The following is a 144,179-nucleotide window of genomic DNA, read 5'->3' as shown; positions in this document are numbered from 1 at the left end:
TCATAATTCACAATGCGAATAAGTAAATCGCAATGCAAATTTGGAAAATCGCAATGCGATACTGACTATCGCAACGAGATAATACAAAATCGCAACGAGATTCTGACTTTCACAACGAGATTCTGAAAATCGCAATCATCTTCAAAATCCCAATCACAACCGGCTTCACCTTTTGGGACTGTTAACTTAGGTGATTTTAAATGCAAACGTTGTATTATGTGTATTTTATGTGTGCACTTTAACATTTTCAGTTAGGCATGTATTAGTAACTTGAGTTTGAACATTGCTATGATCTGTTCAGTTGTTATCACTTATTAGACATTCATTTAACTATCGCAACGGGGAAATCGCAACGCGGAAATGGCTATCGCAACGCGAAAATTGCTATCGCAATGCGAAATGAAAAATCGCAACGTGAAAATGGCTATCGCAACTAGAAAATCGCAATGCGAAATGAAAATCGCATTGCGATTTTCTCGTTGCGATTTTCATTTCGCATTGCGATTTTCTCGTTGCGATAGTCAGTTTCGTGTTGCGATAGTCTGTTTTGCCTTCAACATAATGCAGATTGAAAATCAACAAATCAACTATTACATTTCAATCAATTAAACAAGCACAAATAAGAATTATGTACACACCAATTAAACAAATCAACATTTACAAATCATTTTTTACAAATCAATTAAACAATCAAAAAATAATAATAATTCTTATTTCCTCATCAATTATTGAATCAATGAATCAACTTTTGCACCCGTACATCCATTTCACGCATCTCACTTAGGATTAACCTGCAAAAACCAAACATTTGCTCAAACAAGACTTCCTACACATCTAAAACCTACAAACAGCAAATTATTGAATTCTAGGTACTTAACCAAACATTTTCAAACCAAAAGGAGTATATATGTTAACAAAACTTGCATTTGACTTACCAATTAACAATGGATACTTTCATAACGCGGATGCAAGTAGGCAGCGTCTAGAATATATCACTCTAGCCATATAATACCGAAACCACAAGCCTACTGCAGCTCTATCTCTATCGGTGGGAGGTAGAAACTCTGTGCTTCCCGTCGTCAAACGCGCCAAGCATATGCATACGAGAGGACCACAATCCCCTCTGGCTCCCGGCGATTGTTGTGGCACGGTCTCGTCTCTGACAACTGTGACATTGAACTTCTTTGGCTTCTTGTGTCCAGAATGAGTCCAATAATTAATCCCATCCAAGAATTTAGCCAAATGAGAGCTCCATCCCTTGATAATATCTCTCAAATCAGACAGTGATATGTAATTTATCATGCTGTCATATACTATTATCTTCAGGGATGGGAGCTGAAGTTGGAAAAGAAGCCAATGACGACGTTCCAAAATAGGGATAAACACCTGCAATCATAAGTAATAATTTATTTATTTGCGCACTTATTTATGAACACCTTTAAAAAATTTAAAAAATAAACACTAACCTTATCGACCTCCCACCATGCAGGATAAAGTTTAGCTTTTTCATTGCCCAACGAAAATGATTCATCTCGTTGATTCTTCAAGTGAACTGCGTGAAAAGCTGCCGGCATTATTGTATATCGCGAATTTTTTTTATTTTTCCTAAGCTTCCTTATTATTAGAAGACGTGACACCCACGCATCGATATGCTGTTTTACAAAAAAAAAGACATATATTAGTGAATTACATCAATTTTAAAAAAAATTAATCAAAATCATATATAAGACAATATAAGACTTACCTCCCCATCGAAATAGCCACTGTCTTCAACCCCTAATAAACACCCACCAAGACCGATTAAGCAACAAATACATCTCATCGTTGAGTTTGCTTATGTCAGTGTAACACCCTTGGCTCCGCTCATGTAGATAAAAATCAACTGCGGTCTTAGCCCAAAGGGTATTATCCAGAATTGTTTCCGGTAGTTGTCTCCTCTCCACTTCAGATACCGGAAGGGTACTAGCCGGTAACTTATACGAGAGCCAACTCTCATCCATCATGTCCGGCAACGGTGGGGGTTTCTCAATAATTCGATATATTACCCCATGTGAATCAGGCTCTGGAATGGTGGGAGGGACCTCTTCAACGATTGGAGGGGACTCTTGAGGGATGACAGGTGAGTCGGGCTTCTTCTTGCGGAGTCTTCACACCATTGGGGTGAATGGAGACGTAATAGCACGTGCACGCCGTCTGATGCGTGAACTCCGTCGTGCAAGGAAAACCCGACGTAAAGCATCCACCTTATCGGGCCGCAAAAAAAAATTAATACATAAATCAGTAAATAAACAGACATGATATTAAACAAAGACAAATATGTTTCAAACTTGCATTGTATTCACCCAAGTCATTATTCTATCATAGTTCACAAAATGCATCAGATAACATTCCAGAAGTAAGCACTTATATAAACATTTAAAAGGACAACATATATAAACATTCAAGAAGAAGAATAGTTTACTTTCGCAACACGAAACTTACTTTCGCAACGCGAAAATGACTATCGCAACGCGGAAATGACTATCGCAACGCGAAAATGGCTATCGCAATGCGAAATGAAAATCGCAACGACAAAATCGCAATGCGAAATGAAAATCGCAACGACAAAATCGCAATGCGAAATGAAAATCGCAACGACAAAATCGCAACGCGAAACACAAATCGCATTGTGATTTTCATTTCGCGTTGCGATTTTCATTTCGCATTGCGATTTTGTCGTTGCGATTTTCATTTCGCATTGCGATAGCCATTTCCGCGTTACAATAGTCATTTTCGTGTTGCGAAAGTAAACTATTTTTCTTCTGCAAATTGAAACTTGAATGGATTGCATTACTTCAACCAAAAGACAAAAACAAAACCAAAAACAAATACTAACAAAAACAGTTTAGCAGTATTGGCAGCAACCGAATGAATTTATTAAGTAATCAAAGAGAAATGGTTATTCTAAGTGAAATTACGAGTAAATTTATCATCAAGTTAAATATGAAAAATCTTAAACTTACCTCGTTGCGTAGAGTATGAACCTCATTCTGCAACGATGCTACCATCTCACGTAGAGCAGCTACCTCACCGTGTAAAGTAGACACCTCAACATGCCATGCACCATCGTCTTTGCGTAAAGTACCGACCTCCTCACGCAAGGCATTGACCTCATCACGTAACTCTCCTAACTCATCCCGTGGAGGTGGAGAACAGGGAGATAAACGTCGTGGCATCTTTGCCGGTCGCCTATATTGCGGTGATGGTGGAGAAGAGACTCGATGATGTGATAGAATAGGTGATGGCTGTCGTTGTGGAGGTGTATAGTCGGGTTGATCAGGTGATGGCTCTGGGTGAGGTGATAGCTCTGGGTGAGGTGATGGCTCCCGAAGTGGAGGCTGCTCATCATCCGTGCCATCAAAAAAACGCTTACTAGCTTGCCACCAATCAGTGGCAAGCTCAGCTTCCGTGGGTGTCAGCCTCTGTAATGGAGTGTTGGCCTCCTAACAATATAAAAGCTCAAACAAAGTTAAACGTGTACTAGTAATAACTTGTTTATAAACATATGGTAGTATTTATGTTAACTTACATTATTTATTGTTGTATACCGTAGTAAATCTTCCCATTGCAAGGTTCGTTTCCTCTTCCAGGAAATAGCCCTGGGAATATCATTTGAAGTTTTTATTGCATATGTCTTCATGGCGGGAAAGGCCTCAAATATCCAAATCTACAAACAATATAATAACAAACATTAGTAATTGTTAAATAATTACTTATAATTTTGGAAACATTATATAAAAATTCTTACCTTAAAGGCCCAAATAAAGCCTGTCAAAGTGTATTTGGAACCATCGCCATGCAAACTTTTTCGATCATCCAAGGCAGACAATAACTTATTCCATGTAGCTTTCCATAAATACGAGCCCCACGGAAACAGGTTCCACGCATTTAGATCTTCTACCAATTTGATTAGATCATTCGGAATAGGTTGTCTGGCCTCTCTGCCTAAAAAGCCGGCATGCAAAAGTATTAGAAGGCATACTCGGACAACATCGACGTCATCTATCCGAGTAAAACCATCTTTCTTATTCAATAATATCGTCAGGTCTTCCACGTGTAGATTCGGTCTCTCCAGCTCAGGAAAAACCCGGGATAACCATGATGGGCGGGTAATGTGTCTAGTGTACCGACCTACATCATCGTGTCCGAAGCGTAGACCGCTGATTAAGCAAAACTCCTCCCGCCCAAAACACGTATATGCCGGTGGAAAATCAAACCATATCCCTTCATCACGACGTTGTATAGTATCTGGTAGATCCCTAGTCATGGTTTGAAGAAATAGTGTGTCAACATCGCATCTCCACCGGGATGTTGTACTTTCAGCCATGGCCCGAAGCAAGTATCCTCAAACATTTTTCTTTGTGCAGGTGAAAGCTTCGACACAATTATTTTGGCCAGGCTGACTTTATTTCTTAAGGTCAATTGAGCCGAATAAAAGTTCTAAAAAAACAATAAACATACTAAGTTAGATATACCAAAAACTACACTGTGAAGATATACCAAAAACAATAATAAACATAAAGAGTAGTAGTTTATTCTTCAAACTTAAATTTGCAACACTGTGAATTTCTTATTTGTCTTTGTTTTTTGGTTGAAGTAATGCAATTCATTCAAGTTTCAATTTGCAGAAGAAGAATAGTTTCTGAAAATGAAAATCGCAACACGAAAATGACAATCGCAACGCGAATTTGACTATCGCAACGAGAGAATAAAATCGCGTTGCGATTTTCATTTCGCGTTACGATTCTCGGTTGATTTAATAAGCAATCTAAGTGAAATGGTTAATCTATTATTGAAATTACCAGTAAACTTATCATCAATATCAATATGAAAAACCTAATAATAATGCAAAAATTTCAAAAGGAAAATAATTAAAAAAACTAACCCTCGGTGGTTGATTTGGTTGATTTTCCATTTCTGATTGTGAGGGTGGCTCTGAGAGATGGAGATAGACGGATTTCGCCGGAGATGGGGACGGATTTCGTCGGAGATGGGTGAGAGAGTGAGAGATGGAGATGGGACTGAGTTGTGATTTTAGGTTTTAGGTTATGAGTTGCGATTACGGGATATACTGTGGACGGTTCAGTGTTCCAATATATTAATATTCGTGTTTGGAATTTGAAAATAAAATACGCTTTGCTATACTAATGGCGCTTTGAAAATCGCATTGCGATTATGTATTATCTCATTGCGAAAGTCAGTATTGAGTTGCGAAATTAAGTATCGAGTTGCGAAAGTCAGTATCGCGTTGAGACTTTGTATTATCGCATTGTGATAGTCAGTATCGCGTTGCGATTTTCCAAATTCGCATTGCGATTTACTTATTCGCATTGCAATTTACTTATTCGCATTGCGAATTGGGAAAATCGCAACGCGAAATTGGAAAATCGCATTGCGATAGTCATAATCGCGTTGCGAATCTGGAAACTGATTTGCGATAATGGAGATCGCGTTGCGAATTAGCGATCGCATTGCGATTTTGTTGGTCATTTTGGCAAATCTGGAAAAAGTTGGTTAAAATCGTATATTATATGGGATTTTTTGTCACTGAGGTTATTTTCTCTTGCATAAACACGTTTAAAACATTACAAAACTCAATCATATGATTTTACAAAATCGATTAGAATATATGTCGGATTCAAATCTTTATTTACATAACTCTTATCAATCTTCCTTTTCTCGAAACCTACGTGTGAAACAATCACATGCTAAGTCGTTGACTTAGTGAGACATATAAAACATATAATAAAATCATAGAACATTTCATATATAACAGAATGCATACATGTACATATACCATAATTATCAACATCATTATCATTAACCCATTTATCATATGATCTTATACTTATCATTTCTGTGTATCATATAACATATATATAATTTCACAAAGAAACACATATAACATCATATAATTCCTGTGAAACATTTCATATCACCAAAAGCATATACATAACATATATTGTATTTGTTATTATCTCTTTATTGGCCCATGGTACACTTGTGAGAATTAAAGATATATGAGTGCATTGAGGTTGTGCACTTATGCTGTCACCACAGCTCGTATAGGGTCCCATTAGGGGTATATGAAATTTTTCCCGAAGGACCTATGTATTTGTCCCGAAGGATCGGGTAGAACCCTCGACTCTTGGCATGCCAACTATACCTATATCTCTCGTATCATATAACATGGGCATTTTTTTTCTTATGCTTCATATATTCATGTACTCATATCATTTCTTCTATCACATATCACATGTGCATATGATCATCCATTTCATATCATATAACATATGTCCTTTGAATACATTCCCATATCATTTATTGTATAGCTTATATCATTTCTCATGTGTTCATGTAAACACGTATGTCATATCTTATTCACATATGTTCGTATACTCATATAGCACATTGAATAACATATAAACTTATACATGTATTCATGTACATACTTTCATATATTCAGTAATTCAGAATCACATATAATAACATATGACACATATAACCCATTTTCATGTAATCATGCACACATAAAATCACAAATCAAATAACATTCGAAGAGTCACTTCTTACCATAGTAACTTCGTCATTAGCTCATCGCAAGCCAATGTTTGTTCGATAACATAAGTATAAATTAAATTGCACTCACCTTGACACTTTATATATCCAAATCCACTTCTATGATTTATCCCTTTGGATTGATCCTAACTTTGCAGTCGTTTCAGAACTTCCTTGTGCTCGATATCTACACAATCATACATTTTCCGAGACAAATATCAGAAACCTAAACCTTATAACTTGGTATTAATAACTTAGGCTAATTAATAAACCAAACTTCAACTTTACTTTAGGAGTGTACCGATGCACTATGGGTGCATCGGTACCCAAAATAGCTTCAAATTCCCATGCATCGATGCATGCCGTGTGTATCGATGTATCTTAAAAATTGGTCTTAGTGCATCAGTACCCATTCATAATATATAGATGCACCTGCCCAGAATAGGTTATTTCATCTGAAAATCATCAACACTTCACCCAAATTTTCATGTATAAAATCCTTATTATGCTACTAAACTCATCTATAACAACTTTAACAATTCCCATCATTCCAAACACTTTATAATACTCCATATTTCATCCAAATTCTTAAAGTTATTAATCATACCCAATTTTCCATGTTATCCAAACTTTGATTTAACACTTATAACTTCTTATTCACACCTATCACAAGTCAAATTTAGTTTCAAATTCAACTTATCAACTCTTTTCTAGAATTCACTTGAAAACCCATTTTCTTTAATCTTTCATAACTCTTCATCTTTGGATTTTAAGATAACTTAAGCTTTCCTTATGTTATGTTATCACCTAATGATCAAAACCCAACTTTAAATCAATAATAATCAACTAATTAGAAAACTTACCTTTGCAAGCTTGGCTCCCTTTCTCTCGTATGAAGAAGAATGTTGAGTTAATCGATTGATGGAAATGGCCAAGAGGGGGTGAATTGGCAATTAAAATTTTGGTGGAAGCTTTTGCAGAAAATTGAAAATATTTGCACATCGATTTGGAGTGGTTTGACTTTCTCAACCAAAGTCTACGTCCACTACCTTAGCTATCCACACTAAGGATTTCCAACAAATTCACTAATTTGTTCTTCCTTTTGAGGACAAAGAGTAACCTTACAATTCCCTCAAGAATTATACCCCAAATTCTTGAGCACACTCTTTTTCAAAGAGAAATACACAAATTTGTAAACTTACAAGGAAAACCTCACAAGGTAAGATGTTTGCACAATTCTAGAACAAGAAAAGAACACTCAAAAATAATTACAAATGAGCACAAATGGTGTTCTTGAAAGCAAAATGAATATTGAAAGGAAAATTGGCTTGATTTGCACAAACTTGGTGTTTGATGCTCTCTCTCTTGTTTCTCTATTATTTCTTATTAATCAAAGGCTTCAGAACTTGTTTAAATACTCCCTCAATTGATTCTGAACTTTGGGGATGATTAGTGGATTCAATGGAGCCGTTTAAGTGTGAAAACCATTAATAAAACAGCTTGGAGCGTGGGGGGAATCGGTACCCCTCCTGGGGAATCGGTTTCCTAAGTGTAAAATTCAAATATTCGATCGTTGAACAGTGGGGGAAATCGATACCCCCTGGGGGGAATCGGTTCCCTCCGATCATACTAGAATTTCTCGGAGCCAAACCATTCAGGGGGAATCGGTTCCCTCTAGACAATCTGGAATTTTTAGCTTTGAAATGGTTCGAAATATTTTGTAAAATCGTTTTGAAATTATTTTAAGTTTAAAACTTTATTTTACACTTGAGTAAGGATTAAAAATGACATTTGAAAGATTTGGAGTATTTTGATATTCGAATAATTATATCGAATATACTTAGAAATCTTTTTGGAAAATCTTAAAATTCATTTATCTTAATTTGTTATATCGAAATATCAAAATGTTTTCAACAATCTACCCCTTTTTGATATAACAAAACATTTTAGTAATTTTAATATTTTGAAATCAAGTTTTGAAATTACTCCCCCTTACTCTAACACTTCTCCCCTTTAAAAACACTTTAATATTTCTCTCCCTTTTTGTTAAATCAAAAATACCTTTAAAGATTTTAAACAAGTTTTTGAAAAAAAATTAGCCAATTGATAACTAAATATAGCGTAAGCTGCTAAGATCATAATCAAGAGAAAGATTAGCCATTAGTTCCATAATTCAATATTCATAATAATGTGAAATGGAAAAAAATTGGTCATAATGCAACTAATATGTAAATGATGCAAAAATAAACATTAAGCTCAAAATGAAAGTGAAAATCAAACCAAATATATAAGCATGTAAGTTCAAATATCCAATTATCCAACAAATTCAAACACCCAAATTAAAACAATCCATGAACATCAAAATGTTTCACAATTAAAAGTTCTGAGTTCGGGACGATAAACCCATTGACCCAAAGACTGAGTTTGATAAACAAATTACTAAAGAGACAACCATAAACCAAGCTTTCTATATTCTTGGAAGGAACAATGTTTATGGAAACTCACTAAAGATGATTTGTGGCAGATTAATCTTCTTTTTATGTTGGATACAATATATCCACCATATATATATGTTCCTAAGGGAGGAGTACCTACCTCCAGTTGGTCTAAACCACCAAGAGATCAAATAATGAAGGAATCTATCACGATGAGTTCTTAGGGTACTCTCACTAACCTTAGACTTATAGGGTGAATCCACAGTCTCTTTTTCATTAAACCTGAGTTATCTACTCCAAAATGGGTAGTGATTGTGCCAGAGTCAATAAAAATGAATTGTCCTAAAAGATAGCGCTCGTTTTGGACACATGCCACATTGGAATAGAAAAATACAGACTAATTGATGATAAACCAAAGGTTTGAGTTTAAAGAGTTTATCAAACTTCTAGGATTTAAGAGTAGGAGGATATTGGAAGTCCATATCTTCTATAGCTTGAATCGAAGGGATATGTTCTTCCCGGATTTTGTATGAATCAAAACAAGTATGGTACCTATGATATAGATCTCGTCCACAACCAGGTACGTTGAAACAAGAGTTCATAATGGTCATATTTGGGTTATTTGGATTGGGTGGGGATAAGAGTTGATTTTGACTTGAGCTACTAGACAATGTCCTAGGTCGTTTAGGATTTGACATGGTTTAAGAATCAGAATAGAATATGTAACCTGCAAATTTAAACACATGTATGCAATATAATCAAACCTAAAACTCAAATGAGTCCACAATATTTCAAGGTTCTCTAAACCAATCCTAAAGGGCAATGTTTTGAAAAACTATTTGGAAAATAATGTTTGAAAATCATAATACGTATAGTTTTATGAAAACATAATTGAATCAAAAACATCAATTAAAACAACAAGTTTCTATTTTTTTTTCAAAATTTAAAGATAGTTTTGAAAAATTGAGTGTTTTTTATGAAATTGGTTGTAAAATCATCATATAACCAATGCCCGATGTAATATTCATCTTAGAATTAATCAAAACTAGTCTTAAGTTCAAAAATCAATGAAATATAGGATTTTGAAATATTACCTTTAAAATTTGGATTTTATGAGAATGTGATGTTGTTTACAAGGATTAGAAGTTGAAGAACGATCTAATTTCGACTTGCATTTGATGATTTTGGCAAAAATGGAGATTTAGAGAGAAAGAGAGAGTGAATGACGTTTAAGAAAGAAGAGAAGGTTTGAGCAACTATTGGGTTCTGCCCGTGTTAAAACCAGAACCCCATGGGGGTATCGATTCCCCTACAGGGTGTTGAGTTAATCGATTCTGAATCGGCCAAGAGGGGGTGAATTGGCAATAAAAATTTTTGTGGAAGCTTTTGCAGAAAATTGAAAGAAATTGCACAGCGATTTAGAGTGGTTCGACTTTATCAACCAAAGTCTACGTCCACTACCTTAGCTATCCACACTAAGGATTTTCCAACAAATTCACTAATTTGTTCTTTCTTTTTGAGGCCAAAGAGATAACCTTACAACTCCCTCAAGAATATACCCCAATTCTTGAGAACACTCTTTTCTCAAAGAGAAATACAAATTTGCAAACTTACAAGAAAAACCTCACAAGGCAAATATGTTTGCACAATTCTAGAACAAAGAAAGAACACTCAAGAATAAATACAATTGAGCACAATAAGTGTTCTTGAAAGCAAAATGAATATTGAATGAAAACTAGGCTTGAAATGCTCAAACTTGAGGTTTGATGCTTTCTCTTTGATTCTCTCTTGATTCTAATTGCTTGATGTTTCTTGTTATTGATCAATGGCTTCTAAGCTTGCTTAAATACACCTTGAATCACTTCTGAACGTTGGGGATGATTAGAGAAAATAATATAGCCGTTTTAGTGTGAAAACAATTAATAAAACAGTTTGGAGCATGGGGGGAATTGGTACCCCCTATGGGGAATCAGTTCCCCCTATGGGGAATCAGTTCCCTAAGTGTAAAATTCAAATATTTCGACCGTTATACAATGGGAGAATCGGTACCCCCTGGGGGGGAATCGGTTCCCTCCGAGCATATTGGAATTCTCGGAGCCAAACCATTCAGGGGGAATCGGTACCCCCTTGGGGGAGGAATCGGTTCCCTCTGAGCAATCTGGAATTTTTGGCTTTGAAATGGTTCGAAATACTTTGTAAAATTATTTTGAAATTGTTTTAAGATTAAAACTTAATTTTACACTTTGAGTAAGGATTAAAAATGATCTTTGAAAGATTTGGAGTAATGTTTTGATATTCAAATAATTCTATCAAAATATACATAGAAAATCATTTGGAAAATCTTAAAATTCATTTAACTTAATTTGTTATATCGAAATATCAAAATGTTTTCAACAATCTCCCCCTTTTTGATATAACAAAAATTTTAGTAATTTTAAGATTTTGAAATAAAGTTTTGAAATTACTCCCCCTTACTTAACACTAACACTTCTCCCATTTATCATTTTTTAACTTCTCCCCCTTTTTGTTAAATCAAAAAGACATTTTAAAGAATTTAAACAAGGTTTTGAAATCATTTAGCCAATTGATTATATATAATATAAGCTGCTAAGATCACAAGCAAGAGAAACGTTAGCCATTAGTTTCATAATCAATATTCATAATTATGTGAAATGGAAAATTGGTCATATATCTAATCATGAAGTAAATGATGTAATAATGAATAAATTTAATCACACCAAATAGTAATTTCTAACCATTCATAAATCCAAACAATTCAAAGTCAATCAATCCACAAATTCAAACTTCCAAATATTCAAAATGTTTAAACAATAAGTTGGAGTTCAAAGCAAACATAGAATCACATATCAGGATCAGGAGGAGGAAAACGAGCTCGCATAGCGCCATTTCGTGAGTGAGTCATTAATCGCGCATTGGTTGCTCTTCATTGTTTGCACGCATCTCCCAAAGAATTTCTAATTGTTGAGCTCCCATTGTGGATAAGTTGGACTCTATAGAAGAAAAGCATGAATCCATGGTAGCGTATCGGAAATCGAATGTCTCCATAAAGGATTGGAAGTATGGAGGCATTTGATGCGTTTGTTGTGCTTGCTCTTCGGGCTGCTCCTCGGGCTGCTCAAGCTCATCTTCGACTTCATCGATGTCTCGCATTAATTGCTCAAGATCGATATCTTCGTCAGCTTCGAGTGGAGCTTGTGAAGAACTAGCTCCCGGAGTATTTGCAGAAGATCGAACCCATTCACCGATTTTCTTATCCTTAATCCATCCCGCTCTCGTTAAGGAAAGAAAGTTAATTTGTTTCTTAAGGGGAAAAACGACATCTAGACCGACTCTAAGCCCAGCTTTGGAAAACATATTACTCAAAATGCAACCGTAAACAAGAGATGAACAGAGTTTCTTGTTAGGAACAAGATTTACTGTTTCAATAATTTCAGCAAAAATAATCTGAGGTAAGTTAATTTTAATATTGTTTTTGAAACAATGTAACCACCAAAGATCTAAGGCTCTAAGAGTAGAATAACGACCTCCGGATGGTCGAAACCACCAAGAAATCATTAGATGAAGAAAAAATTCATGAAGGTCTAAGACACTTGCACTATCCCTTCTTTTATAACGAGATCCTAAAACCTGTTTTTCATTTGAAATACCATCATTATCTAGTCTGAATGTATTGGCTATGTAAGCCGAGTTAATATATAAGAATTGTCCTAGGAGGTAGGAACGAATTCCTATGGTTTCAGTTTTAGTTTGGTTTTTAACACAAACGGCATTAGAATAGAAAATACAAACAAGTTGATGGTAAACGATGGGTTCAAGGTCAAATAGTTTATCAAATTTCCACTCTTGTAAAAGAGGAAGATATTTAAAATTGATAGCTAACATACCTTGACGAGAAGGAATACGTTCTTCCCGGATTTTGTAAGAGTCGAAATAATGATAATACCAAAAACGATGATTTCTAGGACCAGGATGATTGAAACACGAATTTTGGATAGTCAAGTTAGATCATGGGATTAGATTAGAAATTGGGAATAGGAGGATTTGGAGGTGGATTTGGTTGACGGTGTGAGCGACTAGATGATGACCTAGCACGTTTAGGATTTGACATTGTTTAGGAAATCAGAATAGAATTGATAACCTGTAATTTAGAAAACACATGTATGCAATTTAATCAATCCCAAAACTCAATTGAGTCATCAATATTTCAAGGTTCTCTAAATCAATCCTAATGGGTAAAGTTTTTTGAAAAACTTTTGAAAAATATGGTTTTGAGAAACAATATATGTATAGTTTTCATAACAACAACATAATTTAATCAAAACACGATAATTTGAAAATTAACATTTTTTTAATTTCGAAAATTTAAAAAAAATTTGGAAAATTCTTGTGTTTTTGATGAAATTGGTTGTAATATCTAGTTTATAATCACTAAACAATCAATGCCCGATCTAAAGTTCATCCTAGAACTAATTAAACAGTCTTATGGTCCAAAATCAATAAATAGGAGTTTAGAAATTTTACCTTGAAGGATGAGATTGAGTGGATTTTGATGTTGTATGCACGATTTTAATGATGATTGAAAGTTTAGGAGATGATATTTGAAGTGAATTCCGATTAAAATCGATGATTTGAGGTAAGAATGGAGATAGGGAGAGAGTTGAGGGAAGAAACGGCGTGAAGAGAAGGAGGGTTTTGAGTAAAAATAGGGTTCTGCCCATGTATACCAGAACCCCAGGGGGGTATCGATTCCCCTGTGGGGGGAATCGTTCCCCTTCAAAGGGGGAATCGGTTCCCTCAAGGGGGGATCGATTCCCTCTGCACCAAAATGCTAAAATCCAATTTAAACACCCAAAATGCTAAATTAATTTCCTCTAGCGGTATTGGCAACTCATATATGAAAATTAATCATGTTCAAACAATTCAATTAATCTTTAACGATATTTGAACATAAAATTAATTTTTAATCAAGAATCATAAACCCCCTAACTAATAGCAATGAATGCAATCAAAAATTACTATTATAACATTTTTTATTTATTATTAAAAGTGCTAAAATTATTTTAAACACTCAGTGAAGATAGGTGGTCAAACCTAATCTCTCTAAGTGTCCAAAATCGTTCCTTGTCTAAAGGTTTTGTAAAGATATCCGCTAATTGTGCAAGTATCAACAAATTCTAGAACTACATCTTCCTTAGTGACATGGTCTCTAATGAAGTGATGTCTTATTTCAATGTGCTTAGTTCTAGAGTGTTGGATGGATTTTTAGTGAGACAAATAGCACTATATTGTCACACTTGATAGGAATGGTACCTACTTCAATTCCATAATCAAAAAAATTGTTGTTTCATCATAAAACTTGTGCACAGCAACTACCAGCTAAAATGTATTCGGCTTCAGTGGTAGATAATGTAACACAATTTTGTTTCTTTGAAAACCAAGAAATTAGCATATTATTGGCAAGTACCAGAGGTGCTTTTCCTATCTAATTTGCATCCTCCATAATCCGCATCAGAAAAAGCATGCAAGCTAAAGCTAGAGTCTCTAGGATACCAAAGTCCTAAACTAGGAGTGTCCTTAAGGTATCTAAAGATTCTCTTAACAGCTAGAAAATGTGATTCCTTAGGACATGATTAAAATCTAGCACATAAGCAAACACTAAACATAATGTCCGGTCTACTTACAGTTATAAAGTAGAGATCCAATCATTGACCTATATAATTTAACATCTACACATTTACCTCCTTCATCTAAGTTAAGCTTTGTAGAAGAGCTCATTGGAGTGTCATGAGGTTTCCCAATTTCCAGTCCAAACTTCTTGATCATATCTTTGACGTACTTAGCTTGATTGATGAAGATGCCATCTTTTCTTTGTTTGATTTGGAGTCCCAAGTAAAATGAGAGCTCCCCCATCATGCTCTTCTCAAACTCACTTTGCATTAGCTTAGAAAATTATTGGCAAAGAACATCATTAGTAGAACCAAATATTATATCATCAACATAAATTTGAACTACTAATAAATCTTTACCTTTATGCTTCAAAAACAATGTAGTGTCAACCTTCCCTTTTGAAAAACCTTTTTCAATTAAAAAAATTGACAATCTTTCATACCAAGCTCTAGGAGCTTGCTTTAAACCATAAAGAGTTTTTGTCAATTTTAAAACATGATTCGGAAAATTTGAATCTTCAAAACCTGGAGGTTGTTCCACATACACTTCTTCTTTTATAAAACCATTTAAAATGCACTTTTAACATCCATTTGATATAATTTAAATTCATTGAAACATGCAAATGCTAATAACATTCTAATTGCTTGCATCCTAGCTACGGGAGCGTATGTTTCATCATAGTCTATGCCCTCTTCTTGAGTATACCCTTGAGCAACAAGTCTAGCCTTGTTTCTCACTATATTACCACTCTCATCAAGCTTATTCCTAAATACCCATCTAGTACCTACAGTAGATTTATTACTAGGCCTTTCAACTAATGTCCATACTTTACTTCTCTCAAATTGATTTAACTCTTCTTGCATAGCCATAATCCAATGTTCATCATTTAATGCTTCTTTAATATTCTTAGGCTCTATGCATGAGATAAATGCAACATAATTACAAATATTTCTAAGAGAAGATCGAGTTGTTACCCCTTTGGATGGATCACCTATAATTTCATCCTCCTTGACATAGTTGTACTCTCTTGGATAAGATACTTCCCTTTCTTCAATGGTTGGATTCTTAAGAGGATCATGAGTTTCCTCATTTTTCGTTTCTTCCTTTGATGATGGTTCTCCAATGTCATGTATAACGTTATTTGTATTTATAACACCTACATCATCATTCACACAAGAATCCTTCATCGGAAGGGGATTATCATCGAAAACAACATGTATAGACTCTTCTACAACTAAAGTTCTTTTTATTAAATACACGATAGGCTTTAAAATTTAAGGAATAACCCAGAAAAATTCCTTCATCACTTTTAGCATCAAATTTACCAAGGTTTTCTTTACTGTTGTTTAAAACAAAACATTTACATCCAAAAGGATGAAAATAACTAATGTTAGGCTTTTTATTTTTGAAAATTTCATATGGAGTTTTCTTTAAATTTGGCCTAATCATTACTCGATTTACAACATAACAAGTGGTATTTGTGGCTTCCGCCCAAAAATATTTTGGCAAATTATTTTCACAAAGCATGGTTCTAGCCATTTCTTCTAAAGTTCAATTTTTCCTCTCAACAACTCCATTTTGTTGAGGGGTTCTAGGTGCTGAAAAATTATGGCTAATATCGTTAGAGTTACAAAATTCAGTAAATCCAAGATTTTCAAATTCAGTTTCATGATCACTTCTAACACTAGTTATATAGTAACCTTTTTCATTTTGGATTACTTTTGAAAAAGTGATGAATTGTTCTAATGCTTCATCTTTAGTACTTAAAAATAGAACCCCAATTATATCTAGAATAGTCATCTACCAAGACAAATGCATATTGTTTTCCACCCAAGCTAGTAGTTCTAGTTGGCCCAAAAAGATCTAAATGGATCAATTGTAAAACTCTACTAGTTGATACATCATTAATGGATTTAAAAGAAACTCGCTTTTGTTTTCCTTTAGCACAAGCATCACAGATTTTATCATTATCAAATTTAAGCTTAGGCAACCCTTTTACTAGGTCTCCTTGAATTAACCGCTGCAAAACACTCACACTAGCATGTCCTAGTCTCCTATGCCATAACCAACTATCATGTTCATCTTTAGCAACTAGGCATAAATTAGTCATATCAAAAGAATCTAAATGCACCATGTATATGTTTCCTATTCTATGACCAACAAGCATAATCCGATTAGATGCAATGTCAATGACTTTACAACCATTAATTTCAAATAAGACATTGAATCCTTTATCGCATAATTGACTAATACTCAATAGATTATGCTTTAATCCATTCACATATAAAACATTTTTAATTTGTATGGAAGAGGTATTACCTATTGTACCAATACCTTCAATGTGACCTTTTGAATTGTCTCCAAAAGTCACTTCTCCTCCATTTTTGGTGTTAAGCTTAATGAACCGGCTTTTGTCTCCGGTCATGTGTCTTGAGCATCCACTATCAAGGTACCATGAATTTGAATTTGTTTCCCGTGCCTTGTAGCAATGCTCTTTTCCCTACAAACATAGATTAATTTTTGATTTTTGGTACCCAAATTCTTTTGGGTCCATATTCATTAGTTTCCAAAATCCTAGTCCCCTTAGGTATCCATTTGTGTAGGATATTTTTATCTTTAGTAATAATGAGTTCTTTAGGAACCCACATACTTCTAACAATTTTTCCATTAGAGGTTCTTTGAGGACCTCTATGATTGTAGTTTCTAAAACTTTTTCTAGCAAAGTTGGATTTTGAATTTCCACATTTTTCAAAATGTTTTGTTCCAACTTTATCAAAAGAAGTTTTAAGATCGTCAATTTTCTTTTGATGATCATCATTGATCTTTGAAAGTAAATTTTGCAAATCTAAATTTTTCTTTTCAAATTCTTCTAGTTTGATTTGCAAATCTTTGATTTTACTTTCAAGATCGTTGTTGGTTTTGGATATGAGTTTGTTTTCATTTTTCAATTTTGAAACATCATTTTTATATTTTAAAAATAATCTCATAATCCGAAGCCAACCCATTATATTCCTCTAATAACTCATCATAGGATAAATCATCAAAATCGGATGAGTTAGAGGTTACCTTAGAATCTTCCCCAAATGCCATCAAGCACAAGTTAGCTACTTCTTGTTCCTCTTCATCGAAACTTTCTTCATCGCTCCATGTAGCCACATGAGCCCTGTGCTTATTCTTTGATTGACTCTTTTTCTTCAATTGTGGGCAATTATATTTGACATGCCCTGGCTTTTTTCATTCGTAGCAAATGGTTGGGTCCTTCTCTTTCGGTTCATTTTTGAGGCCTTCATTTCGTTTGAATTTTCTTCCTCGATAATGTCTCATCATTTTTCTGAACCGTTTGGCAAACAATGCCATTTCCTCATCATCGTCATTCGAATCACTCTAATCTTTTGTAGATTTGAGAGCAACTCCAATGTTTTTCTTCTTTCCTTATCCTTTGGTGTCTCGTCAATCTTGTTGAGGTCCACCTCATTTTTGAGCATCATTTCATGAATGAGGAGTGACCCAATTAGCTCTTCAAGAGTTAAGGACATTAAGTCCTTAGACTCGATGATTGACGTCTTCTTTGATTGCCACGATTTTGGGAGGGAGTAGACTAACTTCCTCACAAGCTTTTCATTTGAAATGATCTCTCCATATGATTTGAGACCATTGACAATCGTTGAAAATCTATCCGTCATAGCTTTGATATCTTCATTTGGTTTCATCCTGAAATTTTCATAGCTATGCGTTAGAATACTAATTTTATATTTCTTTACCTCATCGGTACCTTCATGAGTGACTTGAAGTTTGTCCCATATTTCTTTGGCGGTTGTACACGATGAAACTCTTCCGTATTCATCTGGTCCAAGAGCACAAAAAATGATATGGATGGCTTTGGAGTTGAGCTGGAACATTCTTGTCTCTCCTTCACTCCACAACCTTGATGAGTGAGAGATTTGATGTATCCTTCTTTTACAGCATTCCATGCTCCCATGTCACTGGCTTGAATGAAGTACATCATTCTATTCTTCCAATAGGCATAGTTAGCTCCATTGAAGAAAAGAGGCTTGTTAACGGGCATCGAATCGAGACCGGAGTCGAAGTTTGAAGCGGAGGCCATTGATGACTTTGATTATCGATATAACTCTTCCCGAATTGACTCAAGAGGCGATTAAACCTTCAAATGGGTTAGGCTCTAATGCCAATTGTTGAGTTAACCGATTGACTGAATCGGCCAAGAGGGGGATGAATTGGCAATAAAAATTTTTGTGGAAGCTTTTGCAGAAAATTGAAAGAAATTGCACAGCGATTTAGAGTGGTTCGACTTTATCAACCAAAGTCTACGTCCACTACCTTAGCTATCCACACTAAGGATTTTCCAACAAATTCACTAATTTGTTCTTTCTTTTGAGGCCAAAGAGATAACCTTACAACTCCCTCAAGAATATACCCCAATTCTTGAGAACACTCTTTTCTCAAAGAGAAATACAAATTTGCAAACTTACAAGAAAATCCTCACAAGGCAAATAAGTTTGCACAATTATAGAACAAAGAAAGAACACTCAATAATAAATACAATTGAGCACAATAAGTGTTCTTGAAAGCAAAATGAATATTGAATGAAAAATAGGCTTGAAATGCTCAAACTTGAGGTTTGATGCTTTCTCTTTGATTCTCTCTTGATTCTAATTGCTTGATGTTTCTTGTTATTGATCAATGGCTTATAAGCTTGCTTAAATACACCTTGAATCACTTCTGAACGTTGGGGATGATTAGAGAAAATAATATAGTCGTTTTAGTGTGAAAACAATTAATAAAACAGTTTGGAGCGTGGGGGAATCGGTACCCCCTATGGGGAATCGGTTCCCTAACTGTAAAATTCAAATATTTCGACCGTTATACAAGGGGGGAATCGGTACCCCCTTGGGGGGGAATCGGTTCTCTCTAAGCAATCTGGAATTTTTGGCTTTGAAATGGTTCGAAATAATTTGTAAAATTATTTTGAAATTGTTTTAAGATTAAAACTTAATTTTACACTTTGAGTAAGGATTAAAAATGATCTTTGAAAGATTTGGAGTAATGTTTTGATATTCGAATAATTCTATCGAATATACTTAGAAAATCATTTGGAAAATCTTAAAATTCATTTAACTTAATTTGTTATATCGAAATATCAAAATGTTTTCAACACAGGGGAAATCGGTTCCCATTCAAAGGGGGAATCGGTTCTCTTATGGGGGTATCGATTCCCTCTGCCAAATATATAAAAAATCTGTATTTTAAACATCCAATAGTGTTAAAATAATTACTCCTAGGGGTATTGGTAACTCATATTTCGAAAATTAACTATGTTCAAACAATCAAATTTGTCATTAAACATCATTTGAACAAACAATTAATTTTCACTAATAATCATAAACTCCCCCTAACTAATAACAAGAATGCAATCAAAAATATTATTTTAAGCATTTTTAATTTATTCTTAAAAGTGCTAAAAATTATTTTTAAACACTAAGTGAAGATAGGTCAGTTAAACCTAATTCTCTCCTAAGTGTCCAAAATATTTCCTTATCTAAGGGTTTTGTAAAAATATATGCTAATTGGTGCAAAGTATCAACAAATTCTAGAACTACATCTTCCTTAGCGATATGGTCTCTAATAAAGTGTTGTCTAATTTCAATGTGCTTAGTTCTAGAGTGTTGGATGGGATTTTTAGTGAGACAAATAGCACTAGTATTGTCACACTTAATAGGAATAGCTCCTACTTCAATTTCATAATCAAAACGTTGTTGTTTCATCATAAAACTTGTGCACAACAACTACCGGCTGAAATGTATTCCGCTTTAGTGGTAGATAATGCAACACAATTTTGTTTCTTTGAAAACCAAGAAATCAGCATATTTCCGAGGAATTGGCAAGTACCAGAGGTGTTTTTCCTATCTAATTTGCATCCTTCATAATCCTAATCAGAAAAAGCATGCAAGCTAAAGCTAGAGTCTCTAGGATACCAAAGTCCTAAACTAAGAGTGTCCTTCTAAAGATTCTCTTAACAGCTAGTAAATGTGATTCCTTAGGGCATGATTGAAAATCTAGCACATAAGCAGACACTAAACATAATGTTCGGTCTACTTGCAGTTAGATAAAGTAAAGATCCAATCATTGACCTATATAATTTAACATCTACACATTTACCTCCTTCATCTAAGTCAAGCTTTATTGAAGAGCTCATTGGAGTGTCATGAGGTTTGCCATTTTCCAGTCCAAACTTCTTGAGCATATCTTTGACGTACTTAGCTTGATTGATGAAGATTCCATCTTGTCTTTGCTTGATTTGGAGTCCCAAGAAAAATGAGAGCTCACCCATCATGCTCATCTTGAATTCACTTTGCATTAGCTTAGAAAATTCTTGGCAAAGAACATCATTAGTAGAACCAAATATTATATCATCAACATAAATTTGAACTACTAATAAATCTTTACCTTTATGCTTTAAAAACAATGTAGTGTCAACCTTCCCTTTTGAAAAACCTTTTTCAATTAAAAAGTTTGACAATCTTTCATACCAAGCTCTTGGAGCTTGTTTTAAACCATAAAGTTCTTTTGTCAATTTAAGAATATGATTTAGAAATTTTGACTCTTCAAAACCTGGAGGTTGTTCCATATACATTTCTTCTTTTATAAAACCATTTAAAAATGCACTTTTAACATCCATTTGATATAATTTAAATTCTTGAAAACATGCAAACGCTAATAACATTCTAATTGCTTCTATCCTAGCTACGGGAGCGTATTTTCATCATAGTCTATGCCCTCTTCTTGAGTATACCCTTGAGCAACAAGTCTAGCCTTGTTTCTCACTATATTACCACTCTCATCAAGCTTATTCCTAAATACCCATCTAGTACCTACAGTAGATTTATTACTAGGCCTTTCAACTAATGTCCATACTTTACTTCTCTCAAATTGATTTAACTCTTCTTGCATAGCCATAATCCAATGTTCATCATTTAATGCTTCTTTAATATTCTTAGGCTCTATGCATGAGATAAATGCAATATAATTACAAATATTTCTAAGAGAAGATCGAGTTGTTACCCCTTTGGATGGATCACCTATAATCTCACCATCCTTGACATAGTTGTACTCTATTGGATAAGATACTTCCCATTCTTCAATGGTTGGATTCTCGAGAGGATCATGAGTTCCTCATCTTTCGTTTCTTCCTTTGATGATGATTCTCCAACGTCATGTCTAACGTCATTTGTATTTATAATACCTACATCATCATTAACACAAGAATCCTTCCTCGAAAGGAGATTATCATCGAAAAACATGTATAGACTCTTCTACAACTAAAGTTCTTTTATTAAATACTCGATAAGCTTTATAATTTAAGGAATAACCCATAAAAATTCCTTCATCACTTTTAGCATCAAATTTGCCAAGGTTTTCTTTACCGTTGTTTAAAACAAAACATTTACATCCAAAAGGATGAAAATAGCCAATGTTAGGCTTTTTATTTTTGAAATTTTCATATGGAGTTTTCTTTAAAATTGACCTAATCATTACTCGATTTACAACATAACAAGCGGTATCTGTGGCTTCCGCCCAAAAATATTTTGGCAAATTATTTTCACAAAGCATGGTTATAGCCATTTATTCTAAAGTTCAATTTTTCCTATCAACAACTCCATTTTGTTGAGGGGTTCTAGGTGTTAAAAAAGTATGGCTAATACCATTAGAATTACAAAACTCATTAAATCAAAATTTTCAAATTCAGTGCCATGATCACTTCTAACACTAGTGATAGAGTAACCTTTTTCGTTTTAGATTACTTTTGAAAATGTGATGAAATTTTCTAATGCTTCATCTTTAGTACTTAAGAATAGAACCCAAGTATATCTAGAATAGTCATCTACCAAGACAAATGCATATTGTTTTCCACCCAAGCTAGTAGTCCTAGTTGGCCCAAAAAGATCTATATGGATCAATTGTAATACTCTACTAGTTGACACATCATTAATGGATTTAAAAGAAACTCGCTTTTGTTTTCCTTTAGCACAAGCATCACATATTTTATCATTATCAAATTTTAGTTTAGGCAGCCCTCGAACCAAATCTCCTTGAATTAACCGTTGCAAGACACTCATACTAGCATGTCCTAGTCTCCTATGCCATAACCAACTATCATGCTCATCCTTAGCAACTAAGAATAAATTAATCATATCTATAGAGTCTAAATGCACCATGTAAATGTTTCCTATTCTATGACCAACAAGCATAATAAAAATAGATGCAATGTTAATCAATTTTGCAAACACTTAATTTAAGAATAAGACATTGTATCTTTTGTCAAATTTATCTAATCGGATTATGCTTTAATCCATTCACATACAAAACATTATGCAATGTTGATTATAGAGATTAAAAGCACATGCATAAAGTTTTTGAAAATGTTATGCATTAGAAAAAATCTATGCATAAACATTAAGAAAAATTTAAGGTCAAAATTTTGTAAAACCAAAGTTCTTGAAAAATCGACATCAATTGTTAAAGAGATTTCAATTACATTTTAAAAACCAATTTTGACCCAAAAAAAATTAATATGATGAACTAGAGTTTATAAAACATTAGCAAAAATTAATATGTTCATCATGCAATATTTTTCAACATACATGAGATAAAACATAATCATTTAGAATTATTCAACATTTAAAACCTCATGCATGCATAAACTAAATGAGCAACCAAATAAAATAAAAACATTAAGTTTAGAGGTTACCCATTCATTTTTCATGTGTGGCTAGAGCATCTTGAATATCATCATCTTCATCACCATTGCTCCCACAGACCTACAAGAGACATTTAAGTAGATTTTGGTATCCAAATTGCTTTGGATCCTTTAACATTAGTTTCAATACCTCTTGTTCCTTTTGGAACCCATACTTGTCTAATTTTAAATCGTTTTACTTTCTTTAAAGGACAAGTATGTTCCTTATGACCATGATAATGACAATGTGAACATATTGTCATTATTGAACTAGATGAATTATTTAAAATGATCTCTTTTTCTTTTGTTAAGCATTCAAGCTTAACTTTCAAATCTAAGTTTTCATTTTTGAAAGCTCTAAATCCTTCTTCAAGATTTCATTTTGATTTTCAAAACCATTTTTGTTTCTAGAAGAAGTTTGTTTAATTTGAAAATTTCTTTCTCAAAGTTTTCAGATTTTATTTTTGAAAGATCTAACTCCTTTCTCAACATTTCATTTTGATTTTCCAAGTCTGTTTTAGCTTTCAAAAGAATATCATTTTTACCAATAAATTTAGAAATCAGATTTTTATATTTGGAGTTCATGGTCTCAAACTCCGAAAATAATTCATCATAAGCATCTTGTAACTCATTAAAAGATTTTGAATTTAATCTATTTGAGTTAGAAGATACCTTTGGCTCTGTGAGAGCTAATAGAGACATCATCTTTATTGGTTCTTATTCTTCCTTGTCTCTATATATCTCCTCAAGCTTATCCCACATCTCCTTGGCATTTGAACAAGAAGAAACTCCTTTATATACATTCGGATCAATTGCACAACACAACATGTGCACAACCTTTGTGTTTTGTTGAGCTTTCTTCCGTTCTTGATCACTCCACTTCTTTGCCTTCTTTGTAGGAGAAGATATCCTTTCTCGATAATCATCCAAGCTTCCATATCAAATGCTTGGATAAATATCATCATAAGCATCTTCCAATGACGATAATTTGTTCCATTAAAGTGTAGAGGCACGTCAATTGGTCTGGATTCTTCCATGGAGAATGAACCGGAAGTGGACGCCATCTTTATCGATTTAACTCCTCCCGGATCTACTCAAGAGGCGGTTAAACCTTCAAATGAGTCAATCTCTGATACCAATTGTTGAGTTAATCGATTGATGGAAATGGCTAAGAGGGGGTGAATTGGCAATTAAAATTTTGGTGGAAGCTTTTGCAGAAAATTGAAAATATTTGTACAACGATTTAGAGTGGTTCGACTTTCTCAACCAAAGTCTACGTCCACTACCTTAGCTATACACACTAAGGATTTTCCAACAAATTCACTAATTTGTTCTTTCTTTTGAGGACAAAGAGTAACCTTACAACTCCCTCAAGAATTATACCCCAAATTATTGAGCACACTCTTTTTCAAAGAGAAATACACAAATTTGCAAACTTACAAGGAAAACCTCACAAGGTAAGATGTTTTCACAATTCTAGAACAAGAAAAGAACACTCAAAAAATAATTACAAATGACCACAAATGGTGTTCTTGAAAGCAAAATGAATATTGAAAGGAAAATTGGCTTGATTTGCACAAACTTGGTGTTTGATGCTTTCTCTCTTGTTTCTCTATTATTTCTTATTAATCAAAGGCTTCAGAACTTGTTTAAATACTCCCTCAATTGATTCTGAACGTTGGGGATGATTAGTGGAGTCAATGGAGCCGTTTAAGTGTGAAAACCATTAATAAAACAGCTTGGAGCGTGGGGGGAATCGGTACCCCTCCTGGGGAATCGGTTCCCTAAGTGTAAAATTCAAATATTCGGCCGTTGAACAGTGGGGGGAATCGACACCCCCTGGGGGGGAATCGGTTCCCTCCGAGCATACTGGAATTTCTCGGAGCCAAACCATTCAGGGGGAATCGGTTCCCTCTGGACAATCTGGAATTTTTAGCTTTGAAATAGTTCGAAATATTTTGTAAAATCGTTTTGAAATTATTTTAAGTTTAAAACTTAATTTTACACTTGAGTAAGGATTAAAAATGACATTTGAAAGATTTGGAGTAATATTTTGATATTCGAATAATTATATCGAATATACTTAGAAAATCTTTTTGGAAAATCTTAAAATTCATTTAACTTAATTTGTTATATGGAAATATCAAAATGTTTTCAACAAAGAAGAAGAAGAAAAAGAATTATGTGGAATCAAAATGGATTCCACGTGTTTCCCTTATCTTATAAGGGAAATAAAAATCTTTCATGTCAAATGGCCATTTTGCCCTTTAATTCCTTTAATAATTTCTAACAACTTTCAAGAAATATTTCCAAATAAATCATTGAACTATTCAACTATTCTACTTTAATCACTATATTCTGAAATTTTACAATTTAGTCACTAACATGTAGTTTGGGATGTTATATATTAGCTCTACCATTGCTTTATGCTAAGACAAAACTTAGATTAGAACTCAGTTAATATTGTGTAGTGCTCTAATATTTTTAGTACTTATAAGTACAATTAATACCTTAGAGATATTGATCCTAGATTTTATTTTTTATATAAATTTAAATTTTGACCTAGATTTTTAGGCATTACAAAAATGTTTGGGAGTTGATTTTTATCTTTATAAAAAAATTTACATTAAGAAATATACAAGATTTATGATTCAGCTTATGTGTAATTTGTTATTATCTGTGTCATATTTTAAAAAAATTATACTTTAATTTTAGTTTTGATCATAGATTTTATTTTTATATAAATTTTATCTTTTACATACTTTTAATTTTGTAATTATAATATTTTAATGGATTTTGAATTATATAATTCATCTCTTTCAAATTGAACTAGGAGTTAAATCAAGATTTTTATTTGCCTAAAACAATTTAAAATGATTATTTGAATTCTAGTTGAGACTCAGGATTTTGGTTCTTATGTAGAGTGTTCTTATATATATATATATATATATATATATGTCCAACACACCTTTTCGTATGGGTACAACACTCTCAACAACCCTGATTTAGTGGTATTTAGAAAACAAACATAGCGTTAGAGTTTTACTAGGATTCAAACTCCTAAAAATATGATAGAGTTTTACTAGGATTCAAACTCCTAAAAATATGATAGAGTTCTACTATGATTCAAACTCCTAAAAATATGATACAGAAGTATTATAAATAGCCATTGTAACTCACTATTGTAACAGGGATTTACATATAAAATACAGAGGAAAGCACGGAAAATACAAAGGCAAAGCTATTGTAAACGATTCAAAAGGAAATAAAAGGTAGAATTTTTTTACTTTTGATTCGGTCTCTTACATTTACGTTTTAATTATTATTATTTTTATTTAACTTTATTTATACGCACATTTCCCTTATTACTCATTTTATTTAATTGTTTTGTTATTTTTCTTTTCTTTTTTTATGTAATATTTTTTTTACATTTTATGTATTTTCTTTTTTACTTTAGTATATATATATTTTTTAGATTACATACATATATATATGTTAATTTTCATTATTTGTTTATTAATTTATATATATATTTACTATTTTTTATGTTTTTATTTATTTTATATATATACATATTATCATTTCGTTTATCTTATATCTATTTTATTTATTTAATTTTATTTTATATTTTTCCCTCTTGCATTTATTTATTTATTTACTATGTATATATTATTTTTACCATTATTTTCTAGTATTTTATTTATTTCATTTGTTTTTATGGACTTCATTTTTTTATGTCTTTTATTTTATTTTATTTATTTATTTTTCTTTTCTTTTCGTTTCTTTATTTTTATTTAATTTACTTGTTATCGTTAATTTATTATTATTCTTTTCTTTGTCTTTCTTTTATTCGTTTTATTTTATCTTCTCCATTTCATCAATTTTCTATTTTGTTAGTTTTTATTACCTTTTTTCTAACACGTTTGTTGACTTTTCTAAGAGTATGTTTTCAAATCAATCAATTGTAAGTAATTTGAACCAGATCTGTTAAATTTTAATTTAAATTTCGAATTTTCGCAACTAAGACAACATGCAAATTAATTGGTACCGAAAGGGAGGTTCAAGGGTGCTAATCCTTCCTTGACCGTAACCGACTCCAGAACCCGATACATTTCTAGTAAAAACGCAGATAAGGTAAGATGATGTCCGACCCATCTAAATTCATTTTAAAGTGGTCGGTGGTGACTCCCAACCCAATTATTTCAAGTCGAAGCCCAATTCCAGGGCCCAACCGAAAGACGGTTACGACAGCTTGGCGACTCCGCTTGGGATAGGTAAGTGAGTCAGGCCGAAATTAATTTTCGGTTGTCTTTTTGAGCGAAAATTATAAGTTTAATTTTAATTTATTTATTCAATTCTTATTATTTATCTTTGATTATTTTTCAAATAAATAGTTGTACTGACATTTTTTTCAATGATTTCAGATCTTTAACTTTTTCCATCTAAGGCTCTATACCCAAGCTCCGAACCCGTTCTAAGTGGGGGTGAAAGTGACACATTAGTGTGAATTTATTCACCGCATATGCCTAGCAAGTAGCCTTCAGGATTCATATACCTTATGTCTTCGTGTGAATTTATTCTCTGCATAGACATAAGGGAATGTGTCCTCTCGAGTTTAACTTAGTCCATACAAGCATGTGATGGGTTTAGGACTAAGGGTCTGGTAAGCCCAAGGGGGCACCGACAAGGATAACTCGGGTACCGTTTTTTTAGAATCTAACCCGGAGACTATGGAGAAATAGAGCCTACCCCGAAACCCCATTTCAAACCCTAGGACTTTTTCCATCCTAACCATGTTATTTATTTGTCTTTCTACTTTTCTTTCTTTATTTCATTATTTATATTTTTATTTTACTAACTTTTTGCCTTTGTGTTTGTTTTTTAGCACTTGCATCATAAATGAGGCCATTGATCCACTAAAACGTGTTTGTTAAAACTTAAATAATCTGCATTAATGGACAAAGGGGTTGTAATACAAGAGATAAAAATACAGAGGATAGTCTGCAGGACGACTATGTGTTGTATTCAATCCAGAAGACGTGGTACCCACAATTGAAGAGTATATTACTCTGCTGCATTATAAAGGACTCAGAATGAACCGGTCAACATCAAGCACAATGAAAGTCTATCTTGGAAGAACTGACTGGAAGAGGTTACAGGGGCAAGATGAAGGTTACTGATCTTGGGGGTCCCTTCAAATACAACAATGGCAAAACGATAGCTGAAATTGGAGACCATTGATGACAAATTCAAGAAACAGACAAATGAATTTCACATAGTTCTTATCAATTGAGGGCTCCAATGACGTATTCGTTGAGAACATGTTCAACAGAAGATAAATGCCAGAGATGCAGTCATTCAAGACTTCTTGGACTAATACAAAAAGCAACTCAATATTTGCACGGTTCATCAAGAGAAGCCGGAGCAGTTCGACAGGTTATTCAACCGGTGACAGACGAAGGCAGAAGACTAGTCAACATGTCAGAAGCTGTCAGGATATTTTTCTCTTAAAAGAGGAAACATTTTTGTCCCCAATAAGGATTATTTATAATAACATACATGTTTTCGGATCAATGCCTCGAGCATTTCATGCATTTTTGCATCTACATTTCATTTTTAAGCATTTTCATAAACATGAAATTTCTTCATGGAGGATTCGATGAAGTGGTCCTAATCATGTGACCCCACATAGAAGCGAGATTTTAACAATTAAAAAAATTAAAATCAATACAGTTGGAGCCTGATCAGCTGATTTTAGGAAAAAGCCTGCCAGGATTATCTGAGAACAGAATCCCCATATCCTAAGGGCTACGATGTTAAAGTTGTGTGCAGTTACCACATAGGAAGCTTCAAATACTCCTCAAAGAACTATAAGGCACCGAAGCGCAAGATCCAAAACCTAATGGATTCATGGGCATGGACAGTCGAAGAATGGGGCATGACATTTACCATTTGCATTGAGAGCATTGTTTTGTTTGAACACACTTTTGATCTTTCATGTTTGTTTAATCTTTTAAACGATTGAATTTATGCTGCCTTCTAAGGTGGAATAATTGAACAAATTTTAATCTTTAGTTCTTCGAATATTAAATGAATTAAGGATTCTTTTAATTCTTCAAGAATTATAGATTTTTTACATATGGAAAGATTAGACCTTTCTTATCCTATCTCAAACCCCAAAATAAAATACCTTGATTCTTTACCCAAAATAATTCATGGTCATTACCAAAAGTCTAGATTTTGACATTACCGCCCTTTGAAACTTTTGAACATTTCTTTGAGTCAATAAAGTCACACCACTGTCTTTTTAGACTCAAAATTGACTTTTTTATACCACTATGACCTAAGGCATTGAGTTTTTCATTTGAACATGAGCATTCTTCTAAAGACACAACTTGGGGCATCTCGTAGGGAGCCTGAACAATGAGACATGTTGGGACCAAAAAAGCTTAAAGAATAATTAATTCGAAATAATTCTATCATGCATTAATTACATTGTTTCCATGTGAATAAAATTAATCTTGAAAATATATCCCCTGAGGATACCTCTTCTGTGAAGGCTTTCATGTATGAAATGATGAACAACTTTCTTTCTTTATCCCTTTACAACAGGAGAAAAAATATATCTCTTGTGTCCCCTTTTCAGCCTATATTATTTTTCTTCTGATTCAACCCTAACCAAGGATCACCCTCCACACTGGAGGGTAAGGTGGAAAAATATGCTCACATGAGTGAATGCATCAATCCAAAAGAGATACCAAAAGGTGAACCAAATGCCAAGTGCAAAGATCCAATTAAGAACAAAAAAAAGAAAAAAAACAAAGAAAAGAGAAAATAAAAAAGAAACAAAAACAAAGGAAAAAGTGAAGAAAAAAGAAGACAAGATGCATATGCAAAGATTCACTCGATTCAAATGACGCGTCGAGATTCAAATTATGAGATTGATCAAGCACAATCATTCCAGAATCACTTCACTCGAAAATCATGGAGCATCTAGAGAAAATCAAGAGAAACACATACGAGCAGATTCAAATTGAGCAAGATATGATTGAAGACATCAGAATGAATTGATCATTGGTTCAATCACCCTTAAACACTTGTTTGAGCATTTTATCCCTTTCTTTCATAACCGTGAACCATGACCTACGTTACGTGCCTTAAAAGTCCCTTCTAATCATACATGGATTTCTAAACAGAAAAGACTATCTTTATATTCACCCCGCCCATTAGGATTAATCTTTATTTGCAAAAAATAGTGTAATTAATGTATGATAGAGAAAAATAACAAAGGGGGTTCAAGACGTAAATTACGAATGACGTCTTGAAACCAAAGGAGGATTCGAGTTGAAAACCTGAAAAGGCAGCTCGAATACAAAAATTGGACAGTTGAGGCGATCGTACAAATTCCTTGATAAGGCATCGCACAATCCGAGTATGACCATGAAAGTTGGGAATAGGAGAACACTTCCAATAGAGGAGCATACAAGCTACCCCATCAATCCTTTGAGCATCAAATAAACAAAAATGCCAAACCTTTGACCAAACACAATAACCTGAGACTTTTTTATCATTTCCTTACTTAACCATTTCCCAAAAATAGATTTGATCTTGGCACGTGTCAAATAACTATAATTTATTGAAGGATTAACAATGTAATTAATTCTTTGATATCCAATGAACCCTAGTTTTATGATTTGTCTCAATTGTAAAACCGTGAAAGGGGCAATATTTTCAAAACTTTTAATTAAACAATTTTCGAAACTCTTTTTTGATATTTTCAGAACTTTGAAAATAAAAGAGAAAGAAAAACATTTTTTTTCAAAACAAGACAATCTCTCTAGAGTGGATCTTGGTAAATGACATGTGGCTCTCAAACACAAAGCTCATGCTTAGAATCAATGCTGAAGTAAGAAATGAGGAACAATGAGGGCATCTTTGAAGATTCAACATCAAATACTGGGGAATTTTTTGAGATTTAACATCAAATATTGGGGCATTTTTTGAGATTCAGCATCGAATATTGGGGCATCGTTGGGAATTCAATATCCTGATGTGAATTATCAGATCTTCCGAAGGTCTTTCCTCCACGTGCAGGAACCAGCAGACAAAAAATGAGATTCTGTCCGATGAATAAAACAAGAACGAATTCATTATGCATGCATTTTAGAGCATCATTTTTTTCACATACATAATATTTGCAGCTTTAGAGTCAAGGTTCAACTTCAAGACGAAAGATACTCGATTCAAAGCACATTCAGAAATTGATGGTGGTTGCTCAAATTCACAGCGAAGGGGCAACTGTCTGTCGAAAAATAACTTTTTAATTTTATTCAGAGTCAATTTTAACTTCACATCAAAGGATATTGGACTCAAAGCGACAAACTTTTCTTGAGAGTAGATTTCAACTTCACGACGAAGGATATCTAGCTCGAAGTCAAACTTCACAATAAAGGGGTCATCCACAGTTTCTACTTCATGGAGAAGGGAATCGTGTCCACCCGTAACATACAATACTTGGATTTCAACTTCACGACGAAGGATATCCAAGTCAAGGCTAAACTTCACGAAGAAGGAAATCGTACACACAAGCAACATCCATCTCCAGATTGGATTTCAACTTCACGACGGAGGATATCCAACTCAGAGAAGGAGTGTATGTCAACAAACTTTCCAGTTTCGAAGTCAATTTCAGCTTCACATCGAAGGATATTGGCCTCGAAACAACATATTGGATTTCAACTTCACGATGAAGGGTATCCAATTCCAAGGCTCAACTTCACAACGAAGTGGCCATCCACGGTTTCAACTTCACGACAAAGGGAATCGTGCTCACCATTGTCTCTCTTGAGACAGTTTCCAATTTTTGTCTCTCTTGAGACAGTTTCCCTTGAAACAAAATCTTGTCTCTCTTGAGACAGTTTCCCTTGAAACAAATTTTGTCTCTCTTGGGATAGTTTCCCTTGAAACAAAATCTTTGAATATCTTTTCCTTGAAACAAATTTCGTCTCCCTTGAGACATTTTCTTTTAGAACTAAGTTTTGTCTCTCTTGAGACAGTTTCTTTTGAAACAAATTTTATCCCTCTTGAGACAGTTTCTCTTGAAACACAAAAAAAACCTTGAAATTGTTTCTCTTGAAAAAAAACTTTGAAAATGTTTCTTGAAACACAAAGCCTTAGAGTTTGATTACACTCAGTTTCGAGGGCACATCATTTGCAGCATAACTCAAGGCTATAAGGGTTATCTGTCAACAAAGACCTTCGAGTTTGACTACGCTCAGCTCCAAGGCACATCATTTGCAGCATAACTCGAGACAAGAAGGGTTATCAGTCATCAAAGACCTTCGAGTTCAATTACATTCAACTCAGAGGAAAATCAAATTTACAACATAGATCCAGGCAAGAAGGACTATCTGCCAACAAAATTTTCGAGTTCGATTCCATTCAGCTCTATGACAAATCAATCACACTACTTTCCGGTTGCAGTCGAAGTTTTCAAGTCGAGAAGAAGTCCTGGGTTAGCCGTGCCTTAGTGACAAGAAACCATTTTAAAACAACATAGCTTAAGTCAATAAAAGCTATCTGTCAATGAAGATTTCTGAGTTCGATTCTGATCCAAGAATAAGACCGAAGGGTAACGAGAAGCCACGTGCCGATTCAAATTCTGAACTACGACTTCAATTCCATATCATGAACTTGACTTTATGACGGAGGAGTCATCTGCAACTCAATTCGACAGGGAGTTATTGAAACATCAGAGTCAATTTTCAACTCCACCGAACGAAAAGTGTGTCTTTTAATATTTGCCATATCCCCGTTACACGACTATGGGCAAAGAGGGGTAGCTGTCAACACACCTTTTCGTCTGGGTACAACACTCTTAATAACCCTGATTTAGTGAGATTCAAAAAACAAACATAGCGTTAGAGTTTTACTAGGATTCAAACTCCTAAAAATAGGATAGAGTTTTACTAGGATTCAAATTCCTAAAAATAGGATAGATTTCTACTATGATTCAAACTCCTAAAATAAGATCCAGAAGCATTATAAATAGCCATTGTAACTCACTATTGTAACAGAGATTTACATACAAAATACAGAGGAAAGCACGAAAAATACAAAGGCAAAGCTATTGTAAACGATTCGAAAAGGAAATAAAAGGTAGCATTTTTTTACTTTTGATTCGGTCCCTTACATTTACGTTTTAATTATTATTATTTTTATTTAACTTTATTTATACGCACATTTCCCTTGTTACTCATTTTATTTAATTGTTTGTTATTTTTTACATGTAATATTTGTTTTTACATTTTATGCATTTTCTTTTTTACTTTAGTATATATATTTTTTTAGATTACATATATATATATATATATATGTTAATTTTCATTATCTGTTTTATTAATTTATATATATATATATATTTACTATTTTCTATGTTTTTATTTATTTTATATATATACATATTATCATTTCGCTTATCTTATATCTATTTTATTTATTTACTTTTATTTTATATTTTTCCACTCTTGCATTTATTTATTTATTTACTATGTATATATTATTTTCACCATTATTTTCTAGTATTTTATTTATTTCATTTGCTTTTATGAACTTTATTTATTTTTTATGTATTTTATTTTATTTATTTATTTTTCTTTTCTTTTCTTTTCGTTTCTTTATTTTTATTTAATTTATTTGTTATCGTTAATTTATTATTATTCTTTTCTTTGTCTTTCTTTTATTCGTTTTATTTTATCTTCTCCATTTCATCAATTTTCTATTTTGTTAGTTGTTTTTACCTTTTTTCTAACACGTTTGTTGACTTTTCTAAGAGTACGTTTTTAAATCAATCAATTGTAAGTAATTTGAATCGGGTCTGTTAAATTTTAATTTAAATTTTGAATTTTCGCAACTAAGATAACCGAAAAATTAATTGGTACCGAAAGGGCGGTTCGAGGGTGCTAATAATTCCTTAACCATAACCGATTCTCGAACCCGACACATTTCTAGTAAAAACGCAGATCATGTAAGATGGTGTCCGACCCACCTAAATTTGTTTTAAAGTGGTCGGTGGAGACTCCCAACCTAATTATTTCAAGTCAAAGCCCAATTTCGGGCCCAATCGAAAGACGGTTAAGACAATATATAAATTCTCATTTTTTAGTACTAGTCTCGGCCTTTGATTTCCTATCATCTAACAATCTTAAAAAGATGTAAATATTTTTAGTTTTACATAATATAAACGAATCTTGCCCCTATATATATATATATAATAGGTCCAAAATATATATGGATTATAATCCACTTATGTACATAGTAAAAATTTAATATTTGTATATTTTTAGATCGTTAGATAAGTAAAACTAGATCGTTTATATTAATTTTTTTTTCGTAAAAATCTCTTCATTTTATATTATTAATTTCAATCATCTTTTTCATTCACCAACAATTCTAATAAAAGATAAAAATAATAATAATAAGATTTTACATTATGAAGACATATTCTACTTTTTTTTATCTCTATATATTCATATAGTGTGAAATTTTTAAATTTTATATGTTTTTAAATAATTGAATTAACTGAATTTAACAATCTCTTTATATTTATTTGAAAATTTGACTTTCCAGATTTTATTTTTTCACAAAAGTTAATTTCGTTTTGGCTGTGTTTAAGTGGGTAATGTAGGCCCCCTTCAGTTCATTTAAACTTGGCATAACATCGGTGTTTTTCTCGAAAAATTACGGTGATCGGTATATTTATCGATCTAACACCGGTCAGATTATATTTCTCGATCTACCATTTGTAGCAGTAAAGCGCGCCCCCTGTCCCGCGTTATATGCTGATTTGGCACCACGTGGGGTATAATGCGCCCCCTGTACCGCGCTATACGCTGACAGGGGTTACACGTGTGTATAGCGCCCCCCTGATCCGCGCTATATGCTACGTAGGGGTATAGCGTGGATTAGGGGCACGCTATACGCCACGTACCGAAATTATATTTAACGCAGTCCCTGGTCTGCGCTATATCTTTTATGAATAATTACATATAGCGCGGTGCAGGTACCGCGCCTTATATGGTTATAAATACCCTCCTCCGCCGGTTAAGTTTCTCACATCTCCTGGCATCTCTCCTCTCAACTTATAAATTAATACAATAATTCCGTCAACGCGTAATAATTCAGGCAACTTCTCATATTTGATTTAGAAGTTCGTGTGATTTTTCGTTATAAGGTAATTTTGTTATAATTTTTTAATTATACTTATTGTTTATTATCATTATTTGAAAAAATATTATACTAATTATTTTCAATTAATTTTTATGTTTGTAAAATTGAAAAGCGGGAGATACGTCGAAATAGTTTTGCGGTGCAGGTAATAATATTATATTATATTATTTAAATTATTTACATTGATGTGTAAAAAATTTATTGTGTTATATTTTCGTTCATATATAATTTATTTAATCAAGTTTGTTTCAGTTATTTTTTTTTTGCAGATATAATATTGCCTTACTTTTAAACTCAAAGAATGGCGCGACTTTCAGCTATTGTTTATTATGATGGTGAAATTCGAGAAGATGAAACCGGCGTTGTTTTCGTATCAAATGAGGGTGTTAAAATATCATTCAAGAGAAACATAACTCTTGAGGAGCTGATAACGAAGATTTCGAGGAAGATTCATGTAGGAAGTAGTAGAAGAATGTCGTCGTTGAAGTACAGATTTCCAACATCATTGTTGCGATTAACTTATACAGCGTTCGAACTTCCGAACAATGATGATGTTCAAAATGATGGTTGAAGCTCAAAGTAATTATTCAGACGCCGCTATTGAGATGTATGCATATTTTGTTCAAGTGCGTGCTATTCGGGGTCAATCATTAAGCTCCCACTATGGGCTGGCTGAACAAGTTGATCAAGTTGACAGCCTGACTACAGTAATGTGTAATGATTTTAATGCCATAATGGGGAGACATTCATCAGTAACTCCTTACGATATGTACCGAGGTGGGTCCATGAATAATCCGTATGGCAACATCGCGTCCAGTTCAAGGGGAAGACATTCATTTGCAAATTTCTTTGACCTTAATATGGAGATGTCATCGACGCAATAATCTGTGCAGTTTCCATTTGACACGATGGCTTCAAGCTCCAGGGGGAGGCATTAGACTGCGAGCTTTTTCGATCTCAATGTCGATATGCCTTCTAGTTCAAGGGGAAGACATGCAAGTAGTAGGTTCTTCGACCTAAATGTGGAGCGCATGGAGGAACCATCATCTCCACCAGAAGGACCACTTCGTGAGACTGGTACGGATGGTGCTGAGACTGGACTATTCATTCACCCAGAATCACCGTAATTCAACTCGATGATGATTATGTAGATGAAGTTCCAGGAAATGTGACACAAACTGACCCTCCTGTACACATGTATGAAGCTGATTATGGTGCAATGTACGGGCCAGAATTTGCGGATATGCCTCTCTCGGTGACTATGGATATTACTCATCAATAAATAATGGTGAGTTATCTTTAGGCATGGAGTTTTCAAGCAAAGAAGAAGCGATGATGGCTATAAAAAAAATTACAATATCTGTAATTATGTTCAGTCTAGAGTCAACCGATCGACGACTGAAAAATATGTATGCTATTGTGCCTGACGCGAAAATGGATGCAATTGGATGGTTCGCGTATCAAAAATGAAGAGAAAAAATAACATATGAGAACTAACAGTATACAACGGTCCTCACACATGTTGTGCTAGAGGGGTCAACCAAGATCATCCCAACTTGGACTCTGAAATGATATGCCAAGCCATCATGCCCATGGTAAAAGCAAGCTCTCATATAGCTGTTGCATTGTTGATTTCAGCTATACAATCGCAATATGGGTACACTGTCTCCTATAAAAAAGCTTGGTTAGCAAAACAAAATGCCATTGTCAAACTTCATGGCGAATGGGATGCATCTTACAACGAACTTCCAGGTTGGTTTATGCTGGTGCGAACGTTGAATCCTGGGACAATTCTGGACTTCGAAACCTCCTATGCATACCATAATGATCGAGTTCTTCACGATCGAAGCTAATTCTACCGGGTTTTTTGGAGTTACCCACAGTGCGTTAATGCTGCCAAATACTGCAAGCCTGTGGTCCAGATCGACTTGACTTTCTTGTATAGAAAATACAAGCAAGTTTTATTATTGGCAGTTGTCCAAGATGGAAATTGCAACATTCTTCCAGTTGCTTTTGCTCTTGTCGAAGGAGAAGATATAGATTCTTGGGCTTTTTTCCTCCGAAATTTACGTGCACATATTATCACGAGGGAAAACATCTGTGTCATTTCAGATCGCGGAGCTGGGATCAAAGCAACAATGGAGTCTTTGGGTCCAATGTGGCAACCACCCTTTGTCCAACATAGGTATTGTCTCCGACACATTGTTGCGAACTATCATGGAAGGTACAAGAAGAATGATGAGCGTCAATTAATTGTGCGTATGGGTAAGTGAAAGCAAGTTAGTAAGTTATACATTTTTTTTATCATTTTAATTTTGCAAAAAAAACAAGTTAGTAAGTTATACATTTTTTGATCAGGTTACGAACTACTTCCTCGAACGTTTGAATCAATGCTTCAAGATTTGCGGGCGAAGAATGAGGAAGGATACGATTACATCAGCCTCATCGATAAAGAAATGTGGACGAACGCATATGATGGTGGATATCGATATGGACATATGACTACCAACTTGGCTGAGGCAATCAAATGGAATGTCTGTAACAAGCTTCTCTAGAAGGCATGAAATGTTTCGTGTCACAGAGTTGTCGCGACCTCTTCAAGGGATTGAAGCTGTGTCGTTAAGAGTAAATTTAAGGGACATAACGTGCGACTGCGGGTTTTTTCAAGCTCTGAAATATCCATGCTCTCATGTGATAGCAGCTTGCTCGCACACACGTCAATACTATAACCATTTTGTGGATCTCGTATACCTACTATCTGAAGTTTTTAAGGTATATGAATTTGAGTTTCCCCCCATAGGTAATGACAAAGACCCTGATGAGGTTCAAGATTGGCTTCCGATTATACCAAATCTGAGTTTATTGAGGGAGCGTGGTCGTCCAAAATCCAATCGAATTCATTGTGATATGGATATTCGAGAAAGATCTAGACAAGAAAGAAGATGTGGGCAATGTAGAAACCCATGACACACGAGAAAAACATGTCCACTTCTGTTGTCATCAAGTAACAATTGATGAGGAAATGATGTATTTGTTTATCAAATAATAATTCTTGTACTTTAATTTTCATTTACTTCAAGTTAATGATAACCAAATTGGTATTTAAATATAATTTTAAATACAACAAACTTACAATAAGTATTAAATGATAACCAAATTACAATGATATTAAATGGTAATAAACAAAATTAACTGAAATACATTAAAAAAAGTCCAACAAATTTAACAAAATAAAGTAAGTATTAAATGAGAAATAATAAAAAATTATAATTTAACAAAATAAAGTAAATAAAAATATATAAAAAAAATCTATCGATGCCTACGACACGAATGTGTTCCACAGGGCGGTGGTTGTCGGTCTCGAGGAGGATTTCTTCGTATCACTGGTTCTGACTCCTTGCTATTATCATCATCACCATCGTCGTAATCGTCGTCGTCCTGAGCAGAAACATTAGGTTGATGAGGAGCTGATGACGATGAAGCACCTCTATAGAATAAGGACCCTGGAGGTGTATGACTGACTATCCCACCGGCCTGCGAAAACTGGGAAAACCCAGACATCGTTGAGTGTGAAAACTGTACAGGAGGTGTCTGTGCTGCGGCCATGGGTGATGAGGCTGAAAATGCCAAATATCTAGCATGTGAACCCCAAGTCGGATCTACAAACATAGACCCATAATAGCCTCCAGGAGGGGTCATCTGTGACGGTGGCGGCGGCGGGGTCATAAAACCAGGTGAAGGCGGCCGCGACGGTATCTGGTAATAGAAAGGCGATGACGACATCATATATGGATGCGGCATCATAAATGGTTGCGGTGGCGTCTGTGAAGGTCCTGCTGGTGCAACTGAGGATGAACCAAAAGCACCTGCTCTCCTTCCACGAGTCAGGGGATGATGGTACTGTGTCGGATCACGTCTCTGTCGACGTCGCGAAAAGGTCTGCCCTCGTGCATCCTCGGGAAGCAGGAACAGTTTCCCGTTACTGTTGAACCATTCATAATAACTGTCAGCATACATCAAGAAGTTAGTAAAAATGGGCTCTCTACGGGGAAGGCGCCGATGTCGATCCTCCCACAATACGACCCACTCATGATACCTCACCAGCCAATCTGTATCTGTCTTGCCGCGTCTATCTAAGCTATGCAACTCATCCATATTGCGAGGTGCTTCCGAAATTGGTTGAAAACAACCAAACTGTCGGAGCACGCGATCAGTGGAGTGTCACTTGACGGTCGCATAACAGATCAGAGAGACCATCGCTATCCAAACATCTGATGGACCCCTCAACTCAGGTGGGATCACCGCCCTCACATCATCAGTAGAATATGGCACCCATTCAAACTAAAACAAATAATATATAATTTTTATCAAAATAATAATCTAATTATATAACTATAATCTAAAATCGATTTCTAAACATTAAAATTCATACCTTTGTGCCAGCCTTCTGATCGATTAGCACCCTAATTTTTTCTAAATCATCAGGTAGCTCCTGATGATTTTTCCTATCAGTAGACCACCTATTCAAGGAAAAAATTTTATTATACGTTGTATAAAATTATTAATATACAAAATCAGTTTTATAATTACCTCAGAAGTAGTGAAAATACGAATGGGTTCTTCACAACGGGACATAAAAAGGGCAATCGATACCATGCCCAAGACTGCAGCAGTAGGAGACATCCGCCGATAGCATTACGCCTATAGTCAGTGGCTCCACACATCTCCCTGTACAGCAAAGCCAAAATTGTCGAGCCCCAACTGAATGATCCGGCGAGACGAAAGTCGCTAAGATGTCGCAACACATGCAGTGAACTAGGTTGCGCGATTTTTCCGGCATCAGCAACCCTCGTATCAACTGCAATATGCATGTCCGTGCATTCATCTTAACCTCATCCTCAGAGGCATCTGCGCTCAACTCCCGAAAATTGGCATCTAACCAATTTAACGGTATCCTACCTCCGATAAAACTTTCCGGGACACGTCCTAGATTTTCCCGGCACAAAGTAGTCTAAGAATCGGAAGCTATCCCTGATATCATATCTCCATCCACCGGAAGCCCCAGGTGCATAGAAACATCCTCAAGCGTGATCGTGCACTCTCCGCACGGAAGATGGAATGTGTGGGTATCCGGCCTCCACTGCTCTACTAAGGCAGAAATAAGATCTGGTTCTATCTTACAGTGAACTTGATATCTACCTATGTAACCAAATCCAGCCTCTACTAAATACGGCAAGACACAGCTAGGTATCACTAACTTAAGATTCCTAATAAAAGGATCTAATACACGACCCTTCTCCTAAAAATAAATAATTAAAAAATTAATTCTTAATCTAATAATCATGCATTAAATAAATCAACTAATTATTACTAATAATTTAAATTAAATTAAAACGTTAAAATGTTACTGTATCAGCAAAGTGTCGAGATATATGATTTCCATCCAAGCGAAGTAGATTGTCTTCTATTATATATTTGCAAAAAAATTATATTAGTAAAATATTAAATAAAGTAAAATACTTAAATAAATTAAATACATAATATTAAAAATATTATAACATATACCTTAAACAGAGAGAGTATTTGAGAGAAATTGAGAAAATTTGAGAGAATTTGGTGTGATGAAAGTGATTGAGGATGGGGTATTTATAGGGAGGATTGGGGTGTGAACATGTGGGTAATTAAAGGAATAGCGCACCCCCTGTACAACGCTATACCCCACGTGTCAGATAACCATGTATAGCACGGCCCCTGATCCGCGCTATACCCCTACGTGGCGTATAGCGCGGATCAGGGGGCGCGCTATACACACGTGTAACCCATGCCAGCGTATAGCGCGGTACAGGGAGCACGTTATACCCCACATGGCGCCAAATCAACATATAGCGCAGGGCAGGGGGCGCGCTTTACTGTTACAGGTGTTAGATCGGGAAATATAATCTGACTGATGTTAGATCGGTAAATATACCGATCACCGGTGATTTTCAGGAAAAACGCCCATAACATCATTGTTGAACCCCTGAAACAAAAGGACTATATAATACTAAAAGTAATAAAAGTACTATTTTACTTAGTTAAATTATCCTTATCGAAAAGGGTAAACCACACTTTTATTATCTCAGCCATCATTTTTATTCCGTTTCAGTCACCTGCTTAATATTATGTTTTGATATCATTTTGGTCCCTACTAGTAAAGTAAAAGATTATAAAATTGTTGATGTGATTTTTTTATTTTTTAATGATGATGTGATATTATATTATGGTGATACATTAATATCACTGTTAATTTTTAACGACGGGTGTCCAAAATAAAACTAAAACTAAACGTTATATATGATTAAAAATAATAATAATCGGGTGATCAAAACAAAATGAAAGTAATAGTTAAAGTACTAAATATAAAATTTAACCTAAATAATTGATATTCAGGATACATGGTTAGAATGTCCATGATGATGGTAGGGAATAGTCGTGACAAGCCAATAATAATCATCATCAATATATAAAGGAACGCAAATGCAGGCATCATATCATCATCATCTGAAAGAGAAAGATAAAAGAAAGGGGAAAAAGGCAGAAGAATGAAATCCTCCCTTGTCTGCCTTTTCCTCCTCACGATTGTATGTTCAGCCTGGGCGGATGGTGAAGATGATTCTTTTCCAACTTTTACCACATTGCCAGTACCAGAGACTCGGCCTTTTGATGATTTCTTATCCTTTGATTACTAACACCAGAGATGCCAACAGCTCGAACAAATCATCAACGCGACGCTCTAATCTTGGATCGCAAAGGATCACACTCTTGCCGCCAGTCTCCTCAGGCTGCATTTTCAAGACTGCTTCGTCACGGTAATCGATTTTATGTGACTAATATACACCTGTCCTCCCTTCAAAATATTTCTGGATCCGTGTTACATTAACGCGCTTAATTGGTCAGGGATGCGACGCTTCCATTCTGTTGAACCACGAGGGGAGCGAGAGGAGAGCCGGGACGAGCAAAACCTTGAGAGGATTCGAAGTGATCGACGATATCAAGGCGGAGGTGGAGAAATCCTGCACTGCAACAGTTTCTTGCACCGACATTCTAACGGCGGCCACTCGGGACGCCACTGTTTTACTCGGCGGTTCTTATTGGAGGGTTCCCTACGCCAGGAAAGATTCAACAACTTCGAATGAAAAAGACGCGGATACGGTACCGATCGGTCGCGAGAGTGTTATCGATCTGCTGGAGTTGTTCCAATCCAAGGGTCTTAATTTAGTATACCTGGTGGTTCTCTCGGGAGCGCACACCATTGGAAGGACATCATGCGGTGCAATCCAGCACCGGGTATACCGGGGTTCGATCGGAACATCGGACATGTAGAATCCACTGATCGACGATCGATACTTGGATTACTTGCAGAGGAAATGCAGCTGTGGAGGGGATGAGTATGTTGATCTTGATGCTACGACACCAACCACCTTCGACTCCCACTTTTACGCCAATCTGGAGAGGAAGATGGGACTTCTATCAACTGATCAAAGGCTTTATTCTGAATCGAGAACTTTACCTGTGGTTAATGCTTTGATCCAAACCCCTTCCCTTTTCAGGCACCAATTTGCAGTCTCCATGGTAAGGCTGGCTAACATTCAAGTCCTCACCGGTCCACATGAAGATGGCCAAATTCGAACCAACTGCAGTTTTGTCAACTCTTATTAATGATTGGTTTTTCTTCCATATTTTTTATTTGTTTCTTCTGCCATGCTTTGCTACTAAAACAATTATCGTTGCTCTTTCTTTTGTTTCTTCATGATCATGTTTTGACCGAATAATTAATACCGCTTGTAAGCTCAAATTAAGTTATGATTCACTTTGGCTATCTATTTCCGTTGTTTTCACAATTATTTTATTATATCAACCATTTACAATTTTATTGATGTGGATATTTTTAAATTGGTTAAGATTACTGATAACACCGTAAATAAATTCATAAAATAAGCATGAATCAACTTCTTTCACCGGTTAAAGGAATCGTTATTGTTTTTAGAGATTATGGGTTTGAGCACTAGGGGCTGCAGCACGATGATTTAGTGTTCATTGTCAAATAGTTGAGAGTATTTAGAACATATACTACTTTATAATCACCTTAGCTTAATAAAAAAATTCATAAAATAATTTCTTAGCATTCAAGGTTAGTAGGTTTATTGTTTCCTTGATTAGTAAAATTATTGGTTTGAACATTAATTTTTTTTAAAAAAATATTATTATAATAAAATTATTATCTTGATTATTAAGATTATAAAAAATTTAGTCCTCTTCTAACTCTAAAATATTTAGGTTTAATGAGAAAATTTAGTAGGGCTTTAAGTTTTTTCCGTTTGGGTTTAACATTTTCAACGTTATTATTTTAAGTGTATAGTTTGTCATGACCTTTAGAAAAATTGTTATCTGACATATATTGTGTTTATAGTTTTTGAAATATTTATTAAAATAAAAATTTAATATATATATATATATATATATAATTTCTCTAAAATTACAAAAAAAAAACTCTGAATCCCTTAAAATTCTTCATAAAATCCCTATTCCTAATTCCATTTGTGACACCCTGGATTTTTCTCCAAATTAAAAACCCTATAATTTAGGAATTTTCATTTGAATCCCTAAATCAAACTTCGTGACCGAATTGTAAAGAAGAGGAAAATCTGGTGGCTATTTCGTAATAAAAACTAAGTTTGGAGCCTATTTCAAAACCCTAGGAAAAGTAAAGACTTAGGATGCGATTTACCTAATTTAATTTAAATCACAAAATTTGGTTTTAAAACCCAAGAGAAACAAAGAAAATGCTATATTTGCTTTTCTTTGTTTCTCTCTCCCACTGCCGCTTATATCTCAACGTAGCCGATTCAACGCCTCGCTTCGTACTCTTTTACCCTCGAACATTCCCTTTGTCATCGTTTATTTTTCTAGGTAAGGAGACCGTGAATTAAGGTTCCCACCGTTGCCGCTCGGGGCTTTCCACGGTGGTTGTGGTCCTCGGTTTCATCGGGGATCAGTTGTGGAGGCCGAATCAGTAGGATTTCGTCCATGAACGGCTGTGAAACTCACTGCCGCCATTTTTCTGGCCGTTTCAAGTCACGGCTTAGAGTAGTTGACGCCGCGGTCCCTCCTGCCGTTGTTGCCGCGTCACCGACAGCCCCTTTGTTCGATCCAGCAGACTTGAATCGAGTCAAAATTTTGCTGTATGGTTCTCGATTCGAACCGGAAATTATTTTTAATTGACGTTCAGTTGTTACATTGAATAGAAAAATCGTTAAATTGGATATTAAATCGGACATCCTAATTTTGTAGGAGGAATCGAACTGGGTATTGTTACCTGCTAATTTTGAACCGACCCATATTACTAGAATTGACATGAGTGCTAGTTGATAAATTTTGTTATGTTTAGTGCCATCGTTATTTTAGAATATTAATTTAATTATTATGTATGAATTGATTCGGATCGACCCACTGCTTGAGTTGATAATGGTAGAAAATATGATCGTCGTTAGTTATTTTGTCGAGATATTTTATTTGTGAATTATTTGATTGATTGTCATTTTTCTGTTGATTGTGAACATAATTTTGATATGACATTTGTTAACAAGCATATGATTCGGATAATATTTTTGTGATGTTTGTTATTATGTCAAATTTTAGAAAATTTTATACGATACATGTTGATTTATCGGATTCATAATTTATTTTATGCATTCGGACTTTAAAATTTAGTAAATATTTATACATTCGGATCGAATCGAAATTAAGATATATATATCATGAACCTATGTCACATTAGGTTGGAATTGACTGAAGAAGTTTAGTTCATTCACTCGACGAGATAAATGTCATTTCGGGTTCAATGGCTCTTACTTTTGTGGCAGACCCTACTTCGGATAATATGTTGTAGTTAGTGTGATTCGAAGAATCTATTCTTCGAATGATGTGTAAGAAGTATGGGTGAATTTACATATACATTTCATTCATACTATGAATATTATAGACGGTGAATATGTTTATGTTTGAGTTTGTTTGTTTGATTGCAGTTTAGGGAACACCAAGCTTTGTAGTTTACACTAACATAGTTTCTCTTTCAAATTCTCAGACTTAGGCGATCCGGCACTTAGAAGACTATATTATCTATTTTCAAACATATTATAATTTACAGTATGAACTTAATTCGATATTTTTCTTCGTAAGACACATGTTTATTTTTAATATTCTTTTATTGCTTGTGTTTGCGACATTGAACGTTATTAAATTTGAATCGATTTTTGCATGCATTACCGACATATTTATTTTTAGAATTATTTTTATTGCTTGTATTTGCGACATTGAGCGTTATTAACATTTGAACCGATTTTCACATGCATTACCGACATATTTATTTATTAATATTATTACAGAATTTGGCAAACATTTGAGATCAATAAAGTTATCAGCTTTGCCTTTTGTATAATATTCGAATGATTTAATTGGGATTTTTTAAGTTGAATATTTTAAGAAAAATGTTTTGTTTGATAGACGAGTTTCAAAGTAAAATCCTAATCGTTAAGGGGCATCACTATTACCTTTGTCAACTAATCGTCTGCATCATTTTTTGTCATCTTATCATGGATCACTTCATCAACAATACTGATTAATCGCGGCCATCATTTTTATCATCTTCCTTACCGTCGATTACTTAACCAATCACCAATGGTACAAATACAGTCCCGCGTCTACCCCGACCAAACAATTGTTCGAACAATCAGAGGTGTTCTGCATCGGCGTTAAGGATTTGAGCTGTTGTGTTGAAGCAATTGGTTTATGTAATTGTTATTTGGGCCAGCCACGATGAGGGTTTAAAAAGTAAAAAACTAGGTTTAAGGGTTTGGAGTTTTTTCTTGGAATTCTAGAAAACTTGAGATTTTCTTAACAATAATTTTAAACTTTTATTTAAATAAAAAAATTAAAATTTTATGAACGCAACATATGTCATTTAACTGTTTTGACGGACCAATCACTTAAAATAGTAATATTGAAAATATTAAACATTTATATTGAACTAAAAAAAATTTAGACATTAAAACGAATAAAATATATAATTTTAGAAACTTATTTTTTAATTAACCAAAAAAAATTAAATCTTACCATTTTGGACATGAACTCTCACGGACGGGTGTTGATAGCTAAAATGGATGAAGCTTGAAGTAGTCCAACTTGGCTTGCACGCAGGGCTATTTCCCTCCCCCTTTGTCACCGAAATAATTACGACAAAGACTTGCCTGGCAACTTGGGTTATTTCCTCCACAATTCCACATTGACTCCATCTTTTTAACCAAAACAAGCATCCATGAAATAGACCTCAAGACCCAGACCCAGTCTTTGGCTTAATATATAGCTAGCTAGCATTGAGGTTTCTTGCAAATTCCCTGTCAAAGTCATTCTTTCTTCGAACAGTTGTATCTGTTCGTGTGTTATCAAGTTTTACAAGAAAATTCTAGATGAAAAATATTGGAGAGACTCCACCACCTACCTCTCTTCCTCTTTCGTTACCTTCACGTCACCGTTAGAATTTTCAGAAAGTAATTAAACCATCACCCCAAGAAAACTTTCCTCTCTCTTACACTATTAACCATCTAATATATACAGCTATCTTATTAAACTAACTATTACTTTATTTCATTGACTTCTCCCTTTTTTCTCACCGCCCCTGCCAGACTACTCTCAACAAGGCGACTTTACTATTACATCTTTTAATTTCCTGAAGAAAACAAGAACTCCAGTGCTGCTGATTAGTTTCCTAAAGACGATGACATGGATATGCATGCTTCCTCTTCTATTAGCATCCATCCATGTGTTCAGTGGAGTCTCTGCAAGATTTGTGGTTGAGAATAACAGCATCAAGGTGCTGTCTCCATTGAGTCTGAGAGGAAAGCACGATGGTTCCATAGGTAACTTTGGAATACCAGACTATGGTGGGTTCATTATAGGCTCTGTGGTTTATCCGGACGAAGGAGCTAATGGTTGTGAACCCTTTGATGGTCAGCCCTTCAAGTCCAAGTCTCCTCTCCCCTCTGTCCTCCTCCTTGATCGTGGAGGTATTTCTCCATCCATTTCTCTTCGATAATATTGTTAAAATCAACTTTATGTTATATCTTCTTTTGTTTCCTTGATGAATTACATGCCATATGCTTCAGTGTAACAGTATTAGCAGTTAATTTATGGTATGCAGGGGTTGAATTTTGCTTCTCCAGGCTTGTCTTTTTTTCCTTCTTCTTTGAACACTTGCTTGGTTTTTCCTTTCTGTAACCTTGACTTGTCATGGTTCTCGTCGTTGACTCGTAATCGTTCTTGACCTTCTGTGTTGCACTTGTAGATTGCTACTTTGCCTTGAAGGTATGGCATGGCCAACAGGCTGGTGCTGCTGCAGTATTGATGGCTGATAGCATAGATGAACCTCTAATAACTATGGTTTCTCCTGAGGAAAGCAGTGATGCAAATCGGTACGTGGAGAAGATTGGGATTCCGTCGGCTTTGATCGAAAAGTCTTTTGGTGACAACCTTAAGGAGGCCTTGAAGAAGCGTGAAGATGTGGTGGTAAAACTAGACTGGAGGGAGTCAATGCCCCATCCTGACCAGAGAGTTGAATATGAGCTGTGGACCAACAGCAACGACGAGTGCGGCGTTCGTTGCGATGAGCAGATGAATTTCATAAAGAATTTCAAAGGCCATGCCCAGATACTTGAAAAGGGAGGTTACACTTTGTTCACACCACATTACCTAACTTGGTATTGTCCTAAACCCTTTATCTTTAGCAGTCATTGCAAGTCCCAGTGTATAAACCATGGAAGATATTGTGCTCCTGATCCGGAACAAGATTTCAGAGAGGGATATCAAGGAAAGGATGTGGTGTTTGAGAACTTGAGACAGCTTTGTGTGCACAGAGTTGCCAATGAGAGCAAAAGGCCCTGGATTTGGTGGGATTATGTGACAGATTTCCATATCAGGTGTTCGATGAAGGAGAAGAGATATAGCAAAGAATGTGCTGAGGGTGTCATGAGTTCTCTTGGTAAGTGTTCTTTTCTTCTGGATTTTTGTGTATCTTCCGGCGTTCTCGCTTGATCGGCTTCGCATGCTTAACCAGATTTGCCTATTGAGAAAATCAAAAAGTGCATGGGTGATCCCGAAGCTGATATCGAAAACGAAGTCTTGAAACAGGAGCAACAACTTCGGGTACACCTTTTTCTTCGCCCATATTAAGAACAAATTTAATATCTTAAGATTAATGATATTAACTAGATGCAAATGTTAACTTTCTTATTTTGCTACAATCTATGGCACTTAGGTTGGCCAAGGTTCTCGTGGTGACGTTACCATTTTGCCAACATTGGTTATCAATAATGTTCAATATCGAGGTTCGTTACATATCATGTCGGTGAACGAGACAGTAACATTCCTATTGAATTACATAAATGATGCTGAAGTTCTTGTTTTGCCTGCTATGAAGGGAAACTGGAGAGAAGTGCAGTGCTGAAGGCCATCTGTGCTGGATTTAAGGAGACTACGGAACCTTCGGTTTGTTTAAGTGCAGGTAGATTGGATCTGCTAACATTCTAAATTCGGTTACACTCTTATTTAATATTGACATCATGTTATTTTAACAGATGTTGAAACTAATGAGTGCCTTGAAAGAAATGGTGGATGTTGGCAGGATAAACGAGCCAACATAACAGCATGCAGGGTAAAGTATAGAAAGTTTATAAAGTTCGATGTTGCAATCGAATATGCGAGAGTTTACCTCCACAAATCCTGCTAATGAAAAGAGATTTTGAATTTGTTCAGGACACATTCAGGGGAAGAGTATGCGAATGCCCCATTGTGAAGGGCGTGCAGTATAGAGGAGATGGTTACATATCTTGTGAAGGTGCAGCTTTTTTCCCTTGTGTTAAATTAGATTCAACATGGGCAATGTGTTCACCCGTTTCCACTTGTCATTTATCATCCATTTACAGCCTTTGGACCTGCGAGATGTACGATAAACAGTGGAGGTTGCTGGTCCGAAACAAAAGATGGATTAACTTTCTCGGCTTGCGCAGTTCAGTGATTTGTTGCTCATTCTGTCATTTCTCCAATAGTTTTCTGTTATTCTGCAAATTTCTTTTGGTTTGACTAAAATAACTCCATTGCATAAAGCAGGAAAACCAATTAAAAGGTTGTAAGTGCCCACAAGGGTTCAAGGGGGGTGGTCATAAATGTGAAGGTGCTTTTACCTTTACTTGTTTCTCAAGTCTCAGTCCCTCAGGTTTTGCCTCCATTACATTGGAATTTGTTCACCCCCATCCGTTGTATTTGCTTCAGATATCGATGAATGCACTGAAAGAAGTGCTTGCCGGTGCGATGGCTGCTCCTGTAAAAACACTTGGGGGTCATATGAATGCAAGTGTAAAGGGAATCTTCTCTACATAAGGAACCAAGATGCTTGCATTGGTAAGATCATGCATTTGTTAGTCATTTATGAAAGTAAAGGTGTCAAAATACATGATCTTTTTGTTACAGAAAGAACTGGATCGCACTTCGGGTGGTTCATTACCTTCTTGGTCCTGGCAGCTGTGACGGCTGCAGGCATAGCTGGGTACATATTCTACAAATATAGGCTCCGGGTAATGGACTTCACATTTTTGTCGCTTTATCTGTATTGTGGCTTGGTTAGACACATTTATTCATTTGTTTCCACCTGCAGTCTTACATGAACTCGGAGATCATGGCGATCATGTCGCAGTACATGCCGCTTGACAATCAGCATAACAATAAAGTTCCGAGTGAGGCACAACCTCTGCGGCAAAGCGCAACAGCATAAACAAAGGCAACTAAACCTTCGTGGCTGCTCTCCCCTGAAATTGGAGCCATCTATATCTATATATATGTATACAGCTCTTATGAAATTACGGAAGAAAAGACACTTGTTTAACTGCCACACAGGCACCCCCACCATGAGTAATGGTTGTATACAAATTTTCCTTCACATATAGGAGAGTCCTTCGCACATAGTTGTAGTTGGCGTGTTTGTACATAAAATAGTTTAGAAGTAAACAAACGTTGACTCATGTCAAGAGTCATACGTGTAGAAGTAAAGGAATAAGACAACGCTTGGAATGTGGATTTTAGATCAATTTTATCACTGCTTTGTTGCTAAATTTGTACTTACAACTATTACAAAACTAGCATGTTTTACTGAAAGCTATTTTCCTTTTTCAACCAAGAAAAATGTTGGAAATCTTGCGTTCTTTGAATGTATATTCAAACAATAAAATTTTGGAAAAGCTGTAGCTATTTTTCTATGAATTAAACAATAAAATTTTACATTCCAATCAAATGAATCCAAGAGAAGATGAGGGGGAAATTAAGATTATTGAGTAACGAGCGATCTAAAGAATATTGTAAGCAAAGATTAGGCGAGTACAATCAATTTATATATGCTTTCATGCTCAATTGTGTAGGCTTGTATTCTTAAATGTCTAAATTGCAATTTTTGGCTCTATCTGAGCATGTTATTCGATATCGTATGTTTATAGTCCGTTATCTGGTGACGAATTGAAAAAGACAGTTATCAGTTAAACTAATATGAATATAATAAATTTTTTATCTAAAATCACTTGAATTCTTTTCAATTTTAAAATACAATAACTACATGGATTTGGTGACTACAAATATATATATATAAACTAGACTAATATAGTTTTTTAAATATAACCCATATATTTTCATTTGAACTATATATATATATATATATATACACACACACACACATATATTTTGACATGGAGTGAGCCATGATCCGATAAGCCCAGGTACACATTCACGAACTCAAATGCATCGCTCGCCCCAACCCTGTATTTTAACTTTTTCCGATCCCAACTATTTCACCAACTCCAACAGTACAACGGCCATTTCATTGGCTGCATCCGACTGCCACTGGGCCACTCCACCATGATCAAGAATCCGACTGCGGAGTCCAGATTTGGGATGTTATACACACGATGACGATGGTCGTCAAACTGAAATCATGATGAGAATTTCGAGCTACGATTCGGTGTTTAATTGATTACTTCACCAAATGCACCCGAATGTGAAAAAAATACATGCATTTAGTCTTTATCATCCTCACTCCCCTTCAATAAAATCCATTACCTAAACTCAAATCAACATCCTAACAGTGCAATAAATTCACAATGTTAATAACCCAACTTTTCTAAGTATCTGACTTTTAGAATTAAAATTAAAAAACAATCGACTTTTCTTCTCTCTTCTGCATCACTTTGCAAAAGACTACAACACAATTACATCTTGCCATAACCAACCTAAAAATTGATTGATGAATTTGGGGTCCCAATCCCTCTTTCCACAGTTCATGCAAGTAGTGCATCATGCTCATTAATCCAATTGATATCTCAAGATGCACCTCCCAACTAAAATGCTATTCGACCTGCAAGTCTGCTTTCCAGGATCCTTCTGTCTATTGCTGCATCAATAGAGCTCATCTGAAATCAAAATTCAAAGAAAATGATCAGAGAGGAACCACGACCATCCCTCACTTGTATAAAACTTATTCGTTTGCAGCTTGGCCCAGATCCTATGCAAAAGATACCAAACTTTTCGAAAGAAGCTGACCTGGAAAAGCCTGAATTCACTGTCAATGCTATTTATTTGAGCAAAAATCTGTTGGGTATCATCTTGTTCCACCCAAACCCCCACACATTTTGAAATCAAGCATAGGGAGAATGTATAGCATTTAATAAAATCCAAATTTTAAGTGATCATGTACATACTACATACAAACATACATAATCTATTCTTAACCGCGCTCAATGCTAGAAGGAAGAAATACTCGAGAGGATTGCACCATGCTCGTCAAAGTTACACTTACCAATACCAGAAAAACTGGCATAAATACCTACTTGAATATTTTGACACAAACAGTTGGAGGCAATTGCTTGCAAAGTGGAACAATCATATTTTAAAATAAAAGTGGATGCCCGTCAATCAATATGAGTTCTTGATGAAAGGGCTCATGGATCCTCCACAAATTGTGTTTCTTTTTTAATATAAAATAACAAAAAGGAATCACACGAAAATACCTCATCAAATAGGTAACAAGAGCACAGATAACTGAATCTGAAAACATGAAACATAAAGCCTACCCATCTGGTTAGATGTGCAAACCAAGTCCATAAACTAGAGAGATAGTTATGACTTACCTGGCTATTTTCATCATGCATCTGATATTTGGCTAAGGACATTCTTCTCTCTTCCTGCAAGTATATAAATCAGAAATCTTTAATAACATATTTCCAGCATCATCTAGAAAAGAGCAAATAAAAACCCAATTAAAAAGTAGGAACCGACCATGGACATTGCCTCATCATCCCAAACTAAATAAACCTCGTTTACCGCCGACTGGATAGCAGGAGCTTTATTTGCTATAACAGGGGGTGGTCCAATAGATGGGCCACCAGTATTTGGACCAGAGGCATAAGAATGAGAATTGACACCAGCACCACCTATAAGCAAACAAAGATAAAAATAAGTTGCAAAAATATGAAGCAAGTTATCTTAAAATGATGTAGAAGTAAGTAATACAGCAGGGAAGACAACAGGGATTAAAAAATTAAGTTAATAAAAAGGGATCCAGTCTATTGAACAAAGCAGCACAACTGTTTTTTTTTTTTGGGTGGGGGCGGGGGGCGGGATTGTGTTGTTTTCAAAGCATGTAAAGCACTCAAGACAGGTCCCTTAATTATAAGCACAGGTGCTCTGCAAGCTTGCATCTGTGGAAGCAAGACAACTTTTAATTCTATTTCTAATGAAATTATAAATGCATGAGTGACAGTGGTGGGCTACCTCAGCTGCCATCATTGAGTTGGGTTGCGCAAATGATACCTAAATTATTAATTGCTTAGAAAGAGTGCACAAAAATATTTGTTAAAAGTCATCAACCCTATAAAGGACAGAAAACGCTAATGCAATTTTGTTTATAAGGTCTTATAGTTTTTGCCTAGTTTTATTATCTCCACTTTATTTTATCACCAAGTTTCTCACTCTTGAACACTGTGCAAGTTAGTTTTATATAAGCCTGTAGACAACGAGCAATGTAGATGCAATTTTTGTCTCTAGTCATAGGATCAGTCAAAATGGAATACTAGCAGGTTCACAGGTACCTGTCACCGTAGCACTACCACTAGAATGCACTTCAATTGAAGTTTTTCCTTCTGCAACACTTGTTGGAAAAGAAGCAGAAAACGGTGAGCTCTGAGTAGGTACGCTATTATTGACAACAGGGAACAATGGTTGGGATACAGGAAGTGTAGGCGTTGATGTCGGCAATCCAGGTGGAGCAATTTGTGAAGGTTGGAGTGAAGGTGATGTTGAAGGAACAGCCATAGGAGGCCTCACACTTTGTAGTGGAAATAATGGTTGCTGCACATACCCCATAGGTGCAGATAGGGGAACTGAAGATGCAGGATGCTGTGGGAGCCAAGGCTGTGGACGAGGAGGCACTGCCCAGCCAACAGGAGGTACAGGCACTGCAGCATTATACCTGAGACAAACAACACATTAAATGGTCAGACTAACTACATTAGCAACTTTTGAAGATGTAGAATAACCTTACAATCGCATGCTGAAATGCTGCATGATTTAATATACCGACAACAAGAGCCACAATGAAAGCAACAATGACATCAAAAATCCAAGTATTCTTAAAAATGTCAATTGTAAGTTTCAACAATTATATTTCATAGCCCGAATGCTTAGCAATAAATGGCACAGAGAAGACCAAAGTGAACATACAATGGCTGCACTGCCCTTAAAGTTGATTGAGGAGGATATCCAACAGGAAGTGGCCCTGGTATCAATCCTCCCACAAGCTGAGTAGATGGGATATCCAGTTTGGCCGCTTTTGACGCAACCTCTTCTTCTGCAAGAAATTTTATTTTAAGAATTAGGAAGATATAGTAGCAAATATAAAACATAATCAATATGCAACAGCATCAAACTTGTTAGATAAAATACCAATTACAATGTGAAACTCCGAGTAAAAGTACATCTACAAAGTTATTTACTTACCTTAGAGAAAATCTGTAACCCTATTTCCTTCTCTTAAATAAAAACATGCATTCCCATTCAACTTTAAAATGTGTCCTTGATTTACTCACCTATGCTATTACAATAATATTTTAAAAAAAATATTCATGCTGCCACTTTTAATACTTACTTATTCTTCCATAAGCAGAAATGAAAAGGCAATTTTGTATGCAAATAAAAATTCTAATTTTAGTAAAAATTATAACGATATTAAGTTTTATGAAAACCAAAAGTACTTGTATGTTTGCGGGCAACAACTCAAGTTATCATCACTTGATATTAAACATGATTATAAATGATACATCAATATGTTTACCTTCTTCTCCATAGTGAGCAGCTAGTACATCAGGTGGTATTCCTTGCATTCCATATATCTCAATGTCAGTCGATTCTCTACCAGATTTTGCATTGGGAACCCTATAAAATATGTACTGTTTTCAGTGTAATGCAAAGTTCACTGGCGAGAAAAATAACATAGCAGGCCTTGGTCCTTACTGATAGACAACTTCTGAAGACTGAATTTACAGGCGCAGCCCAGCAAACACTTAAGATTCAAACAGGAAGTATAACTTCTTAGACAACTTCTACGAAGCAAGGTAAGGCAAATATTTAAAAATGGCTACTCGCTTTCTTTATGTATTTCTTAAAATTATTTCAGAAGCTTCTAATTATGAATTAATATAGAGAAATAACTGACTAGTTATCTATCTTTTTTATCTTGTGCATGGAATGCAATTTCTTCTATTGATCAACGAAACTGGGGCAAAGAACTAATGGCTACCCTCAAGAACATAGGTTTCATTGCGTTGCCACATCCCCAAATCGATTTATTCATCCAAAAGCGAAAGGTATTTAGGTAACATTTGACCGTTGAAACAATTCCTTGTAGTAAAAAAAGTATTATTTGCTCCGGCCAAGAAGAAAAATCTGAAAAGACAAATACCAAAGTACAAAGAACTCAAACCTCGACAATTTTTAACTTTCTCTCGTCGTGCAATTTTTTCCTATTTTGATCTTAGGAACAAGTTTCTGATAAACCGAAAAAGGAAGCGCTTACAGAATATAAATCCATTGGAAAGTATTGAAAAAAGCGACAAAATATACCCTAAAATTAAATGGGGGAACATTATTTACGAACCTAAAAGAACCCTAAAAAGAAGAGCAGAATTTAGACCGGAAAATAAGAAGAAAAAAAGTAGTAAACTGAAAAGAGAAACAATTGGAAACAGGTGTGGGAATAATAATAATAGCATAGGTAAAGGAGATACTTGGTGACGGACTCCTTGTGAACCTGGAGAACATGGATGGCCATACCACCGGCGGTGGAGAGCTTCTTGTGACAGACATGGCACTTGAAATGCTTGGCCTTCTGGTGCTGGACCAGTATCTTCTCGTCGTCAAATTCTCTCTCACAATAGTAACACCATACCTTGGACGGAACTCTTTTCTTCTTCTTTCCCATTTAGGTTAGGGTTTTTCTCTGATCTGCGATTTCTCTTTAATTTATTAATTTCTTCTTCTCTTTTCAATGGATGAGATGGGTTCAAGACTTGTATATATGGGTTTTGTTTAATTTATTTCCCAATATTAATAAATTGTTCAAGGGGTTGTGCAGTCCGTTCAGTTTAAATAGGTCGGGTGGGTCCACTAAAAAAACAAATTATATTAAATATTCTTGAATTTTGTCAATTATAAAGGTGAATTTTAATTTTTACATTTAATTATATTATTTTTGTCATTAACTTACTAGCAAGATTATAACATGATTAAAGATTGTTAATGTAGTAGGTCATACTAAAATCAAGTCGTTTTTAGTGCGATTATTTTGATGTTCAAAATTTATTTAAAACACTGAATTTTAGAATATATCGATTTTATCATTGAACTTTTAAATAGTTTATTTTTTTAGTATTGCACTTTTCAATTATCATTAATTAATTGTTGTTCATTACTGATTTTTTTTACGACAAAATTAATATCAAAATGTTTGTATATAACTTCTTCTTCTTCGCATTTCACTCTGGCCTATTATAAGATAGTTACATCCATAGTCCTTTTTATTTTGAATTACAATTTAATTTGGTCCTAACATTTAATTAAAATGCTATTTTGGCCCGATAATTTTAATTTGATCAATTTAGTCCTTGAAATTATTAATTAGTTATTAATGAGGTATTTTGTGTAAAGTAAAAATATTTGTGACCTTATTGGCTTATTCGTGATTTAGATCATCAATGGAGGAATGAGAAGCTCGAATTTAACAGTGGTTAACTCGAATTCAGAAAATTAAGGACACTTCAAATAATGATTATCAATAACTAGTTTGGGAATGCTTTTTATAATGAAAAAGTGTTTTTTCACCCTATAAGCAATGATGAACACTACAAAATTTGATTTTAAATTATGGTTAGAAAAGTGATTTTCAACCTAGCTCAAATTTTTAGCTTTTGCGGTGCAAAATCACTTTTAGGTGAAATTATATTTTCAACCTTAAATAATATATTTTCAATTTATAACATAATATCTAAAATGAACATTTTTGTGAGAATGCAGCCATGAAGGCTGAAAGTGATGAAAGGTTGAGTTGAGTTAGCAAATGAGTAAGGAGACGGTAAGAGAGAGATGATAGAATAAGCTTTTTTTATTGAACAGTGGAAAATACTCAGTTTATAACCTAATACAAAAGGATGGCTTATATAGCCCAAGTAACCAACAAACCATAACAAACTAATAATAACAAACTAATAACAAGCTAATAACAAACCATAACAAACTAATAACAAACTAGTAACACTCTAACATTCAACCAACTTTTCAACCTTTTAATTTTCTTCAAAATGAACTTGCTATTAGAGAGTTGGTCAAACAAAGAATACAAACTTAATAAGCTGGAGTTCAACCGTCTTGCGGTATTGATGAACAATTTATCAAACAAATTCTCTTTCACCTAAAACATCTTCTTTCTTCAACTTTCCTAGGCTTTTCTTCTTCTTCTTTTCAAGAGTTATTTTTCCTCTTCAGTGTCCTTCCTCTTCACTTATTAGGACTTTTTTTTTGTTGGAAGCAAGACGGTTAAGCTACGAGCTCCCGGATGCAATTTGAAGCCTCTTTTGGGCAAGAAAACATCTTATTTTGTCTGGTTAAGGAAGATAAGGCTGTTAAACTCTTAACCCTCCCCAGAGATTTTCTTCTATGGTAACTTGATTGTTAAACCTCAAAGTTCCATGTCAAACTTTGAAGAAAAAGTAACAAGTGATGAAAGATACTCTATGAACACCTTAAAACTGCTGTATGATTTGAGAACCGAATGGAAAATGCATAACCAACAAAATAGTAAATGCACCAACTCAATTCAGGAGTATTAACCACTCAATGGTCAACTTAGAATCAGACCATCAACACTTTGTAGCAGCAAAACCACAATACGAATGAATAACACGAGCAGTAGTGAACTAAAGCAACCAAATATTAACTAAAACAACAACTAAAAAAAATTGACATCTGCAATACAACATCAACACAGGGACACGTAGAGGGTAAAGCTAAGCAGCAAACTTCAGAGTTACTCATTCAGACATTTCTTCGACCAGTTTCTAGGCATTCAGAATGTTACGCGTCTGTAAAAAATCCAAGAAGCTGCCATAGAACCATGCCATAACAGAGCACCAGCGTTCAAGAGCAACAGGACAAACGATCTCAAATTGAAAGGTAAATGACAATATAATTGTGGAGGTATCTCTCAAACTTAAGCAAACCGAATTGAACCAAAACCACATTGAAAAACAGCAACATAAATGCCCAACACAAATCAGATTACAGCTCCAAGAACCACACTCCAAAAAATCAAAATGAAGAATCAAAGCGCAAGAATAACCATAAAGGTATAGATCTCACCGGAGAAACAAATCGACGATTTCAGATCGCAAAAATGCAACATCAGCCAGGAAAAAAATAAAGGAACGACTATAAATTAGCAACAAATCGCACGGCGGTGCTAAAATCGGCTCCAAAAGTCAGCAGCGAAAAAAAACAACATTAGGATCGTTGGCGAATGATACCATGTGAGAATGCAGCCATGAAGGCTGAAAGTGATGAAAGGCTGAGTTGAGTTAGCAAATGAGTAAGGAGACTGTAAGAGAGATGATAGAATAAGCTTTGTTTTTATTGAACAGTGGAAAATACTCAACTTATAACCTAATACAAAAGGATGGCTTATATAGCCCAAGTAACCAACAAACCATAACAAACTAATAACAAACTAGTAACACTCTAACAATTTTATCTTTCTAAAATAACTTTTTACTAATAATCTTACATTATAAATTTTAAACTATATTTTTCAAAAATATTTTTAAAAATACTTTATTAGCGTATTTTTTAAATCGAATTTTAATAGTAATACTAAACTAGCTTAATCTATGTTTAAGCTTTGTCTAATCCAATGTAGATCACCCTTTCGTAATAATAATAAGCTATAAATATTCTCCATTTCATATAGGAAATTCGTTTCTTTTCGAAGATGATGTCCCCAAGGCCAATCTATGAGGTTCGTGGATCACCTCATTTCAGGTACAATAAAGGGTAAACTACACAAATAGCTACCGTCGTTTGAGTTTTCTAAACTTATAGTCACTTGATTTAAAAAAATATAATATATGGTCACTTTCGTTTCGTTTTAATTAAGATGTGGTCACTCGGGCATTATTTTCCGAGAGTTGGATGACACGACACGTTAATAAAAAGATTTAATTTTTATTTGAACCCTTAAAAACTTCAGATAAATTACTAATAACGAGTCTTTTTGTAAAGCCAAAATTGTTCAGAGATAAATTATCAATTTACCCCTTTTTTTTATATGTTTTCTTCCCCAAACCTATCTTCTCCACCGTTTCCACTGCTTCATCTCTAAACCATTGGTAACACATCAACAAGATTGTATTTTTTGTAACATTACTATGGGAATGTCGTATTATCTTATTTGGTTTGTTTAGCGGAAATGTAAAATTATAATGTTTGGTTAGATGAATATAAGATTACTTGAATGTATTTTTAACCAAATTATCCGTGTGATATATATTTGTTTTTATAAAATTTAATCGTTATACTATCTAATTTTTGAGAAAAAATATATTTAATATATAATTAGTATAATGAACTTATATTTTTAAATAATTTTCATAATTATATAAAAATAATATAATATTAAGAAATAATATTATAATATCGAGTGGACAATTCCAATATATAAGATCTATGTTTTAAATAATTTAAAGTTAGAAATTATTTTAAATAATTATATTTTTACAATCATAATATTTTTTACCTCATAAAATTATAAATAATTAATATATAAAATATTAAAATATAAAAGAATTTTAAATATTCAAATTTATTAATATTTTATTAAATTAAACTCTTTGTATAATATTATTATATCTATAATTTTGATTAAAGTAAAAAAATGTGAATTGAAAATGATCATTATAAAAATAATTCTTTATTCTAGGGTTATTCTTGTTCGAAGTCGTGAAAATTGTCTAATACATAAGAATTTGAAGATAATGACATTTTCACTAGTTCAAAAAAATTCGTAACCGTTAACTGATATAACCGTTACTTTTAACAAGTTAATTAATCGAACCGTTAATACTAAACAGTTACAAATTGTGATAAATGATTAACTAATTTATTATAGCTAGAGAAATAACAATATAATTTTTTATTATTTATAATTTATGTATATTTTAATAAAGTTTGTGTACAAATAACTTAATATATATTTTTAATTTTTTTGTTTCTTTGAAAATATAAAATCATACTTATATCAATATACTTATGTGTTTATTGTTAGGTATTAAGATATTGTGAGATGTACATATTTACACCGGTGTAAGTATGTATTAAGTGTTACATTTTTTTTATTTTATTCACTTACACATTTACACTGGTGTAAGTACGTGTTAACTATTATATTTTTTATTTTATTCACTTATACCGGTGTAAGAATGTGTTAAGTACTACACTTTTTTATTTTATTCACTACATCGATATAAGTAAGTGTTAAGTGTTATACTTTTTTATTTTATTCTCTACATCGGAGTAAGTATGTGTTAAGTGTTACACTTTTTGTAGTATGAATTATGAAAAAAAATTAAAAATAATTGTAATAGGTTAACCGTAGGTTAATCTGTAACCAAACCGTTAATAACGGTTAACCGTTAATGATTAATCATTTCTTAATGATTAGGTTATAGTTAAAAAAAATCTCATAACTGTTATAACGGATTAATCGACTTTTTAGGCTAACGGTACGATTAATCGTCCATGAACACCCTATCATGAATAAAAGGTGAGAATACAATTTCTGAAAATATTATTCCCCTTGAGAATGTTTTTTTCGGCCCCTCAATGGCTACTAACAAGAAGAGTAATGGCGTCCACATCATGAAACAAAACAAACATGGATTACCAATTGGTGAAGGGAATGTTTGGTCCATGAATTTTGTAGCTTCATGGCAGCCATGTGTTTTAAATCTATGGCTCTTGTTCTCCATATTTAAGACAAGGTTCTTTGTTGACTGTGGACATCAGGATTTTAAATAGCGTTTGCGGTCACGTTTTCGGTCGCGTTTATCGCGGTTGCAGACGTAACGGATGCCATCGCGTTCACTGCGAGTGTCGCGGTCTTGAATTTTTTTAAATTTTGCACAACTTATCTTAAAACATAATAAAAATAATTATAATTATAAGGAATCATTTTTAAAGATTTTTAAAATATTTTTTAAGCGAAATTGACATATATATGATATAGTTTAACCAAATAGAAGACTTTAAAAATCCGATGATAGGATAAGATAATTAATTAACGATGACATATAATTTTTAATATTTTTTTTTTTTTCAGTTTGATCTAAATATATAAAATTTAACAGGAAAAATTTCAACTTTAATATTATTGTGTATCATATTTAAGAACTCTAAACTCCAATCTATAACATTTAAACTCTAAAATATAACCCTTAAATTCTAAAATATTAACTCATAAATCTTAAATAAAATATATGACAATATTAGAAGTTTAGAAGGTTTAGAACTTAGCTTATAAAACAAATTTTCATCAGTAGTGCATTAAATAATTTTTCCTATTTTTTTAATATAACTCATTTGGTCGAGAAGTTTCTCAACTCTTTCCAGTTCCCACTTCTCTCAAACCCGTCTTCTTCGTTTCTTCCCATTCCCATTCCCATTCCCCAGTTCAAATTTTTTCAATTTTCACCCCACTCATTTCAGTCTTCCATGTTTGAAACTCCAAATATCCCTAGTAAAGATTATATCTTTTATATGGTTCGAAACCCCATTTCACTCTTTTTTGTTTTTCTATATGGTTGAATGGTTGATTGCAGTAAATTAACCACGGTTGAATAACGGTGATTGCGTCCCGTTATTGGTGCAATCGATCGTTTCCTGTTAAATTGCGGGCACAATCGACCGCAATCGGTGTAAATCCGTGACCCACCGCAAAAATAATGAATAACGATTTCGGACGGTAGTGCGACCGTAATATCACGACCGCTATAGCGTTTTCGGAACGCTATTTAATACCCTGGTGGAGATACTAGATGATGTTTTGATATATGCAAATGAAGTATTCTCCGTTGGTTTTTACCCCGTCGGTCAAAACTCTTATTGCTTCGCAGTCTAGTTCAGCAAGCCTTGCAGGACAACACCCGCACCGTAGTTTGGATGGCGAACCGGGATACCCCGTTAATGGAAAACGATCCAAGCTGTTCATAATCAAAACCAACAAAATCATCATAACTGATGCTGATGAGGATCCAGTCATAATCTTGATGAACAATAACACTGTTAAAGTTGAAGACTCGTGGTCACAGTTGAAACTCCTTAATTCGGGTAATCTCCTACTCCAACCTAGGAGCAATCTTACTCTCTGGCAAAGTTTCGATTCACTGATGGATACACTTCTCCAGGATCTTGTTAATCCCTGGACATGTGGCTGCTCAAGAATCACTAGGTGCCGAGATGGCAATGGTAAATGAAGAATAATTTAATAATGTGAAATGGGAGTTTTCTTGGATTACATAAGTAATAGCCTTAGAGATGAAGCGGTGGTTTAGAGATGAAGCAGAAGCGGTGGAGAAGATTGGTTTGAGGAAGAAACATATGCAAAATGTGATTAATTAAAATTTTATCTCTAAACTATTTATGTTTACAAAAGGACTATGATTAGTAATTTATTTGAAGTTTTTAGGGGTTCATATAAAATTAAATTTTTTTATTAACGTGTCATGTCATACAACTTACGGCAGGTAACGTCCAGTGACCGCATCTTAATTAAACAAAAGAAAGTGACCATATATTATATTCTTTTGAATCTAGTGAATCATTTTTCTTTTTCAGATTTAAATTTGATTTTTTAGAATCCTAGTTTTCCTATTTGTTCTTCTAGGGAAAAAAGAAAAGAAAATTGTGGCGGAATAGAAGTTCGAATCTTATTGCATATTTTCGGTCAAGTGAATTTTTCATTAAAAACACGTGTTACGAAGTTCCAATAAATTTGTTGACTTTCCATTTTCTTGGCTACCAAATAATGTCTTACCTTGTTTTAGCGACTAGCGTGTTTACTGTTTAGCTTTTACTAAACCGACTAGTGTAGCTTATCAATTTACTTCATTAAAGAAGTAAACAGCTAAAGGCTCTCGACTTACTATTTTTCAATTGTCTGCTTCACATAATGCTGGTTGAGAAGTTTGCCTTCTCAGTTTACATGTCTGTTCCATCAATGGTATTTTAGTTTTTCATTGTTGGTATGGCTTCTGGATTTGTTGGCTTGATGTATGAATTAAAATGGCTCTGGCTAAGATATTAGAAATTTGACTGAACAATCGCCTTTACCAGTGTTTTTAGTACTACCTTGTAATTTACGGGATTTCAGCTAAAGTAATGTTTTTAAAGGGAAAATCATAAGATTCAGCTTAAACTGATCATTGAGGTGTTAAACTTTTGATAATGAATTATTTATTTAGAGATTAAAGTAAACGTTTTCTTATATATAAATGTAAATACTAAAAAACATTTGATACACTGTTACAGAATAACATGTTCAGTTACTTGGGACATGGATTAATTGTATGATATTTTAGTTTGCTAGTACTAAGATGATTTTACCATTAATTGCTTTTACTACTAGGCAAACTCCTCTGCAGATAATCCACATTGTTGGGAACTTATTGAGAATATGGTCAGTTTATGCATTGGTACCTAACCCAGACTGGAGCTTCGGTGATACTTTTTATCTTCTGTTGTCTGGTTCTGTCGTCCATCTTTTTTTTACTCTTACAAAAGCCTTGGAAGGGACGATCACTCTCAAATACACAGGTGAAGTAGAATTGCTTCTTTTTATGAGAAAGATAACAACAATCTGAAGAAAGAGTGTTAACTTGTACAAGTTTCCTTAATCTGTTCCTTGTCGAAGTCATTGTTAATTTGCAGGTTGTTCCTTCTGTAATTAATGGAGCAATAACAGCTTTATACTTCATCTTGTGGGGAAAGGGGCTTAAATCATGTGGACCACTTGGGTACATTTCTGGTGCATTAGAAATTCTTTTTTATATATGTTTATTTTTACATGTCTCAAACATGCTTAGTTTAGTTAGATTGAGCATATAATAGGGTATTGTCATCTTTGAAACTTTGTATAATTTATAAACACTATAATTTTGCTATAGAAATAATGCCATTATATTTTCCTTTCCCATTTTATCCTATGTCAGAATTATCAGCGAATGCAGACATATCAGCGAATGCAGACATGTAAATATTTATTCGTTGAGTTTATGAGAAATCCTTATGCTTTTGACCTCCTACATTTTAGGAATCCTGAAATTTACTCGATCCAGTTTAATTATTTATATTTGTACAATACTATTTCAAAGATTTTGGTTAAAAGATTGACAAGTCTCATCCCAGAAATGATCACTTTAAATCAAACAACTTTTGTTAAAGGAAGAAGTATAGTTGACAATAATCTTCTTGCTCAGGAACTGGTGAAAGGCTATAATAGGAAGACTATTTCCCCAAGATGCTCTTTGAAAATTGACCTTCATAAGGCTTTTGACTCTCTCCACTGGGGATTCATTTATGCTATTCTAAAGGCTATAGGACTTCCAAGCACTTTTATAGGATGGATTGAAGTTTGTTTTTCAACAGCTAGATACTCCATTTCTTTTAATAGGAGTTTGATTGGCTACTTTAAGGGTGCAAGAGGTATAAGACAAGGATACCCCTCTCTCCTTTCTTATTTGTTCTTTCTATGAATGTTCTCTCAAGAATCCTAAACTTGACAGCTGCTAGAGGCATGTTTGGATACCATTCAAAATGCAAAAAAATAGGCCTAACTCATCTTTCTTTTGCTGATGATCTTTTATCTTTTGTAAAGGATCTGTTGAATCTGTGGTTGGAGTTACTAGTGTTTTAGATTATTTTTATGAAATGTCTGGCCTCAAGCTTAATGCTGCTAAATGTGAATTCTTTGCTGCTGGCATTTCTAATAGTATGCTTGAGGAAATTAAAATGATTATTGGTTTCAAACTTGGCTACCTGCCAGTGAGATACTTAGGTATTCCTTTGGTTACTAGGAAACTTTTTGACAAAGATTGCATGGTTCTTATTGATAACATCAAGTCAAGGTTGCACCAATAGTCAGGTAGGCATTTGAGTTATGCTGGCAGACTGGAATTAATCAGAGCAGTATTGTTTAGTATTGCTAATTACAGGTGTAGGTAGTTAATTCTGCCACAATCAGTTATTAACATGGTTATCAAAACCGGATCGGACCGGCCGGTTCAATCGGTTAAATCGCGAACCGGTGGCCTGTCTGGTCCGGTTACCTCACAAAACCTGTATGGCAATGAACCGGCTGAAAACCGGTAGAATCGGCTAAAAATCGGTAAAACCGGGGTGAACCGGCTGAAAACCAGCAAAACCAGTTTGAACCGTCGGTTCACTTTTTTTCTTTTAAAAAATTAAACCAAACGACGTCGTTTGTTCAACGAGAAGTCAAATTCGAGTATTGTTGAGCTCGACTCGAACTCGAAAACTTTAAAAGTAAGCTCAACTCGACTCAAAAACTCACGAGCTAAAAATTATCAAGTTCAACTCGAACTCGAAATATAATATTAAAACTTGAACTCGAAAAGGCTCGAACTCAAAAAAAATTTAGAAGTTCGATTGAAGCCTAAAATTTGAGCTCAATTGAAGGGAAAGAATAGTTCGCTTTGTGCTCACCAAAAGGCTCCATGATTTTGAATGTCAAATTACCTCTATTATTTATAGAAGTAAGTTGTGATGCTCTTCTATGTTTCTTAGCCATGTGGGATTGTTTTGTTCTCATATTTTTACTCTTTAAACTTTTGGGATGCTCTTCTATGTTTCTTAGCCATGTGGGATTGTTTTTTAAAAAAAAATTAAACCAAATGACATCATTTCTTATGATTTTTTTAAGCCCCAATTTTATTTATATTTTATTATAGTTATATAATTATATTTATTATTTAATATGTTTTACCTTAAATATTATGTTGTAGTTGATTTGAATCATTTTGTTTCACTTGATTTTATGGTTTTTTATTTATATATGTTATGACTTGTGATATTTTTATACCTTTTAATATTGTAAACTTAAAAAAAGTGTTACATATATATTAATATTGCTTTGAATATTATGTAAAATTAAAAAAATATTATTTTATATAAAATCCGGTTGAACCTGGTTGAACCAGTGAACCCGTGAACCAGTACCTTCACCGGTTCAATATCTGGTCCGGTTTTAAAAACATTGGTTATTAAGAAGATTAAATAGCTATGCTCACGTTTTTCTGGAAAGGGGTTGATAAGGCAACAACTGGAGCTAAAGTTAGTTGGGAGAAAATAGGCATTTTGAAATATGAAGGAGGGCTTGGACTCAAAGACATGAAGACTTGGAATAGAGCATGTATGATGCTTCTAATCAGGAATATTCTTGCGGGTGAGGGATTATTGTGGGTAGCTTGGCTTAAAAGCTATGTGTTAAAGGATAATGATTTTTGAAATTTGGAAGTTGGAATCAATACTAGCTAGAGCTTAAGGCATATTCTTAAAATGAGGACCGAGGCTTTTCCTGTTATGTCTTCTGGAGCTAAAAAGGTAGGTGATAATTGGGAAGTGATTAGGGTGAAGGGTACAAAAGTACCATGGCAGAAGCTTATATGGTTTCCACTCCACATCCCAAAACATAGTTTGATTGTGTGGATGGCTTTACTTGACAGACTTCCAACAAAGGATAGACTGCAACGCATGGGGCTTGTTATCGAAAGTCAATGTGTTTTTTGTAATGCTGCTTTGGAAACAAGGGATCACTTGTTCCTTGAGTGTCCTTTGGCTGCTTCTTTATGGGAGGCAGTCTTCAATCTTAATGGCATGCGGAGAAGATTCTTATCATGGGAGACTCACTTTGTTTGGGCTTGTGGTGCTTGGAAAGGTAAGTCCTTACTCTTAACAATCATGAAGCTAGCTTTGAATGCACTAATCTATACTCTTCGGGAAGAGAGAAACAAAATATTGTTCCAAGGTTGTTCAAGAAATGTTGAAGAAATGCTTCATATTATTAAGGAAATAGTAGGTATACAATTAAGGGGTAGGAATATAAATAGACTTGATAGTGTTAATATTACTCTTTGTAATCATTGGGGTATGGTTTGATCGTTGTTTGTTTTTGTAAGTAGGGTGATCAAATGTAATAAGAACACTGATTGTTTTTGTAGCAGAAATCTTCTCTTTGGGTAATAAAATCGAATTATCCAAAAATAAATAAATGTCTTATCATAGTGTCATCTCTGAAGGTGGAAATGAGGAGAAAAACATCTTGTCCTTGCTTGAACAGTTCCAGTACTGAATCTTATTTGATCTGTTGTCACAAATTTAATATTTCCAAACCAAAGAGAATGATGACTTTGTGTTGTACCAAGCTGAAACCAAGTGGATTTAGTCTTTGTCCCACAATCGACCGCTACTATATATTAATATATGTCATATTTGTGTTCTTATTTATATCCCTTTTTTGGCCATCATTGATCATAGCCATCTGGTATTTTTTGGTTTATAAACACTCTTGGAGTTCATTAATATATGGCATCTTAGGCACTATTTGGAACTCTCTGTATCAAACACATGCATCACACACATTTTGGGAAGGTCTGTTGCTTATTTGTGGTCTTCTTGAGTTGGAGACTCTTTGGGCATTTGTCCTTGCATAACCCCAGGAGGAAGAAAAAAGTGGAACATGTCAATAGCCTATGAACATTGGATAATTGTTGTGCCATATCATCACTATCATATACATTTGTTAAATTAACTCAGTTGCAGAGTTTGGGATTTCAAAGCATTTGTGTTTTTGCTTCTTCCCTCTTCCATTCCTATCTTCTCCTTCATTGTGTTCTATCTTGTCATGGTCTTTAATCCATGTGAAGCTTTAAATGGTTTCCATGGCTACATTAATTTTCATTTTTTGTTTTCTCTAGAGCTACATTAGTGGGGTATTCTGGTGCTGTTCTTGGAGTATTATCTGCAGTATTGTAAGGTAGAAAAGACAATCTCTGGAACAAGGTTAACACGTTTGACTACAGTCCATAGCTATTTCGTTATATATATTTATTGTCTTACTTCAGAAGTATTTGGATAGCGCATTGGTCTTATTCCTTTATTGGTTTAGAATTGTAAGGTAGAAAAGGCAATCTCTGGAACAAGGTTAACATGCTTGACTACAGTCCATAGCTAATTTGTTATATATATGTATATTGTCTTACTTCAGAAGTATTTGGATAGCGCATTGGTCTTATTCCTTTATTGGTTTAGAAATGTAATCAGTAGTGCGATTTGGATCAAATTTAATATGTCCTCTGCGTCAACATGAATGGATGAAATATCTGATAATTGATGTCTTTTCTAATGGTTTACCAGGTTGGTGGGCTTATTGCTACGTTGGCATCATTTTATTTCTTATCTCATGGTTGGGCTGTAGCAACACTTTCTCCATTCTATATCCTCTTATTTTTAGTATCATTTTATTTGATTTTTCTATGTAATCTCTAGACAGTTATTTTAATTTTCTTGTTTTGATTTGATGAACTTAACTGTAAAACCATTCAAAGATAGCCCCGATTCAGATGTTCAGACTGAACAAGTACTGGGCATGAGTCAAATGCTGGTTTCCATCTTGGCTGGGATCTTATCAGCTCTGAGAAAGGTGATTGCTAGGCGGGTTTCCCCCAAAGTATTGATATTAATGCATCTGTAGTCATCTGCTAGCCTATTTGCCAACTGAAAGTCATCAGCTGCTAGCCTCCAATCCCCTCAATTTTAACATAATTTCTTATTGTTGTCGCTTTCTTCCTTTAGAATCAACTCAAAAGGCGACTTCATGCAATAATCATTGCTTCTGCAACATCTTTTCTATTCCCTGTGGCCATGTGGGACTTTATCACAGTAAAGGTTCTGCTATTCCTATTCACTTCTGTAAGTTCATTCAGGGTACATAGTTTCATCTCTATGGATCTTATCTTGTTTGACAAATTTTTTCTCTTTCCTCTGCATAAATTGAACACTTCAGTGATCCTCTGACAGCAGTGTGGAACTGACATTTTCTGCCTGGCCTTTTCTGAGTACTGCTCTCTTTCGAATAATATTGATACTCTACAATGACAGCATCGCAGAGAAGTATGACAGTACTTAAAGAACAAAACAGTGTTATGCCATTTATCATTTTTTCTAGTTTTAAGAACCTGTTGCATTATTTCATCAAAATTTTTAGACTTGTGCATATATAATATGCTAGAACCCTCTTACATTTCTTTGCATCTATTACAGATTCTTAGGCTAATTGTTAGGCTGATTATTAGGCTAATTACCTTTAATGTAATATATTATGTTACCTAGTTTAGCATGATTAAAGTTATATATATACCCCTCTCTACTAATTAATAAAATACAAGTGAGAGAGTATTATACTTCAGAATTCTACATGGTATCAGATGTGTTAAAATATGTGAGTGTTTGAATTTTTTTGTGGGGCTATTTGGGTATCGAAAGAAAGGAGTGATTTTTGGTCGTTTTTCATCGGCAACTTTTTGAGGTCACTCTCTCGACACTGCCGACACCAGGAGGTTCATCGTGCGTCGATCGGCCGATCTGGAAAGACCAGTCACCGGATTCTCTTTGTGTAACTCATGCACCGCCACAAGGTTTCGTAACGAGTCGGCGCATGAAGGCGCGTGGCGACCTTTTCCTGACGCCGATTCCTCCCGCCGCTGTCTCTAGGTATTTCCGACCATACCCTGTCGCCGATCCGTGCCTCTGGTCTGTTTTTCATTTTGGATTGGGTGTTGCCTTCTTTTTTTAAGTATTGTTTGGTTGCTGGTTTTGCTTTTTTTTGTGTGTGTGTGGGTTGTGTGTTACCTTGCACTTATGGTTGATAAAAAGAATATAGAAACTTCTTCAACGGTTATTACAATATTTGTGAATGAGTGTGCCAAGTTCCTTCATCTTCAAGAAACTATGAAACAATCATATAGTCTCATTTCTAACTTTGTTGAGTTAGGTAAACTCAATACATGTACTGTTTCTACCTCATTAAAATGGGTCATTAATTCTGGTGCACCAGACCACATGACAGGTAACCACCCCAATATTCTTTCTCATTTTAAATCCCATCTTTCTATCGCTCCTGTTACTTTAATCGATGGTTCCACATCTAATGTTATTGGCTCTAGCACTGCAAAACCTACTCCATCTCTTCCTTTATCATATGTTTTGAGCTTACCAAAATTATCTTTTAATTTGATGTCAATTAGTAAACTTACGAGTCTCCTTAACTGTTATGTCTCATTTTTTCTTGTTATTATTTGTTTCAGGATCTCTTGATGAAAAAGATTATTGGTAAATGACATAAGTTTGATGGTCTCTATATCCTCGATACCTAAGAACTAGAAATTATTGCCTGCACTGGAACGATCACTCCTTTCGAAGAACATTGTCGTCTAGGTCATCCATCACTTTCCTCTTTAAAGAAACTTTGTCCTCAATTTTCTAACTTGACGTCTTTAGATTGTGAATCTTGTTAATTTGCTAAGCATCATTGCCTTAGTTTAAATCCTAAAGATAATAAAAATGCTTTTGCCCCATTTGAGTTAGTCCATTATGATCTAGTTATATCTAAACTTGGTTTTCGATATTTTGTTACCTTTTTTGATGATTATTCTAGGATGACATGGCTTTATTTGATGAAATCCCGTTCTGAATTGTTTACTCAATTTTCTTCTTTTTGTAATGAAATTCGAACTCAGTTTAGTACACATGTTCAAATATTACGAAGTGATAATGCAAAAGACTATCTTTAAGGTCCTTTTAAAAAATACATGCTTGATTAAGGCATGCTCCATAAAACCTCGTGTGTTGATACCCTTTCTCAAAATGGTGTTACTAAAAGAAAAATAGACATCTTCTTGAAACTGCTCACACTTGTTATTTCAGATGTAGATTCCAAAATGTTTTTGGGCTGATGTCGTGTCAACTGCTTGCTTTCTCATCAATCATATACTTTCTTCTATTTTGTTGGGTAAAACATCTTTCCATACTTTGTTTCCAAATAAAAATATGTTTCTCATCTCACCAAATTTTTGTTGGTGTATTTGTTTTGTTTGGGATATTCGTTGTCATGTTACAAAGCTTGATCATAAGTCATTGAAATGTGTATTTTTGAGGTATTCATGTACAAGAAAAAAGGTATCGCTATTATTGTCCAAGTCTGGGTAGGTGTCATGTGTCTGCCGGTGTTACTTTTTTAGAACAAACACCTTTCCATTTTTCTTCAGGTCTTATGTATCAAGAGGATGATGATTTTTTAATTTATCATATCTTGTCAAACTTGGATTCATCATCCTCTACATTGGTTCAACCTTTATTTAATAAGCCTTCCATTAAAAACACCTAATCACGTCGCCCACAACTGCACAATTCCAACCCTGTTATAGAGGTTTCAGAATCATGTCTTGATGAGCCAATATCTTATTCATCAGATCCGATTACCACAAATGATCTTGATATTTCTATTGCCCTTCAGAAAGGTAAAAGTACATGTACATAACCAATTTCTTCTGTTGTTTCCTATAATCGTTTGTCTTCCTCTTATCGTGATTTTCTTACGTCCTTAGATACTATTTCTATCCCTAACATTGTTCAAGAGGCATTAGCTCATCTGGGATGGCATACAACTATGATTGAGGAAATGACTGCTCTAGAGGACAATGGTACGTGGACTTTGGTACATTTACCTACTGGTAAACAAGCTATTGGGTGCAAATAAGTGTTTACTATTAAATGCAATCTTGATGGATCTATTCATTAATTGAAAGCTCGAATTGTTACCAAAAGATATGTTTAGACTTATGGAGTGTATTATTACGATACATTTTCTCATGTTGCTAAACTTGCTTCGGTCAAATTATTCATCTCACTTACAACACTTTTGATTGACCTTTGCACCAGTTAGATATAAAGAATGCCTTTCTTCATGGTTATCTTGAGGAGGAGGTGTATATGGAGCAACCACTTGGTTTTATTGCTCAGGGGGAGTATGGGAAAGTATGTCATTTGAAGAAATCTATATATGACTTGAAACAAAGTCCTCTGGCGTGGTTTGGGAAGTTTAGTCTGGCTATTAAAAAGTTCAGGATGCAGAAAAGTAAGTTAGACCATAATGTTTTCTTTAGAAAGTCTGATGAAGGCATTATCCTATTAGTTGTATATGAGGATGATATTGCAATCACAGGAAGTGACTCTTGTAAAATTTTATCTCGGAAGTCTTTTCTCCATACTCAGTTCCACACCAAAGATCTGGGGATGTTATAATATTTTTTTAGGAGTTGAGGTGAACAAAATTAAAATAGGAATGTGCTTGATCTATCATCAGAGTCAGAAAAATTGGGTGTTAAACCTTGTAGTACTCCAATGGTCCCCAATCAAAAATTATTCAAAGAAGGTGAATTATTTGATGATCCTGAAAGGTACAGAAGACTGATTGAAAAATTGAATTATCTTATTGTAACGCGCCTTGATATTGTTTATCCGATGAGTGTTTTGAGCCAATACATGTTATCACCAACTGTCGATCATTGGAAAGCTGCATAACAAATCTTGTATTATTTGAAGAGTGCTTTTGGATGAGGAATTTTATATGGCAATCATGGTCATACTCGGATAGAATATTTTTTAGGTCCGGAATGGGCATGATGCAAGGAATATAGAAGATCTACCTAGGATATTTTGTGTTTGTTGGAGGAAACTTAATTTCCTGGAAGAGTGAGAAACAAACTGTGGTCTCAAGCTCTAGTTTAGAAGCCGAATATAGAGCAATGGCCAAGTCCGTGTATGAAATCATATGGGTGTATCAGCTCCTCAATGAAGTAAGAATTAAAAGCTCAGCTCTTGCAAAACGTTGTTGTGATACTTAAATTGCTATTCACATTGCTTCCAATCCAGTCTTTCATGAACAAACGAAACATATTGAGATTGCTTGTCATTTCGTTCATGAAAATATACAATAAGGATTGCTCACTACTAGATATGTGAAGATAAAGAACATGTAACACCTTAATCCAGTTTGACCCGAAGGTCTATAGATTATAATGTTACACGAGACTACCGAAATAGTAACCCAAAAGTTTCTTTTAAAACTGTTTATAATCACTGAAAATAAACCATTCATAGTAATAAAAGTAAAACAAGATAATTTGGGTTTACAAAATGATGGGGAGCTCCTACATTATATCTCAAAACAATACAATACCAAATACAAATCAGAGTTACAACTGAATATACATAAGAGTCCATTTACAATACATGTCCTCTAAAGATGACTCAAGATGTACTCTGAAGGTCTCTGAAAATCTAGTCTGCTGCACTGGAATATATAGTGACGATAACTCCGCACAAACTTCCCCTAAGAACCTGCGCATGGAAACACATTCTGAACACTGAGCCTACGAACTCAATGCCTCACTAAAAACTATACTATACTATATGAATTTACTAAATGATATGGAAAGTGACACAAGTATGAGCATACAACTTCTGAACTACTAATATGTGGCTAGCATCATGGTATGGTTGAGGGATTCTGTATCTTGGAGTTCGCGTACCCCTCTAGCACTACCGATGTACCCTTGGGTTCACCTAGGGTAAGATCCAAAATTTTGCATCAGAAGCGTACAACCACCAACTTACTATGTCGAGTCTTGAGGCATCTGCGCCCAGTTGTCCATTGAAGTGCATGGAACTGACTTGGCTCCACTGAATGTCGTATTCTGCTAGAAGGAACTTGGGTGTCCTGACTGTTTGCTATTAGAGTATACCCAAAGACCAATCATATGATGATTATAATAATACATTTATTTACCGATTTTATTGAATAAAGGCATGGCCAATATTATTTTCAGTTATATGTATGTGTTTAACATAAACTGAAAGATAATAAAGTCCATATAATAACATTATTAAACGATCCATAGTCAAGTATTATTATGGGCATGGGCAATAATAATACGCTTAAGACTAACATGTTATTGATTGATGATAAGGAGTTGTCATTGACATAGAGATGTCAGAATTGATACATGATTATATTGTTTGAGAACAATGTATTGGGTTGACCCATCATGAGCATATGTCTTGGATTATTATGTAACGATCATAACATTGCTCATGGTGATGACTATATGTATGATCCTTAGACTTGAGATCAATGTCGTCCCAACATTTATTGTTGTATGTTTTGATACAGTTAAACATGCTCCGTAACTGGTTGCACTATACGGACTGTTATTGAATATATCTCAATATATGTAGTGGGGTGTGTATGGTTAAGATAAGATTTGTCCTTCCTATATAATAGGAAATATATTACAGGCCACTTGATTGAGTGAGACTAGAAATACATGGCCATGCTCGAATAAATTGATATGTGATATCACAAATTATTTGTTAATTATAGTATACTTTAGATATCAAGAAACAATAGATGGGCTATACAAGTGTGACTATTCTAAGACTTGTGCCTATTATAGATATAAAGGACAAAAGGATGTAATACATAAAAGAGTTAATCACAAAGATGATATGGAGAATCATAATTTCTTGTAACTTAGGTGACAATGATATATTGCTAGATGTCACTCATTGTATGTAATATTAGAATTGTTCTAACAATTACTACTAACGTTACAAGAACCTACAGGGCCACACCCTAGGATTGAAATGAGCAAAGATGTACAATTTGTTTTATGTTACTAAAATATATCTAGAGTTAATATATGCATATTTGATATACATATGATTTTAATTATCCCGAATATAGTAAGTAAGCATTAAAAGAATGTAATTTAGATTACAACTCTTTTAATTGATATATAATTTGAAATAATTAAATAAGTTTTTAAATAAACATTAAAGATTGTAATTCAGATTATAAATCTTTAATGTATATTTAATTTAAATTAATTAAATAATATTTTATTTATTAATTTGAAATAACTTTAAAAACCCTAAGATGTTAGGATAATTGATATATTTAAATGATGTAAGGTCTAGTAGTCATTTTACTTCAGCCATTTTTCTCAAAACCGATTTTGGGAAAAGAAAAATTTTGCTCTCAATCGGGTGAACTAAATAGAGGCCGAGACGTGTTTTTGTAGAGGCTTACGATTCAAACCGTTCGTGATCACCACTTCTCGCTGTTGTCTTTGCTATTTTTCAAGAAACCGATTGTAAGTATTCACATCATTTTCTCCCGATTTTGGTTTTACGTACTCGGATCGCTGGTGAGACCATCGAGTTTTGTTTCTACTGCGCCGTGGGGCGCGTCAATGGTCGAAGAGTATCAAACAATGCTAGTTTTATGTAAACCTAGTTGTTATTGTTTATACTATTCTATTATTAATTTCTATTCTCTCATGAAGTCTTATTTATTGTTATTAGAGTTTATTTGGGGTACTTTAGGTCTCATCCCTAAATCCTTGGGTTATTTATCCAAATATGTTTGCGGGTAACGATACTGACCTTTCAATATCGATACTTAACCTTTGGTATCGATACCTACCTGTTGGTATAGATACCCCCTGGTTGACGTGGCTTTTGGGTCAAGGCATTAGTACCCTCATATGAGTATCGATAATAAGGCCCTCTCTGAACCGGTAGCAGTGACACTTCTCAGTCAATATCAACTCTGCTGTATATTTGCTAAACCTGAGAAACTCTCACTCATACTCCAACACTAAGCGATCACCCTGAGTCAAGTGCAGAAACTACTCCATCAATTCATCAGTGTGGATCTGCTCGATGCACTTCTCTTTGAATTCGGTGAGAAACCGCACCCAAGTTGGCCTCTCTGCTCCATTGCTGTAATTCCCCAAATATCAGGTCAGTGACTTTATTGAAAAGTTTTAAAATTTGAGTATTTATTTGAATAAATGATAAAAGCTGAGAAAATGATTTGGAATAATGTTTTAGACTAATTTGTAACAATAGATGAATAAGAGGGCATTTTGGTCCTTTAAAGGGAACTAAATTTAAAATTCATTTTTGTAAGGTATTAAAGTAAGGGAAAAGGGGAAAGTAAGTCAACAAAAGCCATCTCTCTTTTATTCTTCTTTTCCGTGGAAGAGCTCTCCTCCATAGCCAAAGATAAGGTTTCATTTGGCTAGCTTTTCCTTTCGTTTTTGGTTGGTTTTTGAACCATTGAGTATTATAGAGGCTTAAGAAAGGATCAAATAAGATTAAAACTAAGAGATGGATGAAATATTTGAGATTTAGAAATGAATTTTTGAATTATATGTTAAGATATGAGTTTTTTTTATTGATGTTTACTAGTATATTTGACTTGTCAAAGAAGTAAATAAGAGATTAAAAGCATTGGATGGGTTTAAAAACATGTTAGAAAAAGTAGTATGATTTTTGGATTGAAGTGTTCTTTAGGGATTGTAGATGTTATAAGAAGCTAAATGAGGGAAAGTTAGTCGGGATAAGTAAAGAAGAGTTTGATAGTGTTGTTGGAGATAAAAATAAGGGAAATTGGCCAAAATTGGGTAAAAATTAGGCTGAAAATGGAAAATCTGGGTAAGGGTACCGGTACTGGAAGAACAGTACTGATACTATAGGCTTAAATTGGAAGAAATCAATTAAAAAACATCGATATTGATGCAATTAGTATCGATACTGAGGTGAGTATCGATAATATGAGGAAGGTATCGATACCATTGATCATAGAATACATAATTGGTATCGATACCGTAATAGAGTATCAATACCATAATATAGAAATATCGATACTAAGAGACATATATTGATATAATGGATCTAGAATGTAGAAATGATATCGATACTGAAAGGGAGTATCGATACCGTAGTATAGAAGTGTCGATACCATGGTAGGGGTACCGATATTATTGAGCCAGAAATTTTAAGATAGACTGAGATTGTTATAGAAAATTTAATAATAGTACTTTTGAGTATTTTGTAAGTATAAATGTTAGGGAATATACTAACATTTGATATTGTACATGCATTTAATGGATGCTTGAGTAGATCGGAATCAAGCTCCAGAGTCAAGCAAAACAATAGGCAAAGGCAAAGTAGCTGAGTTATCAGATTTGCATTTTGGGATATAATAGCACGGCAAACCAGGTGAGTGCATTTATTATGTACTTATACGTTATGATAGTCATAGATGCATGTTGCTTAATATACGTATGGTGATTACCGTATGGGTATTGTGTGTCCAAAAACTAAGAAATTCATAATAAGTTTATGGATTTCCGTATGGACACTATGTGTGCAAAACTAAGAAATTCATAATATGTTTATGAATTTTTGCATGGGCACTGTGTGTGCAAAAACTAAGAAATTCATAATAAGTTTATGAATTTTCGTATAGGCACTGTGTGTGCAAAAACTAAGAAATTCATAATAAGTTTATGAATTTCGATATGGGCACTGTGTGTGCATAAACTAAGAAATTCATAATAAGTTTATGAATTTTCGTATGGGCACTGTGTGTGCAAAACTAAGAAATTCATAATAAGTTTATGAATTTCCGTATGGGCACTCTGTGTGCAAAACTAAGAAATTCATAATAAGTTTATGAATTTTCGTATGGCACTGCGTGTGCAAAACTAAGAAATTCATAATAGGATTATGAATTTTCGTATTGGCAATGTGTGTGCAACCTAAGGAATTGATAATGAGTTTATGAATTTCTGTATTGACATTAGGTGTGCATCCCCACGTAATTCTTAATGAGGTGGTGAATTATTGTATTGACACTACGGGTGCAAACTAAAGAATTTATAATGAAATTAAATAGTTAATTGATATTATGAATAATTATTGGAGTAGGAACTGTTCTAAAATAAAATACTAAATTCCTAACTGTGCTTTTGGCAGAAATGTGCCAATAATGCAAGTTAGATTAAATGTTAAATGCCTTTAGATGAAAGAATAAATGCCTAACCATGCATTTTGGCAGAAAGGTGCCATTAATACAAGTTAGGTGCCTAACTGTGCTTTTTGGTAGAAAGGTGACATTAATGCAAGTTAGATGCCTAACAGTGCATTTTTGGCAGAAAGGTGCCACTAATGTAAGTTAGATGAATAACGGTGTATTACCGGTATGAAAGGATGTCATAAATAAAATGCATAACGGTGCATTATCAGCATGAAAGGATGCCATAAATGAAAAGAACGAATAATTACTAAAGAATAATGGGGGGAAAATGTACAAAAAGATGGGTATGTAGGACATAATAAGAATAATTACGATGATTGTATGGAATAAATTTGGTTTAAATGATAGAGATTTATCTGATCTTTGTAGAGTATACAATTGAGTTCAAAACCAAATAACCATGATATACTTATGTATATACTAATGTTTCTTTACAATATTATGTCTCACTAAGTAAATATTTAATGTGTGTTGATTTCACGCGTAGGTAAAAACAGAGACTAGTCGAGTAAGGAGTGCAGCAGTAATAGTAACTATCATCAATCTAAGGTTGACTCTCATCAGTAACAGTAGGGCAATCATGTTTATTTTGAAAATTGTTGGCATGTAATCAAAATTAAGAAAAATGCTTTAGAATGTATTTAAAAGGATAACTTTGGTAATATGTTTCAACGACTATTTTATTGTTGTACTAAAATGTTTAGGTTTTAAATTTTGAATTTTTTATTGGTTTTACAAATGGGTAAATGTTTTTAAAAGTCACGTGACACCTATGACTTGTGTACGAAAATGTATACTGGAAATGTGTGTTACATTTATTGGTATCAGAGCTACATGTTTAGCTGATTCTCGGCCGAAACGAGTTTAAATTGAATTGAGAAAAATGATTACATGCCATTAAGATTGTCAAAGTTACTGATATGGTGTCAATTAGAGTGTGATTGATGTCACTCTTTATTAACTTGAGTGTTATTATTATGTATGTCCTAATAGATGTTGGAAACTAAGGACAAAGGTAATACAATAGATAATATTGAAAAGAAGGTCAAGATCAAAATCTACCCAAGATAAGTTGAATTGAATGAGGATCCAGAGGAGATTTCTGAATTTAATGATGATTTCTAGCTTTCTTCAGGCAAGCTTAAATAATTGAGAAATATTTAAGTGAAGTGTTAAATTGTTTAAAGTATTGTTAATTTGAGTAAGAGGAAATGAGTAAGCGGTAAATGCATTGACCGCTAAAAGCTTATAGAAAGATGAGTTATTACTAGATCAACTGATTATGAGTTTGTTTAAGAATAAATGTTAAGTTTTATGGACCTAATTGAGTTACTTTTAGAAGGTAATTTGTGAAAATGGATTTTCTACCCATTTTATACTTCAATGAATTATTATTTAAGAATCAAGATTAATTCTCGAGAACTTGGAAAAGTGTCAAGTTCGTAATGATAGGAAAAAGAGTAAAATTTGGTTACTAGTGTAATTTTAGCATTAACTACTATGAGGTTATTGCTACAAAGTTGTCAATCCTTCTTATTAAATGATTTGGATAATTAGACTTTCATAGTTGAGATAGAAAATGTTTCAACTGCTCAAGAACATTTTAAATGGTTCCGAAAAAGTTACATGGATTACCTTAAGAAGGAAATGAAAGATTTTAAATAAAAGTATTGTATTCAACTTAATCTCGAATGAGATTATATCGGTAAACCCTAGTGGGTCATGGTACAAGTGTGAGTTGGACAAGTAGTAAACATTTAATAAAGATTTCAGGGGATATGTTCATTGTGAATTTGATGAAATTATCATTTGATGAGTTAAGATCATATTGGGTATAGGTTGTTTGTATTGAGAGACAATTGTTTCAGAAAGATGTAGAGGATATGGACATTATAGTTTTTGGAGAAAAAAATAAAATCATCGCTCAAGATGATATCGATAATGATTGTGAAGAAAATGATGTCAGAAAGATATATATATATATATATATATATATATATATATATAGTTTTTATGGCTAATGAGATAGATACTCAAATAATTAAAGTAGAATTGTTTGATAATTTCACAAAATTGGGAATTTATAGATGTCTTTTCAGGTAAATTTATTGAGTTACCTCCAGATCGAGAGGTAGAATTCAAGGTTGATGGTTATTAAGGTATTGAACATGTTTCTATGATTTAGTATAAAATGATTTAAGTGAGTCAAGTGACATAGGAGCCCAATTATAAGAGTTAATTGATCAAAGTTTTAGTATTCCATCTTGGGAAGTATTTGTGTTATTAGCAAAAAGAAAGATAAATCAATGTGGTTATGCATGGATTTTGACAGTTAAATAAGATTCTTCGAGAGAAGAACTTGTATGCCAAACTATTCCAATGTGAAATTCTGGTTAGCAGAGATGGCTTTCTTTGGCCAGATTGTTTCGGCATAAGGTATAAGAGTAGATCCTAAGAGAAACTCGTTGTAGAAAATTGGAAACTCCCAAAGAATGATCCTGAAGTTCAGATTTCTTTGGGGCTTGCTGGTTACTATCGAAGGTTAGTGAAGAACTTTTCGACGTTAGCTTTGTTGCTAACCAAGTTTTTAAACAAAGATGTGTCTTTTGCAAAACGGAGAAGGGTCAAGAGAGTTTTGAAATTCTAAAGAGTATTTTAATAGAGACATCAATGTTTCTATAACTTGAGTATGATAAGAATCACGTGGTTTTTACTAATGCATATTCCAATGGCTTAGGAAGTGTGCTTATGAAAAAAAAGGTAAGGTTGTGGCATATGCCTCGATAAAGTTAAGGGTAAACTACTCCAATGGCCACTAATGTTTGAGTAAGTTTTCGTTTTCACCACTGATGTTTCAAAAGTTACAAATCGGTCACTAACGTTATCATTTGATACAAATTGGTCACTCGCAGTTAACTGACGTGATGGAAAACACACGTGGCCTGTTAACAGCAGTTAACAGGCTTACTTGGATGGTATAATTACACAAATAGTCCATGTTATTTATATTTTCTTTCAATTTGATCCTATTTTAATAAATGAAAATATATTTATTTTAAATTATTTTTTTAAAAATTAATTTTATTAATTCTTTCATTTTTTGAACATTCTTATAATTTAATTTGTCATTAAATATTTTAAATTAAATTTTCCCCTACTCCTTCCACATGCAACTTGGTGGACCTAAAATGATGGCGACAAATGGGGTTGTCCATCTCACAATCTCAGATGATCTTGAAGGGGTGTCAGCTATTTTGAACTGGCTAAGTTGCATTCCTCCTCATATAGGTGGTCCACTTCCCATTTTATATCCATTAGATCTTCCAGAAAGGCCTGTGGAGTACTTCCCAGAAAATTCATATGATCCTCGTGCCCCTATTTCTAGTGCTTTAGACAGTAGTGACAACTAGAAGGGAGGTATTTTTGACTGGGATAACTTTGTGGAAGCACTTGAAGGCTGGGCTAGAACAGTAGTGACAGGAAGGGCAAAGCTTGGAGGAATCCCTGTAGGAATAGTTACAGCTGAGACACAGACAGTGATGCATGTTATCCCTGTCGATCCAGGACAACTCGACTCCCATAAAAGAGTTGTCCCACAAGCTGGACAGGTATGGTTTCCAGATTCTACTACAAAGACGACTCATCCGATAATGGATTTTAATAGGGAAGAGCTTCCCCTTTTCATTCTTGCCAACTGGAGAGGCTTTTCTGGTGGGCAAAGAGATCTTTTTGAGGGTATCCTTCAGGCTGGATCAACCATTGTTGAGAATCTCAGAACATACAACCAACATGTCTTTGTTTACATTCCCATGATGGGCGAGCTCCGTGGTAGGGCCTGGGTCGTTGTGGACAGTCGGATCAATTCAGACCATATCGAAATGTATGTCGAGCTTACTGCTAAGGGTAATGTATTTGAGCCAGAAGGAATGATCAAAATAAAGTTTAGGACAAAGGAGCTACTGGAGTGCATGGTCAGGTTTGACCAACAGCTTATCAACATGAAGGGAAAACTTTAGGAAGCCAAAAGCAATGGCGCCCATGCACAAGTGGATTCTCTGCAACAGCAAATGCGATCACCTGAGAAGCAACTTTTGCCGATATACAACCAGATAGCCACTAAATTTGCTGAACTTTATGATACTTCTCTAAGGATGGTTGCAAAAGGGGTAATAAAAGAAATCGTCGACTGGGATCGCTCACGCTCTTTCTTTTACAGAAGGTTGTGCTGGAGAATTACCGAGAGCTGTCTAGTTAAAATTGTAAAATCATAAATATTTTAAATATAATCATAAATATTTCATTTTATATTTTATCAAATCCAACAAAAAAACATATATAAAAATAACTAAACTATTTATTTATTGACCATTGGAGCAGTTTACCCTTTAATTTATTAAAACTAGGATCAAAATTGAAAAAATATATAAATAACATGGACTATTTGTGTAATTATTGGCATAACCATTTTTTATAAAACTATTTAATATTATTTTAAAAAAACGATTATGACTTTAATTTAAAAAATATTGGGTGATTTTTGGATTGATTGAAATAAAATGGAAAAGGGAGTCGCCATCGACCTTTGGGTTAGGTAGGTCGAATACCTAAAAACGTCTTTTAAAACAATTTTAAGAAAAATCATTTTTTAAGACAAAATTCGGTCTACGTTACCAAAGATTCATTTAAATAGATTCGGGAGTCGGTTACGTGTGGGGAAGGGTAAGCACCCCCACAACACCCAAAATTGGTACTGTGTCGCTTACACATCGTCGTAAATGGTGGAAATTACAAATCGAATATAAAGTTAAAATATGATCTGTTTATCGAAAATTGATTAATTTGCTTCGAATTAAATAATTAAAGAAAATTCTTTAACTCGAAAAGAAATCTCAAAATTAGCAATCCTCCGTCGGGAAAGCTAACTCGAATATTTCTTATCAGTTAAAGAATATTCCCTCCTCATTAATATTTTAAAAAAACGTGAATCGAATATAAAATGAAAATCGATATTCACATAAAATACATCGCTATTTAGTAACATACATCGCATTGTTCAACTTAAAATAAAAGGAATTAATTAGCAAAATAAAATCAATTTTATTTCAAGTTTACATTTGTTCGAACGTCGTATCGGATTACACCACTTCGATCAAACGATGCTTTCCACGTCCATTCTACAAATCGTACTCTTAAAACACACGAACAAAAAATCTTAACAAGCAAAGATATTTTATAGGAATTAAATTATAGAATACGTAAAATAAGTACTCAGGTACACATTTGCAAAACTATATATAAATATGGAAACAACATATATAATAATACACGCAGACAAATAAAACATAAATTTACAACTAATGTTTGATATAATAAGTAACAATGCCATAATGATAACAACGATCAGTGGAAAATAAATTGTATATTATATATCTACAAACAGATTTTACCAACTAGAATAAAAACATAAAAATTAAAGGAGCATGAATAAATTAAAACAATAATAAACTGGAAGGTGAAAATTTAATCACGACGCAAATCAACAGATAAAAACGAATTTCGTACATTGCATACATTGAAATTTTAATAAAATGAATAATCGAATACATGACAAATTAAAGATATTAACATAATGTAAAGAAATATAACAAGTCCAGCAATCACAAATCAGAAATAAATAAAAACAAAAAATATAACATATTTAGTGACCAAATTAAAAAAACGAAACTGAAGTGCCGAAAATGAAATAAACAAAACAAGGAGATCCGAGGACTAAAATGTGAGACACGGCATTGTATTAGGGGTTTAACGTGAATAATCCAATACTTTGAGCGACCAATGTAAAGGATGATGAGAAATGGAGGGAGCATAGTTGATATTAACCCAAAATTGATTTTAAAGTATACTCTTTGTTATTTCAGTGAAATCTAAACGATTTGGCCCCCCTCTCCCCTTTCTAAAGGAACAGAATGCTCTCCCTTCTTCGTGCAAACGGCGACCGACTCTCAAACACCTCGGTCACCCTCTAAGGATGGTCATTCCACTCCAACCGGCGGTTTACGAAACACGGGAAGTCCACCCAACGGAACTCCCTCAACGACACAATGTTTCCTTACCTCCGTTCTTCGGCTGAACGAACCAAACCCATGGCCGACCACCACATGCGGTGGTGCCACGACCTAAACCTACCTCGCAAGACCCCTGCTATCCTTCCCCGACGACAACCTTGTCCTTGACGAAGCACACTGGCAGCGAGGTAATCTAACTCCCTATCTCTATTTATTTTTTTGAAACTGTAAAATTTGTATAAAGAACCTAGAACGAAAAATTATACACTAAAATATATTTTTCAGTTGTATTATAAGGATTTAGAAAAATAAACCGAGCAATGAAAATAAACAAGAAAATACCTCTTTGCTTCAAACAATTTTCGGTTCCTCTTTTTTTATTGCTGAAAAAACGTTTTTTGCTGAGAAATATTTTGTTACAGTGTTCTTCCTTCTCTCTTTTTCGTCCCCCCTCTACACTGATTTCTTGGGGTTTTATATAACCCATTTTACATAAATATAAAACAGAAAACAAAATGGTTGATTCCTTCACGTTCTGTAATACTAGGCTTTGGAGGTGATGCTGGCCTGTTGGAGCAGAGCATGGTCACGTGTGGTGACCGGCATGGAGCTAACACATCATGGTGACTGGAGCAGGGCATGGTGTGAGTTGCTGGTGGCAGAGAGGTATGGCACGGGATATGGTGACTGGCAGAAACCAGCTCTGGACCGGGTCGGATCCCCCTTTGGGTCGGGTCTTGGATCAACTGTTAGGTCACTGGTTGGCCTGCAAGCATGTAACAACAAAATTAAATAAAATAATAATAATAAATAAAAAGACCCGGACAAAAACGAGTGTCTACAGCTGCCCCTCTTTGCGCATTCTTGTGTTAACAAGAATAGGGCAAAGACAACAAAAACAACACGTTTTTGTCTGGTTCTCCCCTTTTCCATAGAAATTGGATAATGCTGGTTGTTGGGGGACGACACTGCTCATACGTGATGAAGAGTTCGGGTCGTCTAAGGGTGACACGGATCCTACATGATGAGGATATCTGGTCGGGGGATGACACTGCTCATACGTGATGAAGAGTTCTTGGCCATCTTTAGGAGATGTGATAACACGGTTCCTACGTGATGAGGACAGCTGGTTATCTATGGGGTGATAACATGGTTCCTACGTGATGAGGACGACTGGTTATCTGGGGTGACACGACTCCTACGCGATGAGGAGATCTGGTCGGGGATGACACGGCTCATACGTGATGAAGAGTTCTGGCCAGCTGATGTTAACTGATTCATTGCTTTGCTAATGAAATAGATCTTGAAAACCCTGTTAAAAAAATGGTCATATGACATGATTTCATGTTATCAATATGCTCTAAGAATGATCTAAATGCATGTTTAAAGGGTTATGATCAGTTCGATCCTGGCATTGGGAATCTCTCATACTCTTTGATCGGAATATGCGATATTTATGCGTTTATCCATGCCTGGTTACTTTCTTGACATCTCATTAAATATTCTTTGACTTGGTCCCTCCGATCTACCCCGAGAGAGTTTATATTGCCTCTTTGATTCTTTGGTCATTGATTGATTTTTCAGAGAAAATTCATTCAGAATGGCCTCTCCTTGTTGCATGCCTTTAAATTGGGACTTCTTTGCTTTGGAAAAGTATGATTATGTTGAAACTGATTTCTTTGATTTAAACCCTTTTTTTCAATGATTTGTTTAATGATTGATGGGAGCGTGTCTTTGTATGTGCTCTCTGGCGAACACCTGTTTCAAAATCCCCATACTCTGACACTTTTCAGAGTAAGGCATAATAATCAATAATTTGGTGAATATATACAAGGACAATGAATCAAATTTGACAAGTTTCATGGAAAAGAGGCAATGAGAAATTATAATCTTTTGGGGACAAGAAATAAGTAAGTACAAAGGAAGATCAAAGGACAAATATAGTGAATATCAAATGCTGAATCCTTTTACTTCTTCACCCCAAATCTTTTTTTGAAAGTTGACATGTGTTTCAAAGATTCAGATCGTACAAAAGATGTGTGAGCATGAGAGTCTTTTCCTGAACTGTCAGGCTTCCGAGGGAATCCGCCATTTCAACTTCTGGATATTCGAGCCGTCCATTACAGATTTTCAACTCGAATCCTCCTTTGATTTCAAGACGCCCATTTTGGGTTTTCATCTTGAACCCTCCTTTATTTACTTTTTCTTTTTTTTCATTTTTCCATCATATTTTCATTTTTTCCCTTTTTTTTTTAAGTGTAATATCGTTTGACCGAATCGGAATTCACGGGATTAGGCAAATCTTCTCCATCCATTTCTGTTAACACCAAAGCTCCTCCTGAGAATGCCTTTTTTACAACATAGGGACCTTCCCAGTTCGGCATCCACTTCCCTCGAAAGTCTTTTTGCATAGGTAGGATCTTTTTAGCACCATATCGCCTTCACGAAATTCTCGAGGTCTGACTTTCTTGTCATATGCTCGTATCATCCTTTTCTGGTACATTTGGCCATGGCAGATAGCTCTCAGCCTTTTCTCCTCAATCAAATTTAATTGATCAAACCTACTTTGTACCCTATCAGCCTCGTCCAGTTTCAACTCCATCAATACTCTCAAAGAAGGTATTTCCACCTCAACAGGTAAAACTGCTTCCATCCCATATACCAAAAAGAATGGTGTTGCCCCAGTAGATGTACGAACGGACGTGCGATAAGCAAGCAACGCAAAAGGTAATTTCTCATGCCAGTCTCTATATGTTTCAGTTGCTTTTGTGATGATCTTCTTGATGTTTTTATTCGCTGCCTCTACTGCCCCATTCATTTTTGGGCGATAAGGAGCCGAATTGTGATGTTTGATCTTTAACTTTGTGCAAACTTCCTTCATTAAATCGTTGTTCAAATTCAATGCATTATCTGTGATGATCCTTTCAGGTGTTCCATATCTACAAATGATTTCTCTTTTTAGAAATCTGCACACTGCTCCTTTTGTGACATTAGCATAAGAGGCAGCTTCAACCCATTTGGTGAAGTAGTCTATAGCCACTAAGATAAAACGATGTCCATTTGAGGCCTTCGGTGAAATTGCCCCAATGACATCGATGCCCCACATTGAAAATGGCCAAGGTGCGTTCATTACATGGAGTGGTGAAGGAGGAACATGTATTTGGTTATCATGAATATGGCATTTATGACATCTTCGAGCAAATCTGATACAATCCCCTTCCATAGTGGACCAATAGTACCCAAACCTCATGATTTTTCTAACCATTGTGAATCCATTAGCATGTGTTCCACAAACTCCTTCATGGACTTCCTCAAGTATTTTCTTGTCCTCAATTCTATCCACACATCTCAAAAGCACCTGATCCTTGCCTTTTTTATACAATATATCTCCATCAAGGACATACCCCATTGTTAATCTTCTTAAGGTCCGTTTATCATTCTCAGTTGCCTCCGCTGGGTAAGCCCGATACTTCACATACTGGAGAATATCATAATACCATGGGATACTATCATCCTCTTCTTCCTCTATGTTGCAACAATGAGCTGGCATTTCTCTTATACTCATCCGAATAGGCATCATTCGAGATTGATCATCGGCCTTAAACATAGCTGCCAACGTAGCCAAGGCATCTGCCATTTGATTTTCTTCACGAGGAAGATAAGTAAAAGAAATTTCTTCAAACTCTTTGATCAACTCCATCACCAAGTTCTTGTATTCTATCAACTTGGAGTCTCGAGTCATCCATTCCCCGCGAAGCTGATAAATAACCAGAGCAGAATCGCCGAATACTTCCAGGCTTTTAACTTTGCGCTCAATTGCAGCTTGAATACCCAAGATACATGCTTCATATTCTGCCATATTGTTAGTGCATTCAAAGGCGAGCCTACTAGTAAAAGGATAATGATCTCCCTCAGGTGAAACTAGTATTGCCCCAATTCCATGTCCCACAGCATTAGAAGCGCCATCGAAGTTCATTTTCCATGCTTCATTTTTCGGAGTATCTTCTTCAGTAACAAATATACTCATCAAGTCCTCATTCGGAAAATAAAATTTTACTGGCTCATAGTCTTCTAATGCTCTGCTTGCCAGGAAATCTGCAATAGCACTTCCTTTAACTGATTTCTGGTTCATGTAGACTATATCAAATTCGGACAACAACATTTGCCATCTCGCCATCCTTCCAGTTAGAGCCGTTGATTCCATCAGGTACTTTAACGGATCCAGTCTTGATATCAACCAGGTAGTATTATACAACAAATACTGTCTCAATCTCTTAGTAGTCCATACTAAAGCACAACACAACTTTTCGATAGAGGGGTATCGAGTCTCACAGTCAGTGAATTTCTTACTGAGATAGTAAATAGCTCGTTCTCTTCTTCCAGTTTCTTCATGTTGAGCCAACACACATCCCATTGACTTCTCAAAGACAGTCAAATATAAAATCAATGGTTTGTTTGGGATTGGTGGCATCAAGACAGGAGCATTAATTAAGTAACTCTTAATTCTATCGAAGCATTCTTGGCAACTATCATCCCATTCTCCTGGGTTTTGCTTTCTCAGTAATCGGAATATTGGATCATATTTCTCGGTCAACTGAGAGATGAATCTGGCAATATAATTTAACCTTCCCAGAAAACCTCGTACTTCCTTTTGCGTTCTAGGGGGAGGTAATTCCAAAATTGCCTTGACTTTACCAGGATCTATTTCTATCCCATTCTCACTGACTACAAATCCCAATAACTTCCCTGAAGTAGCTCCAAATGTGCACTTGGCCGGGTTAAGCTTGAGCTGGTATTTCCTTAATCTTAAAAATAGCTTCCTTAAGACTTTTACATGTTCTTTTCCGGTTTGTGATTTGGCAATCATATCATCCACGTACACTTCTATCTCCTTGTGCATCATATCGTGGAACAACGTAACCATGGCTCTTTGATATGTTGCCCCGGCGTTCTTAAGTCCAAAGGGCATCACCTTGTAACAAAACGTACCCCACATTGTCACAAAAGTTGTCTTTTCCATGTCTTCTGGGTCCATCTTAATTTGATTGTAACCTGAGAAACCATCCATGAAAGAGAAAAGAGCATGACCAGCCGTATTGTCATCCAAAGTATCGATGTGTGGGAGTGGAAAATTATCTTTGGGGCTCGCTCGATTGAGATCCCGATAGTCAACACACATCCGAACTTTGCCATCTTTCTTTGGAACCGGCACTATGTTTGCTACCCATTCAGGGTATTTGACCACTTGTAAAAATCCAGCATCGAATTGTTTCTTCACTTCTTCCTTGATTTTGAATAGCATATCTGGTCTCATCATTCGAAGTTTTTGCTGAACAGGCTTGCATTCTGGCTTTATTGGTAGCTTGTGCATCACAATGTCAGTCTCCAACCCCGGGATATCTTGATAAGACCAAGCAAACACATCTCTATATTCCCGAAGAAGGCTTATAAGACCATCTCTTATTTTTGGTGAGAGTGAAGTGCCTATTTTAACCTCCTTTATATCCTCTTCTGTTCCCAAATTTATTGTTTCAGTTGTCTCTTTGTGAGGCAATATTTGTCTATCTTCTTGCTCCATCATTCTAACAAGCTCAGAGTTTAACTCACATTCCTCTTCATCTTTATAACCCTCAGATTCTTCGAGACACATGTCATTTTCAAAATCAATTTGTGGTTCAAAAGTATCATTACTCGAACAATTGATATCTGAAGACCTGCGAATCAAATAGGAGTATATTTGGCTGTGGACAAAATTTTTATCTAATAATTATCAAGAGAATAATTATCAATAAAGAATAAAGAATATTCAAGAAATGAATAAAATACTTGCTAAGATTAGAATGAAAAGAGAACACCGTTTCATTAAAGCAATGACAAATAACAATTTGTCTTTTACAAAAGCCCTATTATATTTGGGTCAAAAGGAGACAGATTTGTTATTATGCATTACTTTGAAGAGTGCTTATAGAACACAGGGAGTTCTTCAACAGTGTAATTGTTCAAAACATAGCCAGGAGGACATGGACGGATTGATGCCAATGAGCATTCTCCAGTAGAATCATCTGTGATAGCGTTGATGCTCAGGCTTCCCAATAAATCTTCAACAAATTTTATATCTTCACTATCCCATGACTGTTTCAGCGTGTCAATCACAAATCCTCCAGACATAAAAGATTTGGAGAGAGGCGGAATGACCATGGGTCCCCAAACAAGGTCTTCTCCCTTTACTCTTGCCTTCCTCCTTTCCTTAAGCTTTTGTGCATCTTTGACTTTATCATGGTACGTTGGTTTGTATCCGAGACCAAAATAATTTCTTTTAGGAACTGGAGCCGGCCCTTCAGTGATGCCTTGCAGTTTCTTTCCCAAGCCTTTCCCTACCTTTGCTCCTCTAGCTAATGTCTCCTTTAATTGCATCTTTGTATTTTTTGAAAGATGAGGAATGGGAATTCTTTTGCCTTCAGAGATAAAAGTAGCATTAACAAATTCCAAGGACTGGAAAGAGGACTCTAGTGCATTTTCATCTACCCCTAAATATGGTGCATCTGTAGTGATAGAGGCAATGATGTCTTCTTCCGCTTTGATGGTCACCAGAGTCCCATCAACAATGAATCGGAGCTTTTGGTGAAGGGAGGAAGGAACTGCCCCAGCCATGTGAATCCAGGGTCTCCCTAGAAAACAACTATAACTCGGATGAATATCCATGACAACAAAATCTACTTCAAATGTTGTAGGGCCAATTCTGAGAGGGATAATCATCTTCCCCATTATTTTACGTTCTGTCCCATCAAATGCCCTTACAGCATTGCCACAAACACTCATTTGTGATACATCCACAGGAAGTCTATTTAGAGTGGCGAATGGCATAACATTCAAGGCCGATCCGTTATCAATTAACACCCCTGAGACGATGACTCCTTTGCAATGAGCCGTAATGTGTAATGCCTTGCCCCTACCTTTTCCTTCTTCAGGTATTTCGTCATCATAAAAATAAATGAAATTATCTGCATTAATATGGTTTACCATCCTGTCCACACGTTCCACTGGTATATCCTTCCCTACAAAAGTTTTATTCAGCACTTTGATCAGAGTATTTCGATGTACTTCCGAATGCAACAGTAGAGATAACATTGAAATCCGTGCTGGGGTCTTATGAAGTTGTTCCACGATGTTATACTCGCTGTGTTTCAAAAACTTTAAAAATTCCTGAGCCTCCTCAATCTTAACAGGTTCATTCAATTTATCATCAGGATCTTCAATAACCACAACTCTTGCTTTATCAGCCTTTCCAGGAGCATAGCATCTTCCGCTCCTGGTGAAAAATCCAACTTCAGCAACCTCTTCCTCCTTACTCTCAGGAGTATTAATTTGGCATGTATAGTCCCAGGGAACACTCTTGTTACTCTTGTAGGCAAAAGGCGTAGGAGTTTTGATCACCACCCTAGATGTTATACTTCCACTGCTGGCCTCATAATTTGGTTTCGATATGACCAGGACATGCTTTTTTAAATTCTTTTCAGCTTCCCTTGAATTTTCTTCAGAAGCACAGATATATCTTTCATTCTCACTCATTCTTTCTTCATAGAACTGCAACTCCTTCTTGTTCATTAATTCTTGGACTATTTGCCTGAATTCTTGACAGTCCTGAATTTGATGACCATTTTCACCATGGTATTCACAAAAGTTCTCTGTCTTTTCCGTTGAGCATTCATTTCTAGGGCTCAACAACCCTCTCTCCCTTATTTGAGCATATACCCACTTCAGTGGTGTTCTTACTTCTTCAATTCTCGTTTTAATTTTCTGATTTTTCTCAATAGCGTTCACTCCCTGATTCTGATGATTTGGAAGCGGGTTTGCAGCAACACAGGGTGCTTCAGAATCATTAAAGGACACCACCGTTCTCTTGATCAGATCTTCAACCACTCTTTTGAAAGTAAGACACTTTTCAATGTTATGTCCTCTGAGATTTGCATGATATTCGCATGCCTCATTTTCGTTGAACCATTTTGGATAAGGTGGTTTAATTGGATCAATGAATTTTGGTGACACTACGTGAGCTTGGACTAATCCATGGAAGATCTCACTGTAAGTCATTGGTATGGGAGTGAACGTCATCCTTTCATTGTTATGCTCGCGCTTAGTCTCTCCTTGGGATGAATAAGAATTTCCCATCTTCGGCTTACTCACAGAGAAATTTACATTATTCACCTCTCATTCTTTCCTTTTCACATAGGGTTTCTTTGCAGGAGTTTGGCTACCGACAATCTGCCCCTTCTTTAATGCTCTCTCGATCATCTCTCCGCACATCACGATATCAGAGAAACTCTTAGTTGCCACTCCTAACATATGATCAATATAAGGAGATTTTAACGTATCTATAAACATGGTTATAAACTCCCTCTCAATAAGTGGTGGGTGCACTTGAGCAGCAATATCCCTCCAGCGCTGAGCGTATTGTCGGAAGGTCTCATTATGCTTCATCTCCATATTTTAGAGAGTAACACGATCAGGCATCATGTCGGTAACGTGTTGATATTGTTCTTTAAACGCATTGGCCAAATCCTTTCAAGCCCCTATTTTAGCTCGGGTTAATTGGTTATACCATCTGACAGCTGACCCCGTCAAAATGGCCTGGAAACAGTGAATTAATAGCCCATCATCCTTCATAAATCCTGTCATTCTTCGACAAAACATGGTCAATTGAGCAACAGGACAAGTTTTTCCATTATACTTTTCAAATTCCGGCATTTTGAACTTTGGTGGTAATACTAGGTCTGGCACAAGACTCAATTCCTCTGCATTCATTCCGTCTTGAGAACTCTGCTTTCCCATTTCTTTAAAAAAACCTTTGCACCAGTCCTTTAAATGCTCTGGTACTTCCGTTTTAGGTTTCTCCATTTCCTCAGGATCTACATCAATATACTCATAAGGACTGTTTTGAGGGTTAGTCGTGGCCATTTGAACCTTTACCGCTGAAGACCCTGCAGGATGCTCAACTAGCTTTTCAGGTGAGATAACTAGTCTCGGGGTAGACTCCTGCCTAGAAACTTCAACAGGGGCAGTGCTTGGTTCTTTAACTGTTTCAGTACGTAACCCAGACATCTTGGTCATCATCTCCTTCATCATATTAGCCTGGCTTTGCAGGATTTGATCTATAATTGACTTTTGTGACTGATCCATCTTTGCCTGCCATTCTTGTTGTATTTTTAGTAAATCTTCTTGCATTTCTTTCTTTAATTGATCAAGCTTGGCATCCATGGCTCTACTTCGCGTGTGATAAGGATTGGAGTTTTTACTTGCCAGAATCGTCTGTCACATAACCCTTCGGAAATTAATTTTATTGCTCTTTTTAAATTCGAATGCATATTATTGGTAATGTGCTATAAATGATGCATTTTATTGGTGATGCATTATAAATGATGAATTTACTTATGCATAATGAATGATGCAAGTGTGAAATGCAAATAAAAGGCGTCGACCCAAGCAGTAACCATTCGGAAATACTTTCATTGGATAAAAAGTTTCACTCATTACAAAGGAGTTCTATTACATATAAGGCCTAGCCCTCAGACTCAGCTCTACAATTTCATTCATAATGGCGATGATCTCCCTTGTATATTCAGAAACCGGATTTGTGCGCAGTTGGATGATCTCCGCTCTATTGGCCAATCCATTCATATACCGAGCCACTTCACCCATTTGAGCAATAGCTTCCCCCATCATGCGCTCGCGTTCTTCTACCAAGGATCGATAATGCTCATATGTATTTTCCCATCCTTTATTGATGCGCTTGATTTCTTTTTCTAGACTGGTAATATGAATTCGACATTTCTGGAGTTCACCTTTCAATTCTCTGATTTCCTTCTGGAAGGATTTGTTTTCTTCGAGAGCAACTCTTAGGTCCACTGAAGCGGGAGGAACTTGCACTTGCAGAAGGGATTGCTCAAGGTTCGATACATGACTTTTGAGCTCATCATTCATAGCTCGAGATTGGTTCATCTCCTGTTCGAATCTCATCTGTAATTCTCCCATTTCTCCCGTGAGCTCATCTACTTGCTGACTTTTTGTAGAGAATCTCTGCATCCACGATCCAATCTCTGCCTGCTTTCTATCGAGGATTCGATTCCATCCCTGTCTCTCAGACCACATCTCTTCTTTCTTTTTCTTTCTTTCTTCTTCGAGCTCTAAAATTCTTCGATCTTTGTCCCCAAAGTCCTCAATTATATTGTTCATCTCAGTTTTTAACCCCTGGACTTGATTCTTTTCTTCTTCTAATTCTTTTAGGCTGACTTCTTTTTCTTCATGGAGTTTTTGAGCTCTACGAGCCTCAGCTTTATACTGCTTTATCAATTCCTTTTTATCAGCCTCTAGCTCGCATACTTTTGCTTTTTCAGCTTCTATCTTCTTGATCTGACTGTTCTCAATTTCCAGACTTTTGATTCGCCGTCTTGCAGCCGCTAATTCTCTGGATCCAAGTCTCTTTCTCACTTGCTGCACCATTTGATAATCCTTTTTTAAGTCTTCTAAATCGGCTTCCACCTCCTCTTTCCGTTCTCTCATCATTATAAACTGTCTGGCATGAAATTCAGCCTCGATAGTCAACATGAAGTTTTCTCTCTCCATCTCTTCTATTTTCTTGGAATCTTTAGCCTTTTCCATTTCAAACTCAATTCTTTGGATTTCCAAATTCGAAGGGATATTTCTGATTTGTTCTTCTATCGACCTTAATCCCTCTCCAGATGTTAAAGGTATTTTATCATTTACCCTCCTGATTCTCCAGGCTTCATAATCAGGCGTCAAAATAACATCCGCTCCAATTACTTTAGTCCTAAAAGTCATCCTCCAAGAATCAGCCACATCTTTGATTTTCTTTCTATAATTGTCTTCTTTATAATCAAATTCAGCACCAGTCAACCCATGAGTCACGGGAACAAACTGTCGGACACCGTACTGTCTCAATATCAACAAAGGAGCGTATCACACTCCTCCCCACAGTCCCAGTAATATAATCCAGTCCAAATCTCCACACTTGAACAAGATTTGTGTATGCATCAGCCACGGTGTTCGCCATGCTATGTTTTGACTCTGTAGATTCCGGAAGAAATCAATCCATTGATCTTTCTGAGATACTTCAGGCCACTCCTTCGTAAGGTACTCAGCAACAGGATAATAATCTTTCAAAAAACGATTATAGTTGACTTTTTCCTCCTTCCAGAAATGGCTTCTGATCCACACAGTAAGCAATTGAGCACAACCCATAAAACGACCTCCCCCCAACCTTCTACATATATTCAAAGATCGGAAAGTTTCAGCAAGAATCGTATGGACTGGATTCACCTCTCTTCCTAACTTCTCAACCAAATCGACTACTGCTAGCTCGATCAGCCCCAAACATTTTGGAAATATTACCAAACCATATATACCCAAAGAAAATACATCTCTACGCACGTTTTCATCTACGTGTGCTTCAGCTATCTTTTGTAAGTGAGACCACGGCACTCCCTCACTTTCTCCCTTACGTTGCAAGCGATCATTTACCCATTTGTCGCTTGTGCCCGAGATCTTTGCAAGCTTTGACTTAAAAGAAGGCCCTTTTATCGATCGGGAGTAAACTTTGTCCACTTTAACGCTTGGCAAATTCAACAGAAAGTGGTATTCCTCGAGAGTTGGAGTCATGTCCTCTCAGTTGAATGTGAAACAACTATAGGCCGGATTCCAAAACTGTATTATGCTTCATATGAGAACCGGGTCTACCTTCACGTATATCAGATGAAATATATCCCCATAAGTCTGCTGAAAAGCTTGCCTCTCAATAAGATTCCAACTTTCCAAAATTATTTTCAATCCCTGAAGCTCATTCTGTTTTAAAGAAGCTGGTGTATAATCAGACAGATCCGACATGTAGTTCCCTGATAGACTATCTCCCTGCTCTTTCTGCTTGGCTTCGAACCAGTTCCTTACATCTGTTGGATTCACTTCTTTGTTTAGGAAACTCCTTTCCATCGTGAAAGTCTTTCCACTTTATCGATACTCACAGATCAATCGCCTTTTCTAATGATATGTCTATGCAGTATGAAAAAAACAAACAAAACCAACAAAACAGTTAGTCAAAACAATTGTATAAATTTAACATAAAAAGATAAGTAAAACGGGAAATAAATCTACTCCATTTATGTATTATCTACCCGAATAATATTCCTCAAAAAGGGTCCTACCCAAACATGCTTTCTACCCTCCTAAATTTATTTAATTAAATTCTAACTGCACCTAAATTCTATTTCACATGCTTTAAAAGAATAAATCTATTCTACACACTCAAAAATAAATAAATAAAATAAAAATAAAAAGGTTAGAGTAGGTTTCTCCATTGTGTACGCCTATTTTGGGTACCTATTGACGGACAGAGGTTCAGTATGACTCTACCTAGTGTGGCCGTTCTATGGTTCATTATATGCATGGTTTCGGCTCTAACAGGAAAAAGGGACTCGAATTGTCCTTGATGTTAGTGCCCCCTTGGGCTGCCAAACCCTCAATCCTCACCCATTACAGGTTTCAAACGGAACGAGTTCAATTCGAGGGGATTCACTGCCTTATACCCATACGAGGAATAAATTCCTACGAAGGTATAAGGTATGTATCCCATGGGTTATTTGCTAAAACTCATACGAAGAATAAATTCTTACGAGAGTAAAGCAATCACCCTAACTAATTTGGATCGAAGCTCATGTCTAGAGATCATGTTATGCCAATGAAAGTGATGTGTGTGAGGAGAAACAAACAAACCTTTGACTCAAAAAAACATGGAAAAATAAAAAAAAAATAAAACCCAACGAGAACTAAGAAATATCTGAAAAAAATGAAAACAATTAATGTTAGTATATAAAATAATAAATAAAAATTCAATACATAGATCATAGTTTAACTAAAGATTCGAACTTAATTTCCACCATAACGACCATATATAAGCGACCGACAGCCTGACTCTCTTATCGTCCCCAGTGGAGTCGCCAAGCTGTCATAACCATTTTTTATAAAACTATTTAATATTATTTTAAAAAAACGATTATGACTTTAATTTAAAAAAAATTGGGTGATTTTGGATTGATTGAAATAAAATGGAAAAGGGAGTCGCCATCGACCTTTGGGTTAGGTAGGTCGAATACCTAAAAACGTCTTTTAAAACAATTTTAAGAAAAATCATTTTTTAAGACAAAAATTCGGTCTACGTTACCAAAGATTCATTTAAATAGATTCGGGAGTCGGTTACGTGTGGGGAAGGGTAAGCACCCCCACAACACCCAAAATTGGTACTGTGTCGCTTACACATCGTCGTAAATGGTGGAAATTACAAATCGAATATAAAGTTAAAATATGATCTGTTTATCGAAAATTGATTAATTTGCTTCGAATTAAATAATTAAAGAAAATTCTTTAACTCGAAAAGAAATCTCAAAATTAGCAATCCTCCGTCGGGAAAGCTAACTCGAATATTTCTTATCAATTAAAGAATATTCCCTCCTCATTAATATTTTAAAAAAAACGTGAATCGAATATAAAATGAAAATCGATCTTCACATAAAATACATCGCTATTTAGTAACATACATCGCATTGTTCAACTTAAAATAAAAGGAATTAATTAGCAAAATAAAATCAATTTTATTTCAAGTTTACATTTGTTCGAACGTCGTATCGGATTACACCACTTCGATCAAACGATGCTTTCCACGTCCATTCTACAAATCGTACTCTTAAAACACACGAACAAAAAATCTTAACAAGCAAAGATATTTTATAGGAATTAAATTATAGAATACGTAAAATAAGTACTCAGGTACACATTTGCAAAACTATATATAAATATGGAAACAACATATATAATAATACACGCAGACAAATAAAACATAAATTGTATATTATATATCTACAAACAGATTTTACCAACTAGAATAAAAACATAAAAATTAAAGGAGCATGAATAAATTAAAACAATAATAAACTGGAAGGTGAAAATTTAATCACGACGCAAATCAACAGATAAAAACGAATTTCGTACATTGCATACATTGAAATTTTAATAAAATGAATAATCGAATACATGACAAAATTAAAGATATTAACATAATGTAAAGAAATATAACAAGTCCAGCAATCACAAATCAGAAATAAATAAAAACAGAAAATATAACATATTTAGTGACCAAATTAAAAAAACGAAACTGAAGTGCCGAAAATGAAATAAACAAAACAAGGAGATCCGAGGACTAAAATGTGAGACACGGCATTGTATTAGGGGTTTAACGTGAATAATCCAATACTTTGAGCGACCAATGTAAAGGATGATGAGAAATGGAGGGAGCATAGTTGATATTAACCCAAAATTGATTTTAAAGTATACTCTTTGTTATTTCAGTGAAATCTAAACGATTTGCCCCCCCTCTCCCCTTTCTAAAGGAACAGAATGCTCTCCCTTCTTCGTGCAAACGGCGACCGACTCTCAAACACCTCGGTCACCCTCTAAGGATGGTCATTCCACTCCAACCGGCGGTTTACGAAAGACGGGAAGTCCACCCAACGGAACTCCCTCAACGACACAATGTTTCCTTACCTCCGTTCTTCGGCTGAACGAACCAAACCCATGGCCGACCACCACATGCGGTGGTGCCACGACCTAAACCTACCTCGCAAGACCCCCGCTATCCTTCCCCGATGACAACCTTGGCCTTGACGAAGCACACTGGCAGCGAGGTAATCTAACTCCCTATCTCTATTTATTTTTTTGAAACTGTAAAATTTGTATAAAGAACCTAGAACGAAAAATCATACACTAAAATCTATTTTTCAGTTGTATTATAAGGATTTAGAAAAATAAACCGAGCAATGAAAATAAACAAGAAAATACCTCTTTGCTTCAAACAATTTTCGGTTCCTTTTTTTTTTATTGCTGAAAAAACGTTTTTTGCTGAGAAATATTTTGTTACAGTGTTCTTCCTTCTCTCTTTTTCGTCCCCCCTCTACACTGATTTCTTGGGGTTTTATATAACCCATTTTACATAAATATAAAACAGAAAACAAAATGGTTGATTCCTTCACGTTCTGTAATACTAGGCTTTGGAGGTGATGCTGGCCTGTTGGAGTAGAGCATGGTCACGTATGGTGACCGGCATGGAGCTAACACATCATGGTGACTGGAGCAGGGCATGGTGTGAGTTGCTGGTGGCAGAGAGGTATGGCACGGGATATGGTGACTGGCAGAAACCAGCTCTGGACCGGGTCGGATCCCCCTTTGGGTCGGGTCTTGGATCAACTGTTGGGTCACTGGTTGGCCTGCAAGCATGTAACAACAAAATTAAATAAAATAATAATAATAAATAAAAAGACCCGGACAAAAACGAGTGTCTACAATTATACCATCCAAGTAATCCTATTAACTATTTTAATAGGTCACATTTGTTTTCTGTCACGCCTGTTAACGGCGAGTGACCGATTTGTAACAAACGATAACGTTAGTGACCGATTTGTAACTTTTGAAACATCAGTGGTGAAAACGAAAACTGACCCAAACTTTAGTGACCATTGGAGTAGTTTACCCTAAAGTTAAAGGCGCACAAGAGGAATTATCCTACACATGATTTAGAGTCGGTAGTAGTCGAGTTTACCTTAAAAGATTTGACACTATTATATGTATGGTGAGCAGTGCTATAGTTGTGCTAATTACAAAAGCCTAAAGTACTTGTGGAATTAAAGAGAGTTGAACATGAGAGAGGAAAGATGGACAAAACCTTTAAAGGATTATGAAGTGATTATTGATTATCTTCCAGGAAAGGCCAATGTTGTTACAGAAGTACTTGGTCAGAAACCTTTTGCAGTTTTGCGAGTTATAGACGTTCGATTAGTGTTGAATGAAAATGGAACTGTGGGCTGAATTAAAGATGAAGTCGATGCTTTTATTAGATCTGATAAGAGAATTATAAATGAAAGACAAAAATTTATTGATAAGAAATTTATAAGTAGAAAATGAAGAGATTAAGGACTTTTGAGGTCAGGTTCAATGGATGTTCGTATTATCGTGGGAGACTTTGCATTCCCGATGATTAAGAATTTAGAAAGATATTCTTTTTGATGTGTTAAGTCCATTGCCCATGCATTTAGGTGGAACAAGAGGTACCAAAATTTAAAGAGTCGGTTGGGTATCCTGGTTTGAAAAGAGCCATCACAAAAATTTTAGCAAAATTTCTGACGTACTATTAGAGAAAAAGTTGAACATCAAGTATCTTCTAGATTGTTTCAATCAATCTCGATTCATGAATTGAAAAGTGATCATGGGAAAAATATTTGCTTTTAGAAGAATTTGCTTGCAATAACAATTATTAATCGAATATTAAGATGGTTGTATATGACGCTTTATATGGGAGAAAAATTTAAACGCCATTAAATTGGTTTGAGTTAAAAGATAGAAGTATAGTTGGAACTGAATTAATGAAAGAAATTGAATATAAAATGAAAGTTACACAAGATAATTTTTAATATCGCTTTCGAGTGACAAAAGTCTTATTATGATATAAAGAGAAAAAGAATTGAATAACAAGAAGGTGATAAAGTTTTTCTAAAAGTATAAAGTATCACCTTGGAATGAAGTATTTTAGTTTGGACTAAGACCGAGAATTTTTAAACCTTATGAGATTTTATTAGTTAGATTTTGCTTCCCGAAATGGACAAGACCTATAATTTTTTATGTGTTGTTTCTTATTAATTATCGATCAGAATCGAATTATAAAAAAGAACTAATATGAATCTGGACTCGAGAAATCAAGAAAACTGCGTAACAAAACGATTCCTTTAGTTGAAGTGTTGTGGTAAAAACATAAAATATTTAAATTCGAGGATGTATTTTCTTAAGGGGGAGAATTATAATACCCCAAATATCAGGTCAATAACTTTATTAAAATGATTTAAAAATTTGAGGATTTTGAATAAATGATAAAAGCTGAGAAAATGATTTAGAATAATGTTTTAGACTAATTTGTAACAATAGATGAATAAGAGGGCATTTTGGTCCTTTAAAGGAAAACGAATTTAAAATTTATTTTTTAGTAAGTTATTAAAGTAAGGAAAAAGGGAAAGTAAGTCAACAAAAGCCATCTCTATTTTCTTCTTATTTCTCGTGGAAGAGCTCTCGTCCATAGCCAAAGATAAGGTTTCATTTGGCTAGCTTTTCCTTTCGTTTTTTGTTGGTTTTTGAATCATTGAGTATTATAGAGGCTTAAGGAAGGATCAAATAAGATTAAAACTAAGAGATGGATGAAATATTTGAGATTTAGGAAAAATGATTTTTGAATGATATGTTAAGATATGAGTTTTTATTGATGTTTACTAGTATATATGGCTTGTCAAATAAGTAAATAAGAGATTAGAAGCATTGAATGAGTTTAAAAACATGTTAGAAAAAGTGGTATGATTCCTAGATTGAAGTGTTCTTTAAAGATTGTAGATGTTATAAGAAGTTAAATGAGGGAAAGTTAGTCGAGATAAGTAAAAAAGAGTTTGATAGCGTTGCTGGAGATAAAAATAAGAGAAATTGGCCAAAATTGGGTAAAAATCAACTAAAAATGGAAAATCTGGGTAAGGGTATCGATACTTGAAGAACAATATTGATACTATAGGCTTAAATTGGAAGAAATCAGCTAAACATTATCGATATTGATGCAATTAGTATCAATACTGAGGTGAGTATCTATACTATGAGGAAGGTATCGATACCATTGATTAGAGAATGCATAAATGATATCGATACCGTAATAGAGTATCAGTACCATAATATAGAAGTATATGTACTAAAAGATAGATATCAATACCGCGGATCCAAAATTTAGAAATAGTATCAATATTGAAAGGGAGTATTGATACCATAGTTTAGAAGTATTGATACCATGGTAGAGGTACATATACTATTGAGCCAAAAATTTTAAGATAGACTGAGATTGTTATAGAAAATTTAATAATAGTACTTTTGAGTATTGTGTAAGTATAAATGTTAGGGAATATACTAACATTTGATATTGTACGTGTCTTTAATGGATGCTTGAGTATATCGAAATCAAGCTCTCGAGTCAAGCAAAACGATAGGCAAAGGCAAAGTAGCTGAGTAATCAGATTTGCATTTTGGGATATAATAGGGAGGCAAGCCAGGTGAGTGCATTTATTATGTGCTTATACGTTATGATAGTCATAGATGCTTGTTGCTTAATATATGTATAGTTATTACCGTATGGGGATTGTGTGTGCAAAAACTAAGAAATTCATAATAAGTTTATGAATTCCCATTGGGCACTGTGTGTGCAAAACTAAGAAATTCGTAATAAGTTTATGAATTTTCGTATGGGCACTGTGTGTGCAAAAACTAAGAAATTTATAATAAGTTTATGAATTTCTGTATGGGCACTGTGTATGCAAAAACTAAGAAATTCATAATAAGTTTATGAATTTATGTATGGGCACTATGTCTGCAAAAACTAAGAAATTAATAATAAGTTTCTGAATTTCTGTATGTGCATTGTGTGTGCGAAACTAATAAATTCATAATAAGTTTATGAATTTCTGTATGGGCACGGTGTGTGCAAAACTAAGAAATTCATAATAAGTTTATATATTTCCGTATGGGCACTTTGTGTGCAAAACTAAGAAATTTATAATAAGTTTATGAATTTCCGTACGGGCATTGTGTATGCAAAACTAAGAAACTCATAATAAGTTTATGAACTTTCGTATGGGAACTGTGTGTGCAAAACTAAGAAATTCATAATAAGTTTATGAATTTCTGTATTGGCAGTGTGTGTGCAACCTAAGAAATTTATAATAAGTTTATGAATTTCTGCATTGACATTAGGTGTGCATCCCCACGTAATTCTTAATGAGGTGGTGAATTATTGTATTTTCACTACGGGAGCAAACTAAAGAATTTATAATGAAATTAAATAGTTAATTTATATTATGAATAATTATTAGAGTAGGAATTGTTCCAAAATAAAAGAGTAAATGCCTAACTATGCATTTGGCATAAAGGTGCCAATAATGCAAGTTAGATGAAAGGTTAAATGCATTTGGATGAAAGAATAAATGCCTAACTGTGCTTTTTGGCATAAAGGTTCCATTAATGCAAGTTAGATGTCTAACTGTGTTTTTTGGCAGAAAGGTGCCATTAATGCAAGTTAGATGCCTAACGGTGCATTTTTGACAGATATGTGCTGCTAACGGAAGTTAGATGAATAACGATGCATTGCCGACATGAAAGGATGTCATAAATAAAATGCATAAAAATGCATTATCGGCATGAAGGATGACATAAATGAAAAGAACGTATAATTACTAAAGAATAATGGTGGGAAAATGTGTAGAAAGATGGGTATGTAGGACATAATAAGAATCATTACGATGATTGTATGGAAGAAATTTGGTTTAAATGATAGGAATTATCTGATCCTTATAGAGTATACGATTTAGTTCAAAACCAAATAACCATGATATACTTATGTATATACTAACGTTTCTTTACAATATTATGTCTCACTAAGTAAATACTTAATGTGTGTTTATTTCACGGTTAGGTAAAAGTATAGACTAGCCGCGTAAGGAGTACATCAGTAGCAGTAGCTATCATCAATCTAAGGTTGACTCTCATCAGTAATAATAGGATAATCATGTTTATTTTGAAAATTGATGGCATGTAATCGAAATTAAGAAAAATGCTTTAGAATGTATTTAAAACGATAACTTTGGTAATATGTTTCAAGAATGTTTTATTATTGTACGAAAATGTTTTGGTTTTAAATTTTAAAATAAAATTTTATGGGTTTTACAAATGGGTAAATGTTTTTAAAAGTCATGTGACACCTATGACTTGTGTTCGGAAACGTATACTGAAAATGAGTTTTACATTTTCCATCTCAAAACTCTCCAACCAATCTATTGCGTCACCCTTAATTAGGGAGGTGACACACTCTAGGTTACCTGCTAGGGTAAGATGCAATTTTCTAAGGGTGCGAAGCGTCTCTCTAAGCCAGTGGTCTACTGCTATCGAGTCCTTATCCTCTAAAGGAAAGAACTCAGTGGACTTATATCCACGAAGTCATTCTACTAGAGACTCATAAAGAATGACCACTGGCTAAGCTGAAGGTACTAGTGGGGGAGGTGGTGCATAGGGAGAGACCTATCTATCTGTCTAAGTACGGAGGTGAGGTCCCTGAAAAAGGTTACCTCTTCAACCCCCTCATCTACTGATGCCTCATGCTGAGAGGTATCCATGATGAACTTGTCACCGGTATCTGACGCTATCGAGGCATGACTCTCGTCTCTTTCATCCTAACTATGGGCTAAATTGTCTGCCATGGGTTCTATATGAAATTAGAAAGAGAAAGGGGGTCATTATCGTCATTCCGGTTATTATAGTATTCTTGACTCTATAGAGGTATGTATATATACAAACACTGACTGACTCTAACCTGCTTGTCCTAGGAACAACTAAACCTAGCTTTAATACCACTAAATGTAACACCCTAATCTAGTTCGAACCAAAGGTCCATGGATTACAATGTCACACGGGACTACCAAAATAGTAACCCAAAAATTTTCTTTTAAAACTGTTTATAATCACTGAAAATAAACCATTCATAGTAATAAAAATGAAACAAGATAAGGTTTACAAAATGATGGGGAGGTCCCAAATTATATCTCAAAATAATACAGTACCAACTATAAATCAGGGTTATAACTGAATATACATAAGGGTCCATATACATTACATGCCCTCTAAAGATGACTCAAGATGTACTCTGAAGGTCTCTGAAAATCTGGTATGCTACACTAGAATATCTAGTGACAATAACTCCCAAGAACCTACGCATAGAAACATATTCTGAACGTTGAGCCTACGAGCTCAACACCTTACTAAAAACTATATTATATTATACTATATGCACTCACTAAATGAAATGACAAGTGACACAAGTCCGAGCATACAACTACTGAACTACTAATCTGCAGCTGGCATCATAGTGCGGCTGAGAGATTATGTATCTCGGAGCTCGCCCCCCCTCTAGCACTATCGATGTACCATTGGGTTCACCTAGGTTGAGATCTGAAATTCTACAGCGGAAGCGTACACTTTCCAACTTACTCTGTCGAGTCTTGGGGCATTTACGACCAGTTGTCCACTGAAGTGCATAGAACTGACTAGGATCCGCTAACTGTCGTATTCTGCTAGAAGGAACTCAACTGTCCTGGATGTTTCCTAAGTATCAAACAAGGTTAGTTTTATGTAAATGTTGAAAACACTTTGATATTTTGATATACAAAAAATTGTTAAATAGTTTTTTACAAATTTTAAGATTATATTTGATCAATCATTTGAATATAAAAATTATTCTTTAAAGTTAAAAGGATAATTTTACTCATCACTCTACTGAAAAATTGAGTCCTATACTGGAAACATTTTTGAAATAATTTTTTACTAAGGGTTTCGAACTTTAATCGAGTAAAAAATGTTTTTTAAGCATAGTAGTACCGATACTACTAGAATAGTACCGATACTGTTCAAGAAGTATCGATCCATATATCGATGCTGAAGCCCAAAATGATGAAGTAGTATCGATACTACTAAGTTAGTACCGATACTGTATAGAAGTATGTCAAAATAGAATACTAAAATGGTATCGATACTATATACAATATCGATATTACTTAGTATAGTAGCATCGATACTCTTAGTGGTGGTACCAATACTACCTTTTGTTTTTGAATCTGTCAAAATTCCAGTATACTAAAATGGAACTGATACCCTTGTAACAATATCAATACTAGAGCTTCCCAACAGTCATATTTTTGTATTTAATGCAGGGTGTATCAATACTGAGAGACCGAGTACCATACTACAAGCTTATGGACAACATTTAATGCGGGAAACTACCTCAAAAAAGGCTTTAATCACTCCCACAACAATTCAAATGGTTGGAATTGATTGAGAGAGTATAAAAACAAGATCCCAAGTCATTTGTTAAGACAATAGAAAAAAGAGAAACCCAAAAACAACAAATTTGAGCCAAATCATGTCAACATTCTTCAATATTCCTTTTGCTTTCAAAGAACACTTTTTGTACTCATTTGTATTCATTTTTCAAGTGTTCTTTTTTGTTCTTAAATTGTGCAAACACATTCCTAGTGAGGATTTTATAAGCAATTTGTAATTTTCTCTTTGAGAGAGTATCTCAAGAATTTAGGGTATAATTCCTGAGGGAGTTGTAAGGTTACACCTTATACTCAAAGGTAAATACAAATTAGTGAATTTGTGGAAATTCTTAGTGTAGATACTAAGGTAGTGGATGTAGACTTTGGTTGATAAAGTCGAACCACTCTAAATTCTTGTGTTCAACTTTATATTTTTTCTCAAGCTTTCACCAAAATTTTTAATTACCAATTCACCCCCTCTTGGCTATTTTCATCCTTTCGATTGAGTCGACAATTGGTATCAGAGATAAACTCATTGGAAGGTTTAACCACCTCTTGAAAAGATCCTAAATAAGTTCAATTTTCATCTAATTTATCCATGGCCTCAACATCAAATTTTGACATTGTTAGTGACTCTCAACCCATCAATAAGCCTCCATACTTCAATGGAGACAACTATGTCTATTTGAAGAATAGGATGAAACTCTTTATTTAAGCAAGTGATTTGGGAGCATGGAGCATCATGATGAAATTCCACTCTACTCTAACTAGAGAAATAGAGATGTGGAGTGAAGAAGAAAATAAATTGTTCCAACTCAACGCAAAGGAAATACTCATTTTATTTTGTGCACTTGGCCCCGATGAATATGGCAGAGTATTATCTTGTTCCAATGCCAAGGAGATATGAGATAAACCTGAAGTTACTCATGAAGGAACAAATGAGGGAAGAGAAACTAAAATTAGTCTTCTCAATCATAGTTATGAAAACTTCAAGATGAGACCAAATGAAGACATTAAATCCATGTCTGATTAATTTTCAGTTATTTTCAATGATCTCAAAGGCTTTGGAGAAGATATTCCTAATGACAATCTCATTAGAAAGATGATATATAGTCTTCCTAAGTCATGGCAATCCAAGAAGACCGCTATTTGAAGTAAATAATCTAAATACTCTCACCTTAGATGAGCTCATTGGATCCTTTCTTACTCATGAAATGATTGTAAATGAAGAAGAAGATCAAGAAAAGAAAGATCAAGAAAAGAAGGAAATGGAAAAGAAGAAAAATATTGGCGTTGCTCTCAAATCCACCAAAGAAGAAAGTGACTTAAATGATGAAGATGAAGATGAAGAAATGGAAATGTTCGCCAAAAGATTCAAGAGATTCATGAAGTTCAACAAAGTAAGAAAATTTCAAAGAAAAGAATGTTTCAAGAATGAATCCAAGGAGAAAGACCTTATAATTTGCTATGAGTGCAAAAATCCGGGGTATGTTAAATTTGAATGCCCACAATTAAAAAAGAAGGGATCCTCTAAGAAGAAACACAAGGAACATGTAGTTACATGGAGTGATGATGAGTCATCCAATGAAGAGGAGGAATAGGTAGCTAACTTGTGTCTCACGACCATGGAGGGAGAATATAAGGTAATCTCTAACTTATCTACATTAAATGAATATTCTTTTGATGAGTTGCAAGAGGCTTATGATGAGTTGGCCTCAGAATTGGAGATTATTCTTTCAAAACATAAGAAGAATATTTCAAAATTGAAAAATGAAAACAATCTCTTATCCAAGACCAATAATGACCTTGAAAGTAAGGTCAAGGATATACAAGTCAAACTAGAGGAGTTTGAAAAGAAAAATCATGACTTGCACAACTTAATTTCAAAGGTTCATGATGATCATCAAAGGAAACTTGATGATCTTAAAGCTTCTTTTAACAAAGTTAGAACAAATCGTTTTGAAAAATGGCAAAATTCAAAATCCAACTATGTTAGAAATAACTTTGGACCATACAATAATAGAGGTCCCCAAAGAACCTCAAATGGGAAAGTTATTAGAAGCATATGGGTCCCTAAAGGACTCATTACTACTAAAGACAAGGATATCCTAGAAAAATGGATACATAAGGGTCTAGATTATTAGGAACTAATGCTTGTGGACCCAAAATAATTTGGGTACCAAAAATCAAAACTTGATCTATGTTTGTAGGTGGAGGAGCATTGCTACAAGGCACAAAAAAAGTTCAAACTCATGATAACTTGATAGTGGATGCTCAAGACACATGACCGGTGATAAGAGTTAGTTCTTAGAGCTTAATACTAAAAGTAGAGGAGGAGTAACCATTGGTGACAACTCAAAAGGTTACATTGAAGGAATTGGTTCTATTAGTAACAACTCTTCCATTCTTATTGAAAATGTTTTATATGTAAATGGGTTAAATCATAATCTTCTTAGTATTAGTCAATTATGTGATAAGAGATACAATGTCTTATTTGAGTCAAATGGTTGCAAAATTGTTGATATTGCATCTAATATGATTATGCTTGTTGTTCATAGAATATGAAATATTTACATGGTATATCTAGATAGTATTGACATGTCTAATGTATGTTTAGTTACTAAAGATGAGCACGATTGTTGGATATATCATAGGAAACTTGGACATGCTAGTATGAGTGTTTTACAAAAACTTGTTCAAAGCAATCTTGTAAGAGGCTTGCCTAAGATAAAATTTGATCTTGATAAAATTTATGATGCATGTGCTAAAGAAAAACAAAAAAGAACTTCTTTTAAATCTATTAATGTTGTATCATCTAGTAGAGTATTACAATTGATCCATATAAATCTTTATGGGCCTATTAGAACTACTAGCTTGGGTGGAAAACAATATGTGGTTTTATTGGTTGATGGCTACTATAGGTTTACTTGGGTTCTTTTCTTAAGTACAAAAGATGAAGCTTTAGAAAATTTCATCACTTCCTCTAAAATAATCCAAAATGAAAAGGTTACTCTATTTCAAGGGTTAGGAGTGACCATGGAACAAAATTTGAAAATCCTTGGTTTGATGATTTTTGTAATTCAAATGGAATTAGCCATAATTTTTCAGCCCCTAGAACCCCTCAACAAAATGGAGTTTTTAAGAGAAAAAAATAGAACTTTAGAAGAAATGGCTATGAGCATGCTTTATGAAAACAATTTGCCAAAGTACTTTTGGGCGAAAGCAACAATTATCGCTTGTTATATGATTAATAGAGTAATGATTAGACCTATTTTAAAGAAAACTCCATATGAACTTTTAAAAAATAAAAAGCCTAACATTAGTTATTTTCATCCTTTTGGATGCAAGTGTATTGTTTTAAATAACAGAAAAGACAATCTTGGCAAATTTGATGCAAAAAGTGATGAAAGGATTTTTCTTGGTTACTCTTTAAACTCTAAAGCTTATCGAGTCTTTAATAAAAGAACTCTAGTGGTAGAAGAGTCAATACATGTTTTCGATGATAATCTCTTTTCGAGGAAGGATTCTTGTATTGATGTTGATATAGGTATCTTAAATCCAAATGAAGTTGGTGAATCATCATCAAAAGAATTGAAGAATGAGGAAACTCAAGATGTCTTCAAGAATCTAACTCTAGAGGAAAGGGAAGTCACATGCCCAAGGGAGTGCAACTATGTCAATGATGGTGAAATTTTGGGCGATATATCCAAAGGGGTAACCACTAGATCTTCTCTTAAAAATATTTATAAATATGTTGCATTTATCTCATGCATAGAGCCTAAGAATATCAAAGAAGCATTAAATGATGGACATTGAATTATGGCTATGCAAGATGAGTTAAATCAATTCGAGAGAAGTCAAGTATAGACATTAGTTGAAAGGCCTAGTAATAACTTTGCTATAAATACTGAATGGGTATTTAGGAATAAATTAGATGAAAGTGGTAATATAGTGAGAAACAAGGCTAGACTTGTTGCCCAATGGTACATTCAAGAAGAGGGAATATATTTTGATGAAACTTATGCTCCCATAGCTAGGATGGAGGCTATTAGAATTTTATTAGCATTTGAATGTTATCATGGGTTTTATTTCAAATGGATGTTAAAAGTGCATTTTTAAATGGTTTTATAAAAGAAGAAGTGTATGTGAAACAACCTCCCAGTTTTGAGGATTCAAAATTTCTAAATCATGTTTTCAAATTGACAAAAGCTTTATATGGTTTAAAACAAACTCCTAGAGATTGGTATGAAAGATTGTCAAATTTTCTTATTGAAGAAGGTTTTTCAAAAGGGAAGGTTGATAATACCTTGTTTATAAAATATAAAGGTAAAGATTTGTTAGTTGTTTAAATTTATGTTGATGATATAATTTTTGGTTCTACTAATGACGCTCTTTACCAATAATTTGCTAAGCTAATGCAAGGTGAATTTGAGATGAGCATGATGGGGATCTTTCATTTTTCTTGGGGCTCCAAATTTTTTGGGACCGTCGGCACACACCACGGTGCAACGGAAACAAAAACTCGACGGTCTCACCAGTGATCCAAGTACGTAAAACAAAAATCAGGAGGAAAGGATGCGAATACTTACAATGGGTTCCTTGAAAGACAGCAATGACGACAACAAGAAGTGGTGATCATGAATGGTTCGAATCGTAAGCCTCCACGAAAACACGTCTCAGCCTCTACTTAGTTTATCCAATTGAGAGAAAAAAATTTCTTTTCCCAAAATCGGTTTTGAGAAAAATGGCCGAAGTAAAGTGGCTGCTAGAACTTACCTCCTTTAAATATATCAATTACCCTAACATCTTAGGGTTTTTAAAGTTATTTCGAATTAATAAATAAAATATTATTTAATTAATTAAAATTAAATATACATTAAAAACTTATAATCTGAATTACAATCTTTAATGTTTATTTAAAAACTTATTTAATTATTCTGAATTATATATCAATTAAAAGAGTTGTAATCTAAATTACATTTTTTTATTGCTTACTCACTATATTCGGGATAATTAAAATCATATGTATATCAAATATACATATCTTAACTCTAGATATATTTTAGTAACATACAACAGATTGTACATCTTTACTCATTTTAATCCTAGGGTGTGACCCTGTAGGTTCTTGTAACGTTAGTAGTAATTATTAGAATAATTCTAATATTACATACAATGAGTGACATCTAGCAATATATCATTGTCACCTAAGTTACAAGAAATTATGATTCTCCATATCATCTTTGTGATCAACTCTTTTATGTATTACATCATTTTATCCTTTATATCTAGAATAGGCACAAGTCTTAGAATAGTCACACTTGTATAGCCCATCTATTGTTTCTTGATATCTAGAGTAGACTATAATTAATGAATAATTTGTGATATCACATATCAAATTATTCGAGCATGGCCATGTATTTATAGTCTCACTCAATCAAGTGGTCTGTGTTATTTTTTGTATTATGTAGGAAGGACAAATCCTATCTTAACCATATACACCCCACTACATATATCGAGATATATTCAATAACAGTCTTTATAGTGCAACCAATTACAGAGCATGTTTAACTGTATCAAAACAAACAACAATAAATGTTGGGATGACATTGGTCTCAAGTCTGAGGATCATACATATAGTCATCACCATGAGTAATGTTATGATCGTTACATAATAATCCAATACATATGCTCATGATGGGTCAATCCAATACATCGTTCTCTAACAATATAATCATGTATCAATTCTGACATCTCTCTGTCAATGACAACTCTTTCTCATTAATCAATAACATGTTAGTCTTAAGTGTATTATTATTGTCCATGCTCATAATAATACTTTACTATGGATCTTTTAATAATGTTATTATATGGACTTTATTATCTTTCATTTTATGTTAAACACAGACATATAACTGAAAATATTATTGGCAATGCTTTTATTCAATAAAATCGGTAAATAAATGTATTATTACAATCATCATATGATTGGTCTTTGGGAATACTCTAACAAAATCAAGCAAAGAAAAGATGTCATCTTCATCAATCAAGCAAAATACATCAAAGATATTCTCAAGAAGTTTAGTTTGGAAAACATGAAACCCTAAGCCACTCTATGAGTTCATCTACAAAGCTTGACAAAGATGAAGACGGTAAGTGTGTAGATGTTAAACTTTATGTCTATGATTGGATCATTGTTTTATCTTACCTCAAGTAGACCGAACATTATGTTTAGTGTTTGCTTATGTGCTAGATTTCAGTCATGTCCTAAGGAGTCTCACTTACAAGCCATTAAGAGAATCTTAATATACCTTAAGGATACCCCTAGCATAGGACTTTGGTATCCTAGAGATTCTAGCTTTATCTTGCATGCTTTCTCGGATACGGATTATGGAGGTTGCAAATTAGATAAGAAAACACCTCTAATACATGTCAATTCGTAGAAAATATGTTAATTTCTTGTTTTTGAAAGAAACAAAATAGTATTTCACTATCCACCACTGAAGCGGAATATATTTCAGCCGGTAGTTGTTGTGCACAAGTTTTATGGACGAAACAATAACTTTTAGACTATGGAATTGATTTGGGTACCATTCCTATCAAGTGTGACAATACTAGTTCTATTTGTCTCACTAAAAATCCCATCCAACATTATAAAACTAAGCACATATAAAGTAGACATCATTTAATTAGAGATCATGTCTCAAAAGAAGATATAGTTCTAGAGTATGTAAATACTTTGCATCAAGTAGCTGACAATTTTACAAAACCTTTAGACAAAAAATATTTTGGGCTCTTAGGAGTGAATTAGGTATAACCAACCTATCTTGACTTTGTGTTTAAATAATTTATGTACTTTTATGTTTTTATGAAAAATGCATGGAATATGACCTCTTTAATGCCTTCTGTGCTATTAGTTAGGGAGAGTTTACGAATTTCATGAAAATTGACAATATGTTCACACTATATTTAAATGTAAATTTGCTTGGTTGAACATATTTGCTTTGCCTATTTAGAGTTTCCCATTCCACTATTAATGCTTTAAACTATGCATCCTATTCTTTTTTTATTTGTTGCGTTTTTGGACCATTCTATGCATTTAGTACAGGTACTGTTCATCTAGTACCAATATTGTTCTTTGTCAGTATTGATATTGTTCTTCAAGTACCTATACCATTCTTGTAGTCTCAATAGGGTATCAATACCGTTTCTAGTATCAATACCATCAGATTTTTGCTTTGTAGTATCAATACTCCCAATGGAGTACCGATACTCCTGGTCAGGTTTAGCATATAATGCCCTAAAAATCACTTTTCTTCCCCTACTCTTACACGTTCAGCTGAAAACCTCCCTAACCCCCTCTCAAAAAATCACTTTATTCCTTCATTTTGGAGTCGTTTTTGTGTTGAGTTTCATCATTCAAACCCGCTAGTATCATCAAATTCGTGCATTCATCTTCAAATTCCATCTAAATCAAACTTTTCAAGGTAATTTAAAAACCCTAACTTTTTCTTTTTAAATTTATGCGTAGTTTTAGTTAGTTTTTGATTAAATTAGTGAATGGACTTTACTTATTTTGTATTTCTACACTACAATCTACATTCATTCAAATTCGAAATTCTTTAAAAATAAAAAAAATATTTTATCTGTATACATATATACGTTTGTTTATATATATATATACTTTTGTTTCTATATATTTTTCTTAACACTATTTTCTTTTTGGCCCATTATTAATATTTTTTTATTAATTTCGTTATATAATGCCTTGAATTGTGAACTCATATTGAGTTTTGGGGATTGATTGGTTGCATACATATATATTGTTTTTCTTTGCATGTTTTACTTTATCATGATTCTTACTATGTCTCATAAACGTCCTCGGTCATCCTCCTCTCATGCTAATCCACCTCCTAACCCTCCACCAAATCCTAATCCCAATCAAAATAAAATGACCATCGTGCTCTTGTTTTAGTTAACCCAATTGTCAAAACCTCTATTCACGATATCTTAATCATTTTGAACCTTATGCCCTTACGGGTGAGTGTCTCCCTTCCATTCTGGAAATTAACACCATTAATTTTAAATACCTTCATTGTTTTAAATCTTGAAAATTTGATAACACGTTCATAGTCAAACATGTTGTTTATCACAAACTCATCCTCATTTTCTATTCCAATGCAGTTTGTGTTCAAAACGAAACTCACACTCATACAGAAAATATTCGCTCCTATCTCTTGGGTTAATATATTTTCGTGTGTTTTTCTTAGACTTTGATATTTTGGATATGGTATTTCTTTTGTGTTTTGGATGGCCTGATAGATTTCTTTTACCCTTTATAATATTTCACATCTTTTCAGCCATTTCCTTTTATTGTGACTATGCCCACTACCTTTGGATATTAATTATGTTGAGTAACTTATTTGGCACTTTTGCTCTTCACAACTTTATTATGTATCTTGTTTATTCTAATTTGCATCCTTATGATTTAACAAAAAGGGGGAAAATGTTAGAGTAAGGGGGAGTATTGTTTTTAAGAAAATAATAAAATTCTTAAATATTTTGTTATATAAAAAAGGGGGAGAATGTTGGAAACACTTTGACATTTTGATATACCAAAAATTTCTAAATAGTTTTTTACAAATTTTAAGATTATATTCGATTCAGTCATTCGAATATATAAATTATTCTTTAAAGTTAAAAGGACAATTTTATTACTCACTCTACTGAAAAATTGAGTCTTATACTGGAAATATTTTTGAAATAATTTTTACTAAGGGTTTCAAATTTTAATCGAGTCAAAAATGATTTTTAAGCATAGTAGTACCGATACTAGAAAAATATCGATATTGTTCAAGAAGTATTGATACTAGAAAAATATCGATATTGTCCAAGATGAAGTAGTACTGATACTGCTAAGGCAATATCGATACTGTATACAAGTGTGTCAAAACAGAATACTAAAATGGTACTGATACTATATATAGTATCGATACTACATAGTATAGTATTAACGATACTCTTAGTGGTGGTACTGATACTACCTTTTGGTTTTAAATATGTCAAAATTCTAGTATACTAAAATGATACCGATACCTTATACAGTATCGATACTACTGAATATAGCAGTATCGATACCCTTGTAATAGTATCGATACTAGAGCTTCCCAATAATCATATTTTTGTATTTAATGCAGGGAGTATCGATTCTGAGAGATAGAGTACTGATACTACAAGCTTCTTGACAACATTTAATGCAGGAAACTACCTCCCAACAACTCTATTCACTCCCACAACAACTCAAACGGTTGGAATTGATTGATGAAGTATAAAAACAAGATCCCAAGTCATTTGTGAAGACAAAAAAAAAAAAGAAAGCCAAAAATAACAAATTTGAGCCAAATCAAGTCAACATTCTTCAATATTCCTTTTACTTTCAAAGAACACGTTTTGTACTCATTTGTATTCATTTCTCAAGTGTTATTATTTGTTTTTGAATTGTGCAAACACATTCCTAGTGAGGATTTTAATTATAAGATTGCAATTTGTAATTTTCTCTTTGAGAGGGTGTCTCAAGAATTTGGGGTATAATTCTTGAGGGAGTTGTAAGGTTAAACCTTATCCTCAAAGGTTGATACAAATTAGTGAATTTATGGAAATCCTTAGTGTGGATAGCTAAGGTAGTGGATATAGACTTTGGTTGATAAAGTCAAACCACTCTAAATTATTGTGTTCAATTTTATATTTCTCTCTCAAGCTTCCACCAAAATTTTTAATTACCAATTCACCTCTTCTTGGCTATTTTCATCCTTTCAATTGACTCAACAGTAAACCTACATGTTATTGTTTTTGCTGTTCTATTATTAATTTTTATTTTTTCTTGAAGTCTTATTTGTTGTTATTAGAGTGTATTTGGGGTACCTCAGGTCTCCTCCCTAAATCCTTAGATTATTTATCCAAATATGTTTGTGGGTATCAATACTGACCCTTCAATATTGATATTAAACATTTGGTATCGATACTCACCTATTAGTATCGATACCCCCTAGATGATGTGACTTTTGGATCAAGGTAGTATCGATACCCTCATATGAGTATCGATACTAAGGTGATGGGGTATCGATACTTGACTGAGTATCAATACCAAATTTTGGTTCAATGTTTTGAAAAATACCCCATTATCGATACCCCTATGGGGAGTATTGATACTCCTAACCTGGTATCGATACTACCCTTATAAAAAACTGCCTAATTTATGCCTGGATGAATAACATTATCGATACTGTTCTTACTGTATCGATACCGTCGCTGCTGGGTGCACTGTTTTGGCACGAGAATCATATATTTCTTTACCCAAATACCCTATTGTGGTCCCCAACTGATGTTTAGATGTTTTATGTGATAATATAGGTCATAATAGGTATGTAAACATACTGAAAACACTCAAACGATACAATCTACCATGAATGCTTCAAGCATATGCTACTTACCAAATCTCACCTTGATGAACTAGATATGGTATAGATGAGTTAAGAGTGAGTTACCTAAGTGTTTAGACTACTGGGGTGCTCAAATCTCAACCCAAAGGAAGTTTCTCCTTCCCCTTAGCCTTAGAGCTTTCTTCAATCTCTCTCACTAGACAAAAATCAAAGGATGCATTACTAACTGATTTTAATGGTCAAGAAGGTTTTTAAAAGCACTCCCTAAAGCTAGAAATCACTATAATCGAGATTGAAATTTCATGCTCCTTAAACCCCTCAAAACCCATTTGCAAACCATGGACAAACCTTGTGTTTGGGAGCTTCAATTGAAGCTTAAAATTAGAGTAATTTACTGCTTACCTTGGTTTACTAAAAAGTGTTGGCAAAAAACTAAAGTTCCCTAATTTAGCTTGGTTGTTTAAAAGAAAAGGAAGGAGATGAATAAGAAGGAGTTTTGGAGAAGAACAAAAAGGTGAAGAAAAGATAAGGCTTGATTTTCAGACGTGATATCACCTGCAATTAAAGAATTTCAGTTTACATTTGAACCATGGTCTAATTACCTTCTTAGTCCCTATGATTTTGGCTACAAATTAAAAATATCCTTTTACTCTTATTGGGCTTAACTCAAGCCCAAATCCACCTCAAATTGGGTCAAAGCTTCCTACAAGCTCGGGAATTAATCCAAGGCCTATCTCGTGTTAGCCCAAAACCCAAAACTCCTAACCTGGGATCCGGGGCATTACAGAACAACTATGAGATATCTTCACAGAGGCTCTAAACGAAATTCGAATTACTTATCTATGTAATAAGTTGGGCATGATTAATATCTATGATCCAACTTGAGGGGGAGTGTTATAGTTTCTTAGGCTAATTGTTAGGCTAATTATTAGGTTAATTATCTTTAATGTAATATATTATGTTACATAGTTTAACATGATTAGAGTTGTATATATACTCCTTTATACTAATCAATAAAATACAAGTGAAAGAGTATTCTACTTTATAATTCTATAGCATCCTTTTTTTCATGTAGGTTATGCATACACTAATTCTAGTCATCCTTTTCTTTTTGAAAAACAAAAAGACGGAAGGTGTGCTATCCTGTTGATGGTAATTTTAGGTAAATTCCATTTATCTCTGCTTTAAGCATTTGGATTAAATACAATGTAAGACTAGTATATAATTGCAACTACTTCATCTATTCATAGGTTACATATGGTTTTCTCTTCTCCAAGACATTTAATGGCAGCTGCAGGATGTGTAATAGTCATGGAGATTGCGTATAAAATGGCATTAGTATGTACAACTTTTTCTTCATTTTCTTGAAGTGAATGAGCCATGGATAAAGAAGGCTACATCTCCTTTGGAACATCTTTTCCCTTTTTGATCTAAATGGTCTTGCATTCAACTATAACACATAGGATGGCCACAAAAAAACTGTAAACAATAGGAAGGAATTGTGTATCAAGGTTATTTTTATTAATCACTCGGTATACTTGAATTTTTTGTTTATGTTACATTGTAGACCTTGTCTGTTGCGAAAAAATCAATTTGGATCTATCACATCTGGGCAAGAAGATATATCCACAAAAAGAAAAGAGACATATCTATTTCTAAACATATTTGACTATAATGAAATCTTATTATGTTTCCCTTATGTCTTATCACTTTTCATAAATTCAATGAAGATGTTTCTTTTCATGTTTATTTTTTTAGTAAATTTTGATTTTCTTTACTCATTACCGAAGTTTCTGGAAAATGTTGCAAAAAGCTTCAATGCAGAGAATTGTTTTTGTGCCTAAATTTCAATAGTTCTCATCTTTGATTCTCTTAACTCTGTAAGGATATGAAGCAACTTCCTTGGAACGCGGTAGGATAGATTCTCTTCAAAAACCAAGTATATCAAATGGGATATTGGACGATGAACTCGAGATGTCTTCTCCTCTGACTTAGTTTGTGCATTTCTAGTATGTGAAGAATGTTTTTTTTCTACATATCAAACTCCTTCTGTTTCTATTCATGTGGTTTTGGAAGCATAATATTGCAGGGCTAGTGTTTTGGGTGGGTAGTATGAAATTAATTGTATTGATTCACGATCACTTCATTATGATACTTGAAAGTTCACAATGATATGTAGGGAGGCAGTTCATTGTAGTTTCCCTATTCTAATATTTTAAAATAAATAAATACCCTACTTATAAAACCTGAAAAAAAAATCGATTATGCTTAGTTTAGTTATATTCATTTTGGTTGAATCAAATTATTTTAACCTTGAGTTATTGGGAGGAATTATCATATTCTTATTATTTCAGTTGGAAAAAGAAATATTTGTCCTAAAGTATTTTAGGGATTATTTTCTCTTCGATTGTAAATATTGGAATATTTACTATTTCTCCTTAGAATTTCCTGGTACATAAAATTATACGATTGAATTTGGAATAATAGGATCGTAACTAAAATTTTTATTTGAATTCTTAGATTTTCACTACTAGAGACAATTTATAATAGATAGGTACCAATTTTGGGCATTGTGGGGGTGTTAATCCTTCCTCACGCGTAATCGACCCCGAATCCCTTTTTAGTACTAAAAAGAATGAATTTCTAGTTGCACGTAGACTAGTTTATCTTTTAAATGATGTTTTCTTAAAAACTCTTTTAAAAGGTGATTTTTAGGTATTCGACCTACCTAACCCAAAAGGTCGATGGTGACTCCAAAACATTTCATTGAAAACTATTTATTCACTTGCTTTGCGACAAGAAACGTCGTACCAGGCGAAAATCGATTATGACAGCTTGGCGACTCCACTGGGGACTTTGCTGGTTAAGCCCTAAATCGATTATATATTATCTCTATAGTTGGAAATTGAGAATTCAGTTTTATTTAATTTATGTTTCTTTCAATTTCTATCAATTTTTTATTCTATATCCTTGTATATTAATGTTTATATTTGATTGATTCTCAGATATTAGGATTCATTTATTGGTGTGGTTATTTGTTAAAGGTTTGAGAATTTATTCTCACATACAACATGTGCATTGCATAACATAATCTCTATACTCGAGCTCTTTCCCTTTTAAGTGGGAGTGAAAGCGATGTCTTCGTGAGGATTTATTCTCCGTGGCAGGAATAGGGAAATGTGCCCTCTCGAATTGAACTCGATCCGTTTAATCCTATAATGTGTGAGGATTGAGGGTCTAGCTCGCCCAAGGGGGCATTAATAAGGACAATTCGAGTACCTTTACTTTTAGAACCAAACCTCATACAGAGAATGTAGCAAGCCTACCCCTCTAGAGCCATGCAGATACCTTAAGAGAACTAGAATGCATGATGTTAGGACTATTAATTTTCTTTATATGCTTTATGTTTCAGTCTCAACTTTGAGTCGAATTTAATTATTTTTGTTAATATTACATTTCTCTGACTAATCATTTCAACTGGCTTGATTATTCTTGTTTCTACTAATATTGATTTCCTTTTGTCTGCTATTATTGCATTTTTGCATGAACATAACATATCATTCAAAGGTATCGATCCCTAAATAACTAATCATTTGGAAGGTTCTTGAAAAACAATACCACAACAATGCCTTTCTCTATGATCGGTAGAAATTCAAAATGCTCTACGTAGATCGAGTAGCCTCAAGAGGGAGCCTACCTACCAAGGAGACCAACCAGACATCTGCCTACTGAGGTAAAAAGTTGGACTCGAGACGATTTGACACTAAAGCCAGCAGTTGAAGATCATGAACTAGCTTGAAAGATTTCTGGAAATAGGAGATGAAGTAGGAGCTAGAGGGAGTCTATCTATAAAAGAGACGATCCATACAATTTCATGCTGAGGTAACAAGTTGGACTCGAGACAATTCAATGCCAAAACCAACAGTTGAAGATCATGAACCAGCTCGAAAGACTTCTGAAAGTAAGAGACAAGGTAGAAGCTTTGAACATGATAAAGTACCCAGATGCTCGCAGGAGCTAGGCAACTTACAGATGGACCAGATCTTCATTTCCCCAGTGTACAGAGACATTGTCGATTTTTCAAGAACTATTCTAGGAACAATTATTTTAGGATCAATTCCTTGCTGCATTTGCATCTCGCATTTTGCATTTTTATATGCATCTTTGCATTAGCATATACACACTGCACATTACATAGTGTACATTGTATCCCAACATGCATTAATCAAGGGTCCCGAGAGTAACTTGCGAAGAATCTTATGATAAAGGTTTTGGGGGGAGATGAAGTCACCCCATTCGTTCTTAGAAAATTATTGAAAGATATGGACATGACACTATCACAATCTGAAGATCAAGGAACCTCATTGAAAATTATGGGGCACTGAAGCACAAGATCAAAAACCTAATGGATTAAGGAGCATAGACAATCGAAGAGGGATAGGGGAATTGCACCTACCACTTGTACTGAGAGCATTGTTTTGTTTGAAATCATTTTTATTCTATCTTTCATATCTTCTTAATCTTTTATTGATTGAACTTATGCTACCTTCTAAGGTTGAATAATTGAACAAGTTTAGTTTATTTGAATATCAAATGAATTACGAAGTCTCTTAATGCTTCAAGTATTGTAGATTTTTTACATATGACAAGATTTGACCTTTCTTATCTTGTCTAAAACCCCAGAAATAAAATCTCTTGATTCTTTACCCAAAATAATTCATGGTCATTACAAATGAACCAAATTTTGACATTCCCTCTCTTTGAGACTTTGAAATATTGCTTTCATATTTTTCAAGACAAAAATCACACCCTTTACTTTCTTTGAGCCATTAAATTCACACCATTATCTTCTTAGATGCAAAGCTAACATTTTTACCAATAAAACCTGAAGACATTGAGTACAAGATGTTCACTTGAACATAAACCTTCTTCCAATAAGACAACGTGGGACATTTCGTATCAATTTTCTAAAGTTGAGCTTGTACAATTGAGGCATACTGGGAGCAAGAAGCATGAAAAACTTAAATCAAAATAATTCTATCATGCATTAATTATATTGTTTTCATGTGAATACAATTAATCCTGAAAATCTATCCCCCTGGGGATATCTTTTCTTCAAGGACTTCTGTGTATGAAATGATGAAATTTTTTCTTTCATTATCCCTTTAGAAAAGGAGAAAATGTATCCCTTGTGTCCCCATTTGAGCATGAATGATAGTTTCTTCTAATTCAACCCTAACCAAGGATAACCCTCCACATTAGGGGGCAAGGTGAAGGAAATCTGCTCGTATGAGCAAAGATCATCAATGCACATGAGATACCGAAAGGTGAACCAAATGCAAAGTGTGAAGAACAAATCAAGGCGAGGATAAAGGAAAAGACAAAATAAAAAAACAAAGAAGAAAGAAAAAGCAAAGAAGAAAGAAAAAGAAAAGAAAAGAAAAAAAAGAGGACAAGAAGCACATGCAAAGAGTCCCTCAACTCAAATGAGGCATCGAGTTTCAAACCATGAGATTGATCGAGCACATTCATTTTAGAATCAGTTCACTAGAATGTCATGGAGCATCTAGAGAAAATAAATGACGTATACGAGTATATTCAAATTGAGCAAGACAAGATTAAAGGCATCAGAGTGAATTAATCCTTGGTTCAATAACCCTTAAACACTTGTTTGGGCCTTTTATCCATTTTTTTCATAACTGTGAACCATGGCCTACATTGCGTACTTTAAAAGTCCCTTCTTATCATACATGGATTTCTAAACAGAATATACTATCTTCAGATCTCATCCCGCCCATCAGAATTAATCTTTTATTTACAAAAAGGTTTTCTAAAATCTTTAATGCATGATAGAAAAAAAAATAACAAAGGGGGTTCAAGACGTAAATTCTTAATAATGTCTTGAAACCAAAGGAGGACTAGAGTTGAAAACCTAAAAAGGAGGCTCGAATATAAAGATGGTGCAGTTGTTGCATAGGAGGCGATCACAAATCCCTTGATAAGGCATCGCACAACCCGAGTGTAATCATGAGAGCTGGAAGTCGAAAAATACATCCAGTAGATGATCATCAAAGATACTCCATCAGATCTGTGAACATCAAAGAAATAAGAAAACCATACCTTAGACCAAAGAAAATAACTTGAGACATTTTATCTTTTCTTTATTTAATCATTTCTCAAAGATAGCGTTGATCTTGAAACTTGTCAAATAACTATAATTTATTGAAGGATTAAAAGCATAATTAATGCTTTTTATATCCAATGAACTCTTGTTTTATGATTTGTGTCAATTGTGAAACCTAAAAAGAGGCAATATTTTCTCAAAATCTTTGATTAAACATTTTTCAAAATTTTTTCTACTTGATATTTTCAGAATTTTAAAAATAAAAAGAAAGAAAATATTTTCAAACAGAACAATCTCTCTGAAGAGTATCTTGGAAATTGACAGTGGTCCCTCGGATTTAGAAATTCAGAATCAGAAATTAGGGCAAAGAATTTGAATGATAGGGAGCAAGAAAAGCAGATTTTTTTGCAAACAAATGTAATGGTACACCTTGGTGTGAGAGGAGAATGAAGGCGAATAGATCAAGAAGAGAACCAAGATTGTTTGAGCACCTCTTCACTACCCATAGTCGAGAAAACATGCATCGACATACACATACATGATTTTGCATCATTGCATCAAACATCCATCATCTTTTGCAATAAAAATTTAATTTTTCCTCTCACGAGGATACCCTTAAAATTTCTCTTGAAATCTTGTCTTTCTCAAGGACATTTTCTCTTCTCATGAGGACATTCAGGATAGTTGCATTCAGATACATTTTTTACAGATCTTTTAGGAAAAAATGAGATTAAAAGACAACAAGACGTCCTCAACAATAGGGAGCAATCATCTTCATATTCAACATTTTTGAAACATAAATTTTAACTCACTTGAGATTGTTTTTTTCCAACAAGATTTATCTCGCTTGAAACAGAAATTTATGTCACTCGAGATAGTTTTTCTTAAAACAAAATTTGTCTCACTTGCGACAGTTTCACTTGAAACAGAAATTTATCTCACTCGAGATAGTTTTTCTTAAAACAAACTTTGTATCGCTTGAAACAGTTTTCACTCGAAACAAAATTCTATCTCACATGAGATAGTTTTTCTTAAAACAAATTTAATTTCGCTCAAATTCATCGTATATGGAGTTGAATAATTGACCCCCTCACTCGAGAGATTAACATTTCCAGTGGAGAGTTCATAATGAGAAGAACTCATCCGATGAGGCAGAAGAAGTTCATAAGGAGAAGAACATGTTCAACCTTAGCTCGATTCATCGCATATGGAGCTGAATCAACGACCCCTCTATCGAGGGATCAACATTTCCTGAATAAGTTCATAATGAGAAGAACTCATCTGAAGAGGAAGAAGAAGTTAATAATAAGAAGAACGTGTTCAACCTTAGCTCGATTCATCACATATGGAGTTGAATCAGCGACCCCTCACTCGATGGATCCACATTTCTAGTAGAGAGCTTATAATGAGAAGAACTCATCCGATGAGGAAGAAGAAGTTCATAACAAGAATAACTTATTCAACCTTTTGCTCGAATCTATCATAGAAGGAGATAAATTAACATAAACATTTCCAATGAAGAGTTCATAATGGGAAGAACTCGTCCGATAAGGGAGAGGAAGTTTATAATGACAAGAACTTGTTCAACCTTAGCTCAATTCATCGCATATGCTGTTGGATAAGCAACCCCTCACTCGAGGGATCGACATTTCCAGTGGAGAGTTCATAATGAGAAGAACTCATCCGAAATGGGGGAAAAAGTTCATAATGAGAAGAACTTATCCGAAGAAAAAAAAGAAATTCATAATGAGAAGAACTTGTTTAACCTTTTGCTTGATTCTATCACAGAGTGAGATAAATCAACATCAACATTATCATTCTTAATCAAATCCATCGCAGAAGAAGGTGGATTGCCATTCCCAGTGAAAAAGTTCATAATGAGAAAAACTCATCCGAAGTGAACGAAAAGTTCATAATGAGAAGAACATTTAGCTCAGAAGTTTGAACAATTTAAGCTAAAAATGGTGCTTTATGTCTTTGCTCCATTCCTATTCTACAACTATGAGGAAAGAGGGGCAGATGTAATCACCATTTTTACCTTGATCGCAGCTCCATGTTTCAGCTCCAACCGACCATTCTAGCAACTTCCAGAGGAACACCAACTGTCCCTCCACTTTGGCAGCTCCACCACAGCAGCATTCCAGTAGCTTCCAACAACACCAGCTGTTCCCCGCTCCATCCACGTCACATCATCCTCATCAGCGAATCAGAAAACAACAACAACAAATACTAGATTTTTATTTTTTACACATGTAATTTGGGTTATAAAAACCCAACAAAACAGGAGAATGAAGGCTCTCCTCCTTTCCCATCAATTCTAGGCTAAACATAAAGGTTGTTATCTTCCATAATTTTTTCGTTTATTTTTTTAGTTTTATATTTTATTTAAAAAAATAGTACAACAAGTTAAATAAAAAAAGCAGTAGGATTGGATTTACCTCGTTGCTGGTCCTTAGTCGGATTTCTCTTCCATCATCGATCGGAACGCTAGGGTGGGCCACTATAGCGGTGGCCGGCGTTAGAGCCTTGGGTTATTGAGATGGCCGACCAAATAAGTTGGGTGGAAGCTTTGGTGTGGTCTACTGCGTGAAAAAGAGAGCAAGAAGATGAGTTTTAAGTTTATAAAATTTTTGAGTTATTCACGCAGAGGCTCCTTTAGTTTAGTACCCCTTTGTATTCTAGCATCTATTTTAAGTAAAATCTACAATTCAGTCTTCTAATCTCTGTTGCATTTTTGCGTATTGGTCACTAAATAGTTTAATTCAATTTTAGGGATAAATCACACTAAGGTCTCTATATTTTTAGCGTGTTTTTATACTTAAGTCACTAATTAGCAGTTTAATCACCTATAAGTCCTCATAGTTTAGGCATTTTTTATAGTTTAGTCACATTTTTTTATTTCGATTTTTGCATTCTAATTTCTATTTTATTTCATTTTAGTCATTAATTAATTTTATTATTATTTTATTTATGAATATGATGCTATAATTTAATTTCTTTTATTTTGGACATTGTTTAATTGCAATTTTATTTTATTTTTATTATTATCCTTTATTTTTCAATACTTTAAATTTAGTACTTTAAATATTTCTCTTTATTTTATTTCTCTTTATTTATTTCATTTTAGTCACATGAATATATATAAGAAGGACTCATAAGCATAACTTGACTGATTTCATAGTTGGATTAAAGGTTAGTAATTATTTATTTATTTTTAAATATTGAGAAATGATCATCTTAAAGTAACTAGATGTCCTATTCTGATATATTAAAATAAATAAATACCCTACTTAGAAAACCTGAAAAAAATCGAATATGCTTACTTTAGTTATATTCCTTTCACTTGAATCAAATTATTTTAATCTTGAGTTCTTGGGAGGAATTATCATATTCTTATTATTTCAATTATTTAAATTGGAAAAAGAAATATTCGTCCTAAAGTATTTTATGGATTATTTTATCTTCGATTGGAAATATTGAAATATTTTCTATTTCTCCCTAGAATTTCCCGGTACATAAAATTATGAGATGGAATTTGAAATAATATGATCGTAACTTAAATTTTTATTTGAATTCTTAGATTTTCACTACTAGAGATAATTTATAATTGATGGGTACCAATTTTGGGCGTTTTGGGGGTGCTAATCCTTCCCCACACGTAATCGACCCCGAATCCCTTTTATTAATAAAAAGAATGAATTTCTGGTTACACGTACACTGATTTATCTTTTAAATGATATTTTCTTAAAAACTCTTTTGAAAGGTGATTTTTAGGTATTCAACCTACCAAACCCAAAAGGTCGATGGCGACTCCAAAACATTTCATTGAAAGCCATTTATTTACTTGCTTTGCGCCAAGAAACATCGTACCAGGCGAAAACCAGTTATGACAGCTTGGCGACTCCGCTGAGAACTTTGCTGGTTATTCCCTAAATCGATTATATATTATCTATATAGTTGGAAATTGAGAATTCAGTTTTGTTTAATTTATGATATTTTTATTTCTTTTAATTTTTATTTTATATCCTTGTATATTAATGTTTATATTTGATTGATTCTCATATATTAGGATTAACTTTTTGGTGTGGTTATTTGTTAAAGGTTTAAGAATTTATTCTCACATACAACACTTGCATTGCATAACATAAGCTCTATACTCGAGCTCTTTCCCTTTTAAGTGGGAGTGAAAGCGATGTCTTCGTGAGGATTTCTTTTCTGTGTTAGGCATATGGAAATGTGCCCTCTTGAATTGAACTCGATCCGCTTAAGCCTATAATGGGTGATGATTGAGGGTTTAGCTCATCCAAGGGGGCACCAATAAGGAAAATTAGAGTACCTTTACTTCTAAAACCAAACCTCATACAGAGAATGTAGCAAGCCTACTCTTCTAGAGCCATACGGATACCTTAAGGGAACTAGAATGCATGTTGTTAGGACTATTAATTTTCTTTATATGTTTTATGTTTCAGTCTCAACTTTGAGTCAAATTTAATTATTTTTGCTAGGATTAAATTTCTTTGAGTAATCATTTCAACTAACTTGATTCTTCTTGTTTCTACTAATATTGATTTCCTTTTGTCTACTCTTATTGCTTTTTTGCATGAACATATCATTCAAAGGTATTGATCCCCAAATAACTAATCATTTGGAAGGTTCTTGAAAAACAATACCACAACAATACCTTTCTCTGGGATCAGTAGAAATTTGAAGATGCTCTACGTAGATCGAGTAGCATCAAGAGGGAGCCTACCTACCAAGGAGACCAGCCAGACATCTACCTGCTAAGGTAACAAGTTGGACTCGAGACGATTTGAAGTTGAAGCCAACAATTAAAGATCACGAACCAGCTTGAAAGATTTCTAGAAATAGGAGGTGAAGTAGGAGATAGAGGGAGTATATCTACCAATGAGACGATCCAGACATTTGCCTGCTGACGTAACAAGTTGGACTCGAGACGATTCGATGCCAAAGACAACAATTAAAGATCATGAAATAGCTCGAAAGACTTCTGAAAGTAGGAGATGAGGTAGATGCTTTGAACATGATGCAGTACCCATATGCTCGCAGGAGCTAGGCAACTTCAGATGAACCATATTTTCACTTCCCTAGTGTACCGAGACATTTTTGATTTTTCAAGAATTGTTATAGGAACAGTTATTTTAGGATCAATTCCTTGTTGCATTTCGCATTTCGCATTTGCATATACATCTTTGCATTAGCATATTCACATTGCACATTACATGGTGTACATTGCATCCCACATGCATTAATCAAGGGTCCCGAGAGTAATTTGCGGAGAATCTTATGATAAAGGTTTTAAGGGGAGATGAAGTCACACCATTCGTTCCTAGAAAATAATTGAAAGATATGGACATGACACTATCACCGTCTGAAGATCAAGTAACCTCATTGAGAATTATGGGGCACTGAAGCGCAAGATCCAGAACCTGGTGGATTAAGGAGAATAGACAATCGAAGAGGGATCTACCACTTGCACTGAGAGCATTGTTTTGTTTGAAATCATTTTTGTTATGTCTTTCATATCTGCTTAATCTTTTAATTATTAAACTTATGCTACCTTCTAAGGTTGAATAATTGAACGAGTTTTAATCTTTAGTTTATTTGAAAATCAAATGAATTACACATTCTCTTAATTCTTCAAGTATTATAGATTCTTATAATTCTTCAAGTATTATAGATTACTAATGAACCAAATTTTGACATTCCCTCTCTTTGAGACTTTGAAACATTGCTTTTATCTTTTTCAAGACAAAAATCATACCTTTACCTTTATTTGAGCCAATAAATTCAGACCATCGTCCTCTTAGATGCAAAGCCAACATTTTTACCAATAAAAGCTGAAGACATTGAGGACAAGATGTTCACTTGAACGTAAACCGTCTTCCGAGAAGACAACTTGGGACATCTCGCATCAATTTTCTAAAGTTGAGCTTGTACAATTGAGGCATGCTGGAAGTAAGAAGAAGGAAAAATTAATTCAAAATAATTCTATTATGCATTAATTACTTTGTTTTCATGTGAATAAAATTAATCCTGAAAATCCATCCCCTTGGGGATATCTCTTCTGCAAGGACTTCTGTGTATAAAATGATAAATGGTTTTCTTTCTTTATCCTTTCACAAAAGGAGAAAATGTATCCCTATTTGATCTTAAATGATATTTGCTTCTAATTCAACCCTAACCAAATATCACCCTCCATATTGGGGGGAAAGGTGAAGGAAATCTACTCGCATGAGTAAAGATCATCAATCCACATGAGATACCGAATGGTGAACCAAATGCAAAGTGCGAAGATCAAATCAAGGTGGGGATAAAAGAAAAGAAAAAAAAAGAGAAAAAAAAGAAAAAGCAAAGAAGAAAGAAAAACAAAGAAAAAGATGACAAGAAGTACATGCAAAGAGTCCCTCAACTCAAATGACCCATCGAGTTTCAAACCATGAGATTGATCGAGCACAGTCATTTCAGAATCAGTTTACTATAAGGTCATAAGGCATCCAGAGAAAATAAAGGATGCATATGAGTAGATTCAAATCGAGCAAGACAAGATTGAAGGCATCATAATGAATTGATCCTTGGTTTAATAACCCTTAAACAGTTGTTTGGACCTTTTATCCCTTTCTTTCGTAACCGTGAACCATAGCCTACATTACGTGCTTTAAAAGTCCCTTTTAATGATAAATGGATTTCTAAATAGAAGAGACTATCTTCAGATCTCATCCCGCCCATCAGGATTAATCTTTTATCTACAAAAAAAATTTCTAAAATCTTTAATGAATGATAGAGAAAAAATAACAAAGGGGGTTCAAGACGTAAATTCTTAATAACGTCTTGAAACCAAAGGAAAACTCGAGTTGAAACCAAAAAAGGCAGCTCGAATATAAAGATGCTGAAGTTATTGCATAGGAGGCGATCGCAAATCCCTTGGTAAGGCATCGCACAACCCAAGTGTGATCATGAGAGCTGGAAGTCGGAAAATACTTCCAGTAGACGATCATCGAAGCTACTCCATCAGATCTATATCAAATAAATAAGAACACCATACCTAAGACCAAAGACAATAACCTGAGACATTTTATCTTTTCCTTATTTAACCATTTCTCAAAGATAGCGTTGATCTTGACACTTGTCAAATAACTATGATTTATTGAAGGATTAAAAGTATAATTAATTCTTTAGTATCCAATGAACTCTTGTTTTATGATTTGTGTCAATTGTGAAACTTAGAAAGGTGAAATATTTTCTCAAAATCTTTTATTAAACATTTTTTATTTTTTTCTAGTTGATATTTCCAAAATTTTGAAATTAAAAAGAAAGAAAATATTTTCAAATAGGACAATCTCTTTGGAGAGTATCTTGGAAATTGACAAATGTCCCTCGGATTTAGAAATTCAGAATCATAAATTAGGGCAAAGAATTTGAATGTTAGGGAGCAGGAAAAGATTTTTTTTTGCAAAGAAATGTAATGGTACACCTTGGTGTGAGAGGAGAATAAAGGAGAACAAATCAAGAAGAAAACCAAGATTGCTTGAGCACCTCTTCACTTCCCCTAGTCGAGAAAACATGCATCGGCATACACATATATGATTTTGCATCATTACATAAAATAACCATCATCTTATACAATAAAAATTTTAATTTTTCCTCTCAGGAGGATACCCATAAAATTTCTCTTGAAATCTTGTCTTTCTCAAGGACATTTCCACTTCTCATGAGGACATTCAGGATAGTTACATTCAAATACATTTTTTTACATATTCAACATTTTTGGAACATAAATTTTATCTCACTTGATATTGCTTTTTTAAACAAGATTTATCTCGCTTGAAACAGAAATTTATCTCACTCAAGATAGTTTTCCTTAAAATAAACTTTGTCTCGCTTAAGATAGTTTCACTTGAAACAGAAATTTATCTCACTCGAGATAGTTTTTCTTAAAACAAACTTTGTCTCGCTTGAGACAGTTTTCACTCGAAATAAAATTTATCTCTCTTGAGATAGTTTTTCTTAAAACAATTTTCATTTTGCTCAAGTTCATCGCATATGGAGTTGAATCAGTGACCCCTCACTAGTGGGATAAATATTTCTGGTGGAGAGTTCATAATGAGAAGAACTCATCCGATGAGGGAGAAGAAGTTCATAATGAGAAGAACTTGTTCAACCTTAGCTCGATTCATCACATATGGAGCTGAATAATCGACCCCTCACTTGGGGATCAACATTTCCAGAAGAAGTTCATAATGAGAAGAAATCATCTGAAGAGGAAGAAGAAGTTCATAATGAGAAGAACTTGTTCAACCTTAGCTCGATTCATCGCATATGGAGCTGAATCAGCAACCCTTCACTCGAGGGATCAACATTTCCGGTGGAGGGTTCATAATGAGAAAAACTCATCCGATGAGGAAGAAGAATTTCATAATGAGAAGAACATGTTCAACATTTTTCTTGAATATATCACAGAAGGAGATAAATTAACATCAACATTTCCAATTGAGAGTTCATAATGGGAAGAACTTATCCGATAAGGGAGAAGAAGTTCATAATGAGAATAACTTTTTCAACCTTAGCTCAATTCATCGCATATGGAGTTGAATAAGCAACCCCTCACTCAAGGATTCAACATTTCCAGTGGAGAGTTCATAATGAGAAGAACTCATCTGAAAAGAGAATAGAAGTTTATAATGAGAAGAACTCATCCGAAGAAAAAGAAAAAGTTCATAATGAGAACTTGTTCAACCTTTTGCTTAATTCTATCACAGAATGAGATATATCAACATCAACATTGTCATTCTTAGTCAAATCCATCGCAGAAGAAGATGTATCGTCATTCCTAGTGAAAAAGTTCATAATGAGAAAAACTCGTCCAAAGTGAGCAAAAATTTCATAATGAGAAGAACTTTTAGCTCAGAAGTTTGAATAATTTAAGCTAAAAATAGTGCTTTATGTCTTTGCTCCATTCCTATTCCATAACAACGAGAAAAGAGGTGAAGTTGTAATCACCATTTTTACCTTGACAGCAGCTCCACATTTCAGTTCCAGCCGACGATTCCAGCAACTTCCAGAGGAACACCAGCTATCCCTTCACGTCAGTAGCTCCACCACAGTAGCATTCAAGTAGCTTCCAGCAACACCAGTTGTTCCCCGCTCTATCTAGTAGCTTCCAGAAAGAAACCCAACTATCTATCCATATTCCAGTAGCTTCCGGCATGTAACACCCCCAACCCGTATCCGACCCGGATACGAGTCCGAGATGTCACATTAAACTTTCAAATCATATTCTTGTACAAAATAACTGAAAACTCAAATTTTCATTAAAATAACTAAATATTTTACATTAATTAAAATACAATCAGATTTACGAAACATATTAGAGCATATTCAATTTAAACCTCTTAGTACATACCAACTGCATTTAATATAACAAAATACATATGATTCGAATCTCTTTTCTGATTTGATTTTCAAAAAAGGAGAGGCTAACATGTCTTTCTCCTCTATGCTCCTTAATCTTCTCGAAACCTACGTGTGAAACACTCACATGCTAAGTCTATGAATTAGTGAGACATATAAATGAATAATGAAAACTCTAATTCCTAACAATGCATGAACACTTTATAATATCATATCATACAGAATCACATAATAATTCATATAACAATTGTATATGTATATATAATATCATAATTCACATTTTTATTATTATCAATATTATTTTCATTCATTCCTTTAATCATGTAATCTTGTCCTTAATACTCATATACATCATATCATATAATACATTTCACCAAGTAAAACACATAGTATCATACAAGGTTTCTTTTTAATGGCCCATGTACACTTATGAGAACCAAAGATATGTGAGTACATTGAGGTTATGCACCTATAATATCACCACAGCTCGTACAATTCCCACTAGGGGCACGTAGAATTTGTCCTGAAGGACCGCGTAGAAATGTCCCGAAGGATCACATATAACATATATGTCCCGAAGGACCAATTATTAAGAACCATATACGTATTCCAATAGACCAAATAAGTGTACCGAAGTACTACATATATGTTCCAAAGGATTACATATATGTCTCGAAGGACCACGTAGAACCCTCGAATCTTGGCATGCCAACTATACCTCTAGCTCGCATTTCATATAACATGGGCATTATAAGTATGTTTATCACATATTCATATATTCATATCATATAGCTCATATCATACTTTCATGTAATCACATTTCTTTTTTCACATGCTTTATATCTTGTACTCATGTAATCACATATCTCTTTTCACATGCTTTATATCTTGTACTCATGTAATCATATCACTTATTTTCAAATAGGTCATAGTCAAGTGGCTTATCTCATAGACATATATTCACATACTTTATAATTACATAGTTTACTCTATTTCACACATAGTTACATAGCTTATTATCACATAACATGAATACATACAAATCATATAACATATACAATAACATATATCATATATACTAATATAAACACATGCTTATACGTATGAATTCATGCATTCTAATGTAGGAAATAGACTCGTTGCAAGTCTTATTTCCTCTAAACATCATATACTAACTAGTATGAACTCATATGGCCTCACTAGTCAATACTGATCTCTTACTTCTTCCTTGCTCGATCTTATTTCGTTGATTCATCAAATACTCGCTTCCGATCAATATCTTTGAAATTAGCTCACGATGAAGAGAATGAAGAAGAAGAAGCAAAGTTTCCAGACTGCTATTTTCATTTTCACTTATTTCCACGTGATTTTCCTTTATAAAGGGGAAATAAAAATATTTCTTATCAAATGACCATTATGCCCATATTACTTTCAAACTTTACTATTAAATCCTTCACAAAATATTTCCTAATTTAGTCCCTAAACTTTTCAATATTTCAAAATTAGACCTCAAAGTTTCAAAACTTCTATTTTAGTCATTAGCCAAGATTTTGGCCTCCTGAGCACCGTCCACGTCCCAGCATCCTCATCAGTGAATCAGAAAACAACAATAACAAATACTAGATTTTTATTTTTCTACACATGTAATTTGGGTTATAAAAACCCAACAAAACAGGAGAATGAAGGCTCTCATCCTCTTCCCCCGATTCTGGGCTAAAAAATCATTATAACAGAGGCTTCCATTCTCCCCAATTCTATTTTGGAAATTAATACAAACATAAAGGTTGTTATCTCGATTTTTTTTTCGATTGTTTTTTTTTAAATTTTATTTAGAAAAATAGTACATCAAGTTAAATAAAAAAAATAATAGGATCAGATTTATCTCGTTGTTGGTTATTGGTTGAAGTTCTCTTTCGTCGTCAGTTGGAACGCTAGGGTGGGCCACCATAGCGGTGGCTGGCATTAGAGCCTTGGGTTTTTGAGATGGTCGACCGAATAAGTTTGGTGGAAGCTTTGGTGCGGTCTGCTGCGTGAAAAACAGAAGAATAAGAAGATTTTTAAGTTTATAAAATTTTTGATTTATTTACGCAAAGGCTCTCTTATTTTAGTACCCCTTTGTATTTTAGCATCTATTTTAGGGAAAAACTACAATTAAGTTCTCCAATCTATGTTGCATTTTCTCATATTGGCCATTGAATAATTTAATTCAATTTTAGGGATAAATCACATTAAGGTCCCTATATTTTAGCGTGTTTTTACATTTAAGTCACTAGTTAGTGGATTAATCACCTATAAGTCCTTATAGTTTAGGCATTTTTTATAGTTTAGTCCCTATTTTTATTTATTTTATTTCGATTTTTGCATGCTAATTTCTATTTTATTTCATTTTAGTCATTAATTAATTTTTTTTATTATTTTATTTATGAATATGATGCTATAGTTTTAATTTCTTTTATTTTGGTCATTGTTTAATTACAATTTAATTTTATTTTTATTATTGTCCTTTATTTTTCAATACTTTAAAAGTACTTTAATTATTACTCTTTATTTTATTTTTATTTATTTATTTCATTTTAGTCACATGAATATATATATGAAGGACTCATAAGCATAACTTGACTGATTTCATAGTTGGATTAAAGGGTATTATTTATTTATTTATTTTTAAATATTGAGAAATGATCGTCTTAAAGTAACTAGATGTTCTATTCTGATATATTAAAATAAATAAATACCCTACTTAGAAAACCTGGAAAAAAATCGAATATGCTTACTTTAGTTATATTCATTTTGGTTTAATCAAATCATTTTAATCTTGAGTTCTTGGGCGGAATTATCATATTCTTATTATTTCAATTGGAAAAAGAAATATTTGTCCTAAAGTATTTTAGGGATTATTTTCTCTTCGATTGGAAATATTGGAATATTTTCTATTTCTCCTTAGAATTTCCCGGTACATTAAATTATACGATTGAATTTGGAATAATAGGATCGTAACTTAAATTTTTATTTGAATTCTTAGATTTTCACTACTAAAGACCATTTATAATCGATGGGTACCAATTTTGGACGTTGTGGGATTGCTAATCCTTTCCCACGCGTAATCGGCCTCAAATCCATTTTTATTACTAAAAAGAATGAATTTCTGGTTGCACGTAGACTGATTTATCTTTTAAATGATGTTTTCTTAAAACTCTTTTAAAAGGTGATTTTTAGATATTCGATCTACCTAACCCAAAAGGTCGATGGTGACTCCAAAACATTTCATTGAAAACCATTTATTCACTTGCTTTGCGCCAAGAAACGTCATACCGGGCAAAAATCGGTTACGACAGCTTGGCGACTCCACTGGGGACTTTGTTGGTTAAGCCCTAAATCGATTATATATTGTCTTTATAGTTGAAAATTGAGAACTCAGTTTTATTTAATTTATGATTCTTTTGATTTCTTTCAATTTTTTATTTTATATCCTTGTATATTAATGTTTATATTTGATTGATTCTCAGATATTAGGATTCACTTTTGGTGTGGCTATTTGTTAAAGGTTTGAGAATTTATTCTTACATACAACACATGCATTGCATAACATAAGCTCTTTACTCGAGCTCTTTCCCTTTTAAGTGGGAGTGAAAGTAATTTCTTCATGAGGTTTTATTCTCCATGTCAGGCATAGGGAAATGTGCCCTTTCAAATTGAACTTGATATGCTTAAGCCTATAATGGGTGAGGATTAAGGGTCTGGCTCGCCCAAGGGGGCAATGATAAGGACAATTCGAGTACCTTTACTTTTAGAACCAAACCTCATACAGAGAATGTAGCAAGCCTACCCCTCTAGAGCCATGCGAATACCTTAAGAGAACTAGAATGCATGTTGTTAGGACTATTAATTTTCTTTATATACTTTATGTTTCAGTCTCAACTTTGAGTCAGATTTAAATATTTTTGCTAAGATTACATTTCTTTGACTAATCATTTCAACTGACTTGATTCTTCTTGTTACTACTAATATTGCTTTCCTTTTGTCTGCTCTTATTGCATTTTTTCATGAACATGACATATCATTCAAAGGTATTGATCACTAAATAAATGATCATTTGGAAGGTTCTTGAGAAACAATACGACAACAATGCATTTCTATGGGATCGGTAGAAATTCGAAGATGCTCTACATAGATCGAGTAGCGTCAAGAGGGAGCCTACCTACCAAGGAGACCAGCCAGACGTATGCTTGCTGAGGTAAAAGGTTAGACTCGAGACGATTTGACGCTGAAGCCAATAGTTGAAGATCACGAACCATGTTGAAAGATTTATGGCAATAGGAGATGAAGTAGGAGCTATAAGGAGTATATCTACCAAGGAGATGATCCAGACATTTGTCTGCTGAGGTAACAAGTTGGACTCGAGACGATTCGATGCCAAAGCCAGCAGTTGAAGAACACGAACCAGCTTGAAAGACTTATGAAAGTAGGAGATGAGGTAGATGCTTTGAATATTGTAGTACCCAAATGCTCGCAGTAGCTAGGGAACTTATAGATGGACCAGATCTTCACTTCCCTAGTGTATCGAGACATTGTCGATTTTTCAAGAATTGTTCTAGGAACATTTATTTTAGGATCAATTCCTTGTTGCATTTGCATCTCGCATTTTGCATTTGCATATGCATATTTGCATTAACATATACACATTACACACTACATGGTATACATTGCATCCCAACATGCATTATTCAAGGGTCCCGAGAGTAACTTGCAGAGAATCTTATGATAAAGGTTTTGAGGGGAGATGAAGTCACCCATTCGTTCCTAGAAAATAATTGAAATATATGGACATGACACTATCAGCGTCTGAAGATCAAGGAACCTCATTGAGAATTATGGGGCACTGAAGCGTAAGATCCAGAACCTGATGGATTAAGGAGCATAGACAATCGAAGAGGGATAGGGCCTTACACCTACCACTTGTACTGAGAGCATTTTTTTGTTTGAAATCGTTTTTGTTTTGTCTTTCATATATGCTTAATCTTTTAATGATTGAACTTATGCAACCTTTTAAGGTTTAATAATTGAACGAGTTTTAATCTTTAGTTTATTTGAATATCAAATGAATTACGAATTCTCTTAATTCTTCAAGTATTATATATTTTTGACATATGGCAAGATTAGACCTTTCTTATCCTGTCTATAACCCCAAAAATAAAATCTCTTGATTCTTTACCCAAAATAATTCATGGTCATTGCCAAAGAACCAAATTTTGACATTCACTCTCTTTGAGACTCTGAAGTTGAGCTTGTACAATTGAGGCATGCTAGAAGCAAGAAGTAGGAAAAAATTAATTCAAAATAATTCTATCATGCATTAATTACATTGTTATTATGTGAATAAAATTAATCCTAAAAATCTATCCCCCTGGGGATATCTCTTTTGCAAGGATTTCGGTGTATGAAATGATGAACGATTTTATTTCTTTATCCCTTCACAAAAGGAGAAAATGTATCCCTTGTGTCCCCATTTGAGCCTGAATGATATTTTCTTCTAATTCAACTCTAACCAAGGGTCACCCTCCACATTGGGGGACAAGGTGAAGGAAATCTGCTCGCATGAGCAAAGATCATAAATCCACATGAGATACTGAAAGGTGAACCAAATGCAAAGTGCAAAGGTCAAATCAAGGTGAGTATAAAAGCAAAGAAAAAACAAAGAACAAAGAACAATGAACAATGAAAAAAAGAGAAAAGAAAAAAAGAAAAATAAAGGAAAAACAAAGAAAAAACAAAGAAAAATAAAGAAAAAGAGGACAAGAAGCACATGCAAGGAGTCATTCGACTAAAATGAGCAAGACAAGATTAAAGGCATCAAAATGAATTTATACTTGGTTCAAAAACCCTTAAACACTTGTTTGGGCCTTTTATCTCTTTCTTTCATAACCGTGAATCATGACCTACTTTACATGCTTTAAAAGTCTCTTCTAATCATACATAGATTTCTAAACAGAAGAGACTATCTTCAGATCTCATCCCGTCCATCAGGATTAATCTTTTATTTACAAAAAGGTTTTCTAAAATCTTTAATGAATGATAGAGAAAAAATAACAAATGGGGGTTCAAGACGTAAATTCTTAATAACGTCTTGAAACCAAAGGAGGACTCGAGTTGAAAACCTAAAAAGGCGGCTCGAATATAAAGATGGTGCAGTTGTTGCATAGGAGGCGGTCGCAAATCCCTTGATAAGGCATCGCATAACTCGAGTGTGATCATGAGAGTTGGAAGTCGGAAAATACTTCCAGTAGATGATCATCGAAGCTACTCCATCAGATCTGTGAACATCAAAGAAATAAGAACACCATATCTTAGACCAAAGACAATAACCTGAGACATTTTATCTTTTGTTATTTAACCTTTTCTCAAAGATAGCGTTGATCTTGACACTTGTCAAATAACTATAATTTATTGAATGACTAACAATGTAGTTAATTCTTTGGTATCCAATGAACTCTTGTTTTATGATTTGTTTCAATTGTGAAACCTAGAAAAGGGCAATATGTTTTTCAAAATCCTTGATTAAATATTTTTCAAAAAAAATTTCTAATTGATATTTTCAAAATTTTGAAAATAAAAAGAAAAAAATATTTTCAAATAGAACAATCTCTCTGGGGAGTATCTTGGAAATTGACAGAGACCCCTTGGATTTAGAAATTCAGAATAAAAAATTAGGGTAAAGAATTTGAATGTTAGGGAGCAAGAAAAGCATTTTTTTTGCAAAGAAATGTAATGGTACACCTTAGTGTGAGAGGAGAATGAAGGCGAATAGATTAAGAAGAGAACCAAGATTGCTTGAGCACCTCTTCACTTCCCCTAGTCGAGAAAACATGTATCGGCATACACGTACATGATTTTGCATCATTGCATTAAACATCCATCATCTTATGCATTACAAATTTTAATTTTTCCTCTCACGATGATACCCTTAAAATTTCTCTTGAAATCTTGTCTTTCTCAAGGAGATTTTCACTTTTCATGAGGACATTCAGGATAGTTGCATTCAGATACATTTTTTACAGATCTTTTAGGAAAGAATGATATTAAAAGGCAACAAAAAGTCCTCAACAAGAGGGAGCAATCATCTTCAGATTCAACATTTTCGAAACATAAAATTGTTCTTACTTGAGATTGTTTTTTAAACAAGATTTATCTCGCTTGAAATAGAAATTTATGTCACTCGAGATAGTTTTTCTTAAAACAAACTTTTTCTCGCTTGAGACTGTTTCACTTGAAATAGAAATTTATCTCACTCGAGATAGTTTTTCTTAAAACAAACTTTGTCTCGCTTAAGACAGTTTTCACTCGAAACAAAATTTTATCTCACTTGAGATAGTTTTTCTTAAAACAAATTTCATTTCTCTCAAATTCATTGCATATGGAGTTGAATCAGTGACCCATCACTCGAGGTATTAACATTTACAGTGGAAAGTTCATAATGAGAAGAACTCATCCGATGAGGGAGAAGAAGTTCATAATGAGAAGAACTTGTTCAACCTTAGCTCGATTCATCGCATATGGAGTTGAATCAGCGACCCCTTTCTCGAGGGATCAACATTTCCAGAAGAAGTTCATAATGAGATGAACTCATCTAAAGAGGAAGAAGAAGTTCATAATGAGAATAACTTGTTCAACCTTAGCTCGATTCATAGCATATAGAGTTGAATCAGCAACCTCTCACTCGAGGGATCAACATTTCCAGTGGAGAGTTCATAATGAGAAGAACTCATCCGATGAGGAAGAAGAAGTTTATAATGAGAAGAACTTGTTCAACCTTTTGCTCGAATCTATCACAGAATGAGATAAATTAACATCAACATTTCCAATGGAGAGTTCATAATGGGAAAAACCCATCCGATGAGGGAGAATAAGTTCATAATGAGAAGAACTTGTTCAACCTTAGCTCAATTCATCACATATGGAGTTGAATAAGCAACCCCTCGCTCGAGGGATCAACATTTCCAGTGAAGAGTTCAAAATGAGAAGAACTCATCTGAAAAGGGAGATAAAGTTCATAATGAGAAGAACTCATCCGAAGAAAAAGAAGAAGTTCATAATGAGAAGAACTTGTTCAACCTTTTACTTGATTCTATCACAGAAGGAGATAGATCAACATCAACATTGTCATTCTTAATCAAATCCATCGCAGAATGAGGTGGATCGTCATTCCCAGTGAAAATGTTCATAATGAGAAGTCCTGTTCCACAACAACGAGCAAAGAAAGGCAGTTGTAATCACCATTTTTACCTTGACAATAGCTCCACGTTTCAGCTCCAGCCGACAATTCTAGCAACTTCCAAAGGAACACCAGTTGTCCCTCCACGTCGGTAGCTCCACCAAAACAGCACTCTAGTAGCTTCCAGCAACACCAGCTGTTCCCCGCTCCATCCAGTAGCTTCCTGCAAGAAACCCAATTGTCCCTCCACATTCCAGTAGCTTTCGACAGCTCCACCCGTGGCCTCCTGAGTACCGTCCACGTCCCAACATCCTTATTAGCGAATCAAAAAATAACAACAACAAATACTATATTTTTTATTTTTTTCACATGTAATTTGGGTTATAAAAACCCAACAAAACAAGAGAATGAAGGCTATCCTCCTCTTCCCCCGATTTTAGGTTAAAAAATAAGTATAACAGGGGCTTCCATTCTCTTTAATTCTATTTTGGAAATCAATACAAACAGAAAGGTTGTCTTCCATAAAAAAAAATCGTTTGTTTTTTTAGTTTTATATTTTATTTAAAAAACACTACAAGAAGTTAAATAAAAAAAGCAATAGGATTGGATTTACCTCGTTTTTTGTCCTTGGTCGGAGTTCTCTTCCGTATTCGGTTGGAACGCTAGGGTGGGCTACCATAGCAGTGGTCGGCGTTGGAGGCTTGGGTTTTTGAGATGGTCGGCCGAATAAGTTGGGTGGAAGCTTTGGTGTGGTCTGCTGCGTGAAAAAAAGAGGAAGAAGATGAGTTTTATGTTTATTAAATTTTTGAGTTATTCACGTAGAGGCTCCCTTATTTTAGTACCCCTTTGTATTTTGGCATCTATTTTAGGGAAAAACTACAATTCAGTCCTCCAATCTCTGTTGCATTTTCTCATATTGGCCACTGAATAATTTAATTCAATTTTAGGGATAAATCACACTAAGGTCCCTATATTTTTAGCGTGTTTTTACACTTAAGTCGCTAGTTAGTGGGTTAATCACCATAAGTCCTTATAGTTTAGTCATTGTTTTTTATTTATTTTATTTCGATTTTTGCATGCTAATTTATAATTTATTTCATTTTAGTCATTAATTAATTTTGTTATTATTTTATTTATGAATATGATGCTATAGTTTTAACTTCTTTTATTTTGGTCATTGTTTAATTGCAATTTTATTTTATTTTTATTTTTGTCCTTTATTTTTCAATACTTTAAATTTAGTACTTTAATTATTGTCTTTAATTTATTTTTATTTATTTATTTCATGTTAGTCACATGAATATATATATATATATGAATAACTCATAAGAATAACTTGACTGATTTCATAGTTGGACTAAAGGGTAGTATTTATTTATTTATTTTTAAATATTGAGAAATGGTCGTCTTAAAGTAACTAGATGTCCTATTCTGATATATTAAAATAAATAAATACCCTACTTAGAAAACCTAAAAAAAAAATCGAATATGATTACTTTAGTTATATTCATTTTGGTTTAATCAAATCATTTTAATCTTGAGTTCTTGGGAGAAATTATCATATTCTTATTATTTCAGTTGGAAAAATAAATATTCGTCCTAAAGTATTTTAAGGATTATTTTCTCTTCGATTGGAAATATTGGAATATTTTCTATTTCTCCTTAGAATTTCCCGGTACATAAAATTATGCGATTGAATTTGGAATAATAGGATCATAACTTAAATTTTCATTTGAATTCTTAGATTTTCACTACTAGAGACAATTTATAATCGATGGGTACCAATTTTGGGCGTTGTGGGGGGTGCTAATCCTTCCCCACGCGTAATCGACCCCGAATCCCTTTTTATTACTAAAAAGAATGAATTTCTAGTTGCACGTAGACTGATTTATCTTTTAAATGATGTTTTCTTAAAAACTCTTTTAAAAGTTAATTTTTAGGTATTCGACCTACTTAACCCAAAAGGTCGATGGCGACTCCAAAACATTTCATTAAAAACAAATTATTCACTAGCTTTACGCCAAGAAACGTCATACCGGGCAAAAACTCGGTTACGACAACAGTAAAATATTTTCTGTTTTCTGGAAGATGAGTAATTTTTACTAATTCGAAAAGAATGACATAGGCTCTCAAGGTTAGTTGAATATAATTTGGGAAACTTAAGTAGCCAGTGACATTATTTTTTCATCAGCTAAAATGTTTTTGGAGGAGAGGTGAATAAAACTTGGCCTGAGCTGGAGGAAGCATTCACCAAGAAAACACCCAGGTAGCACTGGAAATATTATATAATATATATAGAGAGAGAGAGCGAGAGGGTAAGGGTGGTAGGCATTTGAAGAGCATCTATGTGATCCTGTCTAGCACCAACTTTCTGCATGACATACTCACATCATTGAAAATCCATCAAGCTCAATATAAGGGAGTTCTACCTTACTTTATATTATATTTACTCATTTATGCACTATATATTATAATGAGCATACATTTTCATATTAGACTATGCTTGAATTATCATAACATGTGCATTCATTCATTATGTCCTATGGTTTACATCATTGATTGATATTCATGCATATAATCTATAGTTATAATAATAATATTCATTCATGAGTTATTATTATAACATATAGTTCACATCTTTATAATATGCACATTCTTATTACTTTATAATAATTCATATACTTAGCTTATATTATGCTTTCTTTTGTAGGTGCATGTTCGGCCATATGATGGGAGCTGACTTAAAGCTAGCATTGGAGTCCAAGAGCTATGGAAACTTAACTAGGACAACTCTGGGACAGCTCAAGAACATTTTGGGACAAAATTGCCAACTGACCCCCGAGCTCATAGCTCACTTGAGCTGGACTTTTGAGCTATCTAGAGACCTCATTTCAGCTGGAGAGTTTCACTGTCATCTTCACCACACAGAACACTTCAAATATGGTCTATGTCAATTTTTGTGGATTCGTACCTTTTCGCGAATAGTTGTCATTCAAAAAGGTGCCTTTTCACAAGGAGTTGACCTATGACTCATCTTCATGTAATTCATCTATGGCCAGCTCATCTTTAGCTCAAACAATTGTAAAGTAGCTCAAATGATGAAAGGTTACCTTCCACATAATGTGACCTTTCATGACAAGTTGCTGCACATTGAAGGCCATGACACCTAGATGCATGTTGGAAGCCAAGTCACGCCTAGTTGCTGCCATATTTATTCCATGGACTTCAAGACACCATCCTATGGTTGTAACATCACCAAAGCCTTGCAAGAAGATCCATGTGCGTTCAAGTAGGCTGCCATGTACATCATTCAAGCATGTGCACTCCATGTGACATAAAATTGGCTCCAAAACACCAAGGGATGCTTCCTATTCGGCCAAAGACTCTTTCCTCTTCATTTTGGCACCCAAATAACTTCCAAATGCATTCAAATCAACCTTAGGGCCGAACCAACACATAACCATTCG

General features: G+C 34.2%; 3 protein-coding genes and 2 pseudogenes across 6 annotated transcripts; 4 read left to right on the top strand and 1 right to left on the bottom strand.

Annotated features, from left to right (window-relative positions):
• Positions 1-39,509: 39,509 nt before the first annotated feature.
• Positions 39,510-43,401, top strand: LOC120187108 (annotated as a pseudogene).
• Positions 43,402-47,144: 3,743 nt separating this feature from the next.
• On the top strand, positions 47,145-50,872 carry LOC120187228 (vacuolar-sorting receptor 7-like). Its single transcript, XM_039190996.1, has 12 exons — positions 47,145-47,804; positions 48,083-48,775; positions 48,851-48,939; positions 49,052-49,121; positions 49,214-49,297; positions 49,371-49,447; positions 49,549-49,630; positions 49,719-49,801; positions 49,903-49,966; positions 50,065-50,193; positions 50,263-50,366; positions 50,447-50,872. Exons 1-12 carry the CDS (start codon positions 47,516-47,518, stop codon positions 50,561-50,563), a joined length of 1,881 nt encoding a protein of 626 aa, XP_039046927.1. The 5' UTR covers positions 47,145-47,515; the 3' UTR covers positions 50,564-50,872.
• LOC120187097 (vacuolar-sorting receptor 7-like) lies at positions 47,516-50,563 on the top strand. The gene is made up of 11 exons (XM_039190898.1): positions 47,516-47,804; positions 48,083-48,775; positions 48,851-48,939; positions 49,052-49,121; positions 49,214-49,297; positions 49,371-49,447; positions 49,549-49,761; positions 49,903-49,966; positions 50,065-50,193; positions 50,263-50,366; positions 50,447-50,563. The coding sequence occupies exons 1-11, from the start codon at positions 47,516-47,518 to the stop codon at positions 50,561-50,563; spliced, it is 1,929 nt and encodes a 642-aa protein (XP_039046829.1).
• A 1,001-nt stretch (positions 50,873-51,873) lies between the features above and the next one.
• On the bottom strand, positions 51,874-56,401 carry LOC120187237 (protein SUPPRESSOR OF FRI 4-like). Of its 4 annotated transcripts, XR_005522268.1 has the most exons (8): positions 56,115-56,401; positions 55,163-55,263; positions 54,553-54,679; positions 53,922-54,301; positions 53,110-53,264; positions 52,962-53,015; positions 52,375-52,459; positions 51,874-52,244 (listed from the first exon to the last, which is right to left on the bottom strand). XR_005522268.1 is itself a non-coding variant. In XM_039191005.1 (7 exons), the coding sequence occupies exons 1-7, from the start codon at positions 56,306-56,308 to the stop codon at positions 52,173-52,175; spliced, it is 1,083 nt and encodes a 360-aa protein (XP_039046936.1). In that variant the 5' UTR covers positions 56,309-56,401; the 3' UTR covers positions 51,874-52,172. The 4 variants fall into 4 exon arrangements, 3 of the variants coding, with proteins under 3 accessions (XP_039046936.1, XP_039046942.1, XP_039046932.1); XM_039191005.1 differs by lacking the exon at positions 52,375-52,459; XM_039191011.1 differs by lacking the exon at positions 51,874-52,244 and having other exon boundaries at positions 52,251-52,459.
• A 2,933-nt stretch (positions 56,402-59,334) lies between these two features.
• LOC120187087 lies at positions 59,335-118,318 on the top strand (annotated as a pseudogene).
• The last annotated feature ends 25,861 nt before the right edge of the window (positions 118,319-144,179 follow it).

The sequence above is a fragment of the Hibiscus syriacus genome, unplaced genomic scaffold (assembly GCF_006381635.1).
Source record: "Hibiscus syriacus cultivar Baekdansim isolate YM2019G1 unplaced genomic scaffold, ASM638163v2 tig00004035_pilon, whole genome shotgun sequence".
NCBI classification, from domain to species: domain Eukaryota; kingdom Viridiplantae; phylum Streptophyta; class Magnoliopsida; order Malvales; family Malvaceae; genus Hibiscus; species Hibiscus syriacus.
The sequence above is the reverse complement of the archived record's forward strand: the minus strand, read 5'-3'. Positions and strand labels throughout refer to the sequence as shown.

Bases quoted from the DNA above. Each gene is read 5' to 3' on its own strand.
- LOC120187097 (XM_039190898.1), top strand. From the start codon at position 47,516: ATGACATGGATATGCATGCTTCCTCTTCTATTAGCATCCATCCATGTG. The intron at 49,298-49,370 runs GTAGATTGGATC...TTATTTTAACAG, and splicing joins TTCGGTTTGTTTAAGTGCAG to ATGTTGAAACTAATGAGTGC. The intron at 49,448-49,548 runs GTAAAGTATAGA...GAATTTGTTCAG, and splicing joins CCAACATAACAGCATGCAGG to GACACATTCAGGGGAAGAGT.
- LOC120187228 (XM_039190996.1), top strand. From the start codon at position 47,516: ATGACATGGATATGCATGCTTCCTCTTCTATTAGCATCCATCCATGTG. The intron at 49,298-49,370 runs GTAGATTGGATC...TTATTTTAACAG, and splicing joins TTCGGTTTGTTTAAGTGCAG to ATGTTGAAACTAATGAGTGC. The intron at 49,631-49,718 runs GTGCAGCTTTTT...ATCCATTTACAG, and splicing joins TGGTTACATATCTTGTGAAG to CCTTTGGACCTGCGAGATGT.
- LOC120187237 (XM_039191001.1), bottom strand. From the start codon at position 56,308: ATGGGAAAGAAGAAGAAAAGAGTTCCGTCCAAGGTATGGTGTTACTAT. The intron at 55,264-56,114 runs GTATCTCCTTTA...CATATTTTATAG, and splicing joins CACAAGGAGTCCGTCACCAA to GGTTCCCAATGCAAAATCTG. The intron at 53,265-53,921 runs GTACCTGTGAAC...GTTTGCTTATAG, and splicing joins TGGTAGTGCTACGGTGACAG to GTGGTGCTGGTGTCAATTCT.